The sequence below is a fragment of the Trematomus bernacchii genome, unplaced genomic scaffold, assembly GCF_902827165.1.
Source record: "Trematomus bernacchii unplaced genomic scaffold, fTreBer1.1, whole genome shotgun sequence".
NCBI classification, from domain to species: domain Eukaryota; kingdom Metazoa; phylum Chordata; class Actinopteri; order Perciformes; family Nototheniidae; genus Trematomus; species Trematomus bernacchii.
Window position 1 is genome coordinate 2,477,604 of NW_022987778.1, and position 121,896 is coordinate 2,599,499.

The 121,896-nt window shown below is 40.2% G+C and overlaps 6 protein-coding genes and 2 non-coding genes across 12 annotated transcripts in view; 1 reads left to right on the top strand and 7 right to left on the bottom strand.

Annotated features, from left to right (window-relative positions):
* plekha7a (pleckstrin homology domain containing, family A member 7a) overlaps nt 1-14,121 on the bottom strand; it is a 150,781-nt gene extending 136,660 nt beyond the window's left edge. For 2 of the 3 annotated variants that reach the window (XM_034149149.1, XM_034149150.1), the window contains exons 1-3: nt 13,981-14,120; nt 13,789-13,865; nt 13,604-13,661 (exon numbers count right to left, since the gene is read on the bottom strand). In XM_034149149.1, coding sequence (XP_034005040.1) covers nt 13,604-13,661; nt 13,789-13,865; nt 13,981-14,063 — 218 coding nt within the window. In that variant the 5' untranslated portion in view covers nt 14,064-14,120. Of the gene's footprint in view, nt 1-13,603; nt 13,662-13,788; nt 13,866-13,980 lie in introns of all 3 variants that reach the window. The other variant, XM_034149151.1, reaches the window with a different exon arrangement.
* Nucleotides 14,122-29,648: 15,527 nt separating this feature from the next.
* Nucleotides 29,649-34,235, bottom strand: ppp1r15b (protein phosphatase 1, regulatory subunit 15B). Its single transcript, XM_034149196.1, has 3 exons — nt 33,814-34,235; nt 31,479-32,737; nt 29,649-30,592 (listed from the first exon to the last, which is right to left on the bottom strand). Exons 1-3 carry the CDS (start codon nt 34,013-34,015, stop codon nt 30,383-30,385), a joined length of 1,671 nt encoding a protein of 556 aa, XP_034005087.1. The 5' UTR covers nt 34,016-34,235; the 3' UTR covers nt 29,649-30,382.
* A 764-nt stretch (nt 34,236-34,999) lies between these two features.
* On the bottom strand, nt 35,000-38,227 carry rps13 (ribosomal protein S13). Its single transcript, XM_034149296.1, has 6 exons — nt 38,123-38,227; nt 37,547-37,595; nt 37,382-37,460; nt 36,190-36,359; nt 35,616-35,716; nt 35,000-35,072 (listed from the first exon to the last, which is right to left on the bottom strand). The coding sequence occupies exons 1-6, from the start codon at nt 38,143-38,145 to the stop codon at nt 35,039-35,041; spliced, it is 456 nt and encodes a 151-aa protein (XP_034005187.1). The 5' UTR covers nt 38,146-38,227; the 3' UTR covers nt 35,000-35,038.
* On the bottom strand, nt 35,358-35,485 carry LOC117497343. Its single transcript, XR_004557371.1, has one exon. It is a non-coding gene; the product is annotated as a small nucleolar RNA SNORA19 (small nucleolar RNA).
* Nucleotides 36,688-36,815, bottom strand: LOC117497342. The gene has a single exon (XR_004557370.1). It is a non-coding gene; the product is annotated as a small nucleolar RNA SNORA19 (small nucleolar RNA).
* A 1,834-nt stretch (nt 38,228-40,061) lies between the features above and the next one.
* Nucleotides 40,062-102,894, bottom strand: pik3c2a (phosphatidylinositol-4-phosphate 3-kinase, catalytic subunit type 2 alpha). Of its 2 annotated transcripts, none has more exons than XM_034149297.1 (33): nt 102,810-102,894; nt 94,592-95,814; nt 82,293-82,390; nt 80,112-80,272; nt 72,243-72,363; nt 71,114-71,225; nt 70,836-70,915; nt 70,441-70,504; nt 68,623-68,769; nt 68,500-68,533; nt 66,943-67,183; nt 63,655-63,777; nt 63,137-63,304; nt 62,411-62,528; nt 61,584-61,726; nt 58,552-58,743; nt 58,235-58,328; nt 58,040-58,134; nt 57,659-57,839; nt 57,449-57,553; nt 56,140-56,232; nt 55,687-55,816; nt 54,925-55,061; nt 53,663-53,832; nt 50,296-50,452; nt 49,642-49,751; nt 47,717-47,924; nt 47,497-47,621; nt 45,754-45,871; nt 45,583-45,664; nt 44,797-44,903; nt 43,376-43,501; nt 40,062-42,029 (listed from the first exon to the last, which is right to left on the bottom strand). In XM_034149297.1, the coding sequence occupies exons 2-33, from the start codon at nt 95,732-95,734 to the stop codon at nt 41,847-41,849; spliced, it is 5,166 nt and encodes a 1,721-aa protein (XP_034005188.1). In that variant the 5' UTR covers nt 95,735-95,814; nt 102,810-102,894; the 3' UTR covers nt 40,062-41,846. The 2 variants fall into 2 exon arrangements, with proteins under 2 accessions (XP_034005188.1, XP_034005189.1); XM_034149298.1 differs by lacking the exon at nt 102,810-102,894 and adding an exon at nt 101,793-101,939.
* Nucleotides 102,895-104,806: 1,912 nt separating this feature from the next.
* On the top strand, nt 104,807-115,036 carry LOC117497248 (nucleobindin-2-like). 2 transcript variants are annotated; one of them, XM_034149159.1, is made up of 13 exons: nt 104,807-104,912; nt 105,673-105,810; nt 106,546-106,653; nt 106,756-106,897; nt 107,866-107,969; nt 108,920-109,105; nt 110,875-110,965; nt 111,199-111,257; nt 111,346-111,438; nt 111,675-111,764; nt 112,333-112,503; nt 113,329-113,368; nt 113,638-115,036. In XM_034149159.1, the coding sequence occupies exons 2-13, from the start codon at nt 105,673-105,675 to the stop codon at nt 113,739-113,741; spliced, it is 1,326 nt and encodes a 441-aa protein (XP_034005050.1). In that variant the 5' UTR covers nt 104,807-104,912; the 3' UTR covers nt 113,742-115,036. The 2 variants fall into 2 exon arrangements, with proteins under 2 accessions (XP_034005050.1, XP_034005051.1); XM_034149160.1 differs by having other exon boundaries at nt 106,756-106,888.
* Nucleotides 114,280-121,629, bottom strand: si:dkey-10o6.2 (uncharacterized protein LOC100124608 homolog). Its single transcript, XM_034149162.1, has 7 exons — nt 121,351-121,629; nt 120,189-120,313; nt 120,041-120,107; nt 119,340-119,493; nt 117,978-118,120; nt 116,706-116,816; nt 114,280-115,323 (listed from the first exon to the last, which is right to left on the bottom strand). The coding sequence occupies exons 1-7, from the start codon at nt 121,501-121,503 to the stop codon at nt 115,144-115,146; spliced, it is 933 nt and encodes a 310-aa protein (XP_034005053.1). The 5' UTR covers nt 121,504-121,629; the 3' UTR covers nt 114,280-115,143.
* Nucleotides 121,630-121,896: the final 267 nt, after the last annotated feature.

Consider the following 121,896-nt stretch of genomic DNA (forward strand, 5'->3'; position numbering starts at 1 on the left):
CACACACACACACACACACACACACACACACACACACACACACACACACACACACACACACACACACACACACACACACACACACACACACACACACACACACACACACACACACACACACACACACACACACACTTTTTGAACATTAAAGCATGGAGGCATGTCACAATAGAGGCACAAAATATAAATATGAACCTGAAAATAAGCATAATAGGGCCCCTTTAAAATTACATAGAACCATCTGCAACTGAACCACAAATAAGCGGACGCACTTACTAACTAACCAGTATCAAACCACTTACAAAAAATGAGCAGAGAATTGCATCTAATCAGTTAATTGTGGTTCATTCATTAATTGTGTTTGAGAGGAAAAGTGATTGACACAATCTATGAAACGAAAATTAACCAACAGAGAGATTTACCACCTCCAAGTGGACTTAGATAAGAGGAGAGAGACAGATCTGATAATAATAATAAAGTACAAATTAAAATAAACTGTTAGTAGAATTGCTTAATCGCTTTAATTGTGATTGATAGTTTTACACACCTATCAAAACTGTTGAATGTATAGAATATCCCATGTTTCAATTGTGTTAGTAGTAATCTGGTCTAATAGTGTATTCTGTATATTTCGTATTGGGTATATTAGATATATTTGCAGGTTCTCATTTGATGCGCAAAGTCTCGTAAACATGCTGCTGTAACAAAAGTATTTCCTAATTTCAGATCAATAAAGTATATCTTATCTAATCGAACCTAATAATAAAGTTGCTGTTGTATCGCTACATTGTACCTTACAATCCCAGCATGCAACTTGTTGTCTTTGGACCAACACCAACAAGATAAATACCTGTATGTTTATTGCACCAGTAAACATTAGACTACAGAACATTTCAACTCAAGAAACACCCCAACTGTGTAATCACATATAAGCAGGAAATGAGTTCCACTAGGAGCTGAAATAAAAGCTGCAGTCTAGCCTGAATTTCAAGAGGAGTTGTTACAGTAAGTATCGAATAATACTGTGTAATTAAAAAGTGTTACCTTGGATGAAGCTGATCAGGAAATGGTATAAAAGAATGTGCCAGTTTTTTATGTCAGTCTTTTATCTGAGGCTTTCCGGTGTTATGACACACACACACACACACAAGACAAACTCACACACATACTGAGCTGTTGATAAATCATTAGCCAGTGGCCATGCTGTCCTTGTGGGTTTCAGTATGCAGAGAGTGAGTCAGGCATCAACTCTGACTCACTCTCTCGTCGTCTCTCTTCTTACCTACACCTGACGTCCCTCTTTAGTCCCTGCAGCTCACAGCTTAAAGTCACATTTGCAATTCTTTTAGATCAGAAACATTTTCAAAACTTCACTCGTGCTTACTAAAACATTTATATACCAAGAAAAGTGATTCTCTGCATTCTAAAAAACACCATTTCACCCCTCTTCTTACATTTTACTGCTGACATTCTGCCCCGTCAAAGCAGAGGTTTAAATTGTCTCATTAATGACGGCTTCATTTCCTCAAGTGACCGATAAGACGTGTCAAAGAGTGAAGGATCCCAACACCAGAGCCTTTTGCTTTTTCTGCTTGGCAAGTCAAATGCTGTGATAAGGGTCTCAAGTGATAAAAACAGGCTGCTTTTGGTTACAGTGTCATACACTCATACAAGCAATGTGACTCAGCCACTGAATCGATTCTGATTGTATTTCAGACAAGGCGGTTTTTTCCATTTCCAGTCAATAGCCAAAAGAGTCAAGATCAAAAATCACTGTTCATTATTCATCAGTTTTACTTGACATCCAACTAGGGCTGAACGATTCATCGATTTTAAATCGAAATTTGAAATGATGCAATTATCAAATCGCAAAGCCTGCCCTTTTCCAAATGGCTTCCAATGCAGCTTTCCTAGATGGTTTGGTGAAACAAACCATCTGAGTCAGGTTAGTAATGCTCCATCACATGTTCTACATCTATTACAGGGTGAATCTTAAACTGAAGCTTGACTTTAAAGCAACCCAACGGAAGTTTCATGTAAGTTTAGTTCTTTCACTCGTAGCTCGGGGGTGCTAGAGACGGGAGCACGTTGATACGACCTTCCTAGCCGGAGATATGGCCGCATTTTACAATAAACTTCCGTTGGGTCGCTTAAAAACAAATATCGCAAATCGAATCGCAATATCTGTCAGAAAAATCGCAATTCGATTATTTCCCCAAATCGTGCAGCCCTACATCCAACCACATATATTTACTTTATTAGGGCCTCATTGTCAAATCACTTTTGAAATGTTGTTTCCAGTTAGACTATACAATGTCAAAAGATCCTTAAAAACGCAGATGGAGTTCCCAGAGCACCAGGACCGTTCTTTTTGATGTTTCAGGATAAGTCCAGTCTTTATTAGTTAGCTATAACATTCTTTGAACTAGAAACCATCATGCAATGGGAGCACACCTGTTGCAACTCCAAATTGGGCCAATAGCTTCAAGTGGTAAGCCAATAGCCTCTTCCCTGCTTCCTACCCCATACAACCCCAGTACCCTTGGTTGGACCATACCTATTTTCAAACTTAACCTTCATTTTGAAGTCAGCTACACACCTGTAAAGTTGTGTGACTACATCTTCCACCATTGCCATGCTATTCCAGAATTAACACCTTACAAATTACATTTAAAATGGCCTTTGTGGTTGTAAAGCTGCTGTAGGAGTTTGCAGGAGAACATTTTGTCATGATGAAACACACCTAGACAATACAGCTGTTAATAGTTTGATAGATTTAGAGCTCAGCACTGGTCTGTACCTGAAGTCAAGAACTCTCCAATCGCCTCGTGTTCTCTCGACCTCTCGGAGCGAAACAGAAAAACAAATGGATTGGAGGTCAAGAGGTCAAGGCACAGCAAGGGACATACAACAGGAGAAAAGAGTGAAAGCAAAATCAGCTTTTCACATCAAGATGGAGTGAAAAAAGGGAAGGGCAGGTGAGAAAGACGCTGCCTCAGCAGATGCTATCTCTTGGGAAGATTCCTAGACTTGACTCATCTTATTTTCAAAGTAATTCACTACATAAAACAGCATCATCCTCAAAAAACTTCTACTTTCTCTCACCTTGAGGTGTACAAACATCAAATATTCACAAGAGCACATATTCCTGCTGAGTTTATTTAGAGTGTGGAGAAACTTTTTTTATCTAGCAAACCACAACCAAGGTAAATTACACATCTGCCAAAACAACTGAGGTCATTTCCACTGAGTGCACCTGACATTACAGATATGCAGCAGGTGACTACCTTCAAGGCTTATCACGTCACATTTGATCAGTTAGATGTTGGCAATATTTCTGAAAAGACATATTTGACCTCGCTCAAATCTGGAAATCACTAATTTACCTTCATAATCTAAAGTCTGCTGAGTGACAAATATGGCCGCTTTCTGTCTAAAACAGCCATATTTGATCAAGAAATGTCAAAAAATGTATTCAGTATCCTCTATAACCCTACAAATCAATGGCTAAGCACATTTTAAACCATTTTACATATAGACTATACTGCTCATATATGCTACTAATGCAACTTGGGCTGATTGTGACGTTTGGCCAACATATGCAATTTAGCATCCAGCAGTTTCAAATTGCCGTGGTCCCCCAATATACTTAAAACCTTTGGTGAACATTTTCCAGGTTCACAATAGGACTCTATGAGCTGGAGATGTGGATTAATGTTGAAGACAACACTTTATATAATCCTTGCATATGTTGCTGGAGTGAGCCTTGCGTATGAAGCAGGTGTTGAAAGTAAATATCTGGAGGGAGCGTCATTAAGTATGGAAGACAGCCGGTGAAGATAGCATTGGATATAAAGCAATGTCCTTGGGCTGACATTTGACAAGAAATACTCTCTAACTTTCCTGCTGTTCTGAAAGCAAACAGAAAGTGGTTAGCACCTTCCTCCAAGTGAAAACAACAGAAAAGCTATTGTTGACAGAGCTTTCTCTTGCAGCTATTATTTGTCTGCCAGGGAACTGTTGGTTCTTTGGTCTAGCCGTGGCTCCACCGCAAAACAAAAGCCTCTTTTTCATCCGAGGACAAAGAGTGTTAGACGGCGAGCACAGACCAACCCAATGTTCTTATTAATATGATCCGTTGGTTTTAAGAGCAGATATTTTTCCATCAAAATGGAAAACCACTTCTCTTTCTGGGAAGCTTTCGCACGGAGTTGCCCTTTTCGGTGCGAGCAAACAGCCTGGAAGCAGCCTCTCAGGTGGATTCGCTCTAACGCAGCATGGCCTTCTCTGTACACAACATCTATATTTAGGTCCATTCAGGGTTGTTTACCGCCGGTGACACCTCAAAATTCGAGAAATGAAAAATAGCCGTTACTACGTCAACCAGCTCACATCCGGCAGCCTCTTTTCACGGAGAGAGGAATATATTCTTCTCTGACTCATGAGTGATTTTCTAAGGATTGTGAAGATGTAATTGAAGGTTATTTTACTGTGAACTAATAATCAGTTGCTGTATTTCTTCAAAAATGTCTTTTTAACCGGAATTATGCTTGGCAGTTTAAAAGGCTGAACGTCAAAAATGAGAAAACACATTTTCACGACACAGAAACCACCTGTTAAGAAACATTTTTAAGCTTCAATAAAGACATTTATCAAAACATAACAGGACAGAAACTACCCCAGTGCTCTTGATGGTGTCTACAGGCAGTGTAACACAGAGCCTGAAAGGGTTTAAGTCTTGCAAGGCCGTACTCCTGACATTATCGTAAGCTTCTTTCAGATAAGCCTCTTTGTCACGGCTTCTTGATACCATCATTGTGCTTACGCTGCCAATCATGCAGAGTGAAAATCACTGCACAGCCAATAACTGAATCAGCCAAGAGCATCATCTCTGCAGATCTGCAAAGCCCTGAGTCATTCAGTGTCACGGTCTTTCAATATGCGCAGGTAGGAGGACACATTTGTTGCTATAAAGAATCAAAGGCAAGCTAATTTGATTATTATTTGATGTATTCACAAAAATGAAATGTGGTGCATCTGTTGTTGCATAAATCACATGCCAGGCCAACGTTTCTCATCTTATAATATGTTGGATTTATCTTACTGTAATGTGAATTGTCAGACATATTTAAAGTTGTGGTGCAAAAGAACCATCATTTACTGTGATAACCATATTATAGCCATATTATAGCAGAAGACCCATGTAAAAAAAGGTAGCACCCAATTAATCTGAACCCAAGTAGACTTCTTCTTGTTGCTGGTAAATCCACTTTTCAATGATATATAACGCAAAGTAAAAAGCAAATCCTTATCTCAGATACGTAGAGCTCAAAAATATGTATTATTTTTGCTAAACTCCTCGTCAGTTATTAAAAATTGCTTAGAAATGCTATACATGTCAATTGAATACATGTTTAGGCAGCTCGAAAACAAAGTCAAATCAGAATAATGGTAATGTATTTTAACAAAACAAGCCATGTTTATTTGTATGTAACAATTACTTACAGTGCATGTTATTTTTACTATCCAAAGCAACCTAAACTCACTTTATTACCGTACACCTGCCTACAGGAGCACGTTTGGGCTATATGTGTTGCCCTCGGACACTTTGACATGCTGACTTCAGGGTCTGGGGATCAAACCAATGATCTAACGTATTGGCAACAAACAGAGCCAATGGTTGAGCATGGTCACTCACACCTGTCTAGATTACAGGATGATGACTAAGGACAGGGCTGAACCAGCTGTCTATTACTACCAACAGACATCCCTGACATCTCTCACTATGCGTGTATGTGTGAGTGTGTAAGTGTGTGTGTCATTCTCTCCCTCTCCCTGCTGCCTCCCCTTCAGTGAAGCAAGTCATGCTTTATCCCTCCTTGGATCTGATGATGGGCTCTGCTCCCCACCTCCCTTCACCAGAGGCCCCCTGCTGGGAGTTAGGGAGGAAGAAACCCATCTGTAGGCCCCTCAGGGTGAAGAGAGACTCACACATCACGTCTGTTTGCATGTGCGTAGGTATGAGTGTGAGCAAACGCAAGACACAGGGACAAATACTGAGAGCGATCTTAGACAAACAAAAGTCTTATTGCACGCCGAGTAATACTTCTGAAGTGAGGTATGCGAGAGTGAGCTCAGCCCGGCGGAGGTGGAAGTCGTCAAACAAACTCGTACTTACGTCCCACTCGTCCACAGAGGGACATAAAGGGGGATTATTACAACAAGCCCAGGCAAAGAACAACTGGAGGAGTGAACGATGGGGACAGACAGGAAGAAGCAAAGAGCCAGAGGCAGAAAAACAACGAGATGCTGCTGATGCTTCGTCTAAAGTGAGATCAGCAACAGTTCTGGGAGTTGTAAAAGGTTACGCACAGTGATCACCTGGTGCAGTGATAACGTATTTGCGTAGGCCGACCTAGAAGTTAGCGTCACAAGAGCTCCCTAAGCAAAAAGCAATGAGATGCATTTCATTTGAGTTTGGAATATTTCCACGAATAAGACCTGTGGCACGTTTATGACACTTACATTGTTTGCTCAGCGGGATATTATCCACTGATTAACTCCAAAGACCACAATAAACTACAGTTAGGCTATAGACGTACTACATCACGGTCGCATGTCACAACCGCTAAGCTAAAGGCGGCTAATATTCGGCGTGACGGACGTATAGAAGCGTCAGACATTCACAAGAAGCGTCAGACATTCACAAGTGGAGTGTTTACTGACATAGTTTAGGTCGCAGAACAAAACAGGAAAAGCTTTTGAGCTGGATATAACCACAGACCTTATTTTGTTTAAAAAATAACATTGTAAGTAAGAAAGTAGTAAAATGCTGACTAATTTCCGGGTTTTAGGACTCATTTCTGCACCACTCTATTGCAGTAGTGGACAACATTTAAGTGCCTTTAAGATTTGTTGAAGGAAAGACAAACTTTCCCCAGACGTTTTGCCCTTTTGTGTGTATCTAGAAGTAATGCAGAAATTATTCAATTGGATAATATATTATTCATACAGTCTTTTATTCAGCAAAAATGTCAAACTTTTACTCGTTCCGGCTAATCAAATATGACATTTAAATGTTATATCTTTAATTACATTCAAGTGTAGTGCAAAATGTATGCATGAGAAATATAACTTATTATGCATTTCCTTTAGCTACACCAGGTGCATTAAGATAAACAGCTGTCTCTAGTCCGGTGCCATTAAGGCATCGAACGAGAAGAAGGACAGGTATAAAAGCTATGTGGAATATATTACCTGAATATGATATGTATGTTTGTTTCATGTGCTCATTTCAGGAAGTAAATTAAGCAAAAATTGAACATAAAAACAACTTAAATGCTAAATTACATTATCACGTCAACAAAAATATTCCACATTTCCCCTGAAACCAGCTACCTTAAAGGTAAAACTCAGGCAGTCATAGCATTTACCTCCTTGATTGCCAGGCGCCTAATTCTCCTGTCCTGGAAGGATCAAGCACCTCCCAATTTGACTAGATGGATAAGAGACACTATGCGCTTCCTTAAACTTGAGAAAATCCGGTACACTCTAAAAGGCTCTGTGCAGAAGTTTACAAAGATGTGGACCCCCTTCCTAAATGATTACGATAGTTTGCAGATCCCCCTAAACCAGGATGACTAGAGCAATAGTTTGTGGCAGCAGCAGGAGCAGGACCCCAATGTGCTTTGTTATCCTTGTATATTGTATTATATTGTATGTACTGGCATTTTTTCATATATCCTTGGTTGGACAAAAACCTCAATGAACAATCATCCTTGTGAAGATCTGGAATTAAGGGGACGGGTGGGGAGAGACGGGTGGGTGGGTGGGATTGGGTGGGATGCAATGCTATTGAATGTATATTTCTTCTGATTTTGAAATCTCAATAAAAACTGTTAAACAAAAAGAAATATGCCACATTTGTTTTTCATGTAAAATTAGTCATACCATTCCTGTTAACAGCAATAAAAAGGATAAAAGCAATCCACTGTAAACATAATTAAAAGACACATATTGTTGTGCTTCAGAGCTAAGAAGGAAACTTATTTTGCCCAGAAAAAGCAGATTCAAAGAACTCTGAGCATCCGGAGACAATGTAAAACACGCAGAGACACAGAGGGAGCCGTGTTGCTCTTGTTGCTGGTAATAAAACATGAAAAACATTTTTGGGATAGAAGAGGCTCCAGAACAGACAGCGGGGGGGGGGGGGGGAGCAGTTACATAAACATGGCCTCTAGATAAATAGTCCCCCTTCGAAGTGGATAGGAAATTGGACTTCAAGGTTGTTATTACTTCAAGAAATACCACTCATAAGCCACTTCAAGGTTTGCAGAGAGAAAATACTAATGTCACATTTTGGCAAACGGAAATAAAAAGTGAGCAATGCAGAAAAGATTCCCTTCCACACCTGAAGGTTCTACCTGTATGTGTTGAACATGGATGTGTCACGATTCTCCAGATCTATTGGCTAGCGCTCCAACACATTGTACGTGATAGGCTAAGGGGCGGGACATCTCTAAGCTGTTGCCCAATCACAACAGAGCCGACCAGCTGACCAATCAGAGCAGACTGAGCTCTGGTTTGAGACAGAGGGTGAAAAGAGGTGCTGCAGCACAGGCAGTATGAGAAAAATAAAGAGCTTTTTGAACATTAAAGCATGGAGACATGTCCCAGAAGAGACACAAAATACAAATATGAACCTGAATATTAGCTTATTATGTTCTCTTTAAACCAAAAGATTAGGAATTTACTGAGATCCAAAAAAGAAAAAGCAGGAAATACGTACATGTAGATGTTTGGCATTTTTTATTTTACTTGAATAAATATTATTGTATTGTTATTTTGGTACAGTTGTACTTCAGACAGAGTCTCTGGGTGTTTCTCAATGTCAAGGAAGGATGCTCCAGAGCCACTATTTCAAGGATGCTACGTCATCGAGTCCCGCCGAAGGACTGTTCCAATGTCCAGGCTCCTTGGAATTCTACCGAGCCCGGCGTCCATCGTAGCGAGACATTTCGAGGCTGCACATGTGTATCCTCCGTGGTCTGAAAATCCCCACAATGCTTTGCGCACGGACCAATTTCCAAATCTTTGGCAGAAATCGCGCTCCATTTAAGGCGGGGCCTCACATATGACGCACACCTGCACACCTGTTAGCCTGTTAGCCTGTTCCACCATTCTTCGTTTTCTGAGGCTAGGAAGGATTCTTGCCTCGCTTCTGAAGGAACTGACTCGGAAGACATGTGCTACCAAGGAAGCGTCCTCGACATTGAGAAACACCCTCTGTCTAGTCGAAGTTATATGGTTCACTGTTTCGTAGATTATGAGGCAAAGGTCAAAGGTTTGCAAAGTAAACAGAAGTGTGAATGTGAGGATTGTCCTTGAACACACCATTAGAGCAGCGATAGTGTTACATGTCATACTGAGATCAGGAATAAAAGACATTCCTTTATATCAGAGAGGAATAACAGAGGGACTCTACAAAAATCTCCGGGTCGGTACAATGTAATCTCACAGGATTTTGGTCTGACTTTAAGAATCAAGGCTTGAAAATATTACATTATGGTAAATATGAAAATGCTTCCCACTCAAACAAACACCACATTATGTCCGACACACCAACAACTGCCAGCTAACAGCTTGACAGCAAATTGAAATACAGTATTTGTTTGAGTAACATGTGAAGCCTGAACAAGAGAAAGTGTGGCTTAAATTAACGGTTTCATTTTAAACCGGAAATTCAAAAACACAGTAATTGCCAGTTTCATGTCATTTTTACCATTTAGGATATTTCTTTTTTAGAGCGTGCCAAAAAGACACACACACACACGTCTGAGTCATACATAACTGTCATTATTGCAAACACACGACAGCACATCAGGGCTGATTCTGATGGGTTTTAATCAGCGTCTATACACAACAAGATATTCTGCATAAGCCTGAATTCTTACAGCAGAAGGTCTCAAACAGCTTTCACCAAAGAAAACGGCAGTTTGTGCTGAAGCAAGTGCAATTACCAGCAACATGAGTGACCTTTGCACGCTGTTATCTGCAGACACTTCAATCTCTGTCAGCAGAAACGCTCAGCACAAGTCGTTAAACACTAAATCCCACTGAAGGCATTTTGAAGAAGATAACAAATCCCCAAAACGTCCAAATTACTGACCCACTGAGTGGAGAGAAATCGCAGTCAAAATGTTAATTTTCCATCTTAGAGACCAAGAAGTGTGGTCTTTGTATGAATATTTATCAACCACAGAAATCAATTATCCACCAAGAAGTCTAACTAACAAACCCACACACAGAAAATGCCAGGAAAGTATGTTGAGGCAAGGAATCCAAGTTTGTTTCCTCTATGCTGTAAGTGGATCTGCAGCTAACAATTATTTAAGGATCAAATAATCAGAAAGTAGTGAAAACATATCCATCCAAGTTTCTTAAAGGACAAGGGGATGTTTTTAAATGTCATGCTTTGTGCAAAAGCCAAAAGATATTCCGTTTAATACTATAGAAAACAGAGGAAAGCAGGAAATCTCTACATTGGAGAGTGGAAATGGCATTTTCTGACATTTTGGAACCAAAAAGAATACTACTACTGAGCCAAACAATATCCTAACAACAACAACTTACGTCATATAGTGTTGTTGGGTTTTCTTCAGTTAGTATAGATACTATTTAAAGGGGCCCTATTACGCTTTTTGGGGGTTTTCCCTTTCCAGGGTATATGCAGGAATCCTGAAGTCAAATGTAAGACCTTTTAAGACCTTTTTTAAGACCCTTTCCATACATTTTAAGACCTCATCGCCACTTGGAGTTTTAACAGGTTACATTGGCGACACACTTTACCTCACATTGACTATATACAGTATTGATTGTCCTTCCTCCTTATCTTCCAACCATTTGGACGCAGACTTGCATTTCTCCATATTGATGTTGTTTAACAACCGGCGTAAACGGACCTTCGCGCTATCAAGCAGTGAGCGTGCGATGTCCTGTTCAGATGACGTCAAATCCAACGGCATGCCATAAATAAACTACACAGAATCACACTACACACCTACGCAATGATTACATTCAGGCAGACTGTAGAATACAACCTCTTTGGACAATTTATATACTTATTGAAAACAAGCTACAAAATGTAATACCTTGGAAAATGCTGTTTAATACTTTTTAATACTTTTTAATACTTTTTAATACTTTTTAATAGCCTTCATTTTCGCTAAATTGATTTATCAACTTTTAATAATTTTTAAGACCCCGCGGACACCCTGCTTTCCTGTAGTGAGTTTTAAAGGTTATTGTGCATGTAAATGGTCTGCAAAGGCTAAAACCCCTGTGCTCCCTCCAAAGGGAGTTTCTCTCCCACACACTCACTGTCACAGTAGTCACAAAAAACAAATATGAACCTGAACATTAGCATAATAGGGCCCCTTTAAAAGCTGAATTCCACAATTTAATAATGCTGATAGTTTACCTTCCATTCATATTCTCATAGGTGGGTCCAGAGGTAAGTTTTGGCTATGAGTTCCTGAGTCAGGACTACAAATTCAAGGTCACTTCCTCAACTTTTTTTCCCCCCCAAGTGCTTAACAAGTGTGTTATCAGTCTGTAGATCTACATTATTTGCTTAACACCACATTCCCTCCTGCTTGAAATGTGACTCACTGTATAACATTCATACTGCCGTTTCCTCTACTCTTCTAAGTATAGCAGACATTATGCCAAACCATGAAAAGCATGACACTGCCTTGACATGTTCTTCTGACAGCAGCTAGAATAAAGAGGATTTGACATTTTCATCACTAACAGGAAACATGAAGGTCAAATTCAACAGGCTTCTTTGCGTTTACATATAGGAACTTCATAGCTGAAGAAGCAGAGAAATGAGGTGCTGAATGTTCAGAAACAGAAAACATACTTTTAGAGTTTCACCATACTAGACATCATATTAGACAACAGCCAGAATAAAATACATCTTCTTGAAACTGTTTTATATCATGTAGGGTCTAGAAAAGACACACAAAATGTTCTTAATAAATAATAAAGTTGTTGAGGACACAAAGGACACATATTTTGTTCCTTTTCGAGGACAAATGTATGAACAAATGTACCAATAAATGCAACTATTAACTACAAATATCCCCGGCAGATTGGACAATTTAAAATAGAACATCATGAAACTCTGGCACTTTTATTGCTTTGAATGTGAAATTATTTTGAAAGATGGAACATATCCAAATCAATAGAAGTCTTAACAACATGTCCTGGTCTTAAGTGAGAGTTATCTTCTTATGAAAACGCCTTACGCCTTGAGCAATGAGTCATCAAAGTGTTTCTAAAATACTTTGCACTTTATTACAGCAGGATACTCACAGTTATGTCAGTTGATAAGAAACAACAAATTGCTTTAAAGACATGGTACTAACAAAATAACTGGCGTGCTCAATTAAATATCTGTAATGTCTGCTGGGTGCCCGACCCGAAAAACAAACAGTAGAAGATTAATTTGTCAGCACTTGCTATTCAAATGTTTTGATAACAGCAGAGGTTACTGACGGGTTGTAGTGCAGGTTTTTCCTCAGCGTTTCTCTAATGGTCGTTTGGAGACTGATGCACCATTAAAGGTTTGTGTTTATGCAAAAAAAATCAATATATTGTTATCTGATTTCTGGTCACTCTCTAATATTGGTTTGTTATCAGCCTACAGTATGAGTACATAGCTATAGCTGAATGCAAAGCATTTTTGGAGGATTCACAAGCTAAAAAAGTATTTTAAAAATGTTATATTCATCAAATGAAAATGATTTGAGATGGGACATTCTACAGTGAGCACTTTTGGTACTTGGATGCCAATACAGTTTTAAAGCAGTGTTGTTCTTGTTCATTTTGCACAGTGCTACCAATTGTAAAACTACACAGCTCTTCCACGTTTAACACGTAAATCTGTTTGTGTTTTTTTTTGTATTGCATACGTATGCTTCTAATGCACTAAATAGGGCCACTTTAAATGTAATGTAGGCTACCACTGAATTGTACTGGGGTAGAAGTTGAAATACTCAAGTAAAGTCTCTCAAAATTGTTATTACTTAGTAAATGTACTTCATTACATGACTGCACTGCTCTTCATTTGGGTTATCTTTGTTCAATGCATATTGAAATGTATGGTATAAATTCAGTTTTCTATTGTGTTAACACACTGATATAGCATGTCAAGTGTAGGCTTCAGTAAATACGGTGGTATTGATACTTAAAACTTCAATACGAGTACTTTTCCCACTGACCATCTCAGTATCACAACTTAATATGTAAGCATCCAATCTGTTTTGCATCAATGCAATAAAATACTGCACTAAAAACACAAATGTAGCCTAAAAGCTAAGGGGCAGAACCTGAGAAACACAAAGCGGATGTCTGCAGGAAAAGGGGTCATTAGTGGGTCATCAGGTAAATCCCAGTCACTCCCCCTGTAAATCCACTCTGTCCCTGAAGCGGTGATTAGACAGGAGCCATGTTCAGTTAAGCTGCACGGTAACTTTCAGTAATGCGCAGGTGAGCGTGTAGCATAACGGAGAAACAAGTCATGATTAACGCTTCTTACTTTATGAAGAAACTGGCCCCGTCGTTCGTAAATCCTTCCTCCCATCCCCGAGGAAGGTCTGAAATAAAAACCCAAACGAGAGACTTGTTGAGAGACACCTGAAAGTTTCCTCTCCCTCGGACTGGGCCGCGACATGAACACAAACACATTAAAGTAAACAGGTGGAACAAACACGCTGAATGTACCTGAGCGGATCATATGTCCGGAGTTTACCGGCTCACCGGAGCGTGGGTGCAGCCAGGTGGTGGCGCGCGCTTCATCGCTATTATACAGGGAAGAGAAAAAACACCTGTTACACCACCGGGAAGCAAACACCAGCTCTAACTCCCGTTAAACCGGAGAACTGTGGTGCGATAAAGCGTGAAATCCAGACTCACTCGATGAAGAAGACCCTGCCGTCCCTGCACACACCGTAAGAACAGTGCTCCGGTAGGGAGTCCCGCCCGAGAGGCGCCGCCATGATCCGGTCTGAAGTCCCGTCTCCTCCGCCTCTCCATGGAGCTTCTCTCCGGAGAGGATCAGGAGAGGCCGGCGCTGCCTTCAGGGACTCCTCCTAAGCTCCGTAAATCCGAGCGCTGCAAGCTACAGGCACAGGTTTATAGGGAAAGGCATTCAAGCAGTGGTGGAAAAAAGGAGAGAAAAGTGCTGTTATAAACTGAAGGATAGGGTTATACCATTATTGTTCTAATAGACTGTGCCAACAAGCTTTTATCTGTGCTTATGTAGACATGAAAACGTGGCCATAACCAGTGGAGGAATAAAATGAAGTACATATACTCAAATACTGTACCCTACTTAAAGGTCCCCTATTATACTGTTTTTCATTACTTTATTATAGGTCTCAGATATATACAAAACATGTCTCTGAAGTGTTTGGCTCCAAACACCAAACAGATCATTGCAGCATCCCATAATCCCCTCTGTTTGAGCCCTGTTTCAAAAGTGCTGATTCTCTGACTGTTACTTTAGATGAAAATAAGGAGCCCCTCCCCACGCCCCTCTGAGAGATATTTGGTTACAAAGAACACAATGGTGCTCTAGGAGGAGATTCTGGTGATAAGGTGGGGGGGGGGGGTTACCTTGGTTGGTGATTGGCTAATGGTTACACAAGACAAAACATCGTTATGACATCACAAAGTGGCCAAAATCTGATCAGCTCATTTTCAGACAGGTTTTTATATAAATGGATCAGGACAAAAAGAGAGAATCTTTTTTCCTGAAACTTTCAGAGTCTCTTTACACAGAGGGGACACATGTTGATGTAGAAGAGACATGAAAAATTGGATTTTGCATAATAGGTGACCTTTAAGTAATATGTGTAGGTACTTTCTGAGTATCATGATATGCTTCCTTGTACTTTTTTGGAAGCTATCATTTATCTTACAGCCTTAGTTACTTTTCAGATTCAGATTATTAGCTCAAAGAAAGGGTCTAGAGTCGCTTTGGATGAGTGTCAACTAAACGAAATATATTATAATGTGAAATATAATTGGCATGACATGGAGTTTAAATGTATGTTGTGACTATATCCCTGTACACTACAAATACTCCATACTGGGAACAATTACACTTTAATATTACCAATTTACACTTTTCTGCACAATACAACCCATTTTAAAATGTTCAATTTGCATATGCTGAACTTTTGTTGACTTCAGTTTTGTCTCATATATTATTGTATTTTTATTTGTATGTATGTATTTTTAGTTTGTGTCTATTTTTCTATCATAATATTTTTTATATGTATTCAGTTATTTAACATTTGCAGATATTATCCAATTGTATTTCTCTGTACTGTAAGTATGTTTGCATCAATACACCAAAAGACAATTCCTTGCATGATAAAAACTATATAAATATACCAAAGTCTGATGATGTCCCCACACAATTTGCATATTTAAGAGGTTTTAATTCGGTCACTTTTCACATGGTTCTCTTAGTACAACTGCATCTCAAAATGTTATTGATATCATATAAATTCGGTCTTCTTTTGCGTCCACACTGGATTATTATAAGCATGTCTCCATCTAAGTGTAGGCTTGAGATGTTTCATATCATTGAAACATATTATCACATTAAATGGAAATTCACATCCTGCATCAGTGCAGACTCCCACCTATCATATGTTATTTTAGAGGTTGTTGATATGAGTCATTCATAGTTACCATATTTCTGCCTGTACATAAAGGCATCATTCTGCTGATACATTGAGTAGAGAGAGGAGGAGAGGAGCTGCTCTGCCAGATATCATTTTGCTTGCTGTAATTAAGGAGAGTGAATGAAAAATGTTCTGATTTGACCTCTTTAAATACATGCCACCTGAGTCTTTAGTTGATGTAGCTGGGAGGGGGTTGATTATGAGATTAAAGACTTGGTTTAACAACTTTGGGAAACTCATTTTTAAAAAAAAGCTTTGATTTTAATCACTCTGCATTCTCGAACGCTCATCAAAATCAGTCTGCATTCTGTCGGACACTTTATTTAGTTTCATGCACTAGCATTAAGCCTATTTGTGTATGGATGCATGAGACAGAATTTTGGCTAATATGGGGAAAATCTTTTTTTGCGGCACTTACTGCAACTTCCATTAGGCAGTAGTGACTGTAATCCATCTGACACTGATATAATACTCACTCTAAAAACTATAACATTCGGGTATTAAGTCGCTGGAAACATTTGCCTTGGATTAGTTAGCTCTGTTGTGATTGGTCAACCGCCTAGAGATGTCCCGCCCTTTAGCTTATCACGTATGCACAATGTATTGGAGCGCTAGCCAATAGAAGCACGACTGTTACAAAGTGATATAACTATGTTCTGGAAGTAAACAAAGGAGTCAAATGGAGGCATGTCTGTCAGGTAGAGAAACTTTTATTCTAGCATTTTAATCTGTAGAGACCATTTACATGCACACAAACCACACTACAGGAAAAGAGAAACTCCAAAAGCATAATAGGGCCCCTTTAAGACGGAATCTGTCAACATGTACAACAATGCTGATATGTCTCTGACACGCCATCATCAAACACAACTATCTGCCTGCTGCTGGTGTGTCAGTCAGGTTCGTGTTTACATGAGACAAACATGCTGTAGTTGGTTCCCTCAGGTTCTCGTTAAAGGTAAATAAGAGCCTCGATGGACTGTCACACACAGTTTGCTTGTCAGGAAGTGTGAGCTCATTGGAATTTGGTTTTCCTGAGTGGCTCCACATCCCGGAGACGTGTGGTGGCGTGCTAATGACAACATCCCGACAGGTTTTCCATGTAGACCTGTTATTTGGAAATCGACACTTGGAACAAAACCAGCTGACCTGTTCACCGTGGGCACACATTTCCTCGCCAAAAACAGTCATTTCCAAAAAGGATGGAAGACGGTGTGAAGAACATGGTGATATACACTGTTATTCATTTACCACTACCTTAATATAGTATATTTTAATATTGGTTAATATTGTCTGCTTATCTGTATTATTGTGTTGCACTGTTGGAGAAGCCTGTGACATAAGATTTTCAACGACATAATTACTCTGTAGCTATGTTAGTTTGACAATAAAGAACCTTGAACCTTGAACCTTGATCCTGGAGCATAATATTTTAATAAGATAATACAAAAGCATTCATTTTTAAGCACTGAAGCATGTTGAACTTCAAATGGCTTATGTCATTGTTTTACAATTTCAACTAGATGGACATATTTCCCCTCTACCCTTTCATCAGGCTCAATTGGCCAGAACACTCTTATTTTACCAGAGGTTAGCATATTTTTCACTTCTGGAGACCTTTGTGTTTGATTTCCTCTCCGCCTTGTTTGGCTTCAGTAGGCAGCACATAGTTTGGAGGCACCTCAACATCAACATGAGAAAACTCCTGACAAGGCAGAAGGATCTGAAGGGCGGGAAGAGGTCGGCACACACAGCCTCGCTCCTGAAAGCCCAGGGGATTTTACTTTGGAGCATTTGGAGTGTATTTGTTTGAAAGTGCTCACATAGTGGAAAGAACAATGAAGACTTTTCCAGCCAAGTTCTGATATCACTAGCTAACAGATCAAATCAAAGCTTAAAGTACCACAATGAGTTTGCGTGCACTCATGCTGCAGAGCTTAAAACCCAGACAGTAAAACACATAACTATGAACTTGTTTTTGTCATACATGAAGGCACGCCTCGTGATGGAAATTTGAAGAGTAAACACTGTAGGGTGTGGTCAGAAATGTGCATTGTTGCACCTTAAACCACACCCAAGATTAATGACACAGTCTAATGGTGCTCGGAAGGATTATAAATAGTCTGGTCCAGTTTCTATCAAAACCAATCAGAGACAATGTTCTATGCGCCGCAGAAATTATGCTCTGGAGTTGTGTCGCATGGCTCCGACAGTTAGTGTTACGTAAAAGGTTGGACTGCAATATGCTATGACTTTTTTTAATGATTCATATGGTCAGAAATTAATAATATAGCTGCATTTTGGCATTACTCCAACACAAAAAAGAAACTTATAGCTGCATTCATTATGTTTGGTGGCCACTAGGGGTCAACAGAAACAAGCTGTATACACAACAGTCACATATTGTCACCTTGCAAAGTTTAAGGTTTTGAATTGGCTTTTATTCATCTAATAAACAATACTCACTCTCTTTACGCTTATGTTTGTATCCAATTCAATTCAATATTCTTTATTAGCATCCTCTCTGCCTCCTTCCTTTTTCTTCCTTCACGAGAGACACTTGCACGAAAAACATTTCAATGATTGTCCCCATTTATTTCCCTCATCATTCCCTGGATTATGGCTACCTCAACCATGTTTCATTTGTCAGTTCATGCATTTTCTGTTTCCAACATGTTGACATTTTGTATTTCACTGTCGACATGTCAGTGTGTCCTTGGCTTCTTGGCTTCAGCCATTGTAATTCCTTGTTACTCTGCTCCAAACATGCCAGGAACAACAGCAGTGGGATTCATAAAGTATGCAGGAAAATAACAACCACCTAGTGTCTCCAGGTGTGTGTGTGTGTGTGTGTGTGTGTGTGGTGTGTGTGTGTGTGTGTGTGTGTGTGTGTGGTGTGTGTGTGTGTGTGTGAGAGAGAGTGTGTGTGTGTGTGTGTGTGTGTGCGAGAGAGTGTGTGTGTGTGTGTGTGTGTGTGTGTGTGTGCATGCGTGTGCGTGTGTGCGAGAGAGTGTGTGTGTGTGTGTGTGTGTGTGTGTGTGTGTGTGTGTGTGTGTGTGTGTGTGTGTGTGTGTGTGAAGCTGTTGAAAGACACGAGAGAAAACAAAGAGAAAGCAAACACACAATAACCCACGAGGAACAGGATTCAGGATTTAGCCCCCTAACACAGCGAGGCCTCTTTCTACACAGAGCTTACTTAAAGGGGACCTATCATGCAAAATGCACTTTTGTACGTCTTTTATACATGAATATGTGTCCCCGGTGTTCCAGGGAACTCACCAAGTGTCAGAAAACACAACCCTCTCTATTTTCCTCCATACCCAAATCTCTAAAAAAGGGGCTGCAACGGATCTGATAAAAACTGATCCAGATTTGAACACTTTCCTGACGTCAGGACGGTGGCGCTACGGCTATTGGGCCAACTCCACCAATCAGGAGGAGACAGCCACGGCCATTGCCGTTCGAAAGCGCTGGAGACGCTGTAGTACATATGCCAGGCCTCTAGATGGTGCTGTTCTCACTGAATCAGCCCTTGCTAAAACAGATCTAAAAAAATGTCAAATTGAGCAAAATGAGGCATGGCTAAAATGCATGATCTGTTTGGTATTTTGAAAAAAAAAAAGTATAAATATGCCTTATATAGGTATGGTCCTACACTATATTATTCAAATATAGCATGATAGGTCCACTTTAAACGTGTGTGTGTGTGTGTGTGTGTGTGTGTGTGTGTGTGTGTGTGTGTGTGTGTGTGGGGGGGGGGACAAATATCATCAAAAACAGAGGCAAATTTGTCATTTTTTTATGTTTTGAATGTATCCGTTGCATCAAAACTTTGTCAAACTACACTGTTTTCATTGCCCTCGTCTACAGATGTTCAGACAGGCAATGTAAAAGGAAGATGGATAAAGCATGTCGATAAAATCTAAGAACTGAGAGGCAAACTAAATTGAGATTTTCCATTTCAAACCAGATGTCAATACAAAAGAAAATATAAAGACCCTGAAGCTACACAGCTCGCCTTTTTAGCAACAAGGTTACAGCAGCACCTGATGCTACGCTCAGCCACCCTGTTGTAGAAACTCAATGTATTCAACCTTCAATACTACGCCTCAACTTCCTGTCCAACAGGGGCGGACTGGGACTACAAATCAGCCCGGGACTCGCGACCGGCCCACTTCGGTACCGCCGGCCCACCTCGGTACCGCCTCGGCCATCGGGATTCGTCCCGAACGTCCCGATGGCCAGTCCGCCCCTGCTGTCCAACCTGAGCCACTAAGAACAGTTTTACCTTCTGCCATTTGAGTTCATTTGGTGTTACTACTGCCGTTTTTGTTGTTGCATTAAGGCCGAGTTCACATGCATTTGTGGAAACTGGCTTTTTTCCCACTTTGTTCTAAAGATAAATCCCGTCTACAAAATTACTGTTTAAAAGAAATCTCCAATCAGATGAAAATGCAGCGGGCCACAAACATATAATGTAGACGAGTGTATTCGGATGCCTCTGCTCATCAATAGTGGAAGAGTAACCGTGTACAAATCTAATAAAATCCTGATAAAAAGGTTTTTCATTTTCGCCACTTTCGCTGTTAAAGGGAGAAATTGATTCCACACCTAGACTTTAAACAGAGTTTTTGTTGGTGCAGAAGTGTGTAAATCTTAGGTTGTTAAACCAAATTAATAACGCTTCCTTTATTAGTGGAATAGTTAGCTCTGACAGATGACTCTCTATATAGGTCAAGTGCCTGATAACCTTAACGTCATGTTCAGCTAATATGTTTTAATTAAACATTAGATATCACATCTATTTTGCACATTATTTTCATTCTAGCCAGCAGGTTTAACAAGTGTTACACAAAACACATTGAGCAAGCTTGTTAAAAGAGTATCTGCAGATTTTACAGTAACTGCCTGCAGAGGGCGACATTGTGTAATCTGTTGCTGCCATCACTTTCTTTATATTTAATAAAGATGTTCACATAGTCACTGAACTGCTTCCCCTTCTGGAGGATCTGCAGCCAGTTACACATGAATGAGTAAGTTTGTTTTAATAGAGGAAGATGTTTTAAAGTCCATGTTCTTCCGGATTCTCACACAGAGCTCAGGTTTTCTTTTTAAGTTTTAAATAATGACTTCCTGTTGGCAGGGAAGCATCCAAAACCATGCCAGCATTGTATGAGAGTAAACAGGGTTAATATGCAAAGTCTCAGTCATTGGAGAAGACAAGCTTCTTATCATTTGCCTCTGTGATATATCAAAAAAAGGTATCATGTCTAGTTAAGAAGCAGTATATGGAGGCTGTGGCTCAGTGGATAGTGTGCTCGTCTTTGAATCAGGGGGTAGCAAGTTCGAGTCCCACTGCAGTCAGCATGTCATTGTGTCCCTGGGCAAGACACTTCACCCCAAATTGCTCCTGTGGGGATTGTCCACAGTACTGAGTATGTAAGTCGCTTTGGATAAAAGTGTATAACAAATTACATGTAATGTAATATGGAGTAAGTATTGCTTCAATTCTCATCAGATTTCTTATAAATTAATGCATATTTTTTCAGTTTGTGGTAAATATCTTATATGTGGATAGCATCAGACTTCAAAGCAGTGAAACTAGAAGAACTTGATGGGTGTTAACCTGATTTTGTGTGTGTGTGTGTGTGTGTGTGTGTGTGTGTGTGTGTGTGTGTGTGTGTGTTTTAGACTGTCCGTTGGCTTATCAAAACAGAGATTTAAGATAAAATCTAATTTCATGTATGACTCAACACTAATTGTTTAAAAATACTGCAAAAAACACATTTTATCTACTTATCAGTGATGTTTACTGTCGGCTAAGTTATCACACCAACTCCACCCATCTGGGAAAGCAGGGAGCACAAAACAATAATCATTTCAAATTATTATTATGATGTTTTGTAGGTCTGCTGTGTGCTGAGTGAAGCAGACTGAAATCTGGTTTACCGTTTCTGGCGACAAAGCTAGAATGTGTTCAACACTTTAATCCTAATTCAATGAACCACAATGAGAAGCAAGGCTTGCAATACAAATCTTTAAATCGTTATTTGTTGGAGCTAGCTAATACGCAAAACCATTTCATCATGCCGAAGGAATCCTGAAGTAATTCATGACTAATCCAACCTGTGTTTATTTAGCAAGGACACAAAGCCTGTTTCTAGCCCTCCACAAACAGAGCCTTCAGTGTGAAAGGAGTGAAAAAGACACATGTGCACAGAGACAATATCTTTCTTTATCTGGCTCCTTCTTCCACTCCTATTTCTTATTGCCAAGGCTTTCAGGCATTCAGAGGAGCGTCTGGGGGTCTTTTCCCTCCTCCCTCCTGCTTCAACATCCACTGGCAGAGCAGCAGGACCCTCAGGTGGAGATAATTTGCAGGAATGCTGGAACACACACACACACACACACACACACACACACACGTCTGGCAGCGCTCGCCCCATTGTGTCTTATGTAAATGTGAGAAATGCATGGCTCTGCTCCATGAAAGAGCTTCACCCTCACTGCTGCTCCATGTGAAGACTTATTCTACAACTGGAGGAGACAGGTGGGTTCAAACCAACAACACAACCATAGCCCAAAATACAGAGACAATAGTATCCTTTTAATTCTAATACACCTGTAAATATATTAAAATATACATGTTATATTTAATCTTTTAGTGGACATTTTACTAAATATATTTTATTTTGTTTGTTTTAAGTTTAATTCTTGCAGGTGAAACTTGAGTTTAGAATTTTCTCACACATTTTGTCAAAACTATACAAGTTGGATTTTCGGAAAGGAATAAAAATGAATCCTAAGCGATGACATCATACGTGTCTTTACTCTTATTTCCATGTCTGTTTATATATATATATATATTATATATTTATATATATATGTACATCATCAAGTTCAGCCTCTTCAGATGACTCAACAAAACAACTGACACATGTTCCGTTTCACTCTGTCTCCCTCTGGTGGACACAAGATGTCAATTCATCCTCCAGCTGAACAAGTATTCACAACTGATGATATGCTTATTCCTAACACTTTTGTTACATCATATTTCAGTCTAGCCTAACACCACAAGAGAACAGCGTCAGCAAAACAAGACGTAAATCAAATATATCTTGTTTTGAGTACAAACTGAACTTTGGAAGCTCAACTTTTTTTATTATGACGGGGATTTACTGCAACAGACAGGACAAAGTCCACATGATCAAGTGACTGATTTGCTGACTGACTATGTGATTGAGACTAAATAACCTTAAAATTGAAATGTAAACACTTCCAATTATGTGTATCTTTCCCTGTAAAAAACCTTATACTACAGGAAAAAGGCATTCAGATCGTAATGTTTAATGGGACCCGGGAAAGAAAACAGAACAAGATTATACTAGTGTGGATTGTGAATGAAAACACAAGGGAAGGGGTCCATGGGGACGAAACTCACCACAGAAGACCCCATTTAAACAATCAAATCCTTATGATCATAACCAGAAAACAAACAAACATCAGTATACAAAGTTTTTGTCTGATTGACAGACCTCTCTCTCAAACTCCCCAGCAGAGGCATCTCTCTTCTGCTTTGGGTCCTGGAGCTTTTAATCACATCTTCCCAGCCGCACCTCGTAATGCACCTCGTTATATCAAAGCAGCCCACCTGTGCTGGAGAGGGAGAGGGACACACACAGCTGTAACAGAAATACAAAAAGTGACATTATTCGGGGGAAATAAACCCCAAATAAACCTGTTTGTCTGAGGTTTTATGTGGTTTTGCTGACATCAGCTAGTAGCAACACAAATAACACAGTTCTTGCTGATCATACAGATATCACAGTTTATCAAAAAACTGTTTTCTAACACAATAAATCCATCTCTGGACTGAAAATAATAACTGTTCACAACCAGGTCAGTGAGCATCTGCGTTACTGAGCGCTACAAATCAAATAACCCGAGTTCCTTTGTTCTGCGTTGACCCACAGCCAACATCTCACCGCCTCTTCAAATCACACCAAACATCTGAGATCTGAAACTGACTGCTGGGAAGATGAGATCTGGAGCACACACTTTCACACAATAGGGTCTATATTGGTTACAATTACATGTGGGTTAAAGGTCACTTGTGAATTAGTCTTAACATTATGGCCTTCATTCATGAAAAACAAATTGTAAACTAAGCTACGTGCGAGATCGCGGATACAGGCGGCCGAGATGGGTTTTCTCCGCAGGGTGGCGGCCGGGCGTCTCCCTTAGGGATAAGGTGAGAAGTTCAGTCATCCGGGAGGGACTCGGAGTTGAACCGCTCCTCCTTCGCGTCGAAAAGGAGCCAGTTGAGGTGGTTCGGGCACCTAGTAAGGATGCCACCTGGGCGCCTCCCTAGGGAGGTGTTCCAGGCACGTCCAGCTGGAAGGAGACCAAGGGGTAGACCTAGGACCAGGTGGAGGGATTATATCTCTTCGCTGGCCTGGGAGCGCCTTGGGATCCCCCAGTCAGAGCTGGTTGATGTGGCCAGGGAAAGGAAAGTTTAGGGCTATCTGCTGGAACTGCTACCCCCGCGACCCGACCACGGATAAGCAGGAGAAGATGGATAGATGGATGGATGGATGGATGGATGGATGGATGGATGGATGGATGGATGGGTGGATGGATGGATGGGTGGATGGATGGATGGATGGAGGGATGGATGGATGGATGGAAGCTGCTCTAACAACAGATATCTGTGACATTTTTTCAGCTGGATATTAAGTTATAACTGGAGCTGACTTCGCCTTTTATATTACATTTAAAGATCATTATAGAATTGAATTGGAGTAGATAAGATTTTGGACTTGATATTTTTGTGTGGCATTTTTTGTATCCAGTTTATAATGTTAATGGATACTACTATGGCCATTTTAGAATTAGATTTACCTTATTATATATTCACTCTTTCTATCATTACAGTAGCATATTACGTTGATGATGTTGTACCTTGTCTGTACATGTGTAGATGTGTAGATGTGCTGTACAATATTACTAAAAGACAATAAATATAGCTTGTTAGAGCAAGAAAAGGGTCTAAATCTAAGGTACAATGAACAGTAAATAACTATAACTATAGTATCAAAACCTTGATGTATTCACTTTCACCAGAGGAGGGCAGCAGACTCACACAGTCAGTTAGACAGTTTTCTTTTCTTGTCTTATGACACATCATATCCAAATATGGTCATCTGGGTGTGGAAGGAAGCTGCACGTGCATGGTACTGTACATGTTTTTATGCTATGGTAACCAAGCAAAGTCCACTGATTACATTTAAACACATAGTGGTAACGCTATTTATATATTTCTGGATCATCTGCCGTCATTGTACTAATATGAAGTTTTAAAAGCACTTATAATCAGTGGTGTAAAGTAACGAAATACATTTACTCCCCTGTACATTACTTGATTTATCTTTTTCTGTTACTTTATACAAATGATGTTCATTTGACTGCACTACATTTATAGATCAACCATGGTTACTTTGCAAATGTGGATTGACAATATAAAATCGAATCAATAAATATGATTATGTTTTATCATAGTTTCAGTTTAGAGTGAATGATATGCAGGCTTATGAAAAGCTAATAAGCAGTATGTAAAGTTAACAAAATTGGCCTCATAGATAAGTAACGTATATATAAATGAATCAGCAGTGATAATCAAATAATATAATACAAATTAATCTGAAATGACCATTTGCACATTGTTGTACTTTTACTTTTAGAATTTGTAATATATTTTGATGCTTTTACTAAAGAATGGGTTTGAATTCAGGATTTTCACTCATACAAATAGTGTGTTTCTGATTCTCTTCTACACTGTAGTTCTACTTTTACTTGTTTAAAAGATGTTCTTTCAACCCTGCTTCTGATAAAAGGTGTTTATGAACATGCTAGGCATTTATTTTTCTACATATGAACTGCTTAGGGAAGTGACACCTTTTATTTGAACTTTAACTGCATTACAATACTGACAGAAATACAATTTCATTCGCTTTTTGACCTTTTGTGTGTGTGTGTGTGTGTGTGTGTGTGTGTGTGTGTGTGTGTGTGTGTGTGTGTGTGTGTGTGTGTGTGTGTGTGTGTGTGTGTGTGTGTGTGTGTGTGTGTGTGTGTGTGTGTGTGTGTGTGTCACGTACCACAGAAGAGAGGTGTGTCCTCCAGTGGCTGAAACAGAGTATGACGCCTATTGAAATTCATGCTCTGATATAAATACACCGAGCAGGGCAGAGTGATGTCTGGCTCGTCTGTCACGATAATCCTCATGAACACATGTTGGAATAAAGAAGTGTTTACCCACCAGCTTCTAAGTCATCATGAGTGGTATGTGAGACCATAGTGGTATTCAGACTGACAGTGTTTACTCTTGAAATGGTTGTTTCTATTTATTCCCCTTAAAGTGAGTCATTCCCTTTATTAGCTGAGGGCTTCTGGAGGCCCTTGAACGCCCCTCAAGAGACCTTAAAGTCCACTCTGTTAATCACTGAGCCACAGCAGGTGGTCTAAGTGAAAGCATTACTCCCATGTGGGTCCTAAATGTTACATGCATTGGATGTAATTTGATGTAATTCGTAAAGAAACAAAACATATAATACATATATAAATTATAATAAGTCTCAAATCATTTTAATTTTTGCCAGATTTAGCACATTTACAGACACTCAAACAAAGTCTCTTTTACACTATCACACTTAGTAACCTATCACATACATCTATTAACAGTATACATAATTATTGATATGTTATTATAATGCACAGTATTTTTATTCCACTGTACAGTTTGTAATTTAAGTTATTATCCAATCTTGTTCTACATATGTAATTTACATTTTGCTGCATTTTACTTGCACCATTGTTTCCATTTCATCATTATCTTGCACTATTCTTTATTTATTTATTTTCATTGTGTCGTATGGTGTATACGTTGCATTGTTGGAGGAGTCTTGTATGGTGGCCGACCCGTGCAAACACGCATGTTTCGTCAAGTTTGTGAACGTTTTCTTTACGCTATGCACGTGTTGGTGAAGATGTTTCCTCATTTGCACGTGTCGTGGCACATTTGTGTTTTTATATTTGCATCGTTTTTGAAGGTGCAGCATGTTTCTGTGCTATTGTAGCGCGTCCGCACGGGTTGGCCACCATAGCCTTGACTCTTGACATGAGATCACCAAGAATGTAGCTATTGTGCTTATGATTAAAACGCCATTGAATCTTTGGACAATTCATAACATCTTCATCAAAAAATAAGAACATATATCAGTAAAACAGAGAAATGAATGGAACAACTTCATTTAGTAGGAAGACCAGCTGTGGATTTTTGAGTATCAGGTTGTTCTTTCTGGTATTATATATAAATAAAGTGTTTTGCACAATAAACAGGAAGCATTACAGCTTTGTTACATTTCATGCAGACGCTGTGTGGCTTGCTGTCAGACACAATAGCTGTGGCTGGATTGCATCATCAGCTAATTGTGACCCAGGAGAGACCCTTCTCTGGCAGGCGAGAGAGAGGGGCAACCGCAGTGTGTGTGTGTGTGTGTGTGTGTGTGTGTGTGTGTGTGTGTGTGTGTGTGTGTGTGTGTCTGTGTCTGTGTCTGTGTGTGTGTGTGTGTGTGTGTGTGTGTGTGTGTGTGTGTGTGTGTGTGTGTGTGTGTGTGTGTGTGTGTGTGTGTGTGTGTGTGTGTGTGTGTGTGGATGAAACCCACTGCCTCTGCTGATTCTCCCGCTGCTGCAATCACCTGCAATACTTTCAACGCCTCGCCACTCCTGCCGGTTGCCTGGAGACGGGGTCGCTAGGCCACAGAGCTAACGATACCGGGAGAGAGGATGAAGAGGAGGAGGAGGAGGAGGAGGAGGAAGATGGAGACAAAGATACAAAGAGAGGAGAGGGTTCAAAGAGGAGAAAGGGAAGGGGAAGTGGCAGCAACAAGGGGGGAGAAGGTGGTGTAATATCCCTGTGAGTGGGAGTCATATGCTCAGTGACTTCTGATGGATGTTGCTGTAGTGCCTTTGAGCAACACGACCCTCAGCTATCTCTTAATCAAATCAGCATGTGTTTTCCAAACAGCAAAGAAAAACAGTTTGTTGTTCAGCTCACAGCTAATGTCAAAAGGTCAGCGTTTAGCAGCTTGAGGAACAAAGGCGCAGAAAATGTACACTAGATAGATAGTTAGAAATCATGCGGCAAAAACACTTTCTGAACACATCAGTAGTGAAATAGCGTATTGAGCTTCCTAACAAATAACAGGGTTTGATACAAACAAATATTCAATGTCCACTGGCTTACAGACCTGGAAAAAGCTTGTAAAATGAGCCCAAAAAACACAAACATTGACTAAAGAAATGATCCCTGGAAGTATAATCTTACACCAAAATCACACATATATGTAAATCCTTAATTAACTGAAGCGTATTCCTTTAGTTGGAGTCAGGAGGGAAATCACTGGAACAAATCTATTTATCCTGATGAATACAAAACACGTCTGTGCATGTGATATTTCTCTTGAATCATTATAGCTGTTCTTGTATCTTCAGTCTGGACTTTGGGCTGATTGCTCTGCTGAATGTCTGGTGAAATGCCCTTGGATGTTGGCGCTATTCCCAGTTTAATTAAAAAGGGATTTTAATTTATTGAAAACAGTTCCTTGAAAATGGTTTCCTCATTTCGTACCAGAGCAGCCGTCCTCCGTTTAAATGCTCCAGTGAAACAGGTTTGATTATGATAGTAAAACATAACCAAACTCTTTCCACATTAAAAAACGAATATATGTTTTTTGAACCGCTAACCTCAGTGAACCTTTGTTTTTCTTTGTGCAAGAGCAGCAGGAGATCAATTACATGCACAACATGAGGGGGGGGGGGGGGGGGGGCAACTTCAGCAGAAGACCCACCGCTGGGCCGACAGAGCAACAATGTCAGCAATTGCTCACCTTTACACCACGCTTTGTGTGTGTGTGTGTGTGTGTGTGTGTGTGTGTGTGTGTGTGTGTGTGTGTGTGTGTGTGTGTGTGTGTGTGTGTGTGTGTGTGTGTGTTGCTAATTGATTTCATCCCTGTGGAAAGTCATTTCATCATACTTGGTGTTTTTTAACCCTTATCTTACGACAGCGTTACAGCAGTTAGTCTGCACGGAGACACAAAGCCCTCTGGGAAATTATAAGCTCCTGAGTGTGTGTGTGTGTGTGAGGGAGAGAGAGAGGAATATCATTGATGAGCATACTCTTTATAGACATCCAGGTTACATTTTAATGATGGTTTAAAGGCATCAATGACTATATTTTTATGTTTTGACAGAGTCATAGCAATGTTCAACTAATGCCACGCCCCATGTGTAATGCCCATACCTAAAAAGGTCTTTAATATACATCAAACTTAACAAGAAACAACCAGAAAAGGGAACAGTAACCCGAGTCTCACCACAGGTGGATGTCACACACAGGTGTTTCCTTTCAGGTGCTTCAGATGCACTGCAAACCTCCCGCTGACACGGACTAAACTCCCTGAGTGTTGTGTAAACTGAGTGAGGTTAGACTGGTTTGTTCGACCTGAGGCTCAAAGTGCTGACTTCACATGCTACTTTGTTATCAAATCTCCTTATCAGAAAGTGCTGCGTTTCCAAAGAATGTGTCCTTACAATAGTGCTGTCACAGCTGGTACGTGCTCTACTGCACACATTTCCTCCTTTAAAAAAAAAACCCAATGAGGAATGTGACCCAGTGTGTTATTGACATGACTTCTGGGACCTTACTGTTTACTCAAAGCAGGAAGTAGCAGATGGGAAAGTAGTCCTGTCTGTGTTGTTTTGTTTTGAATAGTAATCTCTTCCCTGTTTGTCGAGCTACGTTGTAAAACATTTCAAAATGGAAGACAATGATACAGTGTAACACATTTTATTGGTTTGTCAAAGCACCCACTGACAGATTTACCACAGATGATTTTTGTGACATATTTCGGAGTGCATGATGTTACCATGAGAAGCTGAGTGAGTCACATGGGACAAAGTGTTTGTATCTTTCAAGTAAATATAACAATAAACATAGAAATCTCCACTCAGTGCTATTGACCATCAAACAGGAAAACACAAACCCAAACTTAATTATCAAAAGCTTCAAATTAAATATTCGAACGATAAGACAAGAATCGTACCAGAACTTCATATTTCAACATCATGCTTAAACAAAACACTTCGTACTGAAAAACTCTGCTCTCTTACGATACCATCACCTACTTTAAGCATCTAGATTCACCACTGTACTTTTTTTAAACATACAAAAACACAAACGGATAAAAACAACTGTAAAAAATGAACAACAAGCTCCATAGGGCATAAATAGGTTACATTACTAGGTCAGTATATAAGGCATACAAAAACAACATTCCACACGTAAATGCTGAGCTTAATAAGAGAAAGTGTCAGTCAGTGCAACAGTCACAAAATGTAAAAAACCTTCTGAGGTAAAAGGTTGTTCAACTCGACACCGAACATTGAAGTTGGCCTAACATCAAGTTGTTCTAATTGGCCTAAAATCAAAATCACTGTTGCATTGCAACCAATCACAAGTTCTCATCCGAAAAGGAAATAAAACATTCAGTGTTCAGGACTTTATTTTATTTCAAGGCACCGTCCCGATACGCCCGCAGCTTCTCTCTGTGTTCCTGGGAGAAGCAGTGTCCGATGGCCTGCTCGGTTTCCTGGACCCTCCTCTTGAAGCGGTCCCTGTCTCGCACCATTTCCTCCCAGTGTCCTTTGCGAGACGCCTGGCGAGCAAAGGGCCAGGTGCGCATGACGTGGACTTGGACCAGAGGAGAAAATTGCACCTGAAATCCAGAAGAAATGAAGATAAATATTGAATAAAGTCTGGTACATTTGTTATGTTTCTTTAGGGATTGTAACGTGCTACTGATGAAGAGAAGGGGTATCTAAACCTCAGATAAATGTCACTCAGTAGGTGTTTTATCAACTCAGATCTTAGTTTGAAATATGTCAAACCCAATTTGAAAATACCCCTTAAATTACTCAGTGAAAACCACGTACTTTCCCTGCACTGACTGACTGTTTACAGAGGCGTGTGATCAGTCAGACTGTGACTTGTTTCTCTGCCTCAGGCTCTATTTCCTGGCTCTGATGAAACCGGGTGTTCAATGTCAAAGTATTCAAAATAAACTTAACACTGAGTCCAATAACTCTCTGCTGACTCGCTGGAGTCACATGACTGGCTTAGTCATGACTACCAGCAGCGTTGCTAACCAACAACAAACAACAGCTCATTCTAACACAGTGATCCCGGGCAGGGTTAACCCTCATCTCACCACAAGAGGTTGCAAAAGTCAGCACTAAGGCACTCCTTAGATAATGACATACTCATTTTAAATAACAGATCACATGCTCCTTTGTATCTAATTGAGCCAATAAACTGGGAGGAGATAATAGTGCTGTCCAACTAAAGGCAAAGGGAATTTCTAAGTAAAACTGCAAAACTATTTTTGACACTGGGTTTATTTCTTCCAATTAAAGCTTTTCAGACTAACATGGAATAAAGTGGTATCGTTACATATTTTTAACCTGGTCTTGTATCTAAGGCGATTTCAATGCTCTGTTTAGACATAGTACACTAGTTTTACATCAAATACTGCAGGGGTTTTATTTATTACTTCATCTAATCCAGGCTGGCAGTTTATATTTAAATTGTTATTAGATATTGACCTTTTTCTGGGTGCTGCTGGTCGTGCTTTCCTCCTCCTCCGGCGGTGACTGAGGGGTTTGTCCGGGTTTCTTCCAGGGCACCACGGTCTTGTCTGGATGGGAGTGATGCTGTATCTTCCTCTCTGTTAGTGAGGGCTTGCTGGCTCTGGTTTTTGTAGGCGTTTTTTCACATTTATTTTTCTTTGTTGATTGATTTTTTGTGTGGTGAACATCGAGGGGATGTGTATCTTCAAACTGCGGTGTTGTCGGGGAGCTCTGGAGGCAGGCCTGGAAGTTTAGAGGGTGGTACGGGTCGTCCTTTTGGCAAAGAGTTTTCCACAGCTGATCTTCTTCGTCGTCCTCTGAAGGAGGGGAGCTGCTCTCTTTCTCCTCAGTGTCTGTATCGGACTTGGAGGGGGGAGCAGGAGGGGAGGCCTGGTGTTTGGAGACTGCGCTGGTTGGAGGTGATTTGCTGCTGAGTGTGGACGCAGTGAAGCACATGGGGTTGTAGGGGTCATTGGGACTGCTGAAGAACTCCAAGAGTCTTTCGTTCTCCTCATCGATGCTGGGACTCGAACTGTCCGAACTGGCCCAGCTGCTCCAACTGCTCTCGCTGTCAGAGCGGCTGACCCAGATGGCCTTGCTCACTGACACGTGGTCAGCTTCACTGTCCGTCGCTTTGCCTTTACTTCTGCCCATATTTGTGTTGGTTGAAATGCTCGCAGAGAAAAAGAAGGGGTTGTAAGGGTCACTAGATTTTGACAGAGACTCCCAAAGCGCTTTACTTTCCTCACTGTCAAATTCCACTACGTTCTGGTCTTCCTCGCTACTCCAGTGAAAAGTTCTCTCCTCTTCCGAAGTGTCCCGTTTGTGGACTTTCTCGCTACTTTTGTGGCAGCCGTCGTTGGAGCTGTCGCTGCTCGATACGAAGATCTTCCAGTCGCTGGGGAAGCCCATCTTCCAGCTGGATTGGTGTCCCAGGAAGATGCCCTCTTCTTTGCCCGTCACAAAATCGTCCACTAGTCCGCAGCACAGGTCGTCGGCGCGCAGGGTGGACAGGAGGGCCTCGGCAGTGGATTTCCCGGCAAAGGAGTCGCCCACGTCAGCGCAGAAGTTGGAGAGGGGATTTGAACCTCCAACCATCACTCCGTTGTCTCCGTCAAACAGCGAGGAGAACAGGAAGGACTCCGTTGGGTTTGCAGCCGTGGTCATGTGCTGGATGTGTTGACCCGTCTCGTCTGTGATTCTAACGTGAACCTCAAACCTGAACATCTGGAAAACTGGAAAGAGAAAAACAGATTTAAATTAAAAAAATTGTAGAATTTACATTCAGTTAAATTATGATCTCCTTAATGTTCATTACACTCACTCTAAAAACCCATGCTTCTGTTCTTTGCATTTTTTTCAAATGGTCTTTTGATTCAATTGAAAAATAAATGTGTTTCGAAAATCCACTTAGGAAAGGTCATCTGTCTTTAATTGTAGCAGGCATTTTAGAGTTAATGTTTAATCTAACATTATACTTGCTTTTGAACTGTTAATTCTGACAAAAGAACAGTCACTAACAATTTAAAACATAACAATAACACTTTATAAAACTCACTATGTAGCACCACATGGAATTTAGAGGGAAAAGTGGTAGCATGGGAAGGATCATAAAGTACAATCAGTAAACTGGACTATATTAATAAACTACAGTTTTTTGTATAAGGACTTAATCACGAAACAGTTTTACAAAGTGCTTAAACCAGGAACGTTTTGAGAAAAACATGGGATTAAGTAAAAACATTGGACGACTATTACATCCAAGGATTCAAAGGCTTTATTGTCATATGCACAGTAGCTACAGTGTATGTATGGCAATGAAAGCCCCAGGCTCCTTTAACAATGCACAAATAAATATATACGAGACATATATATTTAAAAAAACAAAATAATAAGTTTTAACGTGCAAGAACAGAGTAAACAAAACAAAAGTGTAATATTAGGTTGCAAGACCAATTTAATGGAACATGTCAAATAAAATACAATAAGCTAAATCTTGCAGAGTATATTGGAAGTGACCAAGTAAGAAGATTAGGACGTTAACAGGAAAATAGATAACTAGGCAAAACACACACTTCATGTAACCTTATAAGGCATTATTTAGGATTATTATGAAGTTTAATAATGATTAAGCGACGTCACATCTTTAACGGTACAAATATAGACTCAACGGTTTCTGGACTTTTTAAATGTACGTAAACAAGTCCCAACGGTTAACGTTCCAAACTACACTGTAATTGGAGTAGTTAAAACGAATACAAAACTACACCCAGACCCAAAATGAACGTTTTTTATTATACTCTTTTCGTACCTGAAATGAAGGTGTAGTATATGACCTGAACCAGAAGTCGAAGCTGTTCCCAGAGCACGGTGAGCATTTGTTTAGTCCAGGGCAGAAGCGCCATCCCCCCGCAGCCGAACCTCTCCATCGCTGTCCTTTCAGAACCCTTCTCGGAACCAACCGTCGTAGCCATTTTGACTTCTCCTTGTATCATGACGGTTGATGTTGACATAAAATCCTCACGTATTTTGGTACTCCTCGTCAAAAACCAAGAGATTTCGCGTAGTTGTCAGTGACAGGTATGCGTCGATATGCTGTCGCTTCATCTTCCGGCAAATATGTGCCATTTTTTTTGCTTTCCTTCGTCAAATACTCTCAGGTATTTTCTCCATGTTTTGTGTTGTCTTCGTTGTTGTAGTAGAGTTGAATGTCTACGGATTGCAACACCACTCAGTTTTATATATTCAGCGTGACGTCAAGCGCAGCTGTGATTGGTTACCACGGCTGTCACTCCCCAAACCAACCGCACCTCACGTAACAAAGCTCCTCCCAAGCGTTACGTAAATTGACGCATGGAAATTACCCGTAGATTCCACCATGATTAGGAAACCGCTTTATACATGTTAACAGTCTTCTGGGAAAATACTTTTTATAGTAATTATGTTCTGAAAGTGAAAACTTGATGTGAAATAGGAGTGTTTAAAAAAAAAAACACACATGTACAGTAAAAATATCCTGGGGAGGAGGATTTCGATTTTTGTTTTACTTTCCCCATAAGGGAATGTCTGCAAACATTTTTTTTATTTACTTTCATTGTCATTACATAATACAGGTACTAGTAACAAAACGGTTTCTCTGCATTTGACCCATCCTAGTGTTAGGAGCAGTGACTGGGTTAGGGTTTGTTAATTTACTAACAAATCTATATCCATCTGTATCTCAATTTATAGAACATATCCCTTCAATAGTGTGTTATTTGTCAGATAGTTTACAGCCATTTTGAGATGTTTATATTGCATTGTTTATGTTCTACTCTTCCCCCCCCCCCCCCCCCCTAATGGGCAATACTTTGTTTTACATGCTGCAACGAGAAGAAAAAAAAAAATCCTAATTTGGGATCAATATAGTGTATTTTATATACTCAGTAAAGTCATAGATTGAAAATGTATTCAAACAAGTTCTGTGAAACAGTAACCAACAAAAGACAGGAGAGCAATTTCCAATTTAACTCTTTATTATCCAAAATGTGTAGCGTTTATGCCACCAGAGCAGAAGCTGTTGAGGACTCGCTGTAAACAGAAAGAAAACATACCATTAGAGGGAGCCACTCAAAATGGCTATCAGTTTATTTTTAACATGCATCTCATGAAGGGAGAAAAAGGTACTACTGGTCTAAATAGTGACAAACATCTGGTCATGTGTACGTTTCTACCCTTTTTATTGTTATTATAAACAATGCCACTCCAGATATTGAAGTATATGAACCTAAAACACTTGATCTACAAAATGGCCGGTAATCCATTGCCTAAAACATTATTGAACATCGTAGAGAACACAAATAAAATATCTAATTGGATTGTGTGAAGGGGACTGGCAGTAGTGGCACATGTAGCCAGTACTGTTAATTTACCTCCATTTTTTTCTAGCACAAAAGAAATATCATTACTCTAAAAAGAGAAGAGCAGGACAATGATTTGTGCATCTTATCATGTTTAAACAGACCATGTTGTAAAAATGTCTAAGACATTATTGAGTTTACCATGTCATAACAAATATTTAATTGACTTTTCAAATCAAAAAGGAAAGCTTCCCAAAGCAGAACCAATACGTACTACTTCCAGTTGGGGGCCAGTACTCTCTTGGTCTTGTAGTAACGGGCCAGCCTGTGAATCCTGCTCTCGGTGAGAATCAGGCGGAACTTGGCATCCTTGTCCTGCAAGAATAATAACAAAATGAGTGTGAAGTGCAACAAACCTTTTAAATGTACATACACCCAACTCGAGCCATTTTACTGCCTATAGCAAGAGCACATTCACTGATGATGCAGGTTTCTTTGCATCTTATTCGTTAAGCACTATATGTTAAAGCCTAGTGCTGAATTTCACAAAAAAAAAAGAATTGAATCACAATGTCAATTACATTTGAATACAGTCAGAACAGCCTGCTTATGCAAGTTGTGCAAAACATTAAGAGGCAGGTGTATATTACAGATCAGAATATATCACAAGTTATTTTGTGGCCTGCTCACTCAAGAGCATCACTTGTATGCTAGGGGTGTACATCCAAAGCACTTAGACGATGTTACATAGAGTGATAAAACACTGACTTTCTAAGCCTCAGGGTAACGGCAGCAAAGTACAACAAATGCCACTCTAAAACCTGTCCTGGGCCTAGTTCTTTTTATACCTTTCTGTTCCTCTCCAGATGCTTCCTGATGGCCACAGCCTTCTTGATAAGGTGGTAGAGATCCTCGGGCAGATCAGGGGCCAGACCTTTGGTCTTGAGGATCCTCAGAATCTTGTTTCCGGTGACGAAACGCACCTGGGCAACACCATGGGAATCCCTCAGAATAACACCTGGACAAGACAAGAAACACGCTTTAAACTTAGACACCGTGTGTTGCTGACAGACCGTTTGCTTAAAGCTTTGTCAGGCCTCTGAGAACAGATGGAATCACACAATTAGGCAAAAGCAAAACTTGGGAGGATCATCTGACTTCTCCATCTGAATTTAGGCAGCTGTAAAAATGTTTACAGATTATAACAATAAAATGTAGCTGGTGCCTTGCTAAAATAAAATCAAACCTAAACAGATTAAAGTCCTCAGCAAGGTGAGATAATATTTTTTGTTCAAACAGTGAGAAGTTCTTCAAAACAAATAACTTTAATGTACAGCAGTACTTATATATGTATAGAGGGGACTGGCAGTAGTGGCACAAGTAGCCACTACTGTTAATTTACCTCCATTTTCTCTAGCACAACAGAAATATCACAACTCTCAAAAAAGAGAGAGCAGGACAATGATTTGTGCATCTTTACATTCATATAAAGAACAGGAGTATCACAATGTAATGGGATGTCCCACAAGTCAGATGGTTATAAAGTCTCCTAGAAAAATATATATGGCATGTCTTGATTTGGGTGAGATAGTTACCCAACTTTCTCTCTTCACCCTTGATAAGTGATAATGTAAAGTTATACAGCAAAGGTGCACCTTGGTCCTCTAAAGATATATTAATTGCACAGCACACATTACAAAAAGGCAAGCCACAATATAAAAACACATATTATCATTAGCTTTGTCTAACCTAATTGATTTTGACTATTGGGTGAAACTCACAAAATGTGCACGGACAGGGGTTACACCATGGCCCGATATCCCCAAATAAAAACGTGCTGACAGTTTAAATAAAGGATTCTAATTGTTACACCCATGTGTACTGTTTCACGAGTGAGGATAACTGCAGCATGCAGACCAAGTAACGTTAAAGTTGCCGGTCGGAAACTCGATCAAGCAATATGTGTTTTCATGTCTAGCAAGAGCATTTACAAGAATATAAAAATACATTTTCTAGACCTCGAGCCTGATAGAAACTTACCAATCTGAGAGGGGGTCAGGCCCTTTTTGGCCAGCTTGAAGATCTGATCTTTGACATCATCAGATGTGAGTTTCAGCCACTGCGAGAAATAATTAAATGATTTATAAATTGATCAAATCGGCTCAGAAACATTAAGATCCTCCAATATAATGTCTGTATACTTACAGTGGGCACACTGCGCCTGTAAGGCAGAGCTGACTGGGACAAGCCCTTTCTGTAGGAGAGAAAGACAAGCGACTAGTTAGACATGAAAGCAAACATTACAGGCATGAATAAAAGCGTTAAAGGACAACAACTCTAGTTTCTATCTGCACCTGGGGAGCTATTGAAGGGTGAGGGCTGTGCTAACATTAGCTTTAAACTCGTGTCGGAGATAACTCATCTAAATCTGGACGTCAAGTGCTTTTAATACAAGGGTTTAATTTATTCTTCAATTACATGAGGAAATTGTGCATTTGTGCTGTTAATGCGACTTCTCTTACTGCCTAACTAAAGGCTAAAACAGCAACATCGTTGTTAGCTGGCTTTGCTGTTAGCTAATGCTAACATGCTAACAGCTAGCCGGAGAAGGATGTCGATGTGAGCGTGCGAAAATGTAAGTTATTTCCTCGTCTCAAAGCTGGATTAAAGAGCTCAATTTGCTCCTCGTACATCCATAACACGTTTACAAACTCTATCGTGCCGTAAAAATCGATCTGTAGACACAATATTCTCACTTTATATGATAAAAAGAGAGCTCACCCGGGAGCGTGCATGCGACCCATGATGGCGGTTGAGGAAGAGAGGCCGCACACGCGACAGAAGACGGTATTTTGCACTTGCGCCGGACGTGACGCAATGACGCAGACAAAAGCTTTCTTGACGCATTCAAGAGTTAGAAATTGTTATTAACTACAAATACACAGTAATAGCATACAAATACATTGAAATACCGCAAGTAAAATAACAAATAAATAATGTTTTGAAGGCACATTTACAAAATAACAATATTGGCTTCTAAATGTAGTGGAGGACACGTGGAAATGTTACCGAAGTGTAGTACTAAAGTAAATCAACATAAAAAACATTCCACCACTGACTACAAGGTCATGTTATTATAGTCGTAGCCTATATAACATTAACGAAAAAGATACATTTCAGAACAAAATCAGAACATCTTAAAACGTTTTATCTTCTCAGCACACTAAAAACTCAAAATCCTTAACCCTTTAACTACCAGACCAAGAAAAAAGCTATGGAAAAATTATTTGTTTGCATTTTTTTAATCAAATGGGACACAAATAACCACAAACAATTTTTGACTGACCACACAGTTTTGTTTTTATGAGCCTCTACCAACTGGTCGAGCTGGCCTTCTATGGTAAAAGTGCATTTTCAACAATCATCATATACAGTATTTGTATGCATCAAACTCAAATAAAACACAAACTGAAATACATTTTTGTTCTTTTATGGAAGATGAGAAATATATACAACCAGATATATTCATAAAAGATAATACATTATAATTGTAAAAAAGTAATGTTAAGTGTTTTTCATAATAAAAAAAAGACTTGCTCACCTTACTGTATATGCTGAATTGGCCTAACAAGAAACCACTGGCCTAACAGAAAATGTCTATATCCTGTGTTGGCCTAACTTGCTCATCTGTGTGCAACTTTGGGCTGAATGCCATGCATTATATATATATATAAAATATATAAATTATTATCACTCTTTCACTCTGAGACTCACAAGGCAGTACTAGATTTAGTAATAGTACCATGATTACCATATTTTATTGGAAAAATGCTCTGAAACTCTGAAAAAGTAATATTGCTAGTTTACCATAAAAGGCCAATTCGACCGGTTGGTTGAGCATATTTTCAAAAGAATAAATACACCCTTGTTAAAACTTTTTTTGTGCATCAAGTTATCTAATTATGTTCAGTAAGTGCCCTGACACTAACATATGTCAAAAATGATATGGTTACCTTACAAAAGTTGACCAAAAAGAGTGATTTCTTCAGCAGTGATTTTTTTAGCATGCCAACTTTCTCAGTGGAAGCTAGCTGAAGGGCTTTCTGTTCGAACCACAGTGACATCTAGAGGTTGTTTTGTGCATAACATGTCAACCAAAGGATAGAGCTGGCTGAATCAGATGGAGTTTTTTTTTCAACAAGATATCAAGACACAAAATGTGCTCTACCAAATGGTGGCGCTGGCTGTTAAAGGGTTGAAGACTCTTAATATATGTGTAAATATTATAATGTAAATGTCTGATTTTATTTGTTATGATGTAATGTATGTATCCCCAAACTGGGTGTATAATGTTTCTTTGTTATTGTGCTGTTGAGCAAACTACAACTTATTTTCTCATTGAATGTTGATCAAACTGCTCATTTTACATTGTCATGAAGTCATGCTGATTTTCAGATTTTTTAAAACAAATTTTTGTTACACATTTCAATGTAGATCCATTTGTATTTGCTCTGGTTGGATGCCATTAAATAGGCCCCTGTATTCAATAAATATCCCTCCCCAAAATGTGAAGATGTAAATAATTCAGGTTATAGTAAATCCTGTTTAATCTTTGTAACAATTTGACTCTACTGTCAAAATAATAATAACGAGACACTGGAAAACATGGCTAGATACGTCAATATTGTGCAACTTTATACAACAAACAAGGAGTCGCATGAAATTTGTTCAAAAAACATTTAATTTGCTTCAGGAAAGAGGGATTACAGTACACACTGATCCATTCGGGTTACAGGTCACCAATTAATAATAAATAACTGGCCATGTTAATACAAACTCTGCTTGCTTTCTTTGTACAGTCACTAAAAGAGTGGATCAAGTCACTAATATCATAGCGTGAGTGATGCTCTTAGATCATAGTTGTCTTGAATATCTCATCTTTTCAGATACATTTCATTTCTTTATTAAACATTAATAACAACTTTAGATTTGTAGTTAGCGAGAGGAAGCAGCTAATGCTCAGAAACTTGTTCCCTTTTTGTGAAGATGTTTTAAGTCAAAGTTGCCTTTTCAGCAATGATCTGAGAAAGGTTTGCTCGAAATGTCCTCAAAATTCAGAGTGTTCTTTAACTTAAATATCATATAAACGTGGATCTGGACTTCACTGGCAGTTATAAACAAGTTACTTGTAATGGCGTCATTACACGACAGTGTGGTATCGCAGCCTCAGACTGCCTCCTGTCCAGACTCCAGTTTGAACTCAGTCCCTAAACTGCGTTTTGAAAAGTCTGAATTATGGTTTCGAACCACCTGAAGGAAACACAGAACTGACTTTTGATCAGCGTCATCAAGCAACCATTGTCTCTTCATCCAGAGCGTGATCCAAAGCTTATGAAACAAATTCCCCTTTTGGTGTGCTGTGTGAAAATAGTCAAGTAAGAACACGAGAGAAAGACCTGGTAGTGTGCGTTTAGTGGAAGCCCACAATTACAAAAACCTTCAGACCTGCTCTGGCAGAACTACTGCTATAACTTTTAATAAGGACACATCTCATGGTAATTAAAATATATTTAGCAATAAGGCCAAGTTGAGTATTAAAAAGGGATTGTGAGCACAAACGAAGGCACCCTGTTCCTCCTCGGAGAGTGGTTTGATTCGCCGTCCTTCTCGTTACTTTTGGCACTTTCGTGGGGAATCATAAGGTCACTGTTGATTTCCTGGAATCTGATGTGTTGGACTACTCTACCCAGAAGTGTCTGCTGCAAAGCAGGAAACCCTGACGCCTCCTATTTGTCTATGTAGAAAATTAACAAGGAAAATGTAAAAATGAGCCCCCTTTCTATTCCTTAAAAAATAAACGTGTCAATCTATATATACTCTTCTGAAAGTAAGCCATTTTGGTCCTCTAATATCAAAATGTACAAAACATTACAGCTCTTTGTTATAGTTTAGGAAAAAGAGAGACACAATAAGTGAAGATTGTTTGTCACAGAAACAATCTTGTTTAGTTAAAGATGGGAAGAGAGGAGAGCAGGCTCCACTTTGAGGGTTTGTGAAACGCTCGCCTTCTTAGGGTGCGTCGGGAGGAGTCTGCATTCATGTCATATGGGAATAACCACTATAGGAACATCATCATTATTATAAGCAATAACTTGGTGGGAGCCACCTTGATGAAATTCTTTAGAACCAGGTTGTGACTGATCAGTATGTACATAGTGATGCATGGTTTTAAGCAACAAGCGCGCTGTAGCCTGCCATGATGTATTAACAAACAGTCCATTTGGTTTGTTAGGTTTAAAACAAATATCACTGCTTATACCTTAAATCTGATTATGTCAGAAAAATAGTATGTCCATCCACCAAGTAGTATTTTCATGAACCATTAAATACAGTGACTAGTATTTTCAGGTAAGGCTGCATCTGCCGCCGTTCCCATATGAAGTGAACGCAGTTTTATTTTCTCCTGCAGACACAGAGTCGTTCCCCGCTCCGGCGCAGGCAGGTTTCAGAAGTACGGGACGGCCGTGAGTTTGTACCACTTGACCGTCTCCTTGCTGAGGTCAAAGTCTTTGAGTCTGAGCGTGATGCCGCCCAGGAAGTAGTTCTCTCGCAACGACTCGGCACTCAGCACGCTCAGCTGGAGCTCCCGCAGACCCAGGGTCTCCTTGCTGTAGCCGCTGTACACCAACTGTGGAGGAAGAGGAGGGGGAAGTGAGTAAAGTGTCCTGATAGGCATGGAGTTCTTATTTGGGTTCATGTTGGTTAAACCATACACCCCAGCACGTGCACTCCGCTCTGCATCAGCCAAACGGCTCGCTGCACCTTCACTGCGAGGGGGACCCAAGTTCCCATCAGCAAAAACACGTGGGTTTGCTATCCTGGCTCCAAAATGGTGGAATGAACTCCCCATTGACATCAGGACAGCAGAAAGCTTACACATCTTCCGGCGCAGACTAAAAACTCATCTCTCTCTCCTCTCAATAAGTGATCAGGGGCGTCACTCTTCAGCTTAACCAATCACTTCGCTCTATTCCCAAGAGCCTATCATAGCGCTCTGCCAAACCTTTTAAGTTTGCTCCCCCCCCTCTGACAGCTGTCATTCCAGGTGACTCGATGCAACCCTCCTCCACCCCTTTTCACCTCCCGTCCCTCTGAATACAGGGTCAAGCTAAACCCCTCCCCTTCAGACCGACCCAACTATCCATTCACCACCACTAGTGTCTAGACCCCGGGGGATTTCATCGGATCGGTTCTCCCCTCCCGAATGATACTTCCTGCACAACGGGGCCTAATCGCCAAAATCACCATTACATTAATTTGTGTATCTCTGCAATAAATATGTATTCTTACATCAAAACCGTCTCTCCTGATTGAATAGTGGTTATTTGCAGAAAAAATTACAATAATTTATTATTATAAATGATTTATTCTGGTTTTATGTTTCAGTATTTGTAAGCAACTGTGACTGAAAGAATATTGCTTTTATTTGACTTTTTTATTTAATTTAATTTTTTTATTTAATTTAATTTTTTAAGAAGGGGCAGGTAAAATAAGATTTCTTTCTCCCTGCTCCTTTCCACCATGCGCTATTAAAAAAAAAGTACTAGTTTTGTAAAGTGTACATCTTTTGTTTTAAAATAACTGCCATGCGTGGAATAAACAAATAAATAATACATTAATTAATGGGAAATAAATGATTGTTTTTATTTTTAAATATGTTGTAGTTGAACTTGTAGTTTTAATTATGTTTTTAAGCTTCTTAGAGCTAGTGTTTGGAAGACAAACAAAATGACGTCTCAACACATCAAGATAATGTTATAATTTACCTTCACCCTGTATTCATTTTTATAGAATAAAGCTCAAACGTTTTATAATGTAACTCAATGCATCCTCCGTTAACAGAATCTACTTATCAAAAGAAAGATCTCCCTGCATTATGCTTACATTTAGAAAATCAAAACCATGGTTCTTGAGTTTAGGAATATAACATCAAGTATAAAAATGGAGACAAAATGTATTTGAGTATTTCCTAACCATCTCATTGAAAGTAGGGTTCCTGGTTTTCCTCGAGATCTTTGTCTTGCGTTTGGAGGTCTTGTGTGGATCTGGAAGCAGGTAGGTTTTCACATAAGGGTTGGGATCTGTTCCATCCTCAGAGACCTGAAGGCAAGCAGAGAGATTCATATAAGGACAACAGGTAGATAAACACAAAACAAGACAACTGCCTGTCAAAGCAGTTTTTGAGCATCTGTATTTGTTAGAGCCAGTTTTTAGTTTTTATAAGAAAGGCCACCTAATTGTGACGTCTGTAGTCAACACACTATAAAAGACTACAATTCCCACGGCGCCTCCTCTAGAGTGACAGTGATGGGCAACCTGTCAGAAAGACGCCGTTGAGGAACAGTTTTTAACCGTCCAATTACCCTTTAAGTTATTAAGTTATATAAGCCTTATCAAGAAAGAAAGAATACTTAAAGGTCACCTATCATGCTATTTTTAGGCAATAGCATAGGTCTCAGATGTATACAAATATATAAAAAACATGTCTATGAAGTGTTTTGCTCAAAATACCAATCAGATCACCCATTCTAGCCATGCCTCATATCCCTCTATTTCACTTCCTGTTTCAAAAGTGCTGATTTTGGGTATAAAGCTTTAAAAAAAATAAAAAATGTATAAAAAAAAGGAGGGTTCTGAGCTCATGCGGGACCCGGCAGCTACTGTCTAAACTAAATACTGCGGTGATGAAACGCCATATCATGGATTATCAAGGATTATTTCTGAAACAGTATGGAGCTCAAAGGCTTTCTCTCTTGCCGGTTATACCACAAGGTGAGTTCCTTTTTATTTCCTGCTTCTTCACACACATGCTTTTCAGTACAGGTTAGCTCTGAGTGTTAGCGATGCTAATGTAAACACCGACCATATTACGTCCAAAACAGTCGGGCATTGTTTCTGATAGCAACGTTTCTGATAGGGCCGTGGGTGTAAAGCCAGCCCACATTTCCGATATTACGTCATATCGGACACAAATCTGGATCAGCTCCGTTGTAGCCCCGTTTTTAGAGATTTGGGTACGGAGGAGAAGAGAGAGGGTTGCTGCGTGAGTTCCCCGACACACCGGGGACACATATTTATGTATAAAAGACATCAAAAAGTGCATTTTGCATGATAGGTCCCCTTTAAGGTGTTTGTTATTTTATTTGAGTTTAGCCTATTTGTTTTGAATATTGTAAAGGCCTCTGTTCTTTGTTGCATGTGTAAAAGTTTGTTGTTTTATTTTGAGCAAACACATCGCATAACATCATCCAAACCATCGGAGGCCAAGCAACTCTTCAACTGTACGTAATATAAAAGAAAGAAAACCAGTTAGAAATGTCTGTTTAAGGCGTCTAGTGGCTTGAAAGAAAAAACAAGGAAGGAAGCCACGATAGTATTAAATAACGTCTATTTACCAGATCTCTGATGTGCATGAGCATGATGAAGAGGTTGCTGTTCCTGTAGGAGATCGAGAGCTTCACTTCTCCTTCCACCCGACCAGAGGTGGGACTGAGAGGAGGCTCTGCAACAAATCATCACAATCAGGAAATAGTTACAACAAAAACAAATTAAAAAGGTACAAACACATCCTTTTGTCTGAGGTAGAAAGTCCTCATTACCCAATAAATTACTACAATTATTTATTAAAAGTCCCGTATTATACTGTTTTTCATCAATATATTATAGGTCTCAGATATATACAAAACATGTCTCTGAAGTGTTTGGCTCCAAACACCAAACAGATCATTGCATCATTACCCATAATCCCCTCTGTTTCAGCCCTGTTTCCAAAGTGCTGATTCTCTGTCTGTTACTTCAGATGAAAATAAGGAGCCCCTCCCCACGCCCCTCTGAGAGATATTTGGTTACAAAGAACACAATGGTGCTCTAGGAGGAGATTCAGGTGATAAGGTGGGGGGGGGGGGGTTACCTTGGTTGGTGATTGGCTAATGGTTACACAAGCCAAAAAAACGTTATGACATCATAAAGTGGCCAAAATCTGATCAGCTCATTTTCAGACAGGTTTTTATATAAATGGATCAGGACAAAAAGAGAGAGAATCTTTGTTCCTGAAACTTTCTCAGTCTCTTTACACTGAAAAAGTGGATTTTGAATAATAGGTGACCTTTAATTCACCTTGTCTATTATACAGTGAGTATGAAACTTGAACAATGGGAGTCAAAAGTGCAGGTTTTATTTACCTGGTGCTTTGGGTGTGGCATCTAAACCCTCTGTCTTCTCATCCCGTGCGATTGGATGAAAGAAGGTGTACACCAGGTCACACTAGAGACAGAGAACATGATGTTACTTCCTTGACTCGTACATAACATTGTCCCGCTGGGTTTATTTAGTATTTGTGTGAATATGTGTACCTGTGTGACCTCTGTGGAGCTCCTCAACAGGTTGTGCACATAGTTGTTGAGCTCCAGCTTTCTCTTGGCGGCCACTTCTTTGATGTGGGTGCGACCGAGAACCATCTTGTTAGGGAAACTGGAGATTTAAAAAAGAAGGCGAGGTAAATTCACTATTTCTCAGAATGTGATGTGACTTTCCTTTAAGCAACAGCACTGAGGTAGCATCTCAGAGGATCATAGAGGGAAAGTTAAGCAGATAATAACAGGGTTCTGGTTCTCTAGAACACACTGTGATAAGCCCAGATGTGTCAATAAAGAAAATACTGTATCACAGCTTGGTATTAAGGAAACTAGATCAGTAATTGAGACATTAATGCCCCAACTTAATTCACTTTTGGTACAATGTGTTTTTCTCCATTCCCTTTTTCCCTGTAGATAGTCCAGTAGTAGGGGTAGTAATCAGCAGCGAGCGCTTTAACACGTGTATTTCGGTTTATTCAAGGCATCCATTTTGTTATTCTAGAGTATTATTGTTTTATAGTTATTTGTTAATGTAACTAACCCGATTTGTGTTCTTTGAAATTGAAAATGATATTGCATTGCGTTTGTTACTTTCGTTGCAGTTGTATATATGTCTTACGTAGTTTGGCTTGGCTTCCTATTTTGTATGGACATGCTTTTATTTTGAAGGAGAGTTAGCGCAGTTGACAGGAAGTTGTTGTTGCTATGGAAACAACGTGACGGAGAAAAGTAATATCAACATATAAAGAATGAGAAAATAAAGGATAACGTTTATGGTTAAGTGTTAGCACCCTCCGAAGAGGCACAAGCTCTTGCGTTGATATTGGAGATTAAAAAAACAAAATTCAATTTGGCAGCCGTGGCAAAAAAAGAACAAAAACGAATATCCGAATAACGAAATTGAAAACCGAATAGTAGGCCAACGACCGAATATTCGGATATCCGGGTACAGCCCTACTGCACAGTGCACACAATGGTTTGGCTTATTTAAAGCTAATGTAACTGAAATAATCTTGCTTTCTTGATTGTTATCTTATTGGTTAATTGCAATTATTTGAAGTTGCTTTGGTAAAAGTGTCAGCTAAATAAAGTGTAATGCAATGCTTGGAACCTCAACCTCTGTTGTCGCAAAATAAAGTCCCAGGTGTTAAGGAATAATTCTTCTAGATATCTAACCTTTTACTCTGACATGTGTTATCTCCTTGAAGGAAAGGCCTTGGTGCCATATGTGTTGTTGTCACCAGTGTGAGACCGGTCAACTTGACTGGCACGAAGGGTAATTGTTGTGGGAACACTGAAGCACTTCTTTATCGGTGTTTGTGGGCTCCAGGATGTGAAATCCTTGAGGCCATGAGCGTCGGACGCAGATGATTCAGTGTTTAGTCTACTCCTTCAGAGATGTTGATTTCTCTCTGTGAACCTTTTAGGTCTAGCATAGAGAGAGGCTCTTCAGAATTGACGTGGCAACTCTACCGTGTAGTCAGAACCTCTGACTCTTTGATTTGTGATGTGAATCCTCCGGCCGAATACTCTGAATAAACCCATCAGTGTTTGACATCAAAGCTCCAACTCTCACCGTGTCTCCTTCCTGAGTCGGTGACTCCATGCATTACTACACAGAAGTTTCCTCCACACCAGGTATTCAACAACTTTGTGAGTGAGTAAAATGAGCATTGCTTTGGGGTACAATTAAACAGAAACGTGATATAAAAGGCTGAAGGTCAGGGTGTCATGTTTTACCTGGGCAGCTTCCAGAGAGGGAAGAGGATGGTGAGTTTGTTGTGGAGCTCCTGGAACTCATCAAAAGTGCGAAAGAGAAAGTTGGGCTCAGTCTGGCCTTCCCTCAGGATCCTCACCACGTACGTCTAGAGAGGAGAGAGAGGGAGACAGACGTGCAGTCAGGGGTCAGCGCTTCTCTAAAACTTACATCCACTGAATTGACGGAGCGTGATAAACTCACATAGTGCTTGTCGGGGTTGTATCTCTTCTGGAAGGAGAAGATGGAGGCGTGCAGGATGCGGCCTTCCTGCTTCATGGTGTACGTCTTCGGGGAGAAGGAGAGGATTGGCTCGTCGTTGGCGGGCAGACCGGAGAACCGCAGCTGGGCCAGGTTGTGGATGAAGAAGTTGAACTTGGTCGCCACGCTGCCCAGACTGGACTCTATCAGCCTGGAGAGTGGGGGGAAAGAGGGGTGGAAGAGCCACTTGATTACACATTATTTTAGGGACATTTTTCTTATACATTTGGCTCCAACACTATGGAACTCTACTAAATAAACGTATTATTATTATGTTGGCAAAAGAGATTAGATCCTTTTTGAACGTCATTTAAAGGGGACCTATCATGCAAAATGCACTTTTGTACGTCTTTTGTACATGAATATGTGTCCCCGGTGTTCCAGGGAACTCACCAAGTGTCAGAAAACACAACCCTCTCTATTTTCCTCCATACCCAAATCTCTAAAAAAGGGGCTGCAAACGGATCTGATAAAAAACTGATCCAGATTTGAACACTGTCCTGACGTCAGGACGGTGGCGCTACGGCTATTGGGCCAACTCCACCAATCAGGAGGAGACAGCCACGGCCATTGCCGTTCGAAAGCGCTGGAGACGCTGTAGTACATATGCCAGGCCTGTAGGTGGTGCTGTTCTCACAGAATCTGCTCTTGCTAAAACAGAGCTAAAAAATGTCAAATTGATCAAAATGAGGCATGGCTAAAATGCATGATCTGTTTGGTATTTTGAAAAAAAAAAAGTATAAATATGCCTTATATAGGTATGGTCCTACACTATATTATTCAAATATAGCATGATAGGTCCACTTTAAACTTGTACTACCATTTTGTATAGTTTTGCATATATTGACACAGGTGGACGTCGTTTCTTTTTGTTATTCCTATGTTACAAAGTGCTATATTTCATTATTTACGACAGGTGATATTGCTGTACGTTTTTTAACTAAGGCATGCTAGTAAGCTGCTGTAAGTCTGCACGTTTTTAACTGAGTTTATGTTATTTCCTGCAGTGTTAAAGCTATAGCATATAATACTGATTGATCAAGTCAGTAGTGGACTGGGCAAGACGTCACTTGAATGGAATTCATCTGCTGTAACGCTTAAAATGTACTTTAAATAAATGCTTGTCCAAGTTGTACCTGCCTCCCGTGAGTACATTTGGTCTTAACAAAAGGTTAACATTTTAGAAAAAAGTCAGAAATCAAATATTCTTGCAGCTTTGACCTAAAGCTGTTATATAAACAAACTTAGTTACAATCTAACCCGACTGGTTTTACAAAGACAAGGCCCGTCTGATACTATCTGTAGAATTTCAGGAGTATTTGTTTCTGTAATGTGAGACAGCAGCTATTCTTTTTTTTGCTGTGCTTATGTCGCCACCTGGTGGACTTTCAGTTTGCAGCAACATAAAGAAAGAAAATAAGTAACAGCGTTTAAAAAATAATAAGAACACCATTATTTATCCCTTTTATTTTGAGTTTACAATGTTGAGGTTGAAATTCAGTTTAAACTTAGTTTTATTTTTGCTGAAACAAGTGTTACTATTTATAGATTTTTTGTTTCTGTAATGTGAGACAGCAGCTATTATTTGTCTTGCTGTACTTATGTCGCCACCTGGTGGACTTTCAGTGAGTAGCAACATCAAAAATAAAAGATAAGTAACAGCTCTGGCCAAAATAGCAGCTGTGCACATAAGAAAACTTGTCAAAAAACACCATTCATTTCCCCTTTGTTGGGATTTTTCAATTTTAAGGTTGTTCAAAAGTTGGAGAAATTCAGTTTAAACTTAGTCCAAGCGGCCAATTAGTTTTATTTTTGCTGAAACAAGAGTTATATTTGATCAGCGCTGGTAGAAGAAGTTGATGTGTTACCTGGTGAAGAAGATAGTGGCCTCAGCGTCTGTGTTGTGCGGCTGCAGGGCATCGAACACATACTTCAGATCCTGAGAGCCCGTCAGCTCGGGGAGGCCGGAGGACGTCATCTACAAACACAGAAAACACCAAACTCAGAGGCATTTTCTGGGTTATTTCATTCCAAAATATTGTAGCAGATTAACACATTAATTGCACTTCATTTTGTACAGTAAAAATATTTCATAAAAAAGGCATATACATAGAATACATCTAACACTATAATGTGTACTTAATAAAAAAAATATACACATATGAAACACTTTTGGGTGTTATATATGTACAATTTAGCCTTTTAGGAAGCAAACTCCTGCTCTCTGCTGCACTTTCTCAATGCATTGCTATGCATTTTAACCTGTCATCTGATTGTGTATTGAATTTGCATTATCCTCCTTTTATTGCGCAATTTCATCATTGTACCTTTAATCTAAATGTATTTTTTATACGTCTACTATTTTTAGTTTGTTCTTATGTTTTTAACTGGTAACTGAATGCTGTGTGATATCAATGTTCTCTGAAATGTCTATGTGAAGCACCTTGAACTGCACTTATTGTATGAAAGGTGGTATACAAATAAAGATTATTATTATTATTATTATATAAGTTCAGTCTCACCAGTGACAGCAGGTTGAGGAAAAGCCCAGAGTGTTTCCTGATGAGGTTGTAAGCCTGGCAACACAAGTCCACAAACAGCTGGAAGCGGCTGGTGGGTCGCTCGCCTCCGTTGATGACGTACGCCATGTCCGAGGTCAGAACGAAAGGAGCGCGGTCCCTGAGGGAGACAAGGAGAGGAGATATAAATGAATAATGTGAGCAAGTTAGTCAAGAAGTTGTAAAAAAAGTTTAAGTTTAAAGCAGGGGTGTCCAAACTTTTTGCACCGAGGGCCACATACAGAAAAATATACGAAGGGCTGGGCCGCTCACTAGAGGTATATCGCCTCATAAGTTCAGTTATAAGTTAGCAAACTCAATCAAATGTAGGTAAAGTATGCTTGTGAGTGTTGGCAGCTCATCCCTTAACACAGAAGCCTCAGATTGATTATAATAAGGAGAAATAGGAAGGGTGTATTTCAAGCTTGTAAATAAGTCATTGGGCTTTTTTCTTATCAACTTAGATTTGTTAGAAAATGTTTCCAACTTTAATCGACTGAATTAATTTGAAAAGTGGTTTTATTAACACGTGAATACTATTGTGTCATATATGTGTACATTTATATTTAAGAAGTACAATATAAGACAAGCACAAGTTTCCTTTGTGGGCCATATTCCATTATACTTTTTGAATTAGCTGAGGGCCGATTCAAATTGGTCCGCATTTGGCCCCCGGGCCGTAGTTTGGACACACCTGGTTTAAACCATTGGGTAAATCTGCATCACAGAGTGAATGCTCAACTTTGAAACTGCCTCAGGGCCTTTGGTTACGACAGAGCCTCTGAATATTTATGTGGTTGTGCTCCGACGTTAAAAATAGAAGCGCGTAGTTGTAGATCTACGACCCACTTCATGCAGGAAACTAAACATTAATCTTATAGAGTACAAACCCCACACCCAAAAATTCAGGCTCCCTCATAGGTGATTTTTTTAGAAACTAGTAATGAGCACATATGATACACGTGTCTTTAGGTCTGTCACGATAACTACATTGGCAGGCCACGCTGAGTAATTTCTCCTGCATCACTATAGCCGACCTGACCGCTGTAGTGAGCGCTATGAAACCTTCTTCAAGCCCTCTGGATGCTTTACCAACGTCCATGCTAAAATACGTTTTTTCATGTGTCGCTCCACCCTTGCTCCACATTATAAACATCTCCATTGTCTCTGGCTCCGTCCCATCATTTTTTAAGCAGGCGGTTGTTCAGCCCCTCCTCAAAAAACCCAATCTAGATCCCTCCCTCCCGAATAATTACAGGCCCATCTCAAAGCTCCAATTTGTGTCAAAAGGTTTTGAAAAAGTCGTTGCTAATCAACTCAATACATTTCTGAATGACAATAACATCCTTGACAAATTCCAATCAGGTTTCAGAAAACATCACTCCACAGAATCAGCTCTCCTCAGGATCTCCATTATGATGGCATCGGATGCAGGTGATTGCGTGGTTCTGGTGTTGTTGGACCTGAGAGCAGCGTTTGACACAGTGGACCACGCCATCATGCTAGATAAGACTCAGGGAGTGGGTAGGCATCTCAGGGTCTGCCCTCCAGTGGTTTGCCTCGCACCTCAGTGGGAGAAGTTTCTCCGTGGCTGTGGGCCCGTTCTCATCACGCAGCACTCCCCTATCCTGCGGCCTGCCCCAGGGTTCTGTTTTAGCCCCCCTTCTTTTTGCCCTGTACATGCTCCCATTAGGCCACTTAATTAGCAAATTCAAGGGTGTCTCGTATCATTTTTATGCAGATGATATCCAGTTATACATCTCCTTCAAACCCGTCAAAATGGAGAATTTAAACACCCTGATTACATGTCTGTCTGCAATCGAGGAGTGGATGTCAAGCAATTTCCTACAGCTCAATGCATCAAAAACAGGAGTCCTGATTTTAGCGGCTGATAACATCGCCTCTAAGGTAGCAAGCCACCTGGGTTCATTTAGTGGTAACGTTAGGGCAAACATAAAAAACCTTGGTGTTACCTTCGATCAGTCTATGCTGCTAGACAAACACATCAAACTCCTGACCCGTACCTGTTTTTTCCATCTCAGGAACATTGCCAAGCTCAGGGAGTTTCTATCCAATGCAGAAATGGAGATGGCTATCCATGCCTTTATTTCATCCCGGCTTGATTATTGCAATGCTCTTTTTTCCTGCCTCAACAAAACATCAATAAACCGGCTACAACAGGTCCAAAACGCTGCAGCCAGATTGCTCACTCGGTCCAAAAAAACATGCCACATCCTTTCTGCCCTGCACTGGCTCCCTGTCCATCTCAGAACCCAATTCAAAGTATTAGTCTTCACATATAGAGCTGTCCATGGCCAAGCCCCAGCCTGCGTTAACGACCTTATCCTCCCTCACAGCACAACCCGGGCCCTGAGGTCCTCTGAGCAAGGCCTCCTAAGGGTGCCCCGAACCAGGCTAAAGACTAAGGGGGACCGTGCCTTTGAGGAGGTGGCCCCCAAGGCTTTGGAATGAACTCCCCCAGAAACTAAGAGCCTCTGCCTCAGTAGAGATTTTTAAGGGGCAGCTAAAGACTCACCTTTTCCGACAGGCCTTTGGGGCGTCAGAGGAGGTGAGTTAGTAGCTGTTTCTCATTGGTGTTTATCCTATGTTTTACTTGCTGTGTTTTAAGGTTTTTTCTACATTTTATAGTTGCACTTTGTACATCCGTGTTGAGAAGGGTGCTATAAAATAAAGTTTTACTTACTTACTTACTTATTTGTTGAATTATATGTAATTGTTCCAGAAATGATTGCAATAGACAATATTACTGTAATTCTAATGCCATTGTTTGCCACTTTTGTAATGAATATATGAAGGCATAATAATGCAAGTACATTGTCAAAGAATAATAAAGTGACTTTTAATTCTTAAGAATATTCAGACATTTCAATAGGAATACATAAATAAATAAAACCATACAACAAACAATGAATAAAGTGTACTTCTGGGCTCTCTTGACCAAAAACTGCACTTATATTATGGTGCTTAATTGTCTTATTCATTGTGACAGGTCTGCAAGTATTGAATTGTTTCTGGTCTAATATTGTAACACTACCACTGGGACACAAAGCTTAAGAGTCCATGTTCTCATCACCATATTAGATAAGGTAATCAATGGAATTAAGTTTCATTATGATTTTGTGTTAGCATACAGGTGCATGACTCCTCACCTATTATCTAAAAACTCCCTGTTATAAAAACCAAATGACAGTTCACTTCCTGAAGGACAGACCTTTAAACCCTGACAGAGCACCAAAGCTTTATCTGACTATCACGTGCAAACACTCATACCCGCAATCACGTGTTTAAGAGCATTTCATCTGACTCTCACCTTTTGAAGCTGCCAAACATCTGGGCGTGTCCCAGGAACTTCCCGAAGTCGATGTGGAACATGTGACCCGTGGAGCGCAGCATGATGTTGTCGTTATGACGATCACAGATGCCCAGAACGTATGTCGCCACACAGCACCCGGCACACGAGTAGATGAAGTTCTCTGACGCCTAAAAACAGGAAGAGGAGAAAAAGTGAGACACATATGAAGAAGTTCAGAAGCATGGATACTTAGTGCAGGGCTCAGGCTTCAGGGATTCTTTTGGTTGGATACATAGAGAGTACAGCAGGGCTATTCAATTGGCGGCCCGCGGGCCAAATCCGGCCCCGGGGTGATATTTACTGGCCCTTTGAGTATAATGTTAAAAAGTAATCAACTTTTTTTTAGTGCCTTTATTCCAGAGAGGGTGTTAAATTGAGAATTGTCATTGATTGCTTCGCGTCGGGCCGAACCACGCCTCTTAGCTGTGATATAATGACCATATACCACGGCCTGTCGTGAGCTATTGCTTAAATATCTGATGACTTGAGTGGAAAAAGTAGCAAGATAATTAGTCAGACAATTGTACTTCTCTTCAAATATTTAGCTAATCAATTAATCCGTTTGACGCCCATTTACTTTTTCTTCACTCGAGTGTTAATATTTACAGGTTATTTCCTCCTTTATGATAGTTAATAGAACATCCGTTGGTTATTTTCATGATTATTCGATTAGTTTTCTATAAAATAAGACAAGAAAATTGTGAACAATTTGACATTTGAAAATTACATCTAGGGCTATGGGAAAGACTGAGCGACATATTTTTTTACAATTTTCTTGTCTTATTTGATAGAAAACGATTAGATTAATCAAGAAAATAACCAACGGATTAATGTAAATAATGGTTATTTGCAGCCCCTCTGATGAAAGGTTGATTGCTCTGTTCTGCTGAAGTTCAGGGTCAAACCTTGATCAGTACATTATAAGGGTCAGGGGAGTGGAGTAAGGTTTCACATTTATAGGAGTCAAAGGTTGTAAACGCCTGTAAACTTCAAAAGTTTTACCCACTGTGTGTTTTTCACTCCAACAGAGTCAAGTCATTGTGTCAAAGTAAAGTTTAATATTGAAGCCTTTTACAGCTAAGTGTTAACAAGCAGCTCAGAGGTCTTACTGACATTCATGATATATGTGAAACCCCTACTTTCTGTGAGATAAAGAATAGTTTCACTGGTTTTTGATGTTTGCTTTGACCTTTTAGCACGTATGCTCTATGTGTTTGTACCTTCTCATACTCGTCCTCTGCAGGGTTGTACTTTCGGAGCCACTCGGCTAGCGGTTTGTCTTTGAAGGACCCGGTGACGCCGTACTCCACCTGGATCTTTCTCAGGGTGTCGGAGGACGGCACCAGCTCCACCATGCCTTTAAGAAACATCACAACTCTTATAAACACAATGCAAACAAATAACAGTCAGCTTTTTATGAATTAACTGCCATGGACAACTGGAATATGTAGACATAACTTTGACAATGCCTTTCCATAAACGTAGCTCATGAATAACAATACTTTTTTTAAGTAAGTTAGTTTAGTTTACAGGATAGCGTTAATGATTTCCGCTGTGCCCTCTGACAGCAGCTGAACACGTCCTTTGTACCTTGCTAAACATTTGCACTGTTTACTAACTGTACGTTTCCTATTTGTATGTACATTTTGTACTGGTTTTGTAATATCTAATATAATCTGTACTGGCTTTGTAATATTTAATATAATTTGTACACTGTTTTATCTGTTCATTTGTTTACTAAAATACACCTTTTAAGTGCAATAGTTACTCTTCTTCAACAATGTTTGGGCAGTCACCGTACCACTCTTAAAACAGGATTTATTGCAGGACAGTTGTATTACACTGCATTAGTAATACCTAGGTGTACCTAATACATTGATTGTTTGTGAATAAATGTCAATTAAAGTGTCCTAAATCTTTAAGTCATATCCACATTGTGACACTTGACATGTAAATGGGGGCTGTTTGTGTTTGCCTGTTACCTTTGTCCTTGCCGGTGGAGATGCATTTGAAGTTGACGATGCGCAGGTCCAGGCCCTCCTGCAGCCAGATGCGATCCATGATGCGGATCATCTGAAGAGCCAGCATGTCCTGCCTCAGGTCCTCCCCAACCTGACACACACACACACACACACACACACACACACACAGAGGCACACGTTACACAAACACTGAGGTTTTATTATTATTGTTTGGATCTCACTTCAGCCACCAGGGGGCGCAGTGTTCAGATGAGAAGCATGTAAACAACAGTTGGGTGCAACAAGTTTTGTGAAACGAATGACAACAACCCAGTGTAGACCAGTGGTGTGTGAAAGAGAACCTGTTTTTTAGGTACCATATCATGATGGCTGTTCACATAGAGTGTACATTGTTAGGTTGTAAACACAGTATGTGTGCGTGTGCGTGTGTGTGTGTGTGTGTGTACACAGTACCTTGAACATAACATTGATCTCTTCTCCCAGCGGGTCGGCGTTCACCAGGGCCAGCTTGAGAGGAACTGCGTTGGAGTTGAAGAAGGAGCAGGCCTACACACACAAACAGACCGTATGAATTGTATGTTGTTTTAAAGATCCAGTTTTACAAAAGCATCTAATCATGTCTCTAATCATTTTTCTTCTATCTGTGATTTATTATTAGATATTTTATTTTATCTGCAGATTGTTTTGCCTCCCCGTCCAAAAGGCTTCATACTGTATGTCATCATTGCACTTCTCCAAAAAGATCCCCATCCAATGACTAAACGCATTATGATCATAACCAGATATAAAGTGATTAAAAGGGTCACCAGATAATCTAATCCCCTCTATAAAAGCCTGTGACCTGGGAGATAATAGCCATCAGCTAAAGGAACATATGATTAAAGCTTCCTAACTGCCAACAATTCCTTTTGTGATAAGTAGTGATCATCCTTTAACTTAAAGTGCATGCAGATATAAAGAATGTGACTGTGTATATGTCTGTATGAGATATTTGAGAATGTACCAATGCATGAGTTTCATATGTTGGTGAACGGGTACTTTCCATGTACTTTCATGAGTTCATTTCCTCAGTGGTTTGAACCACAGAGGTTCTACGAAAAGTCTGTTTTTGTTGTGTTTCCTGATCATCTGTTGATCGACATTGTTTTCTCATTCTGCTGCTCTGTGTATTTCCCTGCAATGTTACAGTTTTGCATTAACTCCTGCTTCTATGTCTTTTCATATTTTATGATGCTACCACACATGAAATCCTGAATTTAAATGAATTTGATTTATTGGATTAAATTAGTCTTAAGTGATTTAATGAATCGTTGTACAAGCATGTCAACGTTATGAATAAAGCATTGAACTTTCTGCATGAGTGCAGCATGTGTAGTGTGGTGTCTCTGTGTGAGACCGGCTAGTTCAACTGTTCATTGTTAGGAGATGTGCTCCAGTGTATCTTTGTGTATTGTTTTACTTTAGTCACTTTCTTTCAGAAGAAAGTTGTTCTTAGTTTACCTTAAGTTTACTTTGCAAATTGGCTGATGAGCCCTCTTTCCTTTTTGATTATTAAACATCACCTTGTGGCTTCAGCAATCAGTTTTTCTCCTTTTTTGTCTCGCCCAGTTATTTTATATTTTGTTACTTCCCTTTGGTTCCCCTAGTCCAGGAGGGAACATAACACAGCCTCACATCTTTTTGCATGGTAAATGATCATCTTTTTGTGAGTGTGTGTGTTGTGTGTGTGTGTGTGTGTGTGTGTGTGTGTTGTGTGTGTTACCTTCATGTTGAGCTCCTTGGCCACCAGACTGGGGCAGAGGGGCAGCCGACAGCTGTTCCTCTGGAAGAAGTTCTGAACGTTTTCAAGACCCTCCTGCAGCGCCACCTGAACAAAGAGAAATACAAAAACATGCATAAGAAAGTTCCAACACACAGACACAATGAAGTAACGTTCAATATAGTCAGAACTCAACCAAACACACACACTGACCTGTCTCGTTGAGCCCCCGGCCTGGCGGACCCTCTCGGCCACGGCCCCCAGCAGAGTGACGAGGTGAGACTGCTTCTCCAGCTCGGCCCTCAGCTTCACGCCGCACATGCACAGCAGCGCCCCCAGCACTCGCTCATAACGTCTCCCCCAGGCGGGGTCCTGCACAGCGTCCTTCAGCAGCCTGCACACATTACACACACACAAAATAACCAACTTAAAAAGACACTATCATACAGGACAATTTCCCACAAGCCCGATTTAATGTGATCAGAATCAAAGTGCCTAAATCCTGACAAATATACATTTTCCTGATTGACAACTGAGCGGAGAGTTGGATTCAAGAGGACATCTACTTGGGCTTCTGTTCTGCTGTGAACTCACCAGTAGAGGTAGTGGGCGATGTTGATGTTGGCCAGCGCTCTGGACAGCAGGAACATGACGAGGGCGTTTTTTAAGTGACTATCAAACTTTAACGCCTAGAAAGAAAAAAAGAGAATTGGGAGTTATAACACAAGAAAGAGGAGGTAAGTAGAGCATCTAAAAGTGCAGGAAGAATATGTATGTGTGTATTTGTACCTGTACTAGCTGTGGCAGGTAATCAGCCAGCTCATCATCACTGCTCTTCTCAATCCAGCTCACTGCCACATTTCTTACTTCTGTATCTGCAAACCTACACATACATCACACACATCATTAGAATTATGGTACATTTTCATAGCAGCAGGCACCGAAAAAGGACAAAAAAACTGTACTAACAAATAATAGAAATAGAAAAGCATTATGACATTTTTTCCTAGAATATAATTGTACACAACCTTTTACAATATCTATATCATTTCAAACTTCTTCAGGAAATGTTTGGGCCAGATGCGAGATAAGGTGTTTTCACATACTTTGAGTGCAGCAGCTCCAGCGCGGTGACGGGCGGCAGCAGGGGCCAGTGGTGCAGCAGCGAGTGGATGTGAGCCATGCTGGCCCAGTCCCAGCCGGGCGCGCTGGCCAGCACCTTGGGGAGGCTGCTGGGGTGGTCCTGCCTGCAGTGCAGCCGGTGGTCCCACAGGAGCTGGTGGTCCGCACGCTTCAGCCTGGAGGCGGAGCCAAGACAGACGAGAGGGGAGATGGAAGAGATGGATGAGATGGATGAGATGGATGAGATGGAAGAGATGGATGAGATGGATGAGATGGATGAGATGGAAGAGATGGAAATAAATCATTTGGACCCACAGATGTGTTTTTCACCTTTGGTCATATACAACCAAATCAAATTTGTTTCATGTCATCTTTAATTTGTATTTGTGAGACTATCTTTAGGTTTCAACACTGTGAAAATATACTAACAGAAAATATGTAATTAGTCCAAGTGTACTTACTTGACCTAATTGACCAACACACATGTTTAAAACAGACAAAGAGTAAGAGCACTTACATTCATGCATTTCACTTGCACCATTATGTCACTTTTACTGTTGTATTGCACTATTTATTTGTATGTATATTGTGTGTTGCATTGTTGCAGGAGTCTGGGACTTAAGATTTTATTGTCTGTTGCTGGTGTGCGGATGACAATAAAGCATTTGAATCCTTGAAAATAGAATCACTCAAGAGCACCTCAGAAAAGTGAGCAAATGATCTACAATAATGTAAGCAAAGAAATCCTCAGAGGTAAGCTTGAAAGTGTGTAAGAGTTTAAAATGTGAACCTCATTGACAACTAAAGAGCTGACATGGTTAGATTAACTTCCTTAGGAAATAAAGGTACAAGAGGACAATCATATCACGAGACCTGATGGTCACATGACACTGGGGACTAAACACCACTGTTATGACCATTATTGCCAACCCTCCCGATTTCATTGCCCTCTCCCGGTTTCCTCCCGGGGTCATATTTCTCCCAATTTCTGACAAAATCAGATTTACTCACAACTGTTTCCACTCTGACTTTAATACAGCTACACCATTGTTGGTTTCCATGGTAGCACGTCTCTTTAGTAGCGCGCGCAACTGAAAGTCTGAGAGGGTGAGGAAGATAGTCACAGAAAACTGAACAAGAATCGACCACTCCTGCTCACTCCTTTCCAGCCCACACATATGCTACAGGCCGCAAGGCATTGCACTTACAACTACAATAAGCATGTTAATGTTAATCTACAGCTCCGGCGATCCACTAGCAACCCCACCCCCCCCACCCCCGCGGTGGTTTTGAAATGCTAGGCAAGTATGGTTATGACCACCACTAAGACTTTTTAACACCACTAAACAGGTGTGACATTTCTTGGGCAGTGTCCTCTAAATACAAGCGGAAATGTTTGCACCTTGAAACTAAAGTCATGTCTGTCACATCACGCCACAGATCCCATGATCAACCACTAGAGTTTTAGTTTTTTCACAATGACTACTCTTTCAAAACTGAACCGATATGCCACTTTAAATTCTAATATACTGCACATAATTAATAATTTTTTCGTTCTACTTACTTTTTTCTACAAAAAATGTTTGTAATATATATTTTTTAAATTATTTGTGGTATTTCTTTCAAACATCTTTCCTTATATTTTTGAATTGCTTTAAATGTGCTTCTTTTAAGAATAATAATTCCTCTTAATGTGTTTATTATGCACCATTATACATCAATGATAATTTATCTTATTTTTAAACCTGTTTTGAAAGCAGTACTTTAAGCGAAATAAAGTTAGACATCTTGTCTGCCTCTCTGAGTTTGAGGTCTGTTTTTTTACCCTGACAGCTCCATATTAATAAAAACTAATAATAATAATAATAATACATTTGATTTATATAGCGAATTTCCTGGTGGTCAAAGCGCTTTTTTTTACAAAAGTAAAAAGTGCTAAGCTAGGTGGAATAAGGGCGAGGCGATAATGGATTAGGAGTTTTAGGCAAGAGTTATAATAGAAAAAACTATTAATATTTGTCCTTCAGGGAAGTTAAATATCTCTGTCAGATAGCGTTTGCCTCTCTGAGTTTGTGGTCTGTTCTTTGACCCTGACATCCCCATATGAATAAAAACTCATATTTGTCCTTCAGGGATCTCCCCCACGCGACAGACCAGTGAAACTGCAGCTCAGGCGGTCTTGTGCCTGGAGGCTGGAGGGATGAATGGCCCGGACAGGCAGCAGGCGGTGAAGGCCAGTGAGAGAACGCTCTGTGCTAAAGTGCCGTTTGAGGCTCATGGATGTTGGCAGCGTGGAGGAGATTTGGCTGGCAGCAGGCACAGGAGCAGCTGGGGGAGAACCGACACGCTGCAGCAGACAACATGCAGGCCTTCATGGGGAGCCCGGCTGGCAAGTCAGTGGCATCTTATAAAAATCTCCCTAAATCTATTAAGTCCAACGGATTTCGGGTGGTCTGAGAGGCGGCCAAAAAGCTGTCTGCTGAAGGGGATAAATCTCTCCAGAAAATGCTGTGTCTGTGCACGATTGGGAGTCTTACGAATCACTACTTAAAGTCTACAACAAGCCCAGGAAGCAGTCAATGGACTAAGATTATCAATTAGAAGCAGATACAGTTGACTTAACATTAAACTACACACACGTTCTGATTAAATGAAACTCTGACACTCAAACTAGGTGGTGGTTAAGTTGAAGAAAGAATTTAAATGTATTTTGTTGTTTTTAAATCACTATTTGACAGAGTATTAGACTCTCAAGAAGTTTCTTAAAGCATCTTGTGTTTGTACAAGAAGCAGATCTGTTTTGCACATCAAGCTGAGCAACATTAAGACCACCCGTCTAGCGGCATTATTATATCCAAATGTTTTATTAGAAATCCTTCCTCGACAGCACCTTTACCTGCAAACTCAGAAAACTGTTGAATAAGGCTGCCACAATAATAGTTTGAAATGTTAATGATATATACTCTTAGATTGTAATCCCATTTATAGTTGTGAAAGCATGGGGAGATTGTCCTACCCAAAGTTTGAAGCTCGGCTGCAGATTTTCTCCAGTTTGCGTCTCAGATCGGGGTCCAGCTCCTCCAGAGAGGGGGGCTCCGGTCTAGGCTCTTCCTTTGGTCCCACGTATAAAACATCTAATGGTGGGTTGGGGAAGTCCACCTGATGGCAACACAATGTCCAGATTTGGGATCAGTTCACTCTTCTGAAGACTCTACGACTACTGTGTCTACTACTACTACTACTGTGTCTACTACTACTACTACTACTGTGTCTACTACTACTACTACTGTGTCTACTACTACTACTACTACTACTGTGTCTACTACTACTACTGTGTCTACTACTACTACTGTGTCTACTACTACTACTGTGTCTACTACTACTACTGTGTCTACTACTACTACTACTACTACTACTGTGTCTACTACTACTACTACTACTGTGTCTACTACTACTACTACTACTACTACTACTACTACTACTACTACTACTACGTGTCTACGTACTACTACTACTACTACTACTACTGCTACTACTACTACTACTACTACTACTACTACTACCACCACCTACTACTACCTACTACTACTACTACCTACTACTACTACTACTACTACTACTACTACTACTACTACTACTACTACTACTACTACTACTACTACTACTACTGACTCTTTTTAAATGCCATTTTCTTAATGTCTTTCATTTGTGTAAAGCACTTTAAATTGCCTTGTGTTGAAAGGTGCTATATAAATAAACTTGCCTTGCCTAACCATCTATCTATCTATCTATCTATCTATCTATCTATCTATCTAATACCAATGCTCGTCTAGCAGCACTAACCTGTAGCACTATCCTCTCGGCGGGCGTCTTCCTACGGCTTCCTGCAGAGCCTCCGGCAGCAGACGCTCCCTCAGGAGACGACCACACACACAACAGCTGACTGCCCCGGGCCAGCACCCTGAAACACACAGTCAGCAATAGTCAGAAAAAACAACAACAAACAGCCAGAATAAGCAATCGTTTCTAAACAGCAGCCCTTACACTGTGGCAAGGAAGTGAACGTGCATGATTTTACAATGTCTTTGTTTTGCTGGAGGTCCATCACAGTAAAAAAAGGGCAACTTTTGGTGTAATAAAAGACCTGTTGAGATTCTGTGTTCATTGAACAAGCAGGAGAAATGTTTATTTACAGCCCAAGCAGTGATTGATAGAGAGGGCACTCGAGGGGAATTAGCAGGCCACTACTGACGTACAAAGAAGACATAGGAACAGAGTAAATGTATGTTTTAAATGTATTTGTACTTATTTCATGAATTTTGATGTATATTTTTCCTTTTTGGAAACCACTTTGTGCTGCATGTCCTGTACAAAAGGTGTAATACATATAACGTTAATTAAATAACTATCTCTGTATGTACTTAATTTCCTTCTGACTGAATTTGCACAGGCATTACCTGTTTTAAAAATACATCTTTCACAACTCAGTGATATTTCATGTTTCATAACAAATGGGACATCCACTCAAATGATATGCAAAAACAAGACCGGCTGCTCTTCTCTCCTCACCGTCTGAAGTCAAACAGCGGCATGGAGACTTTTCCCAGCAGCTCCGGAGCTTTCCTCTGTTTGTTGGAGTCCGGGGAGCCGCTGGCGTTCTGGTTCAAAACCCCGAACAGAGTCAGGCTCAGAGTGGACTCCAGAGGGAGGACCGCTACTGCTATAGGGAAGTTGATCCTGGGAGAGACAAGACCAAGTAAGACGAAGGAAAGAACAGAGCAAATAGCATGTTGTAGTCCTGAGGGAAATGTCAAAGAGGGGAGGAGAGAAAATGTCTATACTTATTTATCAAACAAGGAGACAAGGGATGAGAAGAAAAAGGCGAAATGAAAGAAATAAGAGAAAAGAAAATTAGAGGAAAGGAAAGTTAAGAAAAGGTCAGAAGAGAAAAATATAGAGGGAGAGTAGAGGAAAAACAAGAAGAAGAGAGGAAAGGAAACATCAGGAAATAGGAGAGAAGAGGAAATAAGGTGGAGGAGAGAGGAAAGGATAGGAAAGGAAAGAAGAGAGGCTAGGAAATCACTCACAGTTCGTCCCACTTGATGTGGTAGAAGAAGTTTTTGTATGTGCCCACTCTCTTGGACTGGACCGGTTTGAACAGGTTCTTGCCGTTGTGTGTGAGGGAACACATCAGGAAGTACTTCTCATAACTGCAACAAAACAACACATAACGATAATATTAGCCACTGTGCCCACATGCATATAATTCACTGTAGAAGTGAAAAAAAAGAGTGAAATAGTTGCCAGGAAACGGCCATTACCAGGGACTGTGAAAGACATTGACACTTGCTGAAGAAGTGCCATATTGGTGCATGTGTGTGTAGATATGTACAATTTCCTTTTGTGTGGGTTAACCCCTATGCACTTTGAGCTTGCCTGCCCATGTTCCTGTGTCACATGACTACTGTTGAAGGGCTCACTGCCTTGCTTATGAGCAACTCATAGATAAGTGAGGAAGAGAGCATCATCTTGTTCATGTTCCCCAACTAAACTAGACACGTCAATTTGGGACGTAAAACAGCAACCTACAGGAATTGATGGAATTACAACACTTATTTGACATCAACATAAAAGGTGGCAACGTTTCCATTTAATATGTATTCATTGAATGATTTGATTTATAAAGAAATGTGAAATAGGTCTAGGTGTTTCAAAGAAGTGTAACATACAGGACAGTGTGGGAGTCGGTGCATTCCCACAATGCCTCAGAGGTAACATAACCTGTGTGGGTGGACCATGATGTGCTCTAAAACTACAGTAAAACCACTATTCATACCATATGCTCGCATGCATTAAAAAACAAAACCCTTACAGTAATAACATTTAAAGAGAATAGTGCATGCACATTTTGTTATATAGACAAAAAGGTTTTATATATCCAGATGTGATGCATTAAAACTAATCACTCGATCAAAACATGATAAATAACCCTCTGTGTTTCTATAGGAGATAGATATGCGAGTCGATAAGAGAAAACACACATTGTTCACTACTACAGGCTCGATCCCTGCTCAGTGCCATCTGTGTTGGCAGCTCAGTCAGTGTCTCAATATGTTGTAAATGCGGGGGCATCTACTGAGGCTCCAGATGGATGACACACGAGCCACAACAACTCCAAACACTCAATAAGGTTTACAGTAACACCACAACACAACAGATATGCCTTGATCCTAGACGGTGCTGGGAGACTCGCTCTGTCACTCTGGCTACAAGATGTGAGGAGCTAAATATTTTCGGAGTTGTCTTTGGAATGACTGTCACTGCAGCAATGTTTAGGGCTGGCTTAAAATAGCAGCTGGAAGAGGCAGTGCTGGAGTAAATAGGCCTGTTATTAAGCAGTTCCTCTCGTTATGAAGGCCTCACTGGCTGACCAGGAAATTACTATGGAAGGAAGGGAGTGCAGAAGTTCTTTGAAAACGGACTATAGCTTACTGTCAGGGTTACTGGAGCTACATGTTAAAGGGGCCCTATTATGCTCATTTGCATGTAGATAATTGCATATAATTCCTCTGTTTACACGCTCTAATGTTCGAAAAGTTCTTCACCTCTTTTCACCCTCTGTCTGAAACCAGAGCCCAGTCTGCTCTGATTGGTTAGCTGGCTGGCTCTGTTGTGATTGGTCAACCGCTTAGAGATGTCCCGCCCCTTAGCCAATCACGTACAATTTGATGGAGCGCTTGCCAATAGAAGCGCAAGTGTTACGTACTGAAAGGAGTCAAATGGAGACTCGTTTCAGACAGGGAGTGTGGGAGAGAAACTCCCTCTGGAGGGAACTTTGGGATTTTAGCCTTTGCAGACCATTTACATGCACCAAAACCTAAATGACACACTACAGGAAAGGGAAAACCCTGTCTGTAAAGGACCTTTTTAAAATCTGACCTTAATCTCTTTGCCACACTTTGTCTTGGTTGGTGTCTCACTAAAGTATAACCAAAGGCTGTTCATCATCCAGACAATAGGTGAACAAATAGATGCATATAATCTTCCCATATTTGCTATTATTTTCTGTGCAATTTCAAAAACGTTTGATCCTTCTATCTTTTTCCCTACATCAAGACACCCAAAATAGCGTCTCATAAATGTCTAGACTTCACAAACCTAGGCAACTGCGGGAGGGTTTTTCAGAAAGGCACTGATCCTGGCTACTGATGCATGGCAGAGCTGGGAACGGAACATTTGTCTCGACTCTGTGGCCCAGACACAGGCAGGAGATAAAGTCGGAGTGAAACTGGACACCGGCATGGAAAAAGAAGACGTGGGGTGCAACACCGGAGCCGTTTGTTCAGTAGAAGAAAACAAAACTGTGTGCTGTGACAGCAAAGTCTGCAAGCCTCGGCTGTAATGTGGAAAAACACTGGCTGCTTAACAACATTTTTTATTGTAAAACTGTAATCTAGAGAGAAAGCATTGTATTTTATCATATCGTTGGTTCTTGGGTCCTAAGCTAATATATTCATTTGGCAAACAGGGTGATTAAAATGTTGCACTGCCTTCTTCTGCTTCCTGTCCTTATCTCTGACTCGATCTTTACAATGAAGTAAAGTGTGGGTGGCTCTAATAATACTGAACAAGTGGGTGATTAAGGGCTCTAATTATCCTACAGCAGAGGAAAGAGCACTTAAAATGTCATCATTTAGCATTCATCATGTTGGAATATGAAATGCTCTGCTGCAGAATACATCCAGCTCCAGTCGGTCCTACCCCCTGATGTCATCCTATAACGAGTTTACGGGACAGTTTCCTCCCACAGGCCATCAGACTGTTAAACACCTGAACTTTTGAATGAACATCCATAACATTCATCCGTTTGCATCTTATATATATATATCAATATTCCAATTACTTTTATATAGACTATATATCTATTTTATTTTATTTACTTGCACTATTTTATTATTTCACCTTTAGTCATATATAACCAGATCAAATTTGTTTTATGTCATCTTACATTTTTATTTGGGAGACTATCTCTAGGTTTCATCACTGTGAAAATATACTAACCGAAAATATTTAATTAGTCCAATTGTACTTATTTGACCAACACACATGTTTAAAACAGACAAAGGGTAAGAGCACTCCTGCATTTAACTTGCAACATTATGACACTTGTACTGTTGTATTGCACTATTGTATTTATTTTGATGTATATTGCTATTCTATTTGATTGTATTTACTTGCACTATTCTATCTGTTTTATTGTGTTGCTCTGTTGGAGGAGCCTGTGACCCAAGATGTTCATTGTCATAACTACACTGTAGCTATGTCTAAATGACAAGCCTTGAACCTTGATGCAGCGTGGTTGATCCTGTGTTTACCTGCTGACCCAGTGGGCCGGGATGCCATGCAGCGCGAACAGAGTGAACTGAAGGTGGTCTGTGGTGCCGGAAGCTTCTTTGCTGCTTATCCCCTCCACGCCTTCTCCATCTGCAGCCTGGGGCAGCGGGGGGGAGTTGAAGGAGGTGGAGGGGGGGCAGAAGGAGCGCAGGTAGAGTTTGGCCAGATCGTACACAGCTTGAGTCAGTGAGGCCATGCCCTCCTCCACAGGACTGCTGTGACCTGAGAGAGCAGAACACAGTCATCAGAATACATACGTGGTACAACGACGCCCACACTGCGAAAGGAAAAAGCGTTTTTCCTTGAGCGGATGAAAAAGTTTGTCGAATGGCTCAAGAACCCAGAGGAAGAGTCCGAGGAAGAGGAAGAGGAGACAGACCTCCGGCTAAAACTACCACCTTGATTTGTATTTTGACATTATCATAGCACCAGATGCAGTAGAGGGACTTATTGCAGAAGTCTGTCTGTATTTAGTTTTTTCTGTATTTTTATCTATACTAAAACTGGAATATGGAATACAGGTTTTATTCCAAGCTGCTTTTGAGGTTTGTTGTATACATTTCTATTGTCATCAGCCTAACAAAAGCAAAACCAAAATAAATCCTCACTCCAAATTCTTAAATTGAACTGGGATTTTCCAGATTTCAGACAATCTGTTGCTTATTAAATCTACTTTCTCTTATGAATGTAACTTATTATTCATTAGTGTGTGCGTCCATTTGTGTGACAAGCAACAGAGGAAACCATTTTTTTGAGCCCAGTCGAAATGTTGCTTTTAAAAGACTAAATGTTAACAAATATGAATTAAAGCAGTTTCTTCAAAGCATATTTTGTCAGCTAAAACATGTGGCACATTTGGGAAATTACACTCTGGTTATTGAACATATTGGGATCAAACAAACAATCCTATTCCGCCACTAATCAAATCAAATCAGGTTTTATTTATAAAGCACATTTAAAAGCGATTTTTGGTCGAGCCAAAGTGCTGTACATGTAATAAAAACACAATTACTACAAACACAGTAAACGACAATAAATTACAACAGATATATCTTAAAAACAAAATAAAAATAAAACACACAAAAGTCAGGAGTCGTGCTCCGCTCTAACTAGAAAGCCAGAGAGAAGAAGTGTGTTTTTAGTTTAGATTTAAAAACCCCTAGGGTCTGGGCCGACCTCATTAGATACTAATGATATTCAATTCTACAAATAGTATCATAAAATGTATGAAGCCTGATCTTTTTATCTGAATCTGTCCGGAAACTGGGATACACAGAATGATTACACAAACAAATAGATACAAATTAAACGTTTTACAATTTTAATGCAAGCATTAATGATGCTATGAAGCTTTGAATGATTCATACCGTAATAGAATAAGCCACATAGTCTTTAAATAGCCTTAGAGACTTGACAGTGACTTTATTTAAAAGTTATTTCTGTCTGTTATGCATCTTTGCACCACATTGACATGATAAGCTGCAACAATCACATTTAAATTAAATAAGTGGAGGTGGAGTGTGACTGTGTGTACGTACCATTTGACGATTGACCAGACGATGTGGACCCCATCTGCAAAGCAAAACAAGTTGATCTTACAAACACTTCCTAACATGTAAACAATGCTCTGTATGAGTGTGTGAAGCAGAGTGTTAGCCCACCTTGGGGGAGCGTGTCTGGGGTAAGTTGACGGAGTGTTTCAGCCTTTTGACGGCCTCAGTGATGGCCTGGGTCTCCGTCTCGTCCAGAGCACAGCACAGGTTCTTCAGAGTCTGCACCACCCGCTCCACCGTCTTATACTGGGTGCTCTGAATATAGAGATACACGTTGGTCAGAGGTAGGAAGTAGTGGAGTACAAATACCTCGTTACTGTACTTAAGTACATTACACTACTTATTTTTCTGATCACTTTTTACTTCTACTTCTTACATTTTGAACACAAATACCTGTACTTTCTAGTTCTTACATTTTGAACACAAATACCTGTACTTTCTACTTCTTACATTTTGAACACAAATACCTGTACTTTCTACTTCTTACATGTTGAACACAAATACCTGTACTTTCTACTTCTTACATTTTCCAAACAGGCTGGTTCCTTTAGTTTGAATGTGTGTTTGGTGGCGTGATCATTATTATTTAGAGTCATTGCGTGCCTATTGATTTGAACACGATCCGTGTATCCATCATTTCCTGGTCTTCTCTAAAGAAGAGGGACCAATGAAAACGTTGTCATGTTGCCGTTGTTCAGCATGGAAACATTCATTAGCTAACAATGACATTATTGTTCTATTAATATAAAGGGAGGTCAGGTACTCTTTAAAACAGCTGCTAGTTATGGGTACTTTTTACTTAAGTACATTTCAAAGCCCAAACTTCTTTACTTTTACTTGAGGAAAGGAGTTTAGTCAGTACTTCTACTTTTACCAGAGTATTTCAAACACGAGTATCTGTACTTCTACTTGAGTAAAGGATGTGTGTATGTATGTGAGTAAAGGATGGAGGTGTGTGGCGCAGTGGACTAGTGCGTTGGTGTTCAGATCAGGGGAGGTTCAACAGGTTCAAACCCCACTGCAGTCAGCATGTCGTTGTGTCCCCGGGCAAGACACTTCACCCCAAATTGCTCCTGTGGGGATTGTCCACAGTATTGAGTATGTAAGTCGCTTTGGATAAAAGCGTCTAACAAGTAACATGTCATGTAATGTAATGTGTATTTTTGACGTTGTTGTAGCAAAAAATACTATTATTTGAACATGCTCATAACAGCCTGTTGTGAGAGGTATATCCTACACTTTTGTTTTCAGCTCGTCTCTAAACAGTAAACCACATTGTTAAAAACAAGACTCACACATCAGGAGGCCTCTGTGAGAGAACACCAACAATTCATCACACAGACTCTCATCTAAACACTGATTTTACTCAAACACGTCGTAATACAACATCATTTGCATGCTAAAGGAGCATCAATCACTGAACATGCCATTATTCTGTCAAGGCACACTGGATAAATCTTGATTCATTCATTAGGTTAAAGTCGTGTTGAGGTGGGGAGTGGAGTTTAGCTTCAGTCTGCATTCAATTACTCAACAGTAACCCACACAGGCTGAAAACCAGATGTGGTATTTCTAGAAAGCATGCCTTCAAGGTATGTAATGGTATACTCAGATTTATGTCTGGGGTAGACATCACAAGACCAAGTTCAGACTCATTCTTCCGTTACATTGAGTTACAAGGGAGCTTCACAAAGATCCATTTTAAAATCTTTCTACACATGAATATATTCAGGACGTGTCAATAGATGGTCTACACATTTAAGCTACTCTTGTCATTAGTTTAAAAAGATATAAATACCCTCTTGGGGGGAAGGCTAAGAATTCACAGCACAATGGGAGGCAACACAATTTCATCACATCATACGAAATCATCAAAATATGTGTCCATGTTTTTACTTTTCAGAACTGCAAAGGGACGACACGTACCTCATTTTGAAGGCAGATGTTGACCTGATTGTGATATCCTTCTAAATAATCAGCCAGCCCTTGTCTGCAAGAAGTCACACACAAAGAGAGAAAAGTGAGGAATGAGAAAGAAGAGGACAAACTGTGTTTCAGTTATTATCAGTGATAGTCAGATCAGGAATGAATGTAAAAAGTGCACTTTAGGTAACCATAAACAAGTAGTAGTAGCGTACTATAGGAAAGGGAAAACCACAAAAAGTATATTTGGGCCTCTTTAACTTAAACTAGGTAAACATTTTGAAGACAAGACTTGAGATTAACCTAAAAGAAAACTGAGTGTATCATGGTTCTTCAGAAAATCATTTCCAATCTACAAAAATATATAGATTTTCCCATTAACCATAGGGCCTTCATACCTGGTGACATTCTCCTTGAACGGCCTCTCCACTTGGCTCAGGTGCTTCTCCAAATCTATCACAGAGACGTCATCTTCAGCCTAAACAAAATCAATCAAGGTTCATTAATGAAGCACATCAAATGATATCATTGAGATCACAATTAGTGTGTCAGCAGGGGGGCACACGTTGTAAGTGAATCTTTAGTGGCTCAACACGACATGTACTATGAGACAGTTCAATCAAATATCCTGTAAAGTTTTAAAGAGCTCATATGTTAGCGTGATGGAGTGACGTACGCTGCGAGCCAAGTCTCTTCTCATGGTGGAGTGAGAAAGGAGCTGTAAAGTGATCTCGTTCTCCCACTTCCTGCAGTTCTGGACGTACTCATGGCTGCCCAGGCTGTGTTTACTGTGGCACAGAGAGGAGAGGTTAAGAAAACCATGGTGTATGATGAAAACACATTAACTGATAAACACTTTCACAACTGAAGCCAGCCTGGATTATCCTGACTATTTAGTCTCTATTTTGGGGAACAAAACAATTTAACATTGTTTTAGTAATTGGTTGTTGAGGATATGTAATCACAGTGTCATAAAAACAAAAAAGTAGACAATATAAGAATGAATAGAAATATAGACATATCAAAATATAAAAAAATTATAACAATTTTAATTTATTTTCATGGCTATGTTTATTTTTGTATATATTTATTTATATATCCTTTATTCATTTATTTTGCACATATGAATTGATAATTATTTTATATAATCATATTTATTTATATCCCTTTATTTTTTATAATTATTTCCCCTTTGCTTTTGATATTGATATTTCAAAAATGATTACAGGCATCAAGGAAAACACAACAATCTTGATGTACAGGTGTACGGCTTTCATTGTATTTGTAAAGGTTAAAACCATCTAAAAGCACACACAGGTTTCTGCCAAGCTACCTCAAATTAAAAACATCAAGTCATATATTCATAGAAATGGCAACAATGATTTATGGGCATCCTGGTTGTATTTTGAACACACAGTACACACAGCATTCATCTGTTGAGCAGCAACAGATGACTTATGTAACTTTGAACATTTGAGTGCACTGGGCCTTTAAGTCGTGCTATGGGAGTAACCATTCCCATGTCTCCCAGATTAGAGGGAGAAGAGACATTCCTCTGTGGAGGAGGTGTAGGAGGGAGGGGGGGAAAGATATAGAAACATCCGCCAGTCTCTTTTGTACAAGATTTGAGCGGATGCTAAGAGTGATAGAGAGAAAGGGGGAGGGTCGAGTTGAGAGCATAAGAAAACAAACCTATCCAAGACCCTGTGAATAATTAGGAAAACTGCAGAGTCAGCATGGGAGAAAAAAAAAAATTCCTAACATGTTATGGAGCTTCTTCTTATTCAACATTCTTGTGTACTCACTTCTGCAGCACCTCCTCCCTGCCGCAGACTTTGAGCAGGTAGCTGGAGAAGTCCACCTGGTCCAGGTCATCATGAACCCAGCACAGAGTCTGACTGATCAGCAGCTCCACAGGAGAACTCACTGAGGAGGAGGAGGAGGAGGAGATGGAGGGGGAAGAGAGGGAAGAAATAGAGGGTGTTCAGGGATATTGATGGAGGATAAGGGATGGAGACAGATGTGAGGGAAAGAGTGAAAGAGGGATCAGGCGTTGGTGAAAAGACAGAATGAAGAGAAGGGAGGAAAGAAAAACAGACAGATGACGTTATAAAAATGAGGTCAAATGCTTTTAAAATCCCTTTATCTAGAACTCATATGCATGTTTAAACCTAAAAGAACATACTTAGTCTGAATAAGATAGCATATTCTTTATTGTTTTCTATCCAGTCCTTTATATGCTTCAATGATCTTATTATTCTGGTGTTGTTGCTCACTCTAGATATATGAACTATTGTTAGACTTCACTTACAGGAAACTAAAAACAAGAGGGAACACGATGAAAGGTGTGTCAACATGAAGTGGCTTTGTGGTGGCTCACGAGAAGAAACACAGGAATTTTTGCAGCAACGTATCCCACACATGGACACATTTTAATAGGAGGGATCAGAGGTAAGGTGCCAATCATGTCATGCAACAATATCATACAATTGACTAAAATAAGACAGACTTATTGAAAATGAATACCCATTTGCTGCTGTGGGAACTGAACGCTTGATTTTAATATATGGGATTTCTCTCCCACCGCAAACCATGCTGCCATGTTTTAAACGGATCATGTTTCAAACCTGTTCTCGAATCAAAGGAACTACAGCTGTGTGTGCTGTGGGAGGATATTATTCGGGGGTGTTGGGGTTAGCTCTAGATGTTTGTGTATGTTCAGATATCTGATTTGTCTGGCCGGGGAAAGACTAATAGAATACATGTCAGATTATTGTGCCATTTCTGACGAGGTTTAAACCCACTCTTAACCTCGCCGTCAACAAACACGGGCAGACAGATACACACACAGAACCATCTCACTAAGCACACACACTCAGGTTACTTAACAGACAATCACACACACACAGAGGGAGACAACCCCCGGCAGTAACACACCTCCACCCTTCAGAGTAATGGTGCGTCTTACAGCTTATATCAGTAGCGTTAGGGTCCTCTGTGTGTGTGTGTGTGTGTGTGTGTGTGTGTGTGTGTGTGTGTGTGTGTGTGTGTTGGAGTGTTGGAGTGTTTTGTCACAAAGCCATTAGACTGGCTACGCCTAATTCTGTGTGAGCTGGTGAGGGAATTCCTGGCGCTGCATTTTTTTTTAGGGTACAACTTCAAAAGAGGGGAAGATTTCTCCGTCGCATCCTGTTAACCATTTCACACATGGTTGGGGAATAGTGTTGGCAGGGTTAGATATGGGCACACGCCCAAACATTTTCGGTGAATTCAACAATAAAGTGGTGGAAGAAGCACCCAGATGTTATACTTCAGAGCAAGTAGTAATACTAGAGTGTAAGGCTGAGCAATATGTAGATATTTTATTGATTTTATGGATGTGATTTTCTGATTTGAGACCATTCTAGCTGTATTTGTCATTGTACATTTGACATTATATGCACATAACAGATGATTATTAATCAAAAATGACATTGTAAAAGCACCGATAGTAAACCCTTAAATATTGTCGAATAACAAGGTATGTGGTGAGAAATATTTGTTATAGTGCATATTTATCCATGTATCTTTACTTGGAGTGTTAGCATCAACATAAAAATAAAGTACAACAAGTAAAAGTATTCATTATGAGCGGCCATTTTTGAGTATCCCTTGTACATCTCCATTATCTACAATCTCCATAATGATAAAGGTGTTTTTCTAAATATTTGTTATAATAATATATCATAATCTATTAGTTAATTTATTTTATGTATTAATAATGTAGATCTGCAAAGTGGCTAGTGCTTTAAGTTATCAAATAAATGCATGAGTAAAAGTATAAAGTAGAATTAAAGGTGGGGTAGGTAATTCACTTCAGAAACACTTTTTGTTATATTCCATGGAATGCTCTTAACATCCCGATAGCAATGAATACATTAAATAACAATGTCATCTGTGGAAGCCGTAGTACTGTAAAAAGCACGACCAATCATCTGAGCCGGCCCGGCTAAAATAACTGGATGGCCTACCTGCCTGTCAGCCTTCCATCTGTGCACAAGCTTATCTCGTGCCCTCATTGGTCATGTGCGCGTTCGTGTGTGTTGGAGGAGGGGCTCTGTAAGGAAGTCTGAAGGAAGGGGCAGATTTTTTCCGGTTGTGTACTTTCAAATTCTAGCGCACTCGAGCTGGTTTCTCCATTCTTACCTACCATACCTTTAAGTGAAAATAATCAAGTTCAGTAGAAGCACCTCAGATTTCTACTTAATACAGTACTTGACTAGATATATACTTATTTACATTCCACCTCCGACAAAAACACACAGTTGTCTAAGGACTAAGGAGTAAAGTGGGATGGAAAAAAACAATACGTCAATAATTCAAATGTAATCAGCGTAACTAGTAACTTATGGAGGATTCAGGTCCAATAGCTATCGTGTTTGATCCACAATGCCAAGGGTGGCGAGATTGCCTACATATTTCAGAAGGGAAGGAGGAATGACCTAATTCCTACATGACTCAGAGCAAACAGAGATTTGTGCTTCTGTGACAAACCCAACTGTCAGACTCCGAGGCAAATGGAAAGAAATAATTAGAAACAGAGTCAAATGTTATAAACAGGGTAGGAAAAGTAAGAGTTTGAGGCTGAAATGCGTGCATATTCTAAGGCGTATTTAATCTGTTTCAGTGACTCAAAGATGCTCTGGACTCATGTAATCTAATCTCTCCGCAGCTGAACTCTCACCTACAGTAGAAACGTCCTGCATGTCACGGACACGCTACATAAAAACAAACAAAGCAGCATGTTGTCCTCGACAAATAAAGACATCTTGAGACAGACTGTAACAAGATGCATCAGGGCTTTAGGTTCTATCAGGCTAGATTGGCTGTTTTTTGAAACTCTGAATTTAATTCTAACTCAATTGCTAGTTTATATAATCAGGGTTCATACACTTTTTCACCAATGATTTTCAATGACTTCTCCATGACCTTTACCTAATTTTCCATGACCAAAAAAGCGGTACCACTGAAAATGGTTTATTTTAACATGGAACAGGAAAATAAGGTCTGCATATGAAACATGTTGTGCCTATCTAAAACAAATCAAATAGTAGGCTTACTAGCTTCTACACGCTAAAGCAACCAGCAAAATACCTCGTCAGTTAAATGCCATTTTACGTTTCATTACTATACGATACAGTATTTATTATCATTATAGTATTACTATTTCGGCGATTAGATAAAATATAAATTATATTTGATGCAACTTTAGTTACATTTCCAAAACTTTGGGAAAAATATTGTTTTCCATAACTTTTCCAGGGCCTGGAATTAGCTTTTTGAATTTCCATGACTTTTCCAGGTTTTTAATGACCGTAAGAACCCTGTATAATGTACACAGGACTACAACTAAAGCAGTAATCTTTACGTGTGAGATGAGGAACATCGTGGTGTTTTCTCCTCTCCTACACCCTATTTTCTGCAGTAACCTGAGCACATTCCCAGCATTTCTCCCCTCTGTCATCATTTTTAGAATATATTCAATATTCAGAATCTAATTAAATGTCTCCGTCTGTATTTATAAAGTAATCTCTTTCCCGTATTCTCTCGTGTCCCTCCCTCCCATTTCTCTCAGCTATTGCTCAACCCTTTGCCCTTCTCTCTGTCTTTTTCGCTCATTTTAGTATTGCTTTTGACGCATTTCTATCTTTTCCCCCTCTCTTACTCCTTCCATCTCTCCCTATTCAGCCACAGTATGTCAGGAATCCTCAGAATCCGAGGAGTTCAGTCTGGAAGAACAGATTGGCTTTCTTTCCGCCAGCTCTCTAGAAAAAAAGGGCAAACGCAGAGATGCCACAGCAGAATGAAACAGAGAGAAGTACAGCAGATTATTTATTCTAATGTGCTTTTTGAACTGTTGGCAAATATATTGATGTATTATGCCAATCTAAGATCACTCTTTACTCAACAGACCCGTGACAGGGTATATGCAGGAATCCTGAAGTCAAATGTAAGACCTTTTAAGACCCTTTCCATACATTTTAAGACCTCATCGCCACTTGGAGTTTTAACCGGTTACATTGGCGACACACTTTACCTCACATTGACTATATACAGTATTGATTGTCCTTCCTCCTTATCTTCCAACCATTTGGACGCAGACTTGCATTTCCCCATAACGATGTTGTTTAACAACCGGAGTAAACGGACCTTCGCGCGCTATCAAGCAGTGAGCGTGTGATGTCCTGTTCAGATGACGTCAAATCCAACGGGATGCCATAAATAAACTACACAGAATCACACTACACACCTACGCAATGATTACATTCAGGCAGACTGTAGAATACAACCTCTTTGGACAATTTATATACTTATTGAAAACAAGCTACAAAATGTAATACCTTGGAAAATGACGTTTAATACTTTTTAATAGCCTTCATTTTCACTAAATTGATTTATCAACTTCTAATACTTGTTAAGACCCCGCGGACACCCTGCTTGAGAGGCGCTATACAAATGTCATCTATTAATATTATTATTAAGTATTGTAATAACTTCTGCATTATTGAGTAAAAGTTGCTCATTTCCACAGCAGATAAAAGTAAAAAATGAAATATAAACGTAAGATAGTAAGACTAAAAGATGAAAGTAAGAGAAGAGAGAGTGAGAATGGAAAGACTAAGGAGAAAAGATCAAATAAAGAACAGGAGATCACAGCAGAGGGAGGCAAGGAAGAATACTATAAAAAGGACAGAAAGGTGAGTAATAAACGTTTTCATTATTCGTGTTAATCTGTATAGTCTCTGAGGTGAGGCAGGTTCAAGAGACAACATTGCAAAACAGAGAGGAAGAGGAGAGAAGGAAGGATGAGGAAACAAGGGTGGAGGAAAATATTGAAATGCACGAAAAGGGAGGGACAGCTGGAGATAGGACAGTGGAAAGAACAAAGAAGAGGCGACACACGGAAATAAATGAAGAATGCTAAATTCTCTTCCTGTCCTCTATCACTGTCTCAGTCTTTCTATCCACGCTTCAAAGTAGAACTGAAGCCTTTTGTTTGAGAAGAGCAGATTCCAGTAATGACCCGAGGAATCCAAACACCAACAATGTGGGTCAACGCGCGACATAGGAAGTACAACCAGGAAACAAACTCATACTAGGAAAGAAGGAAATGCATCTAGGAAGTGACCAGTAGGATGAAAGGAGATGAACTCAGCAGAGGCAGGAAGACAAAGTAAACTAGGAGTCAACACAGGAAGCTAGGAAAGTACAATTAGGATGAGTGAAGTAGTAAAATATACTTCCTATAGGTTGTTGCTGGGCTATACAGAGCTATACTGTGCGAGTCAATGAGACAGTCTGTTACATATGGAGAGTGCTTGAAGGGGCCCTATTATGCTTTTTGGGGATTTCCCTTTCCTGTAGTGGGTTATTTAGGTTTTTGTGCAAAAGGTCAGTAAAAGATAAAATCCCCGTGTTATCCCAGAGGGAGTTTTTATAGAGCGCTTGTTGAACATTAAGGTGCTGTTTACACGAGAACGCAAACGGTTGTATCCGCTACTTTTCTCTTTCGTATAGCCCGTTGGTTCCCGCGAGGCCGTAACGGAAACGCAGAAACGGACCCCACAAACGATAACGGGTCCCAAGGTGGATACATCTGCAAACGGAACGCTCTGGGGGGGGGCAAACGGCTCCGTGTGTACGCCCTATACCATCATTTCCTGATAACGATGAAGCCATAGCCCCGCCTCTCCCCACCTCTGCTGCTCACTGCTGTAGCATGGTCAGTAGCTACTGTCAGTAGCCACTGACCATGCTACAGATGTTAGTGCAAAATCTACAGCTCCTCTACCACAACCATCAGCAACAAGTGGACATGGAGAATTACATGAACTACATGTTGCGGACATCCACCACGGAGAATAAACAGAAGGGCAACCATGGCAGTGTCCGGCAGTGGCTCAGTCAGTAGGGGCTTGGACTGTGAGCCGTAGGGTCGCCGGTTCAAGTCCCCGACCAGACCTAAAATATGGAGTGTGGACTTCTACTTGGAGAGGTCCCAGTTCACCTCCTGCCCTGCCGTGGTGCCCTTGAGCAAGGCACCGGACATCCCCCTTCCCCCCCCTCACTCCCATTGCTCCCCGGGCGCTGTACAATAGCTGCCCACTGCTCCTAGTACTAGACTCCTGGTATTAGGATGGGTTAAAAGCAGAGAACAAATTTCACTGTGTGTGTGCTGTGTGCTCTGCATGTGTGACCATTAAAGAGGGGTTTCATCCCTCCCTATTCTAAATTCTTCTAAATTCTAATGGCAACCATGCTCGGGGGTCTTCTTCGCTGCTTTTGGTGTATTTTGTGGCGGAAGTACAGCGCCACTTACAGGCCCGGCATATGTACTACAGCGTCTCCAGCGCTTTCGAGCGGTCTCGTGTAAACGGAAGACTTTTTTGTTATCGTATTTGGTTCGTTTGCGTTTCCTATGCGATTGCGTGTAAATGGGGTCGAAAGCATGGAGACATGTCATGTTAGCATAATAGGGACCCACTCAGGGACCCACCGACACAGTAATGAACTTGTGTCAGGCATTTAGGGTTAATTTGCCTGACAAAAGGCTAACAGGACTGGCTGACTGCCCCCAGTGTGCTTTGCTTAACATCCCAAAAGACGTGTCAATCACAGTAGTTGTAATGTTGTGTAAGTATAACGAGAGGTCAGCCAATAACAGCTCTCCAAAACACCCAGGGAAGGAAACCAAAGATCTGAGTTGGCCCTCTATGGTCTCATGGCTACTGCATGGTGAGGGGACAAACCTTTATTTGTGCGGAAAAGGAACGTAGTGTACTTCCCACGCCAGAAATAAAAAGAAAATAACAAGAAAAAAAACCGAGGTGGGGGTTAAGATTTGGCAGCTGTGAATGTCGTTTCCTCCTTCAGAGCGCTCATATCTGCAATCTGAGCTGCTCACTCTACGAGGAAAAAAGGGTACAAGTTTCTCTTTGGGCTGACTACAGTGGGATGGTGTTTTATCTGCACTTCCTAACATTGGGCTGCTTTTGCAATTAGATGCATGTCCATTTAAAAAAAATAACAATTGAAATGTATCTAAAAAAACATAGGATAAAAGCTGCGTAAATAGTATATTTGTTCACGATCAAAAGCCATTTGAGAATTGTAGAACTTGCATTGTCCAGCTAATGAAAAATATCATGATATCTGGATGTAAATCTGTGTAATACTTATTAAGACAACCTTATTCAAACTCCTTACCACAAGTTTAACTTATCTTAGACCAATAGACCTCATAATCTAAATTAAACCATATCTTTTTATTAAAAGAAAGGCGAAGAAAATGTTGAAATCAGAGGAATATATCTTGATGGATATACAAATTAGTATATGTCAAAGTTTAGTCAGGATCACCTTTTGAAACCATTTAAAATGTTTAGTGGCACCATATATTGACACCAGATGGTAGCCATTAATAAAACACACAATTTAATAAAAGTACATTTCTTTATCTCAATGAGACTTTCCTGTTTAAATAAAGGTTAAACTCAATTAACCATCCCTGTTATTTGTGTGGCAATAACATGAAATTAACTCTTATTCCATTTAGAAATTCACAGGAGGGTGAAGAACTGGTTCAAAGATGGTTTGTTCACATTTCTCTAAGATTTCACATTTGTGTAACTTACCGTCACAGGTGAAGGTCACAGGCTGTTGAGACTCTGAGATTTCAATAGAAACTTTGACAGAGCAGCTGTTCTCTCCTCCGCTGTCCCTCTGCGTGATGACCGGGCTCAGGACGTAGCCGGGGTTGGTGGACGCGGCGTCATGAGGGAATTTGGAGCGCAGACTGAAAGGGAAACAAATAAAAACATTCACAACAGAAGGAGAATCAACACCTTTTGTCTCTACTTAGCCAGTGAACAAAGTTTGCACAATCTATGGACAATTTTGCGCTAATTGTACATTCCCAAAGATATTGAAGTGACTGTTATTTTGTATATAGATTGTTGTGTTTTTATTTAGGTCTTAATGTGTGCACATGTAAAAATGTGTCTTTGATTCTGTGTATACATATTTGCACACATATTTTTTTATATACATTTGTTTTATATTCGGGATTGTGGGAAACGGTATCTCTCTGTCTGTACTCACAAACTGAAACATTTGACAATAAAGTTGACTTTGAAAACACAACAGCCTGAAACATAAATCTGATTGCTTGGATGAGTGGAAGAAGATGCATTATGGGTAGTCTAAAAGGAAGATTGATGGAGGGGAGAAGGAGAAATTAAAATCTGAAAACAATTATTTGGACACTGATAAGTTACCACTTCTAATCAATATAGCGTTCTTGCACTGTATCATAACCCTGTCTTTAATGTCTTCTCTGTAATAGTTTTGGCTTGGGTAGTTGGGAGGGTAATCGATGATGAAAATGCTTTGGAATTATGTTTCACATTTTTCTTCATTTACAGTCTTATGGGAGGTTAAGTTACTTGTGATTGAGTAGAGAAGCAGACAGCAGGCGTTGACTGTGGATTCCCTGAGCACAGCTTCATCATCACTCCACCCAAACTAACTACTGGAGAGAAACACTAGGTACAGGCTCAGGAAACATGCAAAACATACAATTATGTTTATAAATGCAGAACAATGCCTAACTATTCACATACAAATGAGAAGAAATGCTATGTTAAGCCTAGTTATGCTCTAGGGAGGTCGATGGTGGTCACTTTGGTTATGACTGAATTATCTCAACAACTACAGGATGGATTGTCATGAAGTTTTGCACGGACATTCATGGACCCAAGATTGTAAAATCTAATAGGTTGGCACACATTTGTACAGAAGTTCTAAGTTATCAGTTGGTGACTTGAATTGAGTTTGTTATAAGGCCACCATAAGGCTGACATGTAGTTTTGAGTGAAGAGCTTTATTGAAATGTTTGATACCATGATTGGTTACACCTGGACCAACTGCAGCTGTAACATATTTACCTGCAGAGGCAAATGTAACATCATTACCTCCCTTTTGTGTAGGTTTTTCTACTCTGTTGGATTCTTTAGATATCAAATATACTCCTGAAGAGGTTAGCTTAAAAGGTGGAGTAGGTAATTCACTTCAGAAACACTTTTTGTTATATTCCATGGAATGCTCTTAACATCCCGATAGCAATGAATATATTAAATGCTTTGACAATAAATACATTAAAAAAAATGTCATCTGTGGAAGCCGTGGCGCTGTAAAAAGCACGACCAATCATCTGAGCCGGCCCGGGTCAGATAACTGGATGGCCTCGTGCACAAACGTATCTCGTGCCCTCATTGGTCATGTGCGCGTTCGTGTGTGTTGGAGGAGGGGCTCTGTAAGGAAGTCTGAAGGAAGGGGCAGATTTTTTTCGGCTGCGTACTTTCAAGTTCTAGCGCACTTGAGCTGGTTTCTCCATTCTTACCTACCCTACCTTTAAGGAAGCATAAGCATCAGTTATATCGGAACTGGAGAGTATCTATTCGATTTAAAGAAGATGAAGGAAGGGCACTGAAGGATTTTGTCGTGGTTTTTTTGACAGTCTAAAATATGTTTTCGACTGGCTTTGCTGAGGGTTCGATTGACTGATGGTGCATCCGATAAGCAGTTTCCAATGATGCATTATCAGATAGTTCTGTAAACAAATCAACTTATGGTCCAAATGGCCTCTGTTATCGCTTTCCTTTCACTAAAGTGGCATAGGTTGGCAGGGGAAGAATTTCAGCCATTTTGACATTGATAATATTAATCATATAAATAAGTCTAGAACACCCAAACAAGCAAAGAAGGGGAAGAATAATCAACAGAGTGTTTTTTTATGCCATCTGGAAGGCTCTTACGTTGCTACGTCTTCACAGAAGGCGACAACCTCCAGGTTTTGAGCGTCCCGTTCCTCCAGGGCAGCATTCTTCAACAAACCTTTTCCTTTTCCTTTGTCCTACAGGAGCAAAGAGCAGACACACACAAAATGTCAGCGGACGAGAAAAGGACATGAGTAACAGGCTTACGTCAAACAGAAGCAGGCCAGGTGGAGACAGGCAGGACATGAGGACAATGAGAGGCTGAGTTTCATTTATAGTGCGTCCAACACATATGAGCTCATTACATCAGGAGTGACTGGGGACTACAAAGGGCATTTTTAATGGAAACACCTCGGAGCTATGAATCCTGCAGAGTGAAAACACGGCCTGACACAAACAAATAAAAACACACAAAGGGTCTCCTGCCCCCTTTATGCCTTTGTCTCTTAAATCGTGAAAAAAACACATTGATGTAACATTTAATTAGTTTTTTATACGTAAATAAAAATCAAGATTGAAACAGCCTCTCTGGGACATACAATTCCCATTATACACACCAGAGCTGCTCTTTACTTACAGTTAAGTTTAATAAAGTCATATTATCATCAAAGATAAGATGCCAGAGTTACAAAAGATTCAGTACATTAAACACAAGACTAATAATAACAATAATACCAATACAACTGTACACTAACAGAGCAGTTCAAGAGCAATTTAAACAATAAACTAAAAGAAACGATGGACAAATAATGGCTGTAAGAAACTACACAATGAAGAGCGGTATTGTTTTTTCTTTTACTCATGTTTACTTAATATTTAAAGAACCGAGTTGACAGTTTTAAACCTGCTTCTTTCTCTTACACGCACACACACACACACTCTCACACCCACAGATCCTGAGACAGCTCCCGTAGGAATCACTGAGAGAGATTCCTGGCGGCTGGCCTGTTGCCGGGAACTCGCAGTTACACTTTTAACGGCTGACTTACTGCCAGCGACACAGGAATGTGCTTCCTGTGGCACAGGAAATTAGAAGGGAAAGGCCCCGCCCCTTCCTGCACAGGACTCTGGGCTTTCTGCAAAAAAAAAGTGGCCTGTCATGGCTTGGAAATCTGCGAGTCTGACATCACTCAGGGAAGAGAAGGGAGAGGAAATGTTTGGAATGTGATAATAATCCTCAAAGATTTATGAGGAGATTTTGAACAGAGAGTTTTTATGAGCTCAGGGCGACGTACGGCTTATTTTGTAAGGCTAATGACGGTGAAGATAGAAAAACGTTGTCATGGCTTGTTGGAAGGCAAGTCAATTAACTTTTTATAGTTCTTTTAAGTTGATGGATGATTAGAATGTTTTCCCGGAGCCCAAGAGAATTTATATAATGTTTTGTCTGAACATGTAAAAAATGACTTTTTTTTTTTTTTTTACCATCGACAATTATAATACAAAGAAAATCCTCACTTTGGAAAATCTACAAAAAAAATTTAACAATTCTGTATAACATATGATTTTACCTACACATGACATAGCTGCCAATGAAGATTCTGCTAATGAATTTCATTGAGTGACCATTTTGAGTTTCCATTAAATACAGTTAAATCATCTTTTTCCTCAACCAACCCTAGGGTGGCCTGGTGGCAAAGTAGTTAAAGAGCATTCATATTTAATTTGGCTATAAGACAATATATATTCTATGATCCTGGTTTGATGCTAGCCAGGGATCTTTGTTGTAAGTTGAACCATGTAAAATCATAAAAGGGCACGCAGGCGATTCTAAATAAATATACTGCTTTTGTGACGGTGTTTAAGGGGTATTTAAAAGTATGTATTAACAAAAACAAACCCATGACTGAGGTTGGTAAAAGCGCTCGTGCTTGCTCCCCCGTGTTTCAAGTCAAATAAGGCAACAATACCAAGAAATTATCTTAAAAAGAAAAACACAAAAACTTAAATTACAAAGATCACAACTTCCAGAATCCGAGATATTTCTTGAACCATAACTTCAGAGAGCTTTGTTCCAAGTGCTGACCTGACACAACGCCAGGAGATAGAAATCTCTAAGTCAGCATGTGGAAAGGAGGCCAAGCATGACACCAGACCACCTGCACCTCCCAAAACAGAAGCAGAGAGGGGGGGGGGGGGGGGGGAAACTGGGTTCCTGATGCACCAGTTCTCTCTCAGATATTCAATATTGCTGCACACAAAGCTGTTAGTGTTTCAATGTGACTATTTGTGGAATAACAATAACAAAAACAAAACTGAATCAATAAACAGAGTGAGGCGACTGAAAAAAAGCAGAATGTCAAAAAGGGAGAGTAAAGAAGATAGAGAGACTTGTTAGAAAGCAAGAGACTAAAAGAGCACTTTAGCAGGGTACACACACACACACACACACACACACACACACACACACACACACACACACACACACACACACACACACACACACACACACACACACACACACACACACACACACACACACACACACACACACACACACACACACACACACACACACACACACACACACACACACACACACACACACACACACACACACACACACACACACACACACACACACACACACACACACACACACACACACACACACACACACACACACACACACACACACACACACACACACACACACACACACACACACACACACACACACACACACACACACACACACACACACACACACACACACACACACACACACACACACTTCACCGATTTTAGTTGGACGCGGCAGAGAGCTCCTGGTGTCTGAAGTCATGGGAACGGCTTCATAGGATTCACACTAATCCTTTCTCTGCTTTACTGTGGTGTTTCACACACTGACCGTAATACCGAGACACACTGTACACTATAGAACGGAAGATGTTAATCCCGATGGTGGCTTGTCATGGGGTGTGTGACCAGAACCACGCTGATTAATGACAGAAACCTAAACAGAGATTACTTTAATAAAAACTCAGTAGTAGAATATTTGTTGTTGTATCTGGTCACAGTCTAACAAATGTCTCATGATGGATTTGCTTAATGGATTTTTCCAAACGTTTACACAGACAAGGCAAAGGGCTTGATAGATAAGTCACTTTTCCACACTTTCATGAAAAACCTTTGATATACCCGCTCTGACAAATCTCTTTAAGGGCAAGATTCAAGTCTGAAAAAGAGTGAGACAATCAATTATGAAACTCCTGCTTCTACGCAATGATGTAAAACTATTCAAGCCATTTTTCCAATGTAACTCATCCCCATGGTTGAGTGGCTATTAAAAGTTTTAAAAGTATTAAATAAGGATGTTTTAATGATTAGTTTTCCTTTAATGGATACACAACAACTTCCGCTCCTTGGCTGTGTCTTGTGTTGAACACAGGGATTACATTTCTAAGTATGCTTCAGTTGTGAGAGCACTTTAACCTACCCTCAAGTGTGGATTTTAGAACAGGTATAAACGTTGTAACTTTCAGAGGGGCTCGAAAAACTCCTGTGGTATTTTGAACACTAGTAATACTACGGAGCAATGAAATGAGTGGGTTCACGTTTGGCATGTTCTAGTGAACACACACAAAGACACACAATCAGCGCCACAACCCCCCACAAAATGACACTTTGTATTATCAGAATTTGACCCCTTCAGTCCCATAGGGGAAATTCCAGAAGAATGTGTTATCCCATTCATGTGTGCGGGGAGCCAACAGGAAGTGTCAGACCAGCTATCGTCTATCATGTAAACAATGCAGTTGTCAAAAATCTTTAATGTTTATGAGAAAGGAAATGTATTCGTTGTATTTGTTCGTTCACAAAGAGACTCCACAGGGTACCTAGAAGGTGTTTTAATATTTGCTTCTGTTGACTTTTAGATTATTTCTCCCGTCTTAGTTTAGTAGGTCACTTTGTTTTGTACTTACAATAGTTCTAGGTTTTATAACAGAGCAAATATTCTAACCAGTATAGGCGTCCCATTAAAAATAGTACAAGCAAACAACGAAACATTGATGAACAATTCTTCTTTATCAATTTTTTTAGATTATATTGCGTTTATCAATCTTTCCATTAAACTGCTTTTTGTTACGCTCGTTTTAAAAAGCTTTTCACTATCTGAATCAAGATATACACATCCCTCAAAGGCCTTTCGTGCTTGATGCTGATGATAAACAAGGTAGCAGAATGTTTTTGTATGACTGTATTGTCTGTCAGCAGACACACGAGTTACAACATGGTTAGCTTGAGGAACTTTGTGGTGCCGCAGTCACGCAGGACGCCTGAGCAGTGGGAGAACTGAGAGGCTCAGCCAACCACAGTCACGTCTGGAGGCTGATGGTAATTCCAAGCCCGACACCAGTATTGAGTTACTACACATCCAGACATTAGACACCTCCGTGTAACGAAAACTACACCCAGACAGCCCACAGAAAACCTGCACTCAAATATTCACAAGCCAATAATTCACCAGCCTACAAGTTGTGTTGTACAAGTTGTAGGCAACACATGATGGGTTACTTAACTGTAAAATATTTCAGTTTTTAAGTGCTAAAACTTCTAATCTCTACGAACAAATAGCTACTGTAAATTCAGGCATTTATCTGACACTCAAATGACCTGCATGTCTCATCACAGTACAAGCTAAATGTAGTTTCTCCAGGCTTCATTTCACAATATAACTTTGTATGGGAAATGCAGTCGTGCGGATGCAGCACTTACTGAAGAAATTAAGATTGATTTTAATGTTTTGTGGATACTCAGCTACCCATTACCGTCAGCCTAAATGATTATGACAGCCTGTGTGAACAAAATGTTCTGAATAAGGATGCAGCTTCATGAGAGGAGACTTACATCAGCAGAACAAGCTGCTCACAAAACACAAATAAACTTCTCCTTTCGATCAGGAAATGACTGATCGCTTCCTCACACTGAAATCCTGGGGCTCAAGACCCAAATGTGGGTTAAGCGATACTAAGTTATTTTGTGATTGTAATCTCTGCAAAATTGTATAATTAAACTTCTTCCTAAATAATCTTATGCATGGTTTTATTATGTACATTTGTCTCTTGTTTCAACCTGCTTTAGTACTCCATCTTAAACAATACATCTCCTGTTTTTTGGCCAGTAAACAGGGTCATTGGTTAGGAGACATCGAGCCATTTGCCCAGTGAGTCACATCCCTGCACTGCAACATCCTCTCACCCTGCAATCTGTCTCCTGGAACAAAAATGCTCATACTTGTGCTTGAGGTCTCATTAGACGATAATAAAAAGAAAATGGGGCAGAGTCTGCAGTGGGTTGGTGTGGAGGTGTACAGTAAGAGACGTTAAAAACCTGCTGGAGGTCTTAAAATATGCGGGAGGGGGGAAGGAAAGATTTGACTGTGCCAAAAATGTACAAGTATTCACACTTTGATGTTGAATCGCAGCACATAATCAGATAAATATGTCTAGATCAGACAAAAATCAGCCCGCAGGTCATTTTGAAGGAACGAAGCAAGAACAAACAGGTATAGGCATGCACCAAAAGAACTGTAAGCTACATACTTCAGGGTGTGATTTAACACTAGCACTCAACTTTTAATTTAGTCTGCTTTAATCGGGCTAATTATTTAATCATAATCTTAATTAAAAACACTCACATTGTGCATTACCAGTATTTCAATTCAATATATTAGTAGCCAAACTAGCATTACATGTAATCTCTTTGCCAAGTTATTTCCTTTATTTTCCCCGTGTTCACATCTAACTTAAGTCCTTACCATATCTTCTCTGGCTTTGAAGATCTACTGCACAAACCAACAAACTAGCAACACTGAATCATAAGTGCAATTCAACTTCTCAAAACAAAGTAAAAGTGAAGCTAAGTAAGACATGGCGTCATGTGATAAATGACGCATTGACTTTTAGAATTGCTTTGCAAACAGTGAGGTCTGATCATGTGTTGGAGCTGTGAGGCGTGACGGCTGAATTTCAGATAAAGCTATTTGTTGGACTGCTGATTAACGCTCACCTACATCCTTATACTTAAAATTGCAACAGGGAGGGATTAGTAGAAAGGTACCATGGGAAGTCAGTGAAGGAGGAAGATTGATGAACAGAAGACATCAGCGATAGAAGTAAAGAAATGTATACCAAACTGCGAAGACAGATGGGATTGAAAGAAAGTAAAAGCCAGACGGATTGAGAAACAAATAGGAAACTCATAAAAAAAGAGAAAGATAATGACACGTGGTGTGACTACAAACAAGATAGCCAAGTCCGGACCAAAGTCTTCAAGTTCAAACTCATTTGTTCCATTTTACACCCCCTCTGCCCACAATGCCACATCTTACTCTACAGTCTTGCCAAACACAACAAGGCTTGGCCACTTGGGCTTATTACTACCATCCAAACACTCATCATCTCCGGAACAATGGTAAATATATCGAGTGCAACAACAGGGCAAAAACATGCCAGGTGAAAACAGCTGGTAAGGTTAATATCTACTTTTCTGTGAAACACAAGAGAATTGGCTTTTAATACATGATATTATAAATCCTTAGAGCTTTTTGGAGTTTTCTCTTTCCTGTAGAGTATAGGTTTTGGCACATTTGTGCATTCCCCCCCTGCCTGAAACGCCTCGATTGGACTCCTTTTTTTACTTCCGTGACATCACTATTGCTGCGTTTCCATTACAGTTTAGTAGCTGGGGTAGTAACTATAGTAACGCAGTGTAGGCAGAGCCGTGACGTCATCTTCAATACGAACCACAAAACCAAACATCAGCCGTTAGCTGTTAGCACTCAGAGCTCACAGCTCCTCATATCTGTTCAGAAACTAGACAAAAGTTAAACAAGTACAAACCACAGACTGCCTGTGTCATGGTGAATACAGTCGCTGCTTTATTTATGTCTGTATAGGCCGTTGTTGTGAGTGTGGACGGTCGGAGCTTATACAACGTTAGCTTAGCTGATCTCCATTCAGAAAACACGCATTTTAAAAGGTTTTTCGCCTGCCGTCTGTCTGCAGACTTGTCAAAGCATTAATTCATGGTTTTTACTAACCGGTATCAGCATGTTGTTACTTCGGCATCATTTTGAAACGTGTATTACAATTAAATCACGGTCAAATATGTTCATTTTGTTGTAGTTGTAGCCACTCACGTCACTAGTTTAGCATATTCAGCCTGGTTGTTGGCCCGGAAAGAACCGCGATTTTGGAGGGCCAGAAAAACTGTGAAAAGGTACCCGTTAGCCGGAACAACCCCTAGTGGAAACGCAACCAAAAACGGGCCGCTTAAACCGTGCTACGCGCTGCAGTGGAAATGCGCCATATGTAACACATGCACTTCTATTGGCAAGTGCTCCAACACATTGTACGTGATAGGCTAAGGAGCGGGACATCTCTTAAACGGTCGACCAATCACAACAGTGCTGGCCAGCTTACCAATGAGAACAGGAAGTATGAGAATAAATAAAGCACTTTTTAATCATTAAAGCATGTAAACATGTCACAGTAGAAGCACAAAATACAAACATGACCTTCAAGATAAGTATCACATCCTCTTCTGGTAGGTCACATGCAAAGCTATGTTTGTCTATGGATGACACGTCTTTAGGGTTAACATGTATGCAACTGATAAAAAGACTGTATTCAGAGTTCATGTCTCAACATTTGTCAGGGTCACGGCCAGCAACAAAGCAACAAAGTTTGTGTTCTCAGCCAGACTCAAAGAGATCAAATGTTGTTTGTTTTCAGTTATAGCAATGGATCATTTCATTAAGCTTTCAGAGCGTGTCCAATGTCTGCATCTGTCCTGTAACTCAACACCAGTGTCTCCATCAGATCAGCCAACACTTGCACTGCATGTGTGGAAGCAGAAGAGTTATTTTTTGATCTGTTGTAAAAGCACAGATTGGCGTTTCATTACTGACACTAACGGGCCGTCTCCACGGCAGCGTTAAAAAAATCTTGAAACGCTTCTGCCCATTCACTTTGAATGGGGTGACGTCACTTTTTTTCGCTTTCGCCGAAATGCATTGTGGGCAGGCGAGCGGAAATTCTCAGGATTTTCAAGATCCAAAGTTGAACAATGTTCAACTTTTGAAGCTGAGGAGGAAGCGTCAGCCAATCAAATCCCGTGTACGCAAATCTGACAGTTCAAGCTCTAGCCAATCAAACGGCGTGTATGCTGGGAGAGACAGACCGCAGGTCATTTCCTCATATTCCAAAACATGGAGGAGAAATTAGCGGTAGCGAATCAATCACCCGGTGCTTTATGACCAGACCTACCGGGATATAAACCGGAGGAGCCAGGCATGGAGGGAGGTGGCAGAGACAGTGGTATGTTTTCGCCTGTTTTGGGGAGTTTATATCCAGTTTACTTCGGGCTTTTTGGCTTCATATGTCGCGGGCGGGAGATTCATGTGATTGGTTGATCGCAAAAAAATCCCCAAGCCTCAGATACGCCCACCTCCAAGATTTTTTTAACACTGCCGTGGAGACGGCCCGTAATTGATGGGAAGTTGGCGTCATAAAGTAATTACTACAATCAGCTGTTTTAGATACAATAGCAGTTTTACAAAACTTCTCAACACATTTAAAGCAAGTTCCAATCAACAAGTCAGACTGAGATCATCTATGACTTACTTTTTGTACTTTGCCTTTCATTTCCTTACACAGATGAAGTATGTCATGCTCTGTGGTAACTCCCTCTCTCTCTAACAGTCGGATGTATTAATGCACCACAACTCTTAATAGACTTCTCTAATGAGTCTACGTTTTTTAACAATACTACAAAACATTTATAGACTCACTTTGACAATATAAAAACAGGGTATTTTTAAAACAGAAGTTTTAACTACCTCAAGCAAGTTTCAAATGTATTTAATTCCATAATATAAGGAATTGAAACCTGAGGCTGTCTGAAATGGTGGAAAACTGCTCGACAGTCTAAAAAATAACCACATGCTTTGAAATGTCTTTGCAGCAATGTAAATGCATGTGTAGGCTGAACCATAGAAAACAGTGGTTTGACCTTTAAGGGAAGCGGGCAAATCCGTATTTTCAGGGGACTGAGATAATAATACAAGTCATTCTTGGAGGCCAATCATCGACAAGATTCTGCTTTCACAAAGCTTCATCATCACTGTAAACTGATGGTTCAATATGAATGGTCTATGCAGGCAAAAAGCACATTTGAAAAGCCTTAAGTGGTCTAGTAGCTCCTGGTATTAAAGTTCCTGTGGTTTGAAGTCTATGGCTGCGTCTCACTTCGGTTATTTTTCATTTCCTCGCTCCTCGGTCTCAGTATCACCGGAAGTTGATTCGTCTGCGCCATCTTGAGTAGCGTCCCAGTGTCCTTATTTGTGCCGGAGGACCGAGGAGCGATAACGGAGGAGCGATAGTCGAGGAACTACCAGACCATCCTCCGGTCAAATCCTCAGACACTCGCCCCGCCCCCTTACTGTGTATCGCTCACTGATTGGACGATGCAGCCCATGCACTGATCTGGCTGCTGTCAGACGATCAGCTGTGCGGCGTCATCACAAACGGACGTCGCTTCACGTGACGCTCCGGAGGAAAGGACGTCCCATTGCTCTTAAAACTCATTTCCCTGCTTCTCGTGGTTTCCTTGCGTCTCTCCATGCTTCCCTGGTGGGAGGGACTAAACGCAGGGAAACGACGCAAGTGAGGGACGCAAGGATTTAATTTAACCGAAGTGAGATGCACCTTATGTTCCTGTTCTAATGTTCCTGTAATCAGCCTTATTGTCTTCTGATTGTTCTCTGCTGCTGTGCTGTTGGAGCTTTTATTGCTGTATTAAAGCTACTGTACTGTATTCACATTTCCAAGCTATTGAGAACCGTGAACACACAAACAACAGGAACTGTTGTAAAGCAGATAGTCTTGTATTATTCACACTCATTACAGGATCTAGTCAAAGTTCCTCAAAGCACTTCATGCCCCCGGTATCAAAATGTTATGGAAATACAGCATCTCTCTCTCCCTGGGGTATACATGAGAGAGGAGTTGGCCCCGTAACTCATGAGGGCGATTCCTTACAGTATGTCATTCTGGTGCTGCTGTGGGGCGAAGGGAGCTGCACAGGCTTGTTCCTGTTTATTACAACATGGGTGCAAACTGCCAGGGAAGCAGATGGAACAAGGGGAGCAAGCTAACACACATACCATCCCAACCTCACATACATTAAGATTGCAGGCAGACTGGATGTAGATAGAAACAGTAAGAGTGTGAAAAGGGCTGACGTAAAAAGGCTTACACAACACGGTGTCCGATCAGCAAACACAGACTTAAACATAGATGTGATACATAGGAAGGAGTAAATAAACAATGATTCATCCTATTCCTTTCAATGGGAGAGACATTCCTCAACATGGAAGACACAGCTGGGTGTACAGACTGGACACCATGCCTTGATGAGTAAATGTCTGTAAAGTCCTACACATGGACTTGAAAATTCTACTGAATAAGTACATTAAAACAGCGCTCGCTGGTCATGTTTATGACCCGTTTCACAAAGTTCATTAACATTTTTGGACCGTTCTGTACACTAATCTTTACAAACCCTGTCTCAAGATTGTCTCAATAGTCCTGGTTTTTCACAACCATGGGAAATTTGGGAAACAGCAGCCTTGTAAGGTTAATCATCACCCCGTTGTGAGAGAAATGTACCACAGAGACCAATTGTTTGGTCACTGTGACACACAGAGAAATACAATGAGCAGGAAGTGGGCGACTTGACAATTGCAAAAAAGGAAAGAAAATGGACACAATGTTCAATAGATTAGCCTGTCCAGATAAAAAAGTACTATTGTTGAGTGTTTGACCAATATCTTAATGACCCAGATTAGTTTTTATCTTGTTCTGCAGTTTATGACCGCAGACTTCTGGTGCTTTCCGTCTGAAAAGTACTTCTGGAGCAGCACATCATATATTTTACTCAAGGCAACTTCTTGTTAATCCGACACTCTTATAATGATTACAGATAAATAAACATGGTGACAAATTAATGTTTGTATGGTAGACCTCGGTATGGTTGTACTGCCGACTAAAACACAGTTTCAACTCAGAGCTGCCCGCCACATGACAGATGGTTGTTTAGTTTTAGGGGGTAAAAGAGATTTAGAGGCAGCAATATCCAATGCCACTTGCCCACAGCACCGTCCCAAATGATTGCTCTAAATATTCATCACAAGAAATCAGATCACAAATGTCTTGCATGGCGAAATTAATCACAAAATGTGGTAGGGGGAAATTGCAGGGTGATACATTGGGTAGCCAACCGTAGAGAAATACTAATTACAAGGAGCAGAAGGAAGCTTGAATGGATGAGCACTACAGTACATGCAGTTATAAGACTTTGATGGGTGTTTTGGGGTGGATGAGGAAATCCACCATCATTTGTTTAGACTTAACTTTACCCTTACTCACCTATTTAGAAAGAGTTTGTGGTATATTGAGTAATGTATTCATGCTGTCAACCTGAGTTTCCCTGCTGGGATCAATAAAGGTCTGTTTTATCTTATCAATAAGGTGCCAGGAAATATGATTGGTAGTAAATAGATATTTCATGGTGACGCTGGACAAGTTCAAATGGATGGTGGATAGTAAATATGTTGGGGGTGATACATGTGTGACACTGGCAAGGTAGTTAGTCCCCTGGTTTAGTGGCCAATACTAACTGAAAAGGGAAACCATATGGTGTAAATATGTGCGTGTGAAATATAATACTTGGCAGAACAGGACACAGGTGCAGGTTTAACATTATTCATGGCTCTGTTTCAATTCTCCCTGTAGACCATGCCTTTGAGCCAGCAGCCATAGTACCAGAGTCCTGGGACTAGTACACATCAATGCAGTGCATTAGTATTTAAGCTTATTTGAATGACGAAACTAACAACCGTTCAGGATAAACACAGCTTTAGACATCAGGAGTTTTTAACACTGAAGAAACGCTAATCTGCTTCATCATGTGGTGTGGTTTGATCAGACAGTGGTCTGACAACATCAGCAAACAACCGCAAAACCGTCATTACATTTAGTTTGAAATGCTGTTAAAGTAATGTGACATGGTCTTTTTCAAACTGAGCCCTGCCCACTTCAAAACAGTAAAGAGTGTACATCAAGATTGCTGATATAAAATTACAAAAAGCTTTGGTAGACAATGGTGTATTCATGTAGGTGAACATAGTAAGGCATATTGAAAAAAAAGTTACTCCGGCCAGAATATTCCCGTATGTGTAAAGTGAAAAGGCCTTTAGAAATATTTGCAGACTTGCCCTGAAATCGTAACAGATTTTCATTTTCAAACATTTACATTTACTGCGATCCTACCTGATGGTTTGGTTTGTGCTGGGAGGAAGTCCCCGGGATGTTGAGCGAGTGACTCCTGGTGACGGCCGCTCCCGTTGAAGCTCTCCTGGATTGCGAGCGGACCGTCAGCGATGCCTTCTCCTCCGGCGGGGGGCTGCTGCTGCTGCTAGTGTTCCCTTCAGTCTCAAGCACTGCATCCCAAGGGTCCCCTGCCACTGTCGGTACTGTCTGTGCATCGGCCGCTGATGCCGGAGTCGCTTCGTCATTCTCAGCTTTACGCTTTGTAAGTGGGTCTAAATCCAGCCAGTCAAAGCGACTGATGCTAGAAGATTCCACCCCCGCTGGCTGCTGGGGAGGCGGGTTAGGAGCCAGAGAAGCCGGGCGCGCTATCGAGGAATCCAGTTCAGTGATGGCCAATTTGCCGTTCTTCAAGTATTCTGAGGTGCTGGCAATCTTGTCTAACAGTTTGGCCATCCCAGGGTCCACTGCTGGCTGATGGAAGATCATGGCAGCAGCGGGCTGGATGGGAGTGAAGGACATGAAGGATGGCTGCTGCGCCGACATCGTCATGAAGGGCGACATGGTTGGAGTGAAGCCGTTCTGAAATGTGCCGGGTTTGGGGAACGGAGCAGAGGGGAACATTGGGGGAGGCTGATGAGTGGGAGTGGACACACTGGAGTTAGACGGGGTGGACAGAACAGGTGTCCACTGGTTGCTCTGGAAGGGAGAGGAGGGGCAGGCATGGCCTCCAGGGTAGGACGCACTGAGGTTAAACCCCAGTAGTGAAGAGGGGCGAGACACTTTGCTGTTCATCCCAAAGTTATCATCCAGGAGGAGCTTTTCAAGTTCCTCATTGGTCAGCTTTTCCACATCAATATCCCTGAACGTATCCTGTTGTGCCTTCTTCTTGGCCTCTGGGAAGACGATGAGGTCCTTCTCAGGTCTATTATTTCCAGGTGAAGGACGAGGAGCAGTAGTGGTGGAGTTAAAAGGTTTTGGTTTCGAGGAAGATGAGGATATTGGAACTGGAAGAGTGGGTCTCTTATCCCTTTGCAATTTCGCTAAAGCCTCTTCCTCCATGCGCAGAGCTTCCTCTTTACCCACAACCCCCTTTGACTTGGGGACATCCACCTTGAACCCATTACCACTTGATATCTGGGCCATTCTGTCAACTGCAGGGTGCCATGAGTGACAGCTTTTACGTCAGTGTGGCTCAAAGGGCTGCACAGCAAAACTTTAGACACCTAAGAAAGGAAAAACAACAACATTTGGATTATGGCAGATTGTATCATTTCGGAATAGACTATCAAATCACACCAGAAATATTATAGTATATATAATTATAATTGCCAGTCAAGGTAATATTTGTATAACAGGATGTCGACAGAATCTAGATCAAATATTGTTTATTGTGTACTGTATGATGTCTAATGCCAGCCTAATTTGTTAATTGGCATTTCTTTATTGAAGTTTTCCCTTTGTCTTGTTGCTGTAAGCAGACTCTGATTGCTTATTGATTTTCTCCCATTTGTCACAATGCAAAGCCTATAATTACTTGCGCTTGTTTTGAAGTCAAGGGTATCAATTAGGTCACTTAACGGGCATGTTCGTTACATTTAAATTGATCAGATCACTCACAACAAGCTTCCCTCCATCAGCGTGCTTCTACGATGTTCACCTTGACAATGTAGGGGTCACAGCGCAATGGTTTAACCAAGCAGCCGTACTGACCACATAGCATAAAAGGTAGAGATGTCCCGATCCGATCACGTGATCGGGGATCGGAGCCGATCACGTGATTTTCAAAAGATCGGAAGAAAAAAATCGGGGATCGGAATTTTTTTTTTTTTTTTAATAAAAATATTTTTCTTATTTTATTTAATGTTACAAAACAAAAATGACCATGTTCACGTCTTAAAGTCATCCTGAGGCCTTAGTTTTGGTTTAAAATTACACAACATCATGTATGTGTTGCTTCTTTTGGGCTTGTTTTCATAGACCTGGTTGCTTATTTCTCTCAAATCTGGCAACAGAGTGGGCGCAGTGTCTAATAGTAGCAGTAAGCTAACGAGAGGCTACGTTCAGCTGGTGACTCGGGAGTCGGGACAGAGAAAATGTCAGGAGTTTGGAAGTATTATAAAATTGAAAGCAAAGGCAGTGTAACAGCCAGATGCAATGTTTGCAAGGCGGAGGTTCCGCGTGGTGGAAAGAACAGAGCTACGTTCAACACGACCAATCTAATACAAACACCACCAACAACACGACGAGTACACAGCGGCCACTCGGGTAACGGCACTGAAACAACCGACACTTTCAGAGACTTTTAAAAGGAAAGAGAAACTGCCCCAGAACAGTGAAAAGGCCAAAAAAATAACAGCCAAGATAGCTGAATTCATCGCGTTGGATGACCAGCCGTTATCTGTGGTGGAGAACGTGAGGTTTAAGGGACAACTTGAATGCTTTTCTCCTTTTTTTTTTTCTCTTAATGCATTGCATAAAGATCGGATCGGGAAAAATCGGTATCGGCAGATTGTCAAAATCAAATGATCGGAATCGGATCGGGAGCAAAAAAAGGTGATCGGGACATCCCTAATAAAAGGAATTGTGCAAAGTGATTTATAACACCAGTTGACATGTGACTCACACCATTTATCGGCAAGTAACTTCTGTGCAGGAAAGCGTCTAGCAATTCATTGTTACATTTTCAGATCTCACTATCAGATCTCAAGTTGATGTCATGAAACATGTTTTTCCCAAGTTAATCCCAAAAAAGGGCATCTTCCATTCTTGATCATCCTAAATAGTTATGGTTAGCCTACAACAGCCCACTACGTCTATAAAGTGAGGAAAACATTGCTGCAGAGTGTCTTGTGGTCCCAAAATGACACAGCGCCTTCTCAAAGCGACCATTCATCGGCCCCATCACAGCCCCAGGGTTGAGTGAGTTTCTTCCCTCCCCAGGCGTCACCGGCCTCTCCTGAGCTTCCCCTCCCATTGTGGTGGAGAGGGCAGGCTAGGGCTCAGGCTAGCCTAGCACTATTGTGCAGCTGAGGAATTTGGCACGCTAAGCAGCACAACGGGTCTCTCGCTCTCCTCCTTTTGGCCTTCTCTCGCTCTGTTAGCATTATGTTAGCACCATGGCCCCAAGATTGTCTTATCAGCTGTGCTAACACCAGCGGGCAGTGACAATGTGGCTGCATTCATTAAGCATTGGACTAGAAGAGGGTGCTGCCAACTTTGCCAAGAACACAGTTTAGGGACATTAAAATGCATCAAAAGAGAGGTCATTGTCTTTTGGCGCCTGCTGTCACTGATGGCTTAACCATCTGCAGAAATGCTATGACCAAAGTAGATCATCCGTATATATATTATTGATTTTGCCCACAGTTAGAGTGCATGCTCCGACAGACTGGAGCTTAGATGTTAAAGTAACTGTTCAATAACAAAAAAGGTCAAATCCTATGCTGCCAAGTGTCCAGTTAACACACTATGACAGAGACTACACAGCAGCTACATGCTGACTCTGTATGTAAACAATTAATCAATTTCACGTGTGATTAAAGTTCATTACCATCGGTCCTGATTTTTTGAGTGTTGCAAATGCTGGGCAGATCAATCCAATAACAATTCCATACAATGGGTTCCATGCTAATCCATTGAGCTACACTTAAATGACCAAACCTTTGGCTAAACACAGATGATCCTGACTCAAGATAACCATATGCTTAGAGTCCATATATGGCAAAAGGAGACATTCAATGGAGGAAAGCCCCACTTGTGGAGAAATGCCCACTGCAGCCAAGACAAATACCCTTTTTGCAATGCACCATGGTGAAGGATGGAAGAGTCCGGGTCCTGTAAGAGCTGTTTAACATGACATTACTACTGTTTGAGCACCACCATTATTTTAAGCTTTTGACATACTGTTTACTTTAATTTGGCCATTAGGTAGATTTAGGTTCGTAAGAGCGTCTTCATCGCTTGGTCTGACAGGACAACATCATGTTTATCAGGTTGTTCAAGATTTGCGATAATGCTTACTGACGTTTAAGCCGATACTGTATATTCTAGGGATGCTCCGATCGCCAATCCGATCGAGTGGGCGGGGCCTATGGGGATCTTCCATTTAAAGTGATGTTTAAAACTCAGTTAATGGGGCTCATTCACTGGCGCTTCCACAAACAACAACCAACATAATTATTACATTCAAAAAAAATCTACCAGCCTTAAAACTGTGCAAAAAATTAAATCCAGTGTATCTTATGCAAAGTCATATCAGGTGGATACTAGGGATGGGAATTTGAAAGCAAATGTATATTCGAATATTCGACCCCCAAAAAAACGGTTAACCGATTAACCGAAATGTACATATCCTATAAAAAAATCAAAAGAATGTGGGAAAAATCTTTACAAAAAATAAATAAATACATACAAAATAAATACATGTTCAAATAAGTATAGAAACCAAGTCGAATTTGGCAAATGTATTGAACTGGTGATCACAGTTTGAACAGTTGACAGCTATAGGCCTACAGCTTTCATGCTTCAAACATAACTTGGTTTTTAAATGAAAGAGGGATCATACACGAACAACATAACGGGTTAGGGTAACGTAACCCTATCACAACAGAGATCAACAACCTATAACAGGGCCTATGCACAGAATGCAGCTATTCAATACTCATTCTTGTTTAAGAATATGAGCATGTCTACTCAGGGGAGAGGCGGGTGCGGAGGCGATTCACAATCAGGCCAGCTGTAGAGAAGACCCTCTCAGCTGGAATTTGGGCATAAGATGAGGTTTGAGTCTGCGTGATCTGCGTGTAGGGAGGGGCAGCAGCCATATCATTATCTAGAACTAGCTAGATCTGATGGATTTGGACATAAACATGAGTGAAGTATAACCAGAGAGAGAGAGAGATCAGCACCTGCAGCTCTGCCCGCTGTGAGGGACCGGTGAGCGGAGCAAAACACACCTTGAGACCTAACACACTTAGCTATGGCACTGTCGTATACATTGAATTATTCCATTTGATAATATGTAATCACCTAAGGCACCCCTCCCAACAAAAAAAAAAATATTCGAATATTCGATTAATTGTTCCCATCCCTAGTGGATACCTTCCAAAGCTATAGTTGTTTTAGTTTAAAATCCTTCCTTTTGTAACTCAAGGAAAGAAAAGGGTTGTTTTATGTACCATAGACACCTCTCATTCAGACTGCTTCAGATAAACTGTGGAAAACATTTTGTCACAAAAAGATGATTGTTAAATTTGGAGTGGATCTCTTAATGACAGGAGTCTCACTCAGAGCAAACATGGCTTTTATTTTTCAAGGCAGACTTAAACAACGGTGGACCTATCTTGACCTTATAGGACCGAGTAAGAGTTTTTCTTTCCAAGAGCTGAGCAAATGTGCAGATGTTAGCAGAAACACTGCAAAACAGCAACATCTTTAAAGACATCTTTAAAAGTGAAAATAAGTAACCAGGTCAAGTTTATACGTTTGTAAGATACAACCAGTGGTTGTTAGAAAGGTTAACAATATACTAAAACTTTTTTTTCCTGCACTGGCTTGTGTAATGCTGAGGCTTGACTTTTCAAAACATTAAGTCTATAAAAAGAAACAAAACCTGAAGGGGCACTGCGGAGTGAAATCCCAAATGTTGTTCACTTGGCCAGCTGTGGCTTATTCTGACAACTGTTGTATCCTATAACTGTATTTACAAATGCATGCAAAGTAACAACACCTCCATGAAAAGTTTCTCTCTTTAATACTGTAAGTACTGTAAACTACACTGACTTAAGTACTGTATTTGTGTAAGTCTGCAGGTACTTGATCTTTACTTGATTATTTTTATTTCACATTACTTAAAGGTGGGGTAGGTAAGTTTGAGAAACTGGCTCGAGATACACTTTTTGTTATATTCCATGGAATGCTCTTAACATCCCGATAGCAATGAATATCTTAAGTGCTTTGACAAAAAATCCATTAAAAAAATGTCATCTGTGGAAGCCGTAGTACTGTAAAAAGCACGACCAATCATTTTAGCCGGCCCGGCTAAAATGATTGGATGGCCTACCTGCCTGTCAGCCTTCCATCTGTGCACAAACTTATCTCGTGCCCTCATTGGTCATGTGCGCGTTCGTGTGTGTTGGAGGAGGAGCTCTGTAAGGAAGTGGCAGATTTTTTCCGGCTGTGTATTTTCAAATTCTAGCACACTCAAGCTGGTTTCTCCAAAATTACCTACCCCACCTTTAATACTACACTACATTTCTGAGGCCAATGATTAAGCTTTTCGATTTTTTTGTTACAACTTATGTTTTTCACAAGCTTTGTATGATAACTTTGGTTACTTTGCAATTGAATAATCTTATCATCAAATCAATGATGATGTATTATTATGGATGAAACCTCCCAGCAAAAATCTAAATATTCACTTGAATGAGTCAGTGTTTCATCTGATCCCAAGTGTTGACAGTTAGCAGAGGGGTATTGTGTAATCACAAGACACAAAATCATTCGTCAGAAATGTGATAGTTGTCTTTTCACACGTCAGTCACACTACAAAGCAATCAACTTACTGTACAAGAGTATTTCTAAGTCTTTAAAATACATGTATACAACCAAATATCCTATATAACTAGTAGGCTAATGTTACTAAGTACATTTACTCAAGTACTGTACGTAAACAATTGAGGAACATGTACTTTACTTTAGTGTTTTCACATGATGCTACTTTATACTTTTACTCCATTACATTTTGTAGGCAAATTATGCACTTTTTACTCCACCACATGTATTTTAAAGATTTAGTTACTAGTTTTAGTTGATTAATACACAATTCAAATCCACACTTTAATAATATGTTATTAGTCAAGCAATACATTTGTGTATAAAGTAATTAAAATAAACCCCAATTTTACCAAATGCAAAATTGAAGCACAAATGCAGAGATAATTATTAACATCTGGTGTTTCTAATTCTAATTTTGCTTGACGAGTACTTCGGGTACTTAAAGTATTATTTAATGCTTGTACTTTTTTACTTTTATTTTTGTACAATTTTCAATGCAGGACTTTTACTTGTAAGTGAGTATCTTTACACTGTAGTATTGCTACTTTTACTTAAGTTAAATTATCTGAGTACTGCTTCCACCGCTGTATAACCATGTTTAGCCCTCTAACTCGGCTAGCTAACTGACCTGTCGGTTGATGCTCACCTGACAAATGATTCGTCGAGGAACGTCAATACGTCTTCAAACGCTTGTTTTTCTCACCCTTTAACGCTTAACATCTTAAAATAGCACCTAAATTGTACTTACTATGAGATGCTAGCTACTTTAAACAGCTAATAAGAACGTCATGAAGCTAAACAACTTGGCTATCCCGATCAAATGCCACCTATTGATACTTTTGATAGCGGTTGGAACCCTAGGAAGTGCGCCGGCCGTTGAAGCCAATTGTCGTAGTGGCCAAACGGCGGTGCTACAGCTTCCGTGACGTCACGGGGCCCAAAAATACTTTTTTCCCATTGACTTACATTGGGAAAGAGAAGTCCATAAATCAGTTTAAAATCATTTTTTAACTAAATAAACTACCCAGAATGAACATTTCTATTGCCCTTATTTAAATCAGTAGTTTCTAAAAGTTTTTAAATGGACTAAGCTGAAACCAGAGTTATTTTCCCTCTCCATTCATTTGACTGAGCAGAGAGCAGGAGATCGGAGGCGGGGCTTCAGGAAAACTCTACTGCGCATGCTCTATGGGCCCACATACGGGTACTTTGGCTCAGGCAATTTTGGCTTCATGCGTCACCGGGCAACTTCCATAGGAATGAACGGGGTCCCGCCTCCAACGCTGTGTGCAGTTGTCTTTATACATCCATGGTTGGAACTTTAACTTTGTTGAATGCTAAGTCAGCCGCTTACCCCAACAAAACCGTACACATAACACACGCATCGTTCACAGAAACGTAAAGATAAACTAAATGCAGCAACGTAATACATACGTAAATACATTACATGCCTGCTCCGTACTTTAACAGACACTGATTTATAATTTAAAAGTACCAAGGCAACTGCTGTGGTCCTGCCAAGTGCCCACAACAAGGAGGAAATGCAGAGTTTGTCACACGGGAAACGGACAGATGCTACGGAGCCTTAACCACCGATTTAAAGCAACTACAAGATACAACTTTAACACGCATTACATTTACTGTACAAACGTCAATTTCTCACCTTTTAGCGGTGCGGTGTTTGGAGCCATTTTTCCTGCAGCTGCATTTTTTTCCATCCACTTGCACTGAGGAGACGTCAGTTCCTGTTGAGGTGGTTGGATGGAGTTTTGGTTGGATTGCTGGTGTCTTTACTCAACGTTAAATGGGAAAGCAATGCCACCGTGTGGAATAAAGGAGTCAGTGTCGAAATCATAGACTGTATATATAGGTTGAAATATACTTAATTTTGTGAATTCTGTAGGGATACACAGAAAAGGTCAGGACAAGTTCAGCATGTTGTATGCAGTATTGCAACATTAAAACACTACTAGTGCTGGAAGAAGAACTGAGAAATGTTTCATCACCCTTTTTCCTCATTTTGAAAATATCTGCGTTTACAAATATGATACAATATTGTTGATACTCACTTTTATTATTATTATTTTTATTTCACATTACTTAAAGGTGGGGTAGGTACGTTTGAGAAACCGGCTTGAGATACACTTTTTGTTATATTCCATGGAATGCTCTTAACATCCCGATAGCAATGAATATCTTAAGTGCTTTGACAAAAAATCCATAAAAAAATGTCATCTGTGGAAGCCGTAGTACTGTAAAAAGCACGACCAATCATTTTAGCCGGCCCGGCTAAAATAACTGGATGGCCTACCTGCCTGTCAGCCTTCCATCTGTGCACAAACTTATCTCGTGCCCTCATTGGTCATGTGCGCGTTCGTGTGTGTTGGAGGAGGGGCTCTGTAAGGAAGTGGCAGATTTTTTCCGGCTGTGTATTTTCAAATTCTAGCACACTCGAGCTGGTTTCTCCAAAATTACCTATCCCACCTTTAATGTCATTTTTTAACCCACATCAGGCCTGATTGTAATGGTCAAATGTCCAGTTTACACATATATTGACATTTGTTTACATACATACATTTACATATAACATTCTTTTCTTTTTTATAGGAAAATCTCTCATTCATCATTTATTTTTTGTCAGTATTTTGGCTACACAGTTTATTATAAACTTATTTTAGGAAAGCTGAGTTTTCACTTCCACATTTATTTATGTTTAAACCCACACACCCTTGACAAGATGTATGCTATATGCACATGCAAAAATAATCGATTAATTAAACATTAAAAGCCAAAAATGTCCATAGTGATGCACAACAGGTTAAGTAAAATAAGTAATACCAACGTTTTTAAATATGCTGGTTCAAGTAAGAGTCCTTCATTCAAAGTCTAACTTAAGTCAGAGTGCATAAGTAAAATGTTAAAAATATTATTATATAGTATGTTTATTCTTAGTAAACACAACCTTATGCTTGTGTTTGAGTGACATGATAACAGCACATTTTATTAAATAATTTACAAAAATACTGTAATGCATAGTAGCTTATTCAAGCACTCTACTTAAGTATAGTTTGGGGAGTATACTAAGTATCGTATTTTGTTGCTGTTGCTAGTCCTTTGTTATTTTTACATCAATGTTTCTTGGGTTTTTTTCTTTCACGTTTTCTGAAGTTATATTTATATTCATGTCATTTACATGTCTGTATTAAATAAAATAAACAAGGACAATTTCAAAAACGATTTTGGTGTCTTATTGAATGGATCATACATAAAGCTGCTTGATACAAATGGTGTAAACTTTAAGATATAGTTTAATCCTATTAGTAATAATTTATCCCAGTTTAATTTTATACTGAACCTTTATGCTGTCGTGTACAAACCAGACATCAACACATAATTAACTATCAGTAATCCAGTTTCAAAATATGGATGTTTCTTACATCAAGCATTAACTCCGCCCTGTCTGAACGCCACGTACAGTTTGGCTCAACGCACCTTAAGCCACGGGTTGCCAGTTTGAGACACTTTGATTGACAGGTCAAACGCCCAATCAGTTCTCAACGCGACTGTTTTACAAACAAAGTGTACTTGTTTGGACCAATCAGGAACGTAGAAGGCGGGGCGTTGCCATGGTGAACGTAACCTTTTTTCCCCCTGTAGGTTGTAGCATCGGAAAGCTCGGTGGTGGATGACATCTGTAAACAAGCTCCAGTGAAGCTGGAAACTAAACGATAAAAACGCGGTAAAGAGTGAAAAAGAAGAGCTCGAAGTAAGTGTCTTGTGTTTTTATTTATAATTGACATTAATTACATTTACTGAGGCTTATTATTTGTAGCTTTCGACAGCCATAGGATAATGAATTAACTAGCAATGCATCTTCCCCAGACATACTGTTTTCTGAATGAAACGGTTAGCTTGTTTGTTTTTCCTGAAATGTGAGTTGCTTTTCCAATTAATAAGGTTATGGTATAATAATTGTTTAAAGTAAGCTTGCTGTGCCTTTATCCACTAAACACGTGTGTTGCACAGTCCTCTGCTTGTAGCTTTTGAGATTATGGCTAACTTGCATAATCCTGTATTGTTTACAGAGAAATTTGAGAAACTCAGGGTGTTTTCTTTTGTAAGGATTAAGCACATGATTGCTCTGTACTTGTAAGACATTTGAGCCTCAGAAAATGTCTCATACAATTTCAAAGCTCATTCATGTAACATTAAACAAATATGATTTAACCAAATAAAGCATGGCAAGCTATTTATATGGCTTAAATCAACATCATGAAGGCAATTCAAAGTGAATACAAAAACATTAAAGCATAAAGTAATGGACCAGGAACACATTATACAATTAGATTTAAATACATACAAAAACAGTGAAGGTAATATCAATAAAATAAAGCTGATATGTTAGGCTATAAAATACAAGAATACAAGTCACCGTAAGATGTCCATTGTTACTTTATTTATTAAAATGAAAACCTTGATTTAAAAGAAGTTTTAACTCTTATTTTCTTGATTTTCTACCTAACCAGATGGTGAGGGGTAACTCTTTGGTCCACTGTGGGCTGGTTCTGCTGAGTTTGTGGCTGTGTATCCAGTCAGTGCCCATCAGTGTGGACCGGTCCAAAGAAAAGTCTCCGGTGCAGGAACTGGAGGCCCCACAGAGCGCTGTGAGTATGCATGGGACAAGATGAACATTTCCTCTCAAAATGATCATGCCCATAATAATTGAACTGAAGACTTGTTCCAAATAATCATCAAAATATGCTTAACAATCTAAAAATGGCACTTCAACTGGAATCAATTCACTTTACATGTTGTTGAGAAACAATATGTGTATTGAATTGTGTTTTTAAAAAAGAATCTGATGATGATAAATCATAGGGTCTCTTTGCATTAATAAAGGATACAAATTGAACAGCAATATTGTGTGCCTGACCTTTTTCTATGAGCTTTTTCATACATTTTTTTAATCAGACTGTATCAATCAATACATCCTCTGTCCTGATGTTATTGGGAGAGTTTTATCAGCTGTAAAACCCTATAATGTCCAATCCCTAGCTGTGAGTCAGATGGACCACAATATCACATTTAAATCCAGGTCTTAATCTAACTAAACAAAATGCACCTTAGTCACCTAAAGGAGGGAGTCCTTTAGGCTCACAGTGTCTCAGATGGCGGTTTCACATGGAAAGCAGATTATCTTCTGGGTTAAAGGTTGTCAGTGGGTTTGAGAGTAAATGCCCAAAACAAACAAGACCATTAGTAGCCACCGCTCATTAGCAAGAGTGAATTGACACAAGCGTTTTCCATGATGGCCGGTAGTCAGGTTAGATATTAACAAGGTAATTGCAGCTTTTGGTCCTCTACCAACAAACGCTGATGTGTGCTCTGCTTTTCTTCAGGAGACTGGGCTGCACTACGACCGCTACCTCAGGGAAGTCATCGAGTTCCTGGAGAAAGACCCCCACTTTAAAGAGAAGCTCAAAAATGCCAACATGGATGACATCAAGGTATGTCTTGCACACTCACTGGACATGCAGTTATTTTGCAAGCTCTTTGTTGACATGAACATTTCGTAATTGAACCGTGGTTTGTTGATGTTCTGCTTGCAGCAAGGCAAACTTGCCAAAGAGCTGAACTTTGTCCAACACAATTTCCGTACGAAGCTGGACGAGCTGAAGAGGGAGGAGATGAACCGGCTGCGGATGCTCATCAAAGTCAAACACGACATTCAGGGAGGGAGCGGTGAGTCTGGTGTGTCCCTTACAAACTTGTGCTTTCTGAAGTTTCTCAACAAATGTTGTAATACTATAAACTTCAGAGTCATTGAAGATAGGATGCAACTCTTAGAAAGAGGAACATGATGTAATACCAGCAGTAACTTGTATTGGGTATTGAGTTCTGTAAAGTTAGTTTAAATACTGTACACTTTAAGACCAGAAGCACAAGCTGAAGTTACATCCCACATACTTACACAAAAAACCTTTGCTCATTGTACTTTTGTTGAAATTTGAGCTGAAACTTAAGTAAACAAAGCCAGTGCTTGTACAGCTGTGTGTCAGAAACACAACTCAAGCACAACATGTGTCTGTAAAGGTCAGGAAAAGAGTGTTTGCAATGACACAATATCTCTTTTTGAAGTCTAAAATCAGTTATACATCTGTTTCATATTTTAAGTTCCTACTCATAGAGAAATATTGAAATAGTTTTCTTCTATTAATCTCCATACTGCTTCAGTTCATGTTTCTCCCTCTTCACAGCCTACAGGCATATGGCCTTGGGGCTATGGCATGGTAGTGTACGGAGATTAGCTGTTTCTCAGACTCTCTTCATCAGCTGTGTTAAGAGATGACCTCCTTCTTACTTCTGTATATGCATGAAGCAAGGTTGTCAACACGCTCTGCTTCAGGGACTGACTATATGCCAGGAGTAAGAAAGTTAGCTTATCTGACTGTGGCTTCTCTGCAAGAATCCAACTGGTTATGTCTTACTGATTGAACGTTTGATGACCAGCTTTCTGTTGCTGAAAGGAGATAGAACCACAGAGTTGGTTTGGGCAGAGGATCTGTCACTACAGTGTCTTAGCTATTGTCGATTCTCCAACTGAAGTCTTCAGTGTCTGACATGAGTTTGAAGCTCTCCTGCGTACTCCTTCTGGTTCTTTGCTCCAAACCCTGGATCTATTATGGTTAAATAAAATGTTCATTCTCCCCTCCTTGCAGACCGGACCGTGGACCACCAGTCTCTGCTGAAGCAGTTTGAGCACCTCAGCCACCAGAACCCCAACACCTTCGAGGTGGAGGACCTGGACCAGCTCATCCAATCGGTACAGAACACCTAAAGCACCTGAGCACAGTCACCAAATAGACCTTTCCTGTAGTAGGTCTGACTCTTCAGCTGTTACAGTTGCAGCTCCTCATTCATTGTTAAGCCTTTGTTTAACCAGGTCAATAAAACAGCACTTAGATTAGAGTAACATACACAATAATCTTCTTCTGTACACAGATAAACTGGACACTTGTTCAGTAATACATTTTGTTTGTTGAAATCAGTGTGTAGATGTAGTTGTTGCATACAATCTAAACACTTTGATTGTAATTGTATATCACATAAAGAGAAAAAAGCAAAGCCCTACAACTCATTAGGTGAGGTTGATCATCATGACGCAGCATTCCCAGATGTGAAGAGGATGGATTTGTTTTTGCCTTAGTAAACATCTAACACAGCCAAAATAAAGCAATGACTCATTCCAGAGGATTCTGGTTGTGGCTTCAGAGCATATTTGCTGCTCCAGTAGCACAAATAGGGTAACGTTTCACCACAGAATCCAACAGACACACACAGCAGCCACACACACTCTCGTTATCGTACTGATTGCTTCATCTAGTTGGAGTGAGTGTTTATTCTTTGGATAGATAAAACTATCTAGCTCACGTGAGCATGTTCCCTACACTGTGTGTGGATACTGTAGATCTGCTGCTTACAGTATATGTACCTGCATCACAGTCATACCTATAATCACAGTTTGCCTCATACTATTGCTATAATTAGGATGATGAGACGAGAGAATTACAGGTGTGTACAGTAAGCTGTGATTCTCACGAGTGCTCACATGTCAGCTACTTTAACAGGTCTGGCATTTCTCGATTTTAAGTGTATTAATATGTCCTTTTGTTGGAGAGCACAGAGAGAGAACATCTTCTGTGATCTGTCATGTGTTTCTGGTTTTACACTGACTGGACATGTCATGAATCATCTCTTTCATTTCATCTGTAGGCGACCAAAGACCTGGAGAACTTCGACAAGGACCGCCACGATGAGTTCAAGAATTACGAGTTGACGAAGGAGCACGAGAGGAGGGAACGTCTGAAGACCATGAGCGAGGAGACTCGCCAGCAGGAGGAGAAGCACTACGAGCAGCTGAGGAAGAAACACGCTGACCATGCAAAAGTGAACCATCCGGTAAGACTCTGACGTATGGGAGTTAAATAATGCCAGTTGTGGAATATAACTACATTCACAAAAGCAATGTCCTTGAGAGCAATTTAGACAGACTTATACTTCAGTAATATTTCCATTTAATGTGACTTCATACTTTTACTCTTTTGTATTGTCGTTCATTCTAGATATGATGCACTACTATACAACTTATCTACCCCAATAGTACACAAAGTATCTAAAAGTGACATGACATAATACCCTAAACAGCTCTTACTCTGAGTACTTCTTTCACCACTGGCTAACGCTAATAGACATTACAACTTATTTCAATGTAGGAGTAGAAATACTTTCACCAGTTACCAGATGATCATTTCAATTTCAAGGATTACTCCATACTTTTGGGAAACGTGTTTGTATTTTGCTCAGTATAAATAAAAACAGGAGCACGTTTTAATTAATTATCAGTAGAAGGTCACAGGGTGGTTGATAAAAATTAGGGATGCTCCGATCGCCAATTTTGGGGCCGATTGCCGATCGCCGGAATCAGTATCTGCCGATACCGATCGCCGATCCGATCGAGTGGGCGGGGCCTAAATGGAAGATTTAAACATCACTTTAAATCTTCCATTTAAAGTGATGTTTAAAACTCAGTTAATGGGGCTCATTCACTGGAGCTTCCACAAACAACAATCAACTTAATTATTACATTCAAATTATGTATATTATTCAAGTTTACATTCACTTTGGATAATACCACGGGAGAAATTAGCAAGCGCTCTCTTTTCCTCTCTCTCCCTCTCTCTCCCTCTCTCTCTCTCCCCCTCTCTCCGTCTCCTGACAGCCCGTCAGTATCGTCTCATGCAGCTCGCTGATCCAGTAATGTGTGAGGCCGACAGTGAAGAATAAACATATTTATAACTAGTTTAGCTTGTTCCAGAGGTAGATAAAATAGCTAAGTGTGTTAGGTCTAACTCTTGTGTGTTCTGCTCCGCTCACACCGTCCATTACAGCGGGTGGAGCTGCAGGGTTTCTGCTTCACACACGTTGCATACCGCTGTTTTACTGTCTTTTTCGGACACCTTAAAATAATGCCAGACCGGTGAAGCCATTTTGGCGAGCTTGTTTTGCCGCGTACAGAGAAAAGTGTCATGTATTTTACGTCATGCGATCGGCCCTCGCGATCGGCATGTTTAGAGAGCACCGATCGATCGGTAGAGAGTGAGTATCGGCAGATCTCGATCGGTGACCGATCGATCGGAGCATCCCTAATAAAAATACATACCACAAAATATAAGTACAAAGAAGGAGGAGAAACCCTGAGGGAAACCCTGTGAGGGATGTGCTTAAAGAAGAATCTAACACTTGTGTGTGTGTGTGTGTGTGTGTGTGTGTGTGTGTGTGTGTGTGTGTGTGTGTGTGTGTGTGTGTGTGGTGTGTGTGTGTGTGTGTGTGTGTGTGTGTGTGTGTGTGTGTGTGTGTGTGTGTGTGGTGTGTGTGTGTGTGTGTGTGTGTGTGTGTGTGTGTGTGTGTGTGTGTGTGTGTGTGTGTGTGTGTGTGTGTGTGTGTGTGTGTGTGTGTGTGTGTGTGTGTGGTGTGTGTGTGTGTGTGTGTGTGTGTGTGTGTGTGTGTGTGTGTGTGTGTGTGTGTGTGGTGTGTGTGTGTGTGTGTGTGTGTGTGTGTGTGTGTGTGTGTGTGTGTGTGTGTGTGTGTGTGTGTGTGTGTGTGTGTGTGTGTGTGTGTGTGTGTGTGTGTGTGTGTGTGTGTGTGTGTGTGTGTGTGTGTGCGCGCAGGGCAGTGAAACCCAGCTGAAGGAGGTGTGGCAGGAGTCGGATGGTATGGACCCAGACAACTTTGATCCCAAGACCTTCTTCAAAATGCACGGTAACCACAGACCATATGTGTCCAAAATACCAAGAACCATTTTCAGTTATCAGAAGATTCCCTTCTTTTCTCTCGCAATAAACGGCCAAGTTTGAATCTAGAATTATTACTACAATATAGTGATAAACATTTGTATTATATCAATCTGATATGACTTCTATAAAAAGTCAATGCCTTTGATTAAAAAAAAGAAGTATGGATGAAATAACGTGTTCATTCATTTTGTGTTGCAGACACTAATGGAGATAGCTTCTTCGATGAGAGCGAGCTTGAAGCTCTCTTCACTAAAGAGGTATTTATTCTAATGTACTTTATATTCCAACCTTTGTTTGGCAAGTTCCGCCTTTGAGGTAAAATGTGCATCTGTGTGTGTCTCCAAGCTGGAGAAGGTGTACAACCCAGAGAACGAGGAAGACGACATGGTTGAGATGGAGGAAGAGAGGCTGCGAATGAGAGAGCACGTTATGAATGAGGTGAGCCAAACACACAGACAGATATGAAGCCTCTTTCATTTTTGTTATTCATACAACAATCATCAACCTTGATCAGGCCACACATTCAAACACAAAGCATTCAGACTCTTTCTATCTGCATTTTAGCACCAGGACACAGCTTTAAGTACATTGCCCCTTTCTCATAATTCATTTTAAAGACCATTTTTGGTCCCTAACATTGACTAAAGCAGCTTAATGTGTTGTTGTTTATTTAGGTGGACACCAACAAAGACAGACTTGTGTCAATGATCGAGTTCATGGCTGCCACTCAGAAGGAGGAGTTCTTGGAAAAGGATGAGTGGGAGGTAAGAGCTTTATTTTATAGAACATTTTGATAGATGCTAATAGACATGTGAGGTTTCTCTCGTACAAATGAAAGTTGTAAAACGTTTTTTGCAGATTGATACGTTTTATCATCAAAAATTGTGTCTGCGTGTGTCTGTGTCTGCGTGTGTGTCTGTGTCTGCGTGTGTGTCGATGTGTCTGCGTGTGTGTCAATGTGTCTGTGTCTGCGTGTGTGTCGATGTGTCCGCGTGTGTGTCGATGTGTCTGTGTGTGTGTCAATGTGTCTGTGTGTGTGTCAATGTGTCTGTGTGTGTGTGTCTGTGTCTGTGTGTGTGTCAATGTGTCTGTGTGTGTGTGTCAATGTGTCTCTGCGTGTGTGTCGATGTGTCTGCGTGTGTGTCAATGTGTCTGTATCTGCGAATGTTTATTTTATAGAACATTTTGATGGGTGCTAATAGAAATGTGAGGTTTCTCTCGTACAAATGCAAAGTTGTAAAACGTTTTTTGCAGATTGATACGTTTTATCATCAAAACTTCATCCCAGTATTTAATCCTTCAGACCATTGTATAATCCCCTGCTCTCCACAGACTTTGGATCAGAACCCGCTCTACACAGAGGAGGAGATGAGAGAGTACGAACAGCATCTGGTCAACGAGGAGAACGACATCCACCAGAAGTCTGTGGAGCTGCAGAAACAGAGGGAGGAGCTGGAGAGGAAACAGGAAGAACTCAGTGCTCAGAAGATCGGCCTGCAGCAGGTGAGCTTCAATCAGTGAAATTCAATCAGGAATCAGGATGTCTTCCCTCAGTAGTCTGCAGGTGCACAACAGGTGAAGTATGGAGTAACATCCACTCAGCAACCCATAGTTCCAGTGCCTTTAAATAATTTACAATTGAGGATATGCATGATTTGCCTGCATTGGAAAGATTCGGTTTGTTTTATCCTGTAGATTCTATAGACATACACTAACACTTATTGTTTAAAGTGCAGGTTAAGGCAAAGAATACCAAATGAATGCTATTTCAGTCAGACAACTCACGTGTTTCTTAATATGTTTATTAGAAGCAGCATATAGTTTGAGTTTGGCGTCTAGGCTCGGGCCTCATCACTCCACAGATTTACAAAGAACATTGAGTGATGATTAGATAACTATCCCCCGAGCCTACAGGTGGAAGCTGGGGTGGTGGGGGGGCAGGTGAGCAGCAGCAACATGAAACACAGCAGCAGGAACATGAACGTAGCAATAGCAAGTGAACACAGCAGTGGCAGCAGCAGCATAGCGAGGCAGAGGCAGGAAGACCTGGCAGCTTAAATAGAGCGGCATGTTTAGGAGAATGTGTTTGGTTGGTTGTAAGAGGGACGAGGTGCGTCACGTGTTAATGTATCATTGGTGCTCGAGTTGACTGCCTGAACTAGCTCGCAGGCTTCGCCCCATTTCTTATCATAAATCAAGCGATATAAGGACGCTTCAAACTGTAACTCCATGTGCAGTTATTGTACCGATTGGTTCCTTTGCTAAACTGAGCAAACCGTACCTATTTTGTGATTCTCTAACATTCTCTTTCTCGTTTTCTCTTCTCAGGCAGTAGAAGAAATGGAAAGGATAAAAGGTGATGTGAAACGTAAGTATCATAATGTAATGATTAGGGCTGATTGGTAACTCTCTTGTTATTATGTAATGCCACGACAGACACAGGAAAGGAGGGTTGGCCTTTTGTGCGCATGACACAAAAAATAAAGAAAAATTAATCAATCAATCACAACTCTGTGTGATAACAAAACTGTCATCAGCTAAAATGAGAAAATAGGCAGAGAAAACGTTACATTTTTTGTAAGTTTCATCATTATCTCGCTGTTCATTAACGTGTGATTATGTGACTCTCTGTTGCAGATCCGGGCGCTGTCGCTGCAGGTGTAGCAACAGGAGGAGCTCCAGTTGTTCCAGGAAACTCTCGCCCTCTTCCCCCCGATGTCCCAGTGCCAGGACACTCTTAGCAGGCTCTGTGTGCTGCCAGTGAGCGTGTATGTGTGTGAGTGTGTGTGGGTGTGTGTGTGTGTTCGCCTTGTTATTATTCCCCATTTTGGTTCAAATGTTCCTTTTTTCTTTAACACCACTTGACGGAAATATGTCTAAATAATAAGCGCACATAAGAGAATCTGATTTCTAGGCTTCAGATTTGGTGCCACTGTCCCACTCTGCCTGCTGTAGCTGCATACATCTGAAGTGTGGAGCTGGTCCAGTTTTCCCTGGGGACAACCCACCCTCTTGTTTTTGTCATTTTAATCACAGCATGACTCTGTTCTCCATGGGAAGTGCTTTGGGATGAAAGGGCGCGGGGGGGGTTGAGCCGAAAGTGAATGTTTTGTTTTGTGCACACTGTAATTCATTGTCACTGATTCTGTCTCTTGGAGGAAATACTTGGGAAATGATTTATTTATCCCATAAAAGAGAGCTGATTGATGCATACAAAATGAATGTCAAAAACGTAACTTCAAAGCTTATGTAGCGCTGCTGCCAAAAGAGTTTATTCACTTTTTTTTCATTTTTGGAACCGTGAAATATCGTTCTTTCTTGAAATACTTTCCTTAATTTCCATATTTGTTTTCTGCTTCAAAATGTGATCATGGATATGAACTTTGGTTTAAACCGTAGGCTCTCAGTTAGTCGGATCACTGTTGATTTTCTTATTTACCTTTTATTCTTTTCTATAAGCTGTAAGAGGACTCCAGACTGCTACAATTACCCACAATCCTCCTGTGAAAATCTTGCACACGAAGCTAAAAAAATCCTTCTTAAAGTTTTTATTTTTCAAAGTTTACTCCTACGAACCGGATGATTGAAGAAAGTGTCTTTAGTTTACAGATAAAGTTACATATATTTAAATCTTTTAATTGAAGATGATTTTTTGTTGTTGGATTGTATGGATTCTAAAGTGGCTGTCTGTTTACACTGAGTTGTGTCCGTGAATCTTTCTCCTGATAGAATACGTTTTAATTTATTTATTCTCTACACTTTCGTTACAGGTTACATTTTGTCCTAATAGATGGGAAATATTAAAGCATACAGAGCTTGTTACAGGGTGAAAACGGTGTTTATTAAAGGTTAATACGACAGATCAGCGATAGAATAACAACTCAGAGTAATTATGATTTTTTTTTGTTTATTTTTTAAACAATTGAGTTATTGTCTTTTACAGAAAGCTGTTAAATCTGTCCGACGCCATGTGTGAAGAATTCATGAAACTGTAGTACAAGGTTTGAATGTGGACAATAAAATGAATGAGGTTGCACGTTTTGAGTTTGTGTCTCTTTACTTCAATGAAAATACAATTATATCCAGAATGTAAAAACAGTGTGCTAATAAAACACGATAAAAGACTTCCAGGGGTGCAGGGGTTTAGTTTTGTCCGTATGAGGCTTTGAAGCGCTCGGCGATGTATCCTCCTCCCGTCACTGGAGGGTATTTGTTGGATCCGTCGCAGCAGCAGATCAGCGCCTCGTCGTCCGGCTGCACGAAGAAAGCCAGAGACTGTCGGGTGCTGAGGTCTCCAGGGGGCGGCAGCAACACTCTGTGCAGCTGAGGGGGGGGGAGGAGACAACACCAATTATAGGTTTTATTATTTTATATATATTTTTTAACTTTATTTCTTTTTGTTTCAAACAATAATACAGTACAATATATCTTTCAGTCACATTTTCAGTTTTTCCAGTTGTATCAATACAATCCTGAATAGGTTTCTAGTATTAGTCAACCAGTATCAGAGTACCACTCCAGGGCTAACAACAAGAAAAAATGTAATAAAGATGGCCTACCTTAGAAAATAAATAACAAATAATAATGATGGAAAGAGAATACAAGGGACATACAAATGTGTTAACAATTCTTACTGTATTAGATGCATTACAGGGACCCATCGCATGATAAATGTATTTTTCTGTAGGCGTAATAAATATGTTATTTGCTCGTGGCATTGTTTTTAAAATAGTTATACTTGAATAGGGATTTGGTAAAATACTATAAAGATACAAGTGGTCAAAGTCTGAACTGTTCAACAAAAAATAGTTATGGAGGTAGAAAGTAGAAATACTCAAGTTAAAGGTGGGGTAGGTCATTTTGGAGAAACCAGCTCGAGTGCGCTAGAATTTGAAAATACACAGCCGGAAAAGATCTGCTACTTCCTTACAGAGCCCCTCCTCCAACACACACAAATGCGCACATGACCAATGAGGGCACGAGATAAGTTTGTGCACAGATGGAAGGCTGACAGGCAGGTAGGCCATCCAGTTATTTTAGCCGGGCCGGCTCAGATGATTGGTCGTGCTTTTTACAGTATTACGGCTTCCACAGATGACATTTCTTTATGGATTTTTTGTCAAAGCACTTAAGATATTCATTGCTATCGGGATGTTAAGAGCATTCCATGGAATATAACAACAAGTGTATCTCGAGCCGGTTTCTCAAACTTACCTACCCCACCTTTAAGTAAAAAGTACCTTGAATGTGAATACTTATTTCCCACGGTTAAATGCAAATACATTTTTATCTTTTATATAATGTCAATTTCTCGATTTTCTTTTTGATATTCTTACTCTCACTGTTTATATAAACCTACCATTACAATTACATACTTATTCTTACTCAGAATAAGAAAGACAAATAATACAAATCTGTCTCTCTACACACATCAGTTTAAACGTTACTGATGACAGCTGCATCTGATAAAAGTAAAGAAGGAAATAATCTCTTCTCAAAGTAACTGAAAATCAGTCTGGGATCAAATACTTATTTCCTCCACTGTCTATTTGAGTTGAGTAACTGAGTACATTTGATACATCCCATTATGTCTCCTGGTGTCCTATTTTTTATTATTATATAGTTGTAAAACAAATCCAAATCTTTTTTCCCCCCCCCGTTATGATATACAATATATTTTCTCCAAAGAGTTCCTCCTAACTCACCACAGAGACAAAGTGATCTCCGGTCCAGCGCTGCATCAGGTCGGCGATGTTCACCAGCACGGCTCCGGGGACGGCAGGAGCGCAGAGGAATTCTCCTGACCGCTGACGCACCTGAAGGTTAACAAGAGTGAGCTGGATTACATGCCTTCTTTTAAAGAGGACATATCATGTTCATTTTCAAGTTCATATGTGTATTTTGTTCCTCTACTGCGACATGTCTCCATGCTTTAAAGGTCACCTATCATGCTATTTAGGCAATAGCATAGGTCTCAGATATATAAAAATATATAAAAAACATGTCTATGAAGTGTTTTGCTCAAAATACCAAACAGATCACCCATTCTAGCCATGCCTCATATCCCTCTATTTCACTTCCTGTTTCAAAAGTGCTGATTTTGGGCAGCTACTGTCTAAACTAAATACTGCCTTGATGAAACGCCATATCATGGATTATCTAGGATTATTTCTGAGACAGTATGGAGCTCAAAGGCTTTCTCGCTTGCCGGTTATACCACAAGGTGAGTTCCTTTTTATTTCCTGCTTCTTCACACACATGCTCTCCAGTACAGGTTAGCTCTGAGTGTTAGCGATGCTAATGTAAACACTGACCATATTACGTCCAAAACAGTCGGGCATTGTTTCTGATAGCAACGTTTCTGATTGGGCCGTGGGTGTAAAGCCAGCCTACATGTAAAGCCAGCCTACATTTCAGATATTACATCATATCTGACGCAAAACTGGATCAGTTCCGTTTTTAGAGATTTGGGTACGGATTAAAAGAGAGAGGGTTTTATTTTCTGACGCTGCGTGAGTTCCCCGACACACGACACATATTTATGTATAAAAGACATCAAAAAGTGCATTTTGCATGATAGGTCCCCTTTAATGTTCAAAAGCACTTTATTTTTCTCATACTGCCTGTGCTGCAGCACCTCTTTTCACCCTCTGTCTGAAACCAGAGCCCAGTCTGCTCTGATTGGTTAGCTGGCCGGCTTAACACATCACGTACAATGTGTTGGAGCGCTAGCCAATAGAAGCGCGTGTGTTACAAAGTGATGTCACTATGTTAAGGAACTAAACAAAGGCATCCAATGGAGGCGTTTCAGGCACTTCTAATAGAAACCTATATAACACACTACAGGAGAGGGAAACCCCCAAAGAGCATAAAAGGGCCTCTTTAACAGAAACAAATGTAAATCTCAATTTAAGAGACAAAGAGGCAATTGTAATTTGTCATTTCTCTTGCATGCAGACAGGTGGAGCCGGTGTTACCTGCAGACCCACAGAGCTTTTGAACAGCAGGGTGATGGAGCCGTAGTCTGAATGTTCTCCACACCTCAGCTGACCCTCCTTCACCTCCTCATGCTTCACTGGAGGGTAGTACAGAGTCCGCAGAGTGGAACAATTCCCTTCCTCTGGAGGAGAAACAACAACAGTGTTCAAACCTGCCTGGTGCAGTCGTATCACAACAGTCAACATTGGGCCTTACACTCAGAGCTCTAATGTCAAGGTTTTATATTTCCCAGTGTCACACATCAATACACAGGTCGTTGGTAGTTATCGCAAGATTTTCCGCAAGATTTTTCAGTCTTTATTTGCTTTTTTGTTCATGGTTTATTCAAGTTGTTTTACATTACGAGGTTTTCCAACTCTGCAAGTCTATATGATGTCACATAAATACATCCTTGTGCATCTCATGACATCCACCAAGTGTCCAAAACAATATTGCACAACATAGATCTCATGTTCCGAATAACCCAGCTTCCCTCAAATTCCTTTTTGGTGTCTATCTACGCCGGGATCCTGAGTCGGGGCTGATCCTGTTGCTGTGGTCCTGAGTCCTGGATCCTGAGTCCTGGATCCTGAGTCTTGCATCCTGAGTCCTGGATCCTGCATCCTGAGCCCTGGATCCTGAGTCGTGGCTGTGCCTGTTGCTGTGGTCCTGGATCCGAGTCCTGGATCCTGAGTCCTGGATCCTGAGTCCTGGATTTCGAGTCGTGGCTGAACCTGTCACTGTGGTCCTGCCTGACTCTCATCATACTGCTTCCCTGATGGCTCCCACAGGATTGTTGACATCCTCGTGGATTAATCTTCTTATTATAGACACATGCATTTCCAAACATTTGGTCTACCTATGTTGTATGTATTATCTTTTCGATTTACAAACGGCATCTATTGCACGTCTGTCCGTCCTGGGAGAGGGATCCCTCCTCTGTTGCTCTCCCTGAGGTTTCTCCCATGTTCCCCTTTAAACTGTGGGGTTTCTCTGGACGTTTTTCCTTGTACGATGTGAGGGTCTAAGGACAGAGGGTGTTGTATTGTCATACTGATATTCTGTACAAACTGTGAAGTCCACTGAGACAAATGTAACATTCGTGATATTGGGCTATATAAATAAACATTGATTGATTGATTGATCTAAACTAAGTAAAATGACATGCCAACCATAAACATAAATGGCTCCTAGCAGTTATATATCGGGCGTTTTGGGGAGTTGCATGCTCAGAAGACTCCATGCAAATAAACATAAAAGTGTTTACAGAGTTGCCACGCTGATCTATAACCATCGACTTCTTCAGCTTGAACCCCAGTAACAATATAACAGTCTTTAGTGAGAGCAGTGAGCGTACACACCTCCTATGAATCGATGCGCACTGAGGAACACCTCGGGGTCCAGACCCAGACTGAAAGCCATCACCTTCAGCACCCGCAGACTCAGCTCTTTGCAGCGCTGGAAGAAAGACGTCTGGATCTCCCTGAAGCCTTTCGCAGCTCCTGATGGCCATTTCTGCAGCAGGAGAGAGTTCAATTAGAGCCTGACTGATGCTAGATTTCAGAGGCCAACACCCATACTGATATTTGTAAGTTAGAAAATCTATTTAGTGCAGTTTTGATAGAGAAATAAATATGAGTTGAGCAGGCCACTTAAGAAAGAAGCTACATATTTACAGGATTGTTTCTCTCCTTGTAGATTGTAAAGGTCCTGAATGGGTGAAAATGTACTCAAGTCTGCTCTCTTCTGAACATGCAATAGGAAAACTGTCTACATTATTTAAAACATATGGCATTTTTGTTCCTGTTTCCCTTCTGCCGATTCTGATATAAAGTTTTCTTGATAACTGAATATTGGGTTATATTATTGGAAGATATTTATTTTTATCTGGCAGCAATAAAACAAACCTTTTTCTTGTTAATCAAACATGTATAAAAGCAAACATATACTTTGACCTCCAGACGAATAGATCACAAAGGGGGATCTTATCTGGGTTAGTGATCATAAAAATGGTCCTGATGTAATCTTTGAAAAATATTAATATTTGACAGTAAGTCGTTACAATGTCAGGCTGAAGTGAAGTAATGTTGAATGCTTCCTTTAGGTCTCCAGGGCGGCTTGGATTCAACCTGAAAAACAGTTTTTTTTAAATGTAAAACAATCAAACTGTGCAGTTAAGAAAGTGTGTTGCTTAATTTCCTGATTCCTACCTCTCAATCCCAAAGGACACCCAGCCGTGGTTAGGACTTCCAGCAAAGCTTTTCCTGCTGAAGGGTTGTTTCTCCTCATCTGGCTGCAGGAAGAACGTCTTGGATATGGCCATAACACGATCCACCTATCCAAACACACCCGCAGAAAATACATATCCCTCTTTTTGTACAAATGCATTTCCATTTTAGGGAATGCAATATGCAGATAATGTACTTTTCACTCAACAAAAGACACCTTATGTTACTTTGCAAATAAAAATGTCCAGTGAAAACCACTCTTCAAATATGGTCATTTTGATCTGAAGTGTTTTTATAAACTCGATGCAGGATGATGATCCTTTAAACTAAATTAATTCCCCCAAAAATAAGCCATTTAAAAACCTAATTAGATCACTTGGAATATGCATTATCCCAAAGTTAATTAATATAATATGATGGATTGCTGTAGACTTCATTATCCAATAGTAGGCCCATGTCAAGTATTTCAATAAGCACAACATTAATCATCTGCAGCAGTGAAATGCAACAAACACATTAATGCAGCGGTGAAATTGTGATTTCTCCATTAATCCAGAACAATTTATTTAACAGTAAAACACTAACAGGGAACATTTTTTCTCATTGACTAGTTTGACTTTTGAAACTTTGAGTACATTTACTGTAAACTAAAGCAGTGTTCGTAGAAGTTGGAAGTAGAAGATAAAGTAAATGTTGTTCATGTTTCAAAAGCAAAAGTACTCCTAATGCAGAATGGATATTTGTTGCAGTATTATATTATCAAGGTTATTATTTGTATCCTGTTTTTATACATGTAAGAGCATTTAAGTACTGTAGTTGGTGAACTTGGACCACATTTAGATTCTAGAAATACTGTGTAGATTAGTATTACAGTGCTGCATTATACCATATCAGCATATCATGTGTTTTTATACACATTTGGCTGTGAAATGTACCCGAATAGAAGTAGCATTAAATGAAAAGTTAAGTACAAACATGCCAAAAAGTAGTAGTAGTAGTAGGCTATAACACTTGAGTAAATGTACTTAGTTACTTGCCACCACTGTACTTATGTAAGGTTTTGTATGCAGTGTGGTAGTACTTCCTTGAATACATTTCCAACACAGCAACAAGCTAAACAAACATAAGTTGTTGTTCCTCTCACCTCCTCCTGAGTGATCCCAGTGTTCTTCAGGAAGACAAACCCCACTTCAGTGAAAGCTGTTTCCAGATCTTTGCTCAAACTGATCATCTGCTCCTCACTAACATCCTTCTCTCTCAGGCTGCACGCGCCGAAGTCCACCACAGGAATGCTCATCTTAAAAACAACGTGTATCTAAAAGGATTTAGTATTTGCAGCCAGGTCAGGATAAAACAACACAGCGACTAATGCACTCGTTTAAAAAAGTTCCTGCAGTGGCTGCCATCTCGCTGTCATGTGACCTTTTCCAGCCAATAGGAAACGAGTTCTTAATCACATGCAATTCGTTTGTCACCTTTGGAAGCTGTTCGCCGGTGATTTTGACCTGGCATCAGGCCCAAATTGATCTCCATTATTTTACTTTTCAACAGGTTGAGATTTGTACTAGTTTGGTGGGTTTGCAGCCAACAGTCTCAGCTCTTGTTGCACCTGAGAACTTAGATGTTGGATCTGAAGGAAGACTGGAGCATCTCTTTTGCAGGATGCGGTTTTATGGGGATGTATTATGTT

Coding starts and splice junctions, on each gene's coding strand:
- ppp1r15b (XM_034149196.1), bottom strand. CDS start 34,015: ATGTCAACATCAACCGTCATGATACAAGGAGAAGTCAAAATGGCTACG. Junction 32,738..33,813: donor ATACTACACCTTCATTTCAG/GTACGAAAAGAG, acceptor TTCTCTTTCCAG/TTTTCCAGATGTTCAGGTTT. Junction 30,593..31,478: donor CCAGCAGCACCCAGAAAAAG/GTCAATATCTAA, acceptor TCTGGATTTCAG/GTGCAATTTTCTCCTCTGGT.
- rps13 (XM_034149296.1), bottom strand. CDS start 38,145: ATGGGTCGCATGCACGCTCCCGG. Junction 37,596..38,122: donor GGTCGCATGCACGCTCCCGG/GTGAGCTCTCTT, acceptor TCTCTCCTACAG/AAAGGGCTTGTCCCAGTCAG. Junction 37,461..37,546: donor ACAGGCGCAGTGTGCCCACT/GTAAGTATACAG, acceptor TATTTCTCGCAG/TGGCTGAAACTCACATCTGA.
- pik3c2a (XM_034149297.1), bottom strand. CDS start 95,734: ATGGCCCAGATATCAAGTGGTAATGGGTTCAAGGTGGATGTCCCCAAG. Junction 71,226..72,242: donor AGGGAGGAGGTGCTGCAGAA/GTGAGTACACAA, acceptor TCTGTGCCACAG/TAAACACAGCCTGGGCAGCC. Junction 63,305..63,654: donor CACATCAAGTGGGACGAACT/GTGAGTGATTTC, acceptor TGTCTCTCCCAG/GATCAACTTCCCTATAGCAG.
- LOC117497248 (XM_034149159.1), top strand. CDS start 105,673: ATGGTGAGGGGTAACTCTTTGGTCCACTGTGGGCTGGTTCTGCTGAGT. Junction 109,106..110,874: donor ATGCAAAAGTGAACCATCCG/GTAAGACTCTGA, acceptor GTGTGCGCGCAG/GGCAGTGAAACCCAGCTGAA. Junction 112,504..113,328: donor AGAAGATCGGCCTGCAGCAG/GTGAGCTTCAAT, acceptor TTCTCTTCTCAG/GCAGTAGAAGAAATGGAAAG.
- si:dkey-10o6.2 (XM_034149162.1), bottom strand. CDS start 121,503: ATGAGCATTCCTGTGGTGGACTTCGGCGCGTGCAGCCTGAGAGAGAAG. Junction 119,494..120,040: donor CTTCACTTCAGCCTGACATT/GTAACGACTTAC, acceptor CTCCTGCTGCAG/AAATGGCCATCAGGAGCTGC. Junction 116,817..117,977: donor AAAGCTCTGTGGGTCTGCAG/GTAACACCGGCT, acceptor GTTAACCTTCAG/GTGCGTCAGCGGTCAGGAGA.